Source organism: Conger conger, chromosome 10 (assembly GCF_963514075.1).
Source record: "Conger conger chromosome 10, fConCon1.1, whole genome shotgun sequence".
NCBI lineage: Eukaryota > Metazoa > Chordata > Actinopteri > Anguilliformes > Congridae > Conger > Conger conger.
Genome location: NC_083769.1, coordinates 31,791,925 through 31,902,404, shown reverse-complemented (window position 1 = coordinate 31,902,404; position 110,480 = coordinate 31,791,925). Strand labels below are relative to the sequence as shown.

The window sequence follows — 110,480 nt, the reverse complement described above, 5'->3', positions numbered from 1 at the left end:
ACTTGCCTTCTGGGCAATTGTTATCGCATCCTGGTTGAAGAACAGCTTTATTTCTTTCTTCTTTAGTCATTTGGTGCATTACCGCCACCCACTGGATAAAGTATAGTACATAATTATATATATTTTTTTATTTCTCTTGTAACATATGTCATTATAAACATATATGATATTGGACTGTTTATATTTGTATTTCATATTTGCCTTGGTTTTGCAATCCATCCATCCATCCATTATCTTTACCTGCTTATCCGGAACAGGGTCGCAGGGGGGCTGGAGCCTATCCCAGCATACATTGGGCGAAAGGCAGGAATACACCCTGGACAGGTCGCCAGTCCATCACAGGGCACACACACCATTCACTTACACACTCACGCACTCACACCTACGGGCTATTTAGACTCTCCGATCAGCCTAACCTGCATGTCTTTGGACTGTGGGAGGAAACCCACGCAGACACGGGGAGAACATGCAAACTCCGCACAGAGAGGCCCCAGCCGACGGGGATTCGAACCCAAGACCTCCTTGCTGTGAGGCGGCAGTGCTACCCACTGCACCATCCGTGCTGCCCTTGGTTTTGCAATGCACAGTGGAATTAGGGAAAATTGTTGCATGTATTGACCCAACAATGTGTTTGTTAGTCAGCTGTCTCCATGCACTGCATGCTCTGCTGATAACTGTGCATGTCGTTGAATGGCGAACAGTGTGAGTAGGAGCCAACTATGAGAGCTATGGCAATTAAAGTACAATCTGAGCATACCCTCTAGCCTGGGCCTGTTCCAACTGGTAGAGCACAGGGAAATTCCTCTCGGAAATTGTCCTCTGCCTGGAATTGTGGCAATATACATATACCTCATGCTGCTTTCCATTGAATGCTTCCTTTTACATTATTAGCATTTGGCAGATGCTCTTATCCAGAGTGGCGTACAGACTAAGTAGGAGCAATGCAGGGTGAAAGGCCTTGCTCAAGGGCCCAAAGGCTGTGCAGATCTTATTGTGGCTACAATGGGATTAGAACCCCTGACCTTGTGTGTCCCAGTCATTTACCTTAACCACTACGCTGCAGGCCGCTTCCTCTTGTTTGCAGCTGACTGTATAAAGAATTATTGACGGTTTACTACTAATGGTGTCTTCACAAACTGTTTTAAGTTTGACTTTATAAGTCAGTAAGTATTTGTGTTTCAGCTCTGCAAGCAACCGGCTTACTGGTACAAGTGACCACACATCTATCCAGATCAATATAGCCGAAGTTGCACCACATTCCTGATTTAGGCCATTTTTACATTGTATCCATTAGTACAGCTGGATGTATTCTAAAACAATTCACGTTTAGTATTTTGTTCAATGGTACAGTGGCTGTGCCTTATCAGGGAATTTAACCTGCAGTCTTTGACTCATTAAACCTTTCCATCTGTTCTCTTTTAGGAATTTCTAAATGCGAAGATGTCAGTGTGGAGATTTTTTGTAAAATACAAAAACTCAGTTCTCTATTCTTATTCTGCACAGCTGGTACTTTGTGAGTTTCTGTTGCAGATTAGTATTCTTTTCTACTTGTTTCTTCATTAGCAGACTAGCAGTCATTGTCATCCACAGCAATTCACTACCTTAAGCTTGCTTTATCTTGTTTATACTGTTGCATTGTGAGAAGTAGCGGTTAAGCTTCCTGTTAAAGATTATTGTAGCAAAGTTCCCCACAAGATTGTGAAGTTGGTTTCAGTGCAATGTATATTCAGTTTAGCCATTATTATGTGTGGTGACAATTTAGGAAATAATTGCCAGATTAATACATTTCTGGTGCATACAGGCTTTCCTACAGTATGTCTTTGGAATCAATCTAGAAACATACTTCTTAAGAACCACAATGGTCCTCTATGGTGATATGCATCACTCGAAAAGACCCATGATGCCAGTTCTCAAACTGAGAATAAATAGAGTTTCCATTCTCTGCCAGAAAGATTCATCTCAGTTCCACAAGGTTCACCAAATAAGGGAAAAAGACATTCACCAATCAAGACCCATTATCCTGGTTTAAAAATATACCTTCACCAGAACACCAAGCTATGCTTGAGAAGAGGTTGTTCTGTTGTCTCGATATGGAATCCAGCATTTGTTTACTTTCAGTGCTCTACAATCACATTTCTTGGCATATTTTGTGCCCATAAAAGTGGAGGTATTTAAAAAAAAAATAATAATACACTGTAGTTTTTCTACATTTTTTTCTAATTTTGGATTTAAATGAAGCCTAAAATAGTGCTAAAAAACGAAACTTAAAATAGCCTGCTAGAGCTTTTTTAAGGAATATTTAGTTTGCACAGCTTTCCAGAGCCAGATACATATACAGAGGTGGAAAAACCAGGTTCAGAAAGTAAAATTCCTCCCCAGTATTTTGTTCTGATCACCTGGATTAGCTAATTAGCACAGTTCCTCAGCCAGGAGGTAGAACTAATTACTGAAATCAGCTGGCTGTGTTCATAGGAGGAAGAAACACGAGGCAGGCCCCTGGACTTTTGTATGGGACATCCACACATATCGTCTTTAAAAATGTGTTGGTCTTGGAGTTGTTGAGCTGTGGGATGTTTGAAGCATACAAGGGGGAAGTGGGGGTGACTTTAAAAGACTGTGATGCTGTCACTGCCCCCCATTTCTGAGCACATTCCATACATGGTCAGATTACTCAGAGATGGAAAATTCTTCTTTGATCACGTAGCATTTTAACATAGCCAGCAGACCTCAGATCTTTATCTTCCCCCCCAGCTGTATTCACATTTTTAAAGTATTGGCAACAGTGACATAGATTTTTTTTGTGCCAGCACAGAAGGCAGTCTGTCACTTCTCTTACAGGAACTTGAGCTGACTAATGTGTGCAACTACTTCTGAGAAGTCAAGTAGTTTGAATTACACCAGCTACATTTGGTGTCCATCTTAATTACTATATCAAGGCCTCAACATATGACCTCTCCAGCAGAAAGGTATATATTTCCAGGTTCATTCTGAATGTGTAGTCATACTTTCCCATGTTAGATGTCAGTGTCGGACTACCTATTCTGACATGCTACAAGAACACTCAGTTCTTCAAAACCATCTCTTTTATTTTAGTGCTGGTAAATACAGGCTAGCATTCTTTTCTGAAAAATTGCCAGTTTTCCTCAATAGTAAAAGGCCTTTTTTAACTTCCTCTGAGATTATAGACTAAAATCAATGTAAAATGTGTAGCTTTAGATGTTGTCAGCGAATTGTCACTCTTGGTAGATGTTAATGGTTCTATTTTAATGACAAACTGGGTGCCTGTATTTGGGCACACAGTTCCTTTTAAGCGGAACATTCTTTTGGTCTTCTGTAATGGAAGGTTAGTTTTGGGGTGGTAATAACCCCTGGGACTTTGCTTTAAAAGGGATGTTATTGTGAGCCAGTCCAAACAGTGCCTTTTTATTTGTGTTTCTTTTTTTAAATTATGTTTGTATTCCAGTTAATATCACCTGTCATCTGACAACTTCAAAAGCATTGTTCCCAAATGAAGATAGTGTCCAGTATGAAGGCTTTGTGTAATTTAGGCCCAAAATGGCTGAAAAAGCACCGTGCCTGTGTTCTGTACTCCTACTCTGCGCTAAGAGTAATCCCTTTGTGTTGGCGTCTGAAATGTGATTGGACTCCACATATAGTGGCTTCTGAAAGTATTCACTTTTTGCACACTTTATTATGCTTTTAGAAAAATTTTTAAATTAATTAAAAATCAAAAACTGAAATCTCTCATTTGCAGTAGGCTACATAATTATTGGCACCCTTATTATAAATGGAGAAAAAGCTGCATATACTCAACAACATGGATAATGATCTATATGTTATGTTCAAACATACAGGAAAGCTATATAGTTGTGTTTCAATACATTTACTTCCACGTTTCAATGTTTTTTATTTAGTAATTCAATGTTTTCCAAAAACTACAGGTGTCAAAATAATTGGCACCCCTAACAATTATTGTAAATACAGTTGAATCATTTTGTTAATCTCAGTCTAAAGGAACTATATTGTGTAATTTCATCACTTCCTGTTTCACTAGAGTATAGAAATGAAGTAGCAAGATGGTAATTCACCATCACAAGTCGGCTAATGGGTATAAAAGTAAATCAACAAAAACATACATAAATGGTTAAACATACTACTTAGCACTGTAAGTGCAATTATAAAAATAAACTTGCCAGGAAGAGGATGCAAGTGCATCTTATCCTCACAAACAGCAAGGAAGGTGCTGAGGGAGGCCATAAGTGACCCAAAGATCGCTGTTTAAAGATTGCAGGGATTGGTTGTGTCTTGGGGTTACCAAGTCTATATTAAAAAATTCCAATTCTTTGGAAGGGGTGGCAAAAAGTCACAATAAACAAAACCAAGCATCTTGAATTTGCCAAACCTCATTGGAATTATGACTGGAAGAGAGTGCATTTTGGCCATTGACATGTTTGGTGGCAAAATGGAATGCATACAAGGAAAAGCACCTCATACCTACAGTCAGTAATGGCAGAGGGTCATTCATGTTTTGGAGTTGTTTTGCTACCACTGGTCCAGGGGTGCCATTTAAAATCAATCGCACAATGAATTCAACAATTGACGAAAACTTGCTGCAATGCAAAGATGTCTGAGGTCTGTGTTGCCAGGGGAGAAGAGAAGTAGGTAGCATTCTCTTTAAAATGTGAGAGTTCTTTCTTTCCCAGCAGATGGCAGTAAAAAGTTACATTATTCACAAGACATTAGAAACCTATTTTTGCAGTTGGATACTTACACAGTAGTTGCTCTATTCTTTAAAATAGAATATGACCCATTAGTATTATTGTCTATATAACCTTTTTAATATGAAGACCCAATTGATTGTGTGTGCAATTACTGCCAAAGAATGAAATGTTTGGTGCTGATCAAAATTTACGCATAAAAAAATATATGGTTTGGCAAAAACTCTGTAATTATCTTTGAATTAAAAGGGCAGTGTTTAATGTAATTATTAGTATGGGTCTTTTTAACTTTCTTGGAAAGAGCCTTTCAATTGTCCTTTGCAATGGAAGCTGACAAAAATGCTGGGTCTGCCCTCCCATGCCGTTTACAGGTGAAATGACAGACCTAACTGAGATTCTCTAAAAGTGCTTCCCTGGAGCCAGACTCTCATCCCCTCATTACTGAAAGCACTTATTACAGCAATAGCCGGAGCTCCTGAGACCAAACCCGTAATGGGTTCTCATGCTGAGCACAGACACTGCGGTGGAAAGGTCACCCCATTGCCAAGTTTGTGCCAGCTGTGATGCCGTGGCCCTGTTTGTCGAAAATCAGCACCAAAGCACATTTGAGAGTATCTGACCAACTCAGTGCTACTGATGGTGCTGTGGGTCACGGGTGGCGCAGGGGATTCTGCCAGGAAAGCTAACAGAATCTCAGGGGTGTAGACCTGGAGGCGGGGAAGGTAGGCGGCTCACCTGCTGACCCTGCAGGGGAGTGAGGAGGGCAGTGATTTCATCGGGTGCTGACCCATAGCTGTCCGCCGCTAACCTCCTGTTGGCTTTGAGAATGACGCGAGGGTGAAGTCAGCTCGGTGTCTGCTCAGCTTCCATGCCTGCCTTTTGTCAAGGAAGAAGAGGTCTATTCAGACACTCCAAAGAGGCGGAGGTGTATACGAGAAATGTCAGCCAATGGGCCAGCTAGGAGAGCTGTGGTCTTAGGCACAGTGATGTACTGTGAGAAGACTGCAGATATCCTGCTTGTTCTCATGAACAGCTTTTCAGCCTGATGATCTCATGCAAGGCTGGTGAAGGAGTCGGGATGGGAAAAATGAACAATAATTGAACATCTGGATTAAAAACCTACAATATACTGTCGGTTAGATTTTGTAATAAAATCTGTCAACAGCTGTATGGTGATATTGTGTAACTTGCCATGAAATATATATTATGGCTAGATCTAAAGAAAATGCAGCCTACAGCAAAATGATTGTGCTCTTGTGAGGCAATGCTGTAATGTTTCATTTTTAGGCAGCACAGAAGAAATGGGTTTTCTGGTGTGACTGATTCGGGGCATCACAATTCCACCCTTGTTTTGTCCCTCAGAACGTGAGAGAGGAGTCACATCTGTTGTCCCTGTACAGCCAGTATTGGGCCAGTTAGAGAGGTTAACACTTTCTCAAAAAGATTTGGTGACAGCCAAACGCTGAGAAAGCTTGAAGTTTGGTGGCAACCATGACCTGTCAGACACATGTAGTCATCAACAAGAAGAGCGGTCTTGACTCATGAGTAAAGGATTCAGAGGGTGGCTTTGTGGGAAGTAGAAGACTTTGTGCTCCACACAAAAGGTCTCTTTTTACTCTTATAGTAACTAAGCGTGGCATCACACTGAAAAGTAGAGCTTTTGTTTTTATTTTTGTTTTTATTTTAAAACTGCAGCAGATGTTTTACTTAATGCGCCTAAAATTCCTTTATGATTTCATGATTTATCATATGATTATGTTGGACAGAGGACATTGGAGTTGAAGAGGGATTGTAGAAATAGAGAATTGATAGGTTATGTATACTTAATATGATCCAAATCTAAATAAATACTACCAAATTCTTGGCCTGCTGGCCCAGTACCCACGTGCTGTGTATCCTCTTGTCTTTGTTACTCATCTCAAGTGTTATTTTCTGTGAACTGGGCATCAGTGCTTTTTCCTTTGTCTCCTTTTGGAAGCTCTAAACATCAAAGCAGGTAAGGTTGACAAAAGGAAAGTCAAAAAAGAAGAAGAAAAGGGGGCCACCCTAGCCATTAATGTGGGTTTTGAAAGAGCCACACAGAGACCAGAAGCAACATGTAGGTACCTGCCACCTCAGACAATCATCAAAGCTGTTTCACGCAGGTTCTCCTTGCTTCAGACAGGAGATCCCAGAATTCAATGCCTTCCCTGCATTCAATCTGATATGGGCTCTACAGGATTTTGTATTCTGTCTGGAAAAAAGGGTACCATTAAGTATGAAGCTAAACACTGGCATTTTCCTCTTATCTTATTTTATATAGTTTTGTCTATAAAAAAGCCGTCTAGCCAACATAAAGCATTTATTTAAGTGATCCAGTATCTTGGTAGCTTTTTGTGATCAATCTTTTTTTATTTCAGGCAGTGATAGTCCAAATGTAATCATCTGTTTCTTTTTTCCAGAAGGGGACATTAGCTAAAGCATCAGATTGTCAGCTATTAATGCTTGACAGAATAATGTGTCACTTCTCTATGATCATAATGTGCAGTATACAGTACAAACTGTATGCAATGCAAGGAGAAAAACCTCAACAAAATCACACTGAGGATCCCTGCAGGTCATCCTCTGCAGCTTTCCTACTGGAGGTGATGACAGCCTGCCAAAGAGCATTCTGCCATCCGTGTAAACCGTAATGAATGAGGTGACATCACTGCAGCTTTATTTAAGAGTGGAAAAAAGTCAACATATCCGGCAGGTGTTGGCAGCACTTAACTGACTGCATGTCGCAAATGGGGTCCTCACTACTCTCCTTTTTTATTACTACCTATGATATTTCTAACTACTTTATGTGATCCTGCCCAACATTACTTGTTTCTGTGATGCTCTTGTGATACCTCCCTGTATGTGTTTTCTGCAGCTTCTTACTGTATTTACATTACTTACATTACATTGCAATTCCTGACGTAGGTCTGTTTGAGACGTTGCAAGGTCAGTTTTAATCCATCGGCCTTATCAAGTGATCTCCCCTACTCTATTTCTGAATGCCCATTTGTGTATATATAGCAACACGATCATAAAATACTGTAGCTTTGTAGCACAGTTGTTCTCAAGTGTAAAGCATATTATGTAAGGAGTGAATAGAAGGAAGTATAACTATGTATGCCTGAAGTGTGGCCTGTGTGTCAGACAAACTACAGTATGTTATTGCCTGGGTCTTCATTTTTCTTTCTACACACTTCTGTATTTGAGCAACTTTATGCCTCCGCACACAGTGTACTACACCCTTCCTGAGTGGTGGACAATGAGGTTTACTCTCACTGTGACTGTGCATTTGGGCTGTTGCCATGGAAATCCCATGCTTATTCTTCCCCTCTCAAAGAACTCCTTAGTGACCAGGAAACCGCTCTGGCCTGAAACTCAGGAAAGTAGATTAAGTGACAGGAGCAGTCTTAAGGACATTTCCCCTTTTCCTTCTCTTTGTTAAGTTTACTTTTAAAGGTTTAAGTGAATCGTGACAGGCTGACAACACTTCTCTCGTCCACATGCGCTATATTAGATCATTTGTTCTTGACCATTCACAGAACTCATGTACATTGCCTGTTTCAATCCCCGGAATTTTTCTTGTTTGTCAGTTAATGAGAGCTTTGTTGCATTAACAGATTGACTCGAGACTTCCCCGTTTAAACAGCGGACTGATCTCTGGCAGTTTGCTGTGAAAGCCCCTGAGGGCACAAGATCGACACACGGAGGGTCACCAGGGCTGCGCTGACACTGCGCCGGGTCCTTCTGGCCTCTCTCACAGCAGCTGTCTGCATGTGGAGAGCCCCTGGAGTCTGTCCGCTGTCTCCCTTTTGTCTTATTTCAGTCTTGGTGTGATTCTCAGAGGGACGGTTGCACTAAAGCCATTCCACATCTGGAGCCCACCTTCAAGAGACAAAGCCATTACAAGATGTTCTGGAGATAAGAGACCAATAATCGTATGCTGAAATTGCTCCTGAGCATTAGTGCGTATTTTATTGTGCAGAATAACAAAAAGGGCCATTTCAACCATTGAGCTTTCATCTTCATGGCAAACATTTTACCATGTTGTTATGTGTAATATATGCTCATTAACATTTTTGTAAAACTTGAGTGTGCACAAGTATTATATTACTAAAATGATATTACCAAAAGGTTTTGGATGTGCATGTATTACTGAAACAGACCAAGTCCTTGATACAAAGACTCTTTCATAGATGAAATTACCTTGAGCAGACATGGTTGACGTGCTGTGCAAACATACCGTAGCTTTGGACTGTAGCTCCTAAAGGGCAGGTCACTGTGTGCATGGATGGGAGGGAGCAGGGCTTGTGTATAACCTCCACCTGAAGGGCAGCCAGGTGGGCAGGTACGCTGTGAGAAACACCTGCTCTCTGACTTTGTTCTCAGGAGCACTGCCTTTTAATTATACTTCAAGTGCTACAGACGAGAAATAATCTGCACATCGTATGGTACTGGGAATGTGTAGCTCTGTTTGGATAACACACTGTAATATCAAGACTCTGTCCAGGAAAGGCTGATGAAGCATTAAGCAATTGGACTGAGGACTACAAAGTGAATTAAGAAAAACAACATGGATATGTGTCAGATTTACAGTCTTTGAACCCTGACCCATTGTAGAATTGGTTAAAAAAAAAATGTCTGGGGACCAGACTTGGAAAAGAAATACATTTAAAAAAATGTTTCATTGGGCCCATCGATGAAATGTTTGACATTATGTACATGTAATATGTGTGTATGTGTGCACATGTGCAAAAGCATTGGCACATACTGTAGACATTAACCATTGTTGCCACAACTTTCCTCATTATCTGACACAACAAGATGGATGATTAGCAGATCAGTGCTATGTGTAGTAAAACACTGGGTAGCACTCTGACATCTCTGATCTTTAGCTTAATGCAGTAATGTAAAACTCCACAGTGAATGAGTGAGGTGGACGTAATGGACCCTGAATAATCATTTGTTCTGTCATCTGCTCCAGTGGGTAATGGAATTTAGGTTAATTTAAGATTTGAACACTAAGAGTAATCAATGCTCTTCTCCACCTTTTTAAGTGTGTAAGCAAATTGGAACAAAATATGCAAGTAGTCTGTGAGTGCTGCGAAAGAGAGAGCAGTGACACAGTCTTAGTCAATTCCAAATGCACACATATTTTCACAGTGGTTATTGGTGATGAACACCCTTTTGGTCAGCTCAGCCAAAGATGCTAAAAATGTAGCTGATCTAGAAAACATTATTGAGAAAAAAGTTGATTATTGGCATTTCATTTTAATAAAAGCCACAGCAAATTAGCTATATCAAGCTAAGGCAATGTCAACAGAACCAGAAAGAATACACCAACTGCCTGTCCTGTACTGATATTAAGAGATGGCCAATATGAAACTTAATCTGCAACAAGAGTATTATTTTTATAAGGAAGACCATTCTCATTTATTATGCAGTAAAATACGTTCAAGATCTTATATTGTCTTTGGACGGTGCCCAGGATTATTGCCACTGTTTTATTTCAATTGATATGGGCTCAGGGTGGGACACATATTTTTAGGAACAGAGGAAGGAAGGTGGCGTCCAACACCCAATCCAAAGTTCCTGTATGCATAACATAAATTATAGTTAACGATGCTACCACGCTGTATGTTTAACAGTCCGCAGTTTACTAAACCAGTACATTTATTAAAAGTTCTTCATGTTAGGGAAAATTCGGCTGTTGCAATTTCCGAGCCCAGAACGAGAGAACTGCGGCTAAAGCTGATTGACACATTAAATAATGAAGTCTCCCTTAACCGTATTAAATTACACCAGCCGTGCAAGCAGACTCCCCCAAGGCACAATGGTATTACGCTACAGAGTAATGTACAGCAAATAGCTCCGCCTACGTTTTCTGTGTAGAATCTAACAACACTCGAGATACCACTGTGATCTTTTTTTACGGAAGGGGTGAAAGAGTGGGGGGAAAGCTCAAAATTGAACTATCTCTTGATTGGGCTTCACAGTGCCACAGACGGCAGTACTCACGCGCTGAGCTGCACTGCCCCCCTACTGCACTGACAGAAAGTGAGCTCGAGCGCAGAGGTGACCGTCCGAAAGAGAGACGGCGATTGCAGTTGTACAGTAGCTACTCGTTTCGCAATGCACAAAGAAACGCTAAAGGAATAAGATTCCCTTCATTTGTTTATTTATTTTTAAAATTTTCAGATGATCCCGTGCACACTTTATTTCGCTTTTGCTGAGCTTCTGTAGTTATTCGCTAGCTGTTTTTTGTTTTTTTCATTGGAGGGACAGCACAGGTGAAGATGGCGAGGCGACCGGCTGTGAGAATAACTTTCCACGCTGGTGACAGCTTTGCGCGCATCGTTTTAGTATTGTGGTCGCTCGTCTGCGTGGTTTCTGGTCAGGAGCTTCCTTCCAGTGGGGTGAACGGATTCAGCTTGCATCCACCGTATTTCAACTTGGCTGAAGGCACAAAAATCACGGCTACGGCAACCTGTGGGGAGGACGAAAATGGGCGTGCAATTCAGGACTTATACTGCAAGCTTGTGGGGGGGCCGGTATCGGGAGACCCGAGTCAGACCATTCAGGTAAATAAATGTATTATACATGATGATGATGATGACGATGATGATTATTATTATTATTATTATTATTATTATTATTATTATTATTATTATTATTATTATTTGTATTTGTGTTCTAAATCATATTACTGTAAACTCAGTTCCCGGTAATCCAAAAACATACAGAGGTATATGTGTCATGTATTTTTCGGGACTGGGCTGCTGTAGCTAATGTTTCATCAGGTAGTTCACAATCGTTTCCAAGTTATTGGTCCAGAAAACTTGTTAACGTCCTCTCTTGTTAACTCATAATGAAAATACTTAATTATGGTTATTTGTATTGGACCTGATTTTCAGGTAAGATACAAAAAACCAAGGGCACTTTTGTAACACTGTTTTGTTGTTTTAAAATGAAGTCCACAGAACATGATACTGTATCTGTATACCAAGTTGATAACTTAGCTAAATTAATATATAGTAGTTGAACAGCTGTCTTTGTACACAGTAGGTAAAAGGCACCTGTAAAAATCGGTGCTCAATTTTTTCTTACCATAATATTGTTGCCATACAGATGAAGATATAATTTATATAGTCTACAATTTCATGGCTGCAAATGTGCTGAATATTCTCAATAATTATCGCAGCGCATATCTGTGAGTGTGTTGAAAGGTAACATTGTTCACCAAGCACTTTATTAGGAATATTTTACTTTGTTACAGCTACTTATTTATGCAATCATCTAATCAGCCAATGGTGTGGCAACAATGCAATGCATACAATCATGTAGATACGGGTCAGGAGCTTCAGTTAATATTTACATCAACCATCAGAATTGGGAAAAAATTGCCCATGGAATGATTGTTGGTGGCAGACAGGGTGGTGTGAGTATCTCAGAAATTGCTGATCTCCTGGGATTTTCATGTACGCTAGTCTCAAGAGTTTGGAAAGAAAAAAAAAAAGAAAGAAAAATCCAGTGAGCAGCAGTTCTGCAGACAGAAACGCCTTGTTAATGAGAGACGTCAGAGAAGAATGGCCAAGCTGGTCAAAGCTGACAGGAAGGTGACAGTAACGCAAATAACCACACATTAAAAGAGTGGTTTGCAGAAGAGCATCTCTGAACACACAATGCATCATAACTCTTAAGTGGATAGGCTACAGCAGTAGAAGTCTAAATATTAAGTCTAATAAATACCTAATAAAGTGCTTGGTGAGTGTAAATTACAAATACTAACTATCAGACAAATTTCTTCAGGGATTTTCCTGAAGGAATTTCAAGTATTCCCAGAGAGGCTTTGAAAGGGCTGGGAGTGCCTCTAGGAATGGTTAGCTGTGGGTCCTGGAGACCTGTGGACCAGAACATCAAAGCATATGCAAATGAATGTAACCTGCAGTGTTTTCTCTAATAAGCACATAGCCCCTTCCAAGAACAGCTTCTGCAATCACTGACACCATCAATTCTGTTGGTGTTTTATCACCATTCCCTGCATTGTTCTTATTAGCAACATTAAATGAACAGTAATTGAAACCTTACTTAAAATGACTGTACTATTTACTACATACACAACCATACACATAGTGCTAATAACAATCAGGTAAACCTAGTTACGGACTACCAAGACTTTATACAAATGTACATTTCTTGTAATAAGGTATTTTTCTGGTTGTCCTGTCTAATATTCACAGGGCTTGATTGTGCTTTCACCATTGGTTTTGCCATGCATTGTGGTCAAAGCACTATTACATGTTAGCAGGGTAGCAGTCATTCACTAATATTCAGCACATTAAACACTCCTTTGTTTCTTATTTCCTTTAAAAAAATAAAACAGGATTTAAACGAGTTGGCTCAGTTAAAAAAAAAAAAAAACATTCAATTTTAGAATGCTACAACACAGCAGTATAACAGCATGCATGGTTAAACTTTGCTGTACTTAGTCTTAAATATTTGTGCCTCATGTTCCCAGATTCTGAAGAAAGAAAGATTATTACATTTCAGCACAAGTCTTGGGATCTGTTCAAACCACTGGGCCTTCTATTGATGTTTTGAATGAGTAGTTCAAGCTGCTTGATGGATTATTTTAATATATCACTGTCTCCACTCCTACCCCTTCAGTATCCGGTGGAGCTAATCCCATTATCTGGCTAAAACATAAATGTGTTTTTAGTAATTAAAAACAGTTGGGGACAAGTGTGGAAACGATCTTCTATCCTGTGCAATGTTCTCTGTTGCTCCTACACACTACCTGGGTGACTTGTATGTTGTTGTCTGGTGTGTTTGCTAGCCCTGGTCGTGGGAATCTGCTGAATATCCCGGTTTCCAATCAGACAGAAAGTGTATTTCATTTAATAAAGAATTGCTAGTGGTAACTAGTGGTTTACTTTGTAAGAGACACTGCAATAAACATATGTCCGATCCTCTGATGAACTTGGCTGTGTGCTAATGACTCTTCATTATTGTAACTGGTGGTCCATGGGTGTCTGATGTGTTGTTGGTGGGAAAGAATACAGCTGTAAATCTTAGAATCCTGGCCAACTTATTTTCACCCTGCCCTTGTCAGAACAAAGCTAATTTTTTGTCCCAAAGCCAATATTTTCCAGGCTTCCCAGTCACAGTATAGCAGTCACACACTGTTGGTTTGAGCTTGCTACCTACAGTAGTTGTTGCAGGAATGTTGTGCATTTGTGTTTACAGTATATATACAGTGTATGAAATGTAATATGTGGTTCCATTTGTACCAGATAGTAGAGTTGCTTGTTATGAGCATAGACTGAAAGTAACAACCCAGACATTGTTCACTGTGCTTTGTCAGTAACTAACTATTACTGAGCTGCAACATTTAACAAATAAACATTTAATGTATAAGCAAGCTGAATAAGTTGGATACCTAAATTTTTTTTCCCTTTATGTTTTAGCACATTATATCTTGTTGATAACTGAAAGAGGGGAAAACCAATGTGCAAGAAATTACATGAGCTCAGCTTGAGTGAAACATAATCAGCATATCTCTAGGGCCTCTACTATTAAAATAGTCTTGCTGCATTACATACATGGTTACTTAAGGTGGATCCATCCACCTTAAGTTACCTGAATTTATGGCATTAGATGTGATACAGGAAAGTATAGTGTTCAAGAATCTGACAGCCATCCAACTGGACTCATGACATCAGACATTCTGGGTCTTGTGTTCTAACCAAACACTACACAATATCACAGCCAGCTGTCTGGCAGACATTTGCACATAAAACATGTTGTTGTTGTTCTTCTTGTTATACCTTTGTGAACAACTGAGAAAAGGCTTATTTGGCTGAGCACCCTGCATACAATGGAAAGTAAGGGAAAGGTCAAGGGTTTTTCTTGAGGTTCCACATTCTCTACAAGAGCCATTCACAGGAAGCTTTCAATCTACTGTGGCGGCAGTGAACCTCAAGAGAAAGAGTGAGAGAAAGAGAGCGAGAGAGAGGGGGAGAGGACACATCAGTCACCCCTGAACTCCATGGCTTGAAAAGGGGATTATGTTTCCCTTTCAACCCTTTCAATTTGTTTAAGTTGAGCTTGATAACAAGACTTGTAAAAGAAAAAGGTCTTAACAGCCAACAATATAATGTTTTCCTAAAAGCATGGTTCAATGTTTTTGGTCATGTTCAATGAATCTGCACAATGGGAACAGTACAGACAGGGACATATTAAGGTTTGTTTTCGCATGGAAAACGTCCTCGTAAGAGTGTCTGTATTCCTGAGACACGATGGGAAGCAGTGATGTTAACCTGATGAAAGCTGACATGTCTTTTCCTCCTCACCTCAGGGCCAGTACTGTGACACCTGCACCATGGGCGACAGCAACAGGGCGCACCCCATCACCAACGCCATCGATGGGACGGAGCGCTGGTGGCAGAGCCCGCCCCTCTCCCGCAGCGTGGAGTACAACCAGGTCAACGTCACTCTGGACTTAGGGCAGGTCAGTTCTGCCATCACGCCTTTATGGGATGTGTGCACTAATCATGCATTGATGACTGTGATCGTTTGGCTCTCTGTGTGAAATGTACTCTGGACTTAGGGCAGGTCAGTTCTGCCATCACGCCTTTATGGGATGTGTGCACTAATCATGCATTGATTACTGTGATAATTTGGTTCTCTGTGGGACATGTGATGGCTACTCACAGGTTTCACAAGTAATTCAGCTGCAGTGATACATTACAGTATGAACACATAGTCTTTCAACCTTTCTTTCAGTGGGCATACCAAATCCATAATTTATGTATCTGTGTATATACCTGCTGGTAGGAATTTTTAATGTTGCCCTCACTGACTACTTGGGTGTATATACCTGCTGGTAGGAATTTTTAATGTTGCCCTCACTGACTTCTTGGGTACCTTGAACAGTATTTACACTCTAAAATGTCTGCAGGCTTGTCTGGGAATATAATCATGTTGCAAGTTATAAGTTACCAGTTTTTTCTTATTTACTGATGGACTTTGAAGGTATGTATGTAAACTGAGGCCTTGCAGAGTGCATTCCTGTGGGTTAAACTGAGTAAAAATGCACTATCCTTTTCGCTCATCTCATCCCATCTTGCCCCCGGCTCTTGCCTGGACAGCTTCACTTGTTTAAACAGTACACACTTTGACATATAGAATTTCTGACCCTCTCCATGGTCTCAGTTGTACATAAAGGCATAGTAAATTCAATCATTTGTCAAGGCAAGGAGAGTGGAAAGGGAAGAGAAAGAAAGAAGGAGAGGGGTGGGGGCAGGGAGAGGGGGAGAGGGAATATTATTGAGCAATTTGCATGGAATAAAATACTTTCCATTGTTTGGAACAATACGCCAAACATTAATAATCCTACTGGGATTGGGGCCACCTGTACAGGAGGAGTGGGCTTTGAGGTTTCTTTGCACCTGTTTATGTTGTGCTAAATTGCATGAAATATCACATTGAAAGCCCTGTGTGTGGTTGATTTCCCAGTCATTCTGTACACAAGCATTGTCATCTCTTTAAAAAAGGCTAGATACAGTTAAATTGATAAATAAATAATACAGTGCACTATTCTTCAGTTTTGGCTAGGTTCTTGCAGATCAGGCTGGATAATTTGCTTTAATAATATTTTGCTCTGGCTGTGTGTCTTTAGCATTCCAGCATATTTTCCTTGACATTCAAATGTGCCTGCTGTTCATTATTTATGATTGTGATATTTCGTTCAATGAAGGATGTTGTTTGCATTCTGAAATTGTAATAGGGATGCAATCACCTGCTATTTTTACCCTGTATGCGCTTTCAAGCACTCTTTTTGCTAGATTTCCCCTCACTACATAGCTTGTTCCATATAAGATGTGCCGTTGATGTGGCCAGAGTTTGGTTTTGTTCTGTTTTTCCCCGCTCTGGCACTGCTCTTCACAGTAACCTCAAAGCTCAGTGTCCCGAGCCCTGCACAGTAGCTCCCTCTCTTCACTTTGAGCGCTGTGACCTGTTTCCTGCTGTTCTCTGAGGGTCAATAATGGCATCTTGTTAAAAAACAATAATGGGGGCTATCATGAAGGACTCAGCGGGGAACGGAGCTAGGACTCATAGGGGCTGCAGCTTTGTGCCGTCGTGGAGTAGCCCCCCCCTCGTGTTACCTTGTTAACTCTTAACGTACAAGAGCTTCCCCCCTTTTCCTTTTTTTTCCCTTTTTCAACATTTTCCCTTTGTGCCGATATCATGGTAGTGGAGAGAGGAATGAGGGAGGCTGAGGAGGGGGAGTGGTGCAGAGCTCAGTGGAGGTGGAAAGCAGGAGGGAGTGGGGTCTGCTCGCCCCACGGCTGAACACACACACACACACACACACACACACTCACACACACGCTCACACACACACCCAGTGTGAAAGAAAGAGATTGGAATGTTAGTTAACCCGATCCCTGTCTCAACCTGCTGGAGACCCTACCTAAATGACCCCTTTACCTCCCCAGTTCCTCCCCTTTCAGCGCTGTGTTGTGCTGTATAAATGACCTCGGACACCACACTGAGAGGCTGTGCCTCAGAAGCATTCCAGCGGTTAACTTTTAACTCTGACCGCCCTACAGACGACCGTCACTCACGTTTCTCACTCAAGCAGATCAGCGGTTATCAAAATGCGCACCTGTTCTGCGGAACAAAAAAGAGAAAAAAGCGGGAACGTACCATGCAGCCATCGTGAAGAAATGCAAATGTTTATGTTAGTTTTGGGCAGTCCATTACTCAAATGAAGAGTTTACTCTAATATATGGTGCACTGCTGTAAAAGAATGCACCTTTCCTGTGCAAATCTTTCCGCCCAGTGTGTGCTGCTTATTTTACTCTGGTACAGTGTACAATTTGTCAAGATGAAAGAAGTTTTGGTTTGTTGGTCTTGACTCAAGCTAGTCCCTCTGGAACAAGAAAATGTTTAAAAAGATTTTAATAGCCTAATTGAAGGAAATTAAACCCTTTCTCCCTGGGGGGTCTCAGAAGTTTTATTTGAAACATTTGGCCTTTTAGCGGTTCTTCAGTAAGCTATGTCATCGAAAGGTAGAAGGGAATTCATTTGTGGTGTCGAAAAGCTCTGCGTTTAATCCCTGTGCATGACAAAATACATTAAAAGTCTTATTAAGAACTGCACATTTACTGTGCTTAGATGAAACAGGATATTCAAATTATGCTTCAAACTATATTTGATCATCGCAACAGATATTTCATGTTATGCCAAACCTAGTGCTTACATAATTATTAAGGGTTTTGATGTAGTTAATTCTCTCTCTCTCCCTCTCTCTCTCTCTCTCTCTCTCTCTCTCTCACACACACACACACACACACACAGAGTAAAAAGTTTTGTTTTACTTTTTCCTATGAAAGTCTCATGAGCTCATGGTTTATTGGAGGAGCATTGCTAAGCTTCATTTCTTGTAAAAATGTCCAGAGTCATGGCTGCTATAATCTCCTGGGAAGAGCTATTCCCCTCCAAAAGCAATGCATTATATAAATATGTTGAGATTTATTCTGAAAATGCAAAACGGCTTTTGCTTTCATTATGCATCAATTGTGCATAATATGCATTTCAATCTCAGGACCATATTTCCTGATAGAAATGTTTAATTAAATAACTTGGACCAAAATATATATTTAATGAGCCTTTAGCCATTATGCTTAAAACATGTATTTGTCAGTTTGCAAATATAACTTTATTGCAAATCAGTCGATTGTATATGCATTATAAAATGAGTAAAATAAATACATTCACTTGGTGGTTTATGTTTCAAGTGAAGACTACACAGGGCTGAGACCACTGCTGCAAAGGCTCTTTCCTCATGAGTGTGAGGGTTCTCAGTGTGGTTTCTGTTTAACACAATGCCCTAACACGTATGGCCTACCGGGGTCTGGCACCGGTTTTTAACACTGCAAGGAACTATCACTTCCAGCAATTGATAGTGTTATTATTTGTCTTTATAATTAGAAGCTGCTTTAGAAACAATTTCCCATTTCCCACTGTTTTCTTTTTGATTGAGTTATGTATGCGATAGCCAGCTCACATGATCTAAAGCGGGTTGGCACGGTACATGGTTGCTGGCTGTGCTCGTGCAGAGGCAGGGAAGCAGGAGTGCGCACTGTGGCTGCCTGCAGTATCATTACAATCTGAAGGTGCACAGCCGCCCTGCAGTTTTCATGCTGGAGTCAGTTTAATGTCAAAATTCAATGTATGAAACATACATAGAAAATAGCTCGATAAATATAGTAGAGTATCTTATTTGCACGCCTTCCCCCAAAAACATACACACACACACACATACACAGACATAATCCTCCCCACTCTTTTCTGTAGAGTCACTCCCCAGTTGACATGCCTATTCTCTATCTTGGTGATTCCTAGGGGCTTTTGAGTCGCATGTGTGTAGAAGCACCCTGCAGTGGGGTCTGATTGATCACCACCTCAGAGTGCGAAACAGCAGACACACACCGCTCAGCTTTTCAGTGTGCTCATAATTCATTTTACAGCACTGCTGGAGGTTACCCATGGCTCACTGGATGTGGGAGCAGGGACGCCATTTGGGGTAATGAGTTTTAAAATGTGAAAGTGTGTGCAAACTGGGCAGATAAAGGAATCTTTGAGAATATATATTTTGTTTTGTTTTTGGAGAGGGTGATTCCAGGATGCAGGCGTCTGGCGTGTTACATGCTGCATGTATGCACAGGTTTAGGCCTCTGTGTGCATGACCTGTGTGCCTTAGCAGGCAGTGTGAACAATCTGCCCATTGTCTGCTGTACATTCCTCATCATCTCCCCTCAGATCAGGGTGGTATGCAGCCATCAGACTCTGACTGCGGTGCCCCCCGCCCCCCAAATGGCCCACAAAGCTCTCAGAGAGAGAGACAGGACAAGAGAGAGAGCAGGAGAGAATGAGAGAGAGACACAGAGCGATTACCTTATCATTTTTCTCACTTTCTCTACTCATTTCTATCTACTCACTCTACCTCATCTCTGACTCTCTCTCTCTCTTTATCTATTATCCCTGTACCCACACAAATCTTTCTCTGTACTCTGGCTCATCCCTCCCTCTCTCTCTCTCCCACTCTCTCCCTCTCTCTCTCTCTCTGACTAACACTGTCCTCTCCCTCCATCACTGTGTATCAGAGTTTGGGACTCTAGCTGTCCTGCCCCCCCCCCCCCGTCTCTGTGACTCATTCATGGTGTTTACTGAGCAGGAAAATGGGGGCTGGCTTCAGAACGGTGCCACAGTACACACTGACCTTAATAGGAGAGGAGTATGGAGATGGAGGGGAGGGGAAGGGCTTCCTATTAAACTGGAGGACAGAAAAAACACATACGCTATATTATAAGGGGAGGAAGAAGAGGAGACAGAGTGGGAGTTGGGAAGTAGGAACAGTCCAGCTTGACTTGGACTGAGATGTAAGGATGTTCTCCAACCAAAAACAACCTTTAAAAAAGTGGAGGGCTACTGTAGGGTTTGGCACACATGCCTAAGAGAACTGGTTCCATGTTCTCCCATGGGAAAAATCGCTCACATAGTCCTATTTCAGTTTGACTTTCTATTTCTGTTCAATTTTTGTACATTTGTATCGTTTTCCCTTTACACATGGAATGTGGAAGCTGCTGACTGCTGTACTATATGTCACACCGGTCTGTCCAGTACAGTTCTTATATTGGGTTTGATATGCGCATGAAACAGACCGTTCAGTCCATGCGTTTACTCTGTGTCTGTGGTGTGACCCCTCTGCCTTTGAGGGAGGAGGGAGCCAACAATGGCTGAAATAAAGAGAGGAACAGCAGGGATGTTAACCCCTTACGCTCCCCCCTCCTTCTCCACCCTAAGAGCTATAGGTCAGGGAATCTGTCATGCTGTAAGCGCTCGCTGACCGCCTCACCACGGCCCTCTCCGTCTCTGCCTTCCCCCTCCTGCTGTCTCTCCTTTCTGTCCTCCTCCCATGGGACTCCCGTTTAAACGCCGAGCACATACGTCTGCTGCGATGAGTCGCTCGCCGCTGAAGTCCTCTCCAGACCAAGGCCTGGTGCTGAGAGAGGGAGGGTGAGAGAGAGAGAGAGAGAGAGAGAGGGAGGGTGAGAGAGAGAGAGGGATGGTGAGAGGGAGAGAGAGAGAGAGAGAGAAAGAGAGAGAAAGAGAGCGGGAGGGTGAGAGAGAGAGAGAGAGAGAGAGAGGGAGGGTGAGAGAGTGAGAGAGAGAAAGAGAGAGAGAGAGAGAGAGAGAGAGGGAGGGAGGGTGAGAGAGAGGGAGAGAGAGAGAGAGAGAGAGAGAGAGAGAGAAAGAGAGAGAAAGAGAGAGGGAGGGTGAGAGAGAGAGAGAGAAAGAGAGAGGGAGGGTGAGAGAGAGAGAGAGAGAAAGAGAGAGAGGTAGGGTGAGAGAAAGAGAGACGAGATGGGAACTACCCAACTGAGAAAGTGTGAAATATGAGCATGCAAGTTACATGGCTCAAGTAAAACCATGTAATACTTTGCATGTGAGTGTGCATGCATTTGAACAGTGAGAACAGTGAGGGATATTTAAAGATTCAATAGCTACAGTCCTAGCTTCCTAGCTTTCTCATGCTACAGTCCTCCTCATCTCACTCCACTGGCCTGTTAAAGCATAAATCAAGTTTAAAACCGGTTTACAGGTCAGCGAATAGAACAGCTCCACCATAACTTCAGTCCTTTTCTGAACCCTCCACCCCGGCCAGATCGCTCCGTTCCTCAGTCGTAAGGGGACCCCTCCCTGCATGGTCACTTTTCCCAGCCACATCCTCTCTGTACTGGCCCCTTAGTGTTGGAACAAACATCCCGTGGTGGTCTGGAAAAACACAATCATTACTCATCTACCAATGCCCACTGAAGACTCACTTCTTCAGTCTGTATCTTGGTTCCACTTTGACCCCCTATGCTTGCTGGTCTGGGAGTATTCTAAGCCAATTAACAATTTATCGTATTCAACTGAGGATTATTATTTAGCCATAAAGGGTAGTAATATATGTGCAATGGCCTTTGCTTTACAATGGAAGATGACCACTGTATTGCTATTTCCATTTATAATTTATTGTGGCATGTTCTTGGGCACAGTGAATGGGCAGGGCTCCGTATGCAGTCTTTTTGCATCCTGGTCACTTCACACCTGATCACTTTCATTACATCTCCTTCTGAGGAAAGCTTTCTGAATGTGACTGACCCGTAAGAGTCTCTCGTTATTATGTGATCTCATGTGTGCCTCTTAAGCTGCAAGTGAGTGGAAAGGTCAACACCACCATTGTTGCTGTGGCTTTAGGACCTCTCCTTAACCGCCACCCTGAAACAATCTTGCGCTTTTTCTTTTTGTTTTTCAGTTCCCGTCATGAAATGAAAAACTTTGTTTTCCTTTTTTCTTTTTTTAAAGGAACCATCTTATCACCGTGATTGTGGGCCCTTCTGGGTCAGTTGGAGTTCCCTCCACCCCTGTGTAAATATTGGGCCAGCACATCAGTTGTGTTTTCTTCAATGTTGGCGCCAGAGCCCTACCTGAAAGACTACGGAAACTGTAAAACGGTTTGAACTTTGGAAAATGAAGGCGGGTGGGTGAGTGGGCTTAGGAAGTGGGAGTTGGAGGGACTGGGGAAAATGTGGAGGAACCTGCTTCAGATGCTTGTTGGGACACGCTTAAAAGCCTTTCCTTCAGGGGCTTGTGAAATTGCTTACTATAGGAATGAGAGGTGATACAGACCCTTTGTGTGTGAGTGGGTGTCCGTGTCCTCAACTCCCTGACTTTGCAAACAAACCCATTGCTCCTAATCTTACCATTGTGATTATGATAACATTTTACAGGAGGTGACAATTCCTTTAGATAGCAAACCTGTGGTCAATGCATGCTTTCATGTGGAAGCCAGACAGTGGCACTATCTCGTTTACCATGGGAAAGGAATGAGATTACAGGGCTGGTGGAAAACCTGGTGTAGTTTTGTTAGGAAATGCAACTGTATGTGACTGTTTTGCGTCCACAGAGGATGTTTTGGATTCCCGTGGTCTTTAGCCACTGACAGGTAGCTAGGTGAAGAACACTCCCTATTTGCTTCAAAGAAAACTGAATGTACTGTATACATTGAGAACTGTGGCTCGAATTTTAGATTTTTAAGGTGAACTGATTGATCTCTTATACCGTTTAGCCCTCAGTGAAAGACAAGTACCATGTGTCCATTGACTAAAAAAAAAATTGTGGGTTATCAGGTTTTCCTAAGACTCCATGCCAAGGGAAAACCACGACATTGCAACAGATGTCATTTTTAGCTTTCCCAGTTCTGCTAAGAATAGTATAATGCAAATCTGTTCCATCTTCAACAAAGCACCCATTCTACTGAAAGGGAGAGCAGCAGAAAATAGGCCTTAAAGTTTTACATTGTTGGTCGATTTTATAACCCACTTGTAAATGCAACCGTGCCCAGTCATGTGTAGCTCAGTTCTCTCTCAGCCACAAGCGCAAGATTTTAAATCCGCCAGCTAACGCTGTGCTCTTTTCGCAGTTGGATGAGGTTGTTTTTGTGTGCTTGAGGATTTTTTCAGAACGAAACTCTTACTGGAGGCCACCCCGGCTCCTACTCTTGCATGGGAGAAAAAAATAAATAAACAGGAAAGGAAAAATAGCAGACCGTCCTTGTTAATGTGAAGGCAAATGTTTGTTTTCACCAGGTCAACAAAAGCTGTTGTTTGAGCAGCAGGTTTCACAGTGTCTGTGGTGCACAGTGAACTGTATGCATTATTTACGCTCAGGGGCAGAGGGTTTCACAGTGTCTGTGGTGCACAGTGAACTGTATGCATTATTTCCGCTCAGGGGCAGAGGGTTTATCAGGCTTCTGGTGGCTTTAGGCCCTTCGTGGCACCGGGGCTCAGTATGTCCTTTGCACAGGATATCTGTCCGCTCCGTGGTGGGCTGACAGGGCAGAAGATATGGGACGCTGGGGGAGGTCAGAGAGGCTGCCTGGCTCTGGGTGGGAGCTCCCCACAGTGAGTTGACACATGGGTTCATGTGACCAAAGATGTCTGCAGAAAGATTAACAGTCTTCGGGTTGCTCTGGCTGGGTCTGAGTGGTGGTGGAGGGGGGTCACCTAAGCCTCTCCCCGTTAGGCTTTCTTTGGTCTTAGATAAATAGTTGGTACTAAGACACATGCTGCAGGCAGATGGAAAAAACAAAGAAAACAAACGCTGCTTTTCTGAGGGCTGTAAAAATCGAAAGGTAAACTTGTAAGAGATTGTCTGGCTCTGATTTCAGGGCAGAGGCCACAGTCCTATCACTGAGGTCAAGGCCCTGTTATGAGCAAGTGAAGATAATACTTAAAATGGCAACAGAGGATCTGAGCAATATTTATGATCTTTAGATATTTATTAGACTTATTTTTTATTGGTCTTCTGCTACTGTAGCCTATCCACTAAAGAGGTTTGATGTATTGTGTGTTCAGAGATGGTTTTCCGCCTACCACTGTTGTAATATGTGGTTGTTTGCGTTACTGTCAGTTTTGATCAGTCTGGCCCTCCTCCCCTCACCTCTCTCTTTAACAATGTATCATTTTTGCTGGCAGAACTGCTGCTCACTGGATGTTTTTTGTTCTTCGCAGCATTTGCCACAAACTCTAGAGACTGTGCATCAAAATGATTATTTTCATTAACAAGCTGGCATGCAATTCTACCCAATAAAGTTGTCCGGGAGTGTATTCTTACAGTGTTCAATTACATATACCATTTACATCAATTAAAGTTGCAACTGATGATTGTATTATATTTTATGGCAAAATTGATATGCACAGGTTACATGTTTAAAAAAAAAATAAAAAAAATTATATATGTATATATATTTTGGTGTATATTTATTCCTGTCATGAACCATTAACTTCTCTGTAAATATACAGCTGTCAGTCTCGGGAGAGCAGCCAACACATTGCTGATTATTAAATTGTTTCCTCTACCCAGCAGTTATGGTTTCAGCACAGGATGTGTACAACTGAAGATATCCCAGTATTCAATGCTAATAGTTTGTCAGTCTTCGCTGATAAAAGTCAATGTGTGAAGTGATGAAACCACTGCATGCTGAAGGGTTGCTTGCTTTGAATAACTTTCATCTGTAATAAACATGCTCATCTATCCTTGATTTAATTGAAAGGCTGAGAGAAACTTCTTGAGAATGCAAAGGCTGTATGTAATTACAGCATAGTGCAGTGAGCGTAATTGGCTGTTGAGTGTTTGTTATAAGTTCCCATTCCGTTTTTGCCAAGTGGAAGACTGTGTGATCGGTGGGGCTGGATCGTGTACATGCCCATAAAACTGTCAGGCTCCATAAAGAGGGAACATGTTTCAAAGCCGAGGAGAGTGTGTGCTGTGGACCCGGGACTGAGACAGAGCAGACAGACAGCAGGCGTTACACATCGTACAATCCCCCGTTTTCATCATGGCTGTCTTCCTGGAAAGACACTATGTGGGAACATACATGAGCCCCTGCTTAACAGGGTGTTTGAGAGCCCATGTACAGCTGGTCTGAGCTCACGTATACTCTGATTAGGGGCATCAGAGAAGCCACACTTTAGGGACCAATTAAAGGAGAGAATCGGGACTCGAGTAGCTTCTGACTTTATGTTTCCAGACGTGCAGACAGGGATTTACTGTGATCTCATGCACTTGCATCAGGAGGTTCTCATCGAGCTTTAAAAAATCCATAAATCTTTTTATTATCCATAAATAATATTAATGTGTGGTAAATTGCCAAAAATACAGTACTTGTTCACCATGGTGTGTATTTTATGAGCTGCAACATCCTTTTGTGAGCTTTAGAGACATTGTGGTTTTAAAATGGTCAGAACCTATTGTAGTTTGGTAGTGGGAAAACAGCAGGCTCCTCTGTGTGAGGGTGCATTGTGTGGCGTTTCGGTGAGGGTGCGAGGGTGGGGAATGGGCATTTGGGTCTGCTGTTCACACCTGCTGGAGGTGTCGGCTCCATTTTCGACGGCGCCTCCCTGTGAAAACGCGGTCTCCCCACAAGCCTCCCAGTGTTCAGCCTGTAATTACAGGTCTGCATGAGCGCTGCTTATAACAGCCTGCTGCAAACAGATGCACTGCAGAGGGGGGAGGGGGGATTTAGGAATTCCAGGCAGAATTACCACGTCTGAAAAAGTTCCCATCACCTGGGAGAGGGTCTGATGTTCAGCCCGGTCCCATCGCCGTTCCCTCCAAGCGCCTCCCACCCCCTCTGCTTTTTGATTTAGTGACAAGCCCCTGCTTGTACCCCAGGATTAAAAAGAGATGAAATGCTGTTAGGTTTGCACCACTGTTGTGTTGTAATACTGTGTGGTCTTTAATGCTTACCATTACTTTTAATAAAAAAGGGAGGCCCCTTCTGGGAAGATGTTTTGCTATGAAAATTAATAAACAGTTTCCTGCAAATGAAGCGGGAATTTTCCAGACTGCAGCACTTGAGTCTAGGCTAATTAGATATCCCTGACTGGACTTCTTATCTCAGTGCTATCCCAGCTGCTGTAGGGGCCTCTCCTGACGGCAGCATTATCTTCTGCTGTAGCTCAAGGCGGCCCTGCCCGTGGCTGAAGAATGCTTTCCCGAGGCCTTGAGTTTTAAAAACTAAACACAGAGGCCACGAAGATGCAACACTGCCTCCCTGAAGAATGTTAACGAGGAGACTAATGAAAATGCCTGTGTGTGTGTGTGTGTGTGTGTGTGTTGTAGAACATTTATTTGTCTTTGGACTCAAATGTTCATCAGGCATGCTCACAATATGGATTTCATTTTTACATTTTAAAAACAAATGTTGAAATATTTTTCATGAGAGACTTTAATTTAACATACTATAGTGAATATGTGTACAGACACCAATCATAGTGATAGTTCCTCTTTGCAGAAGGTAGTGATACCCTGCATCCTTGCAATTTCTTATCACCTTTTCAAATTCAGATCTGAGTCATGCACCACCTCAAAGGAAAGAAAGTCTGTTTTTATGATGCACAATATCATTTACATCTGTCCTTTGGCCTCTTTTATTTTCCTAGACCTGACTCACTATTAAGGTCTTCAGATGGGAAAAGATGGCTGTCTTCTTATATTCTTTGAAGGCTTCAACTGAACATGTTGATGCTTGGAATTTTGTCTCTGGGGACTTCATTGTTGTTTTCTCAACTCTGCAAACTAAAAAAATAGCAAAATGCCTTTATCGTGTGAATCACACAATTCATATCACAGTTAACGCAATATATTCGGAATAGTTATGCAGATAACATGGGTGATACGCTAAGGAACGTGCAAGTGCTAACATGCTTATAAAGATTCCATATAAATGTTGTGCCGTATTTTATATAGAGTCAAGTAAGCCGTCATCAGTTATCTTAGCATTTTTTCTGCTTCGGGTTTCAACTTTCAAAGACATTTTGTAACTGCAAATATTTGTTATTAAAATAGGTAAAAATATCTCCTCCATAAAGATGCTTTTTGGGTGGGCAATAATGGGGGCCGTCTCCCTTATGAGACATGTCTGAGGTGCATGCAGGAGACTTAAGTTCAGGGACTCATCCCCTCTGACTCCTGCAGTAGCCGTCTTTGATAACGAAACAATAGCGGTCACAACGGCTCACAAGAGCATTCCTCAACCCCAGAGTGAACGGTGCCCAGGAAGAGCTGCAGCGGACTCCCAGGAACGGCAGCGCTCGGTGACCTTACAGGCTGCACCCTGGGCACCCTGCCCCACAGGCACTGAGGGTTTATTAAATCCTGGATGCTGTCATTCCCATGGGAGCCCACACCTGGCCCTGTGGCTGTGCTGAGCTCAGGTTGTGCGGAGTGTATCGATGGCCACAGCTGGAACGTCTCCCCCTTCAGCCTGGCTGTCCTCTCTCCCGCAAGCGCTTGTTATTCCTCAGGCCTGTCCCAGGCGAAGGTCCACCGAGACCCTGCACTGCACAGGCCTCAGAGCTTCACATATCCGCACAGAGCCCCCCAGGGATCAGCCAGGACACCCTCTGTCTGAGGGATGGAAACTTTGTGTGGAAACTTTATGACCACCCTATCCCCCCCCCTCCAGTTAGAGAATCTGTCAGTTGGGGTGCTGTCCACGCATGTTTTACTGCCATTTATCATCATACCAATGGTTTCAGAATTTTTATGTGCCTGCGTGCATGCATGCGTGTTTGCACATGTGTGTGAGTCTTGCGCTCACGTACAGTGCGTAGACACTGGTTACATGAAATTAGCCTCTGGATGTGTTTATTGATCTGTCTGTGTAATAGTTAGCACAAGGTTTTCTTTTGGCCACAAGCAGTACAAAGGTGCTCTACCTCGACTAGCCATTGAGTTATAAAGCATGAGGTGGAATGTGTGTACGGTCCTGTCAGATTCTGTTGAAACGCACAGCTAGCTGCTAGCTTCCACATATCTATCCCATTGCATTGGTCCCCAGTGAGAGAGATGATGAGTGCTGAATATTCGTTCTCCTTTCAGCACCCTGTCCTGCTGACTGGGGCGTGTGCATGCAGGACTGTTCTCCTCAGGAATGTCATTTATGGTCCATAGTTCACATGCTCTTTCCGTGTCTTGAGGCTATGCTGTCTTTATCAGGATCGCCTCTGGAAGGAATGTAGTGGAAAAACAAAGTGTATGTTTGATTATTAACCTCACAGAACAATTAACTGGAGCAGTCAATCGTGGGATTGCTCGCAAAGCATCCATCCATTGCAGAAGAGATGAAGTGTTGCAGGCATTTCCTATGTCCATTTATAATAATAATAATAATAATAATAACAATAATAATAATCATTTCAATAATCAAGATTTAGTCTTGGACAAAAGCAGGAATGAACCGTTTCTATTCTCATGGTTTCATTGCAGAAGTTGTTACATCCCAAATTTCAGATGTTTTTATGTTAATAATACTATTTTTAATGTTTTTATGTTAATGTTGTATAAAGCTATTCTAAACATCTGGCTACAGATCACAGAGTTCTCCGGTGGATGAATTTGCTTTGAAATGCAATCCAATCTGGAAAATCTGATATCAAGGGGATAAGCTAACCTCATCCCAAGTTGAAATGCACTAGTTACTGTTTGGCATAACATAACATTTCCCACTTGTGCTCTTTGGCTTTCTTGGCTCAAGTTTGGAGCGTACTGTATGGGGGAGTGCTTTTCGAAGGAATACAAGGACCTGCTGTCCTCTGATGCAGAGATATGGATTCCAGAAAGCAATCATACTTTTCTCTTCCTTATTTATTTTAATAGGAGCGCAGTCTTCCCTCCTTTTGTATTTATTCTATGTGTTTAGACATAAACAGAGAGAGAAGGGAGAAGGGAGTACAGTTCAGAAAGTGCTATGGTCTTGGATGTGATTGAAACCCTAAGTCAGCCTCCCTACGGACTACACCACACATCTATGCCTCTTCTTTACTTAATTTTTATTCTTTTAATGATTTCAGAAATCATTCATTAATGATTTCAGAAATCATTCATTAATGATTTCAGAAATCATTCATTGTGTTCTGAATTGCATGCTGTTTCTCATTGAGTTTCCCAGCGGAGTTCAACCTGCCCACAGCCTGTATCTTGAGAACATTCGTTTCCTGTGTTGATCATGTATAATCCCTGCCACTGATTGAAAAGGAAACACTTTTAAATTGACGCAGTTGGGAAAACAGTGCTTCAATTAGCGACTCAGGAAGTGACAACCTGCTTTCGGTTTGATCAGCCGTGACCTCGTTACCTCGTGAGCGCCTGTCTCCTGCGCGCGGCCGTGACCCGGTCACGCGGTGACGCGGGGGTTGTATCTGCGGGAGCGGGGCTGTCGGGAAAGGGAAGAGGACGTGCGGGGCGGTGCCACGCCGCGCCCCCGCTCCCTCGCCCCGTCCGCACCCTCCCAGCCTGCGCTCGCCGCCTCACACTAAAAACACCCGCTCTGATTGATGGGACCGGCCCATTCAGCCAGCTTGACCTTTAAGCAGCCACGGCCATAAATAGTAGGGTGAGGCTGAAATGAGCCTGTTTTTTATTTACAGCTGTGCCGTCTCTTGTCTGGGTGTCAACGGGTCTGTTGTCCAGGCCAGGGGGAGATCGCTCTGGCTGCAGTGCTGCTTGAGTCATTTGGAGGATGTGAGGGCAACCAGTAGTGAGGAGGGAAAGGAAATGAGGAGTGATTCACTTAAATAGTTCTAGGACTGGTAGAATAGTAATGGAAATGCTGTACTAGTGTATTCGTTTGTTAAACCTTGAAAATGCCATGTAAAATGCCTTGTAGGGCTATGCTATATTATCAGTTGCTACAAAGTTTTTTTCATTGGGTGTTTTTTGTTTTGTTTTGTTTGGGCACACCCCTTTCAACATGCACATAAATGTATTTCAACAGACAAGCATACACACAAATGAAAGCCCTCTAGGCTTGAAAAGGTATGATCTTTGAAGTGGGGGGAAGTCAAAATCCACCAATCAACAGGCTTCTTGTTGATGTAGAAAGAATGGCATTCTGCGTTGAAAGGGCTTCATTCACATCCCTTCATTTACACGGACACAGGTGTCTTTGTCTGCAGTTGCAGGGAATCCATGCCAAATAAATATGTGACATAATAAAAACAAGCACACAGTTCACAGGTTCCTGTCTCTATAAGGGCATTGCATGGTTATTATCTCTCTTTCTTTGTTCCGATGCATGCTTGAGAAAATATATTGAACTCCATTGTATATGGAGCATGGATTGCTTTTGTAGTGGGCAGATGGTATTCTATATAATGGTGCAATTCAGTTTAAAAAATGTGAGTTTTAAAGACCATTGTATCCAAATTTTTCTAGCCTTATTGTTCACTTGATCATTCTTCATGCTAATTTCCAACATGTTTATATCTATCCTTTTAAATCTCCAGTTTTAATTTGTCCTGTGTGTGCATGTGTCCTGTCAATTGAAAAGTGCCATTTCACTGTTATAAAATGTGCCACTGAAAATATTTCTACTGCACAAAACTGTACTGTGAGCAGTTCTTCGTGACATAGCTGAATACGTTAAAAGAGGAGAGATAGCAGCAGGAATGTGAGCTGTGTACACTTGGCGGCATGTCAATGGGTGACTGTGCCCTGAGTGTAGGCAGCTGGAGAGAAGACTTTGGGCTGGAACCCAAGGCCTCCTGCTTAACCCGCTAATGTTGGGCCCCCAGAAGCCAAATTCATTCTGACAAATTAATAAAGAAGTGTGAATTTTTGTCAAATAATCAGTTTAATTACGGTACCATGGGAAAACCTCCTTTCGTCTCTATTTACAACATGAAATAAATTTAAGGACAATTTGTGTCACAGCATACAAGTAGTACAGTGATGAGAGTGCAGCTTATTCAACGGGGAAAATGGAAATTCAAGTAGTACTGTGCATTCTAATGGTGGTTTATTCTGTTTTCTTCTTGTTTCTTCCCTAATAGCTCTTCCACGTGGCCTATGTCCTCATCAAGTTTGCAAATTCCCCCAGACCTGACCTGTGGGTGCTGGAGCGGTCTATCGACTTCGGGGAGACATATCAGCCATGGCAGTTTTTTGCCTGTGAGTATGAGTCTGCTAATCACTCTGCATGGAGCATGATGAAGACGGGGGTGATTACGATGAAAATTGTGATGACGATGATTCATAAGATTAATTTAGCCTATGCCCAATTTTAATCCTGAATTCATATTTTCTGTGCAACAATGTTGTAGTTTGTGCTTGTTTGTGCTTTTCCAAATACACTGTATTCATACACATTATCTTACATAGATATACGTAAATGCATTATTCATACATTTATTCAGAAGACAGGTTTGGGCAAAACATTTGAACGTGTAGAATGTGTGTCCATAATGAAGAAGACAGCAGTCTAAAAGAGAAAGTGGCCTGTACTTGTTCTGTCCCTGTAGACACAGAGTCCTTTTGTTTTTTCCTGCCAAATGACCCTGTCACGTACTGTAGGAGGCGGCTCTGTCCAGGGATAGCTGAAACAAAGTAAACCACTGCGATGCAAATTCCGAATACTGTATTACCATTAAGATCTGCCACTATCAACTTTGGAAACATACAGTAGTACAAACCTTTACTTGCATAGCAGTTTGCAGAGAACCAGCAATCTAATGTGAATTCATATCTATCACCGGGAACATACTGCTGGTATTTTTAAAGCACTGTTGAGTGTGTCCGCATGTGTGAATGTGTGGAGTTTTGAGGGTCTAGAACAGCGTATCTTACTGGCAGCTGCAGCTGTCAATTCAGGTGGGAGACTACAGCATTCCGTTCATTGTTGCCTGCCCACCTCAGCTGCAGAGTGCAGGCCCCAGCTAGATAAGGATATCCGCAAAATTCCTGCTGCCTCACTGAGGGACAAGATGTGCTCTCCAGGAGTGGGATCCACTGAGGAAAGCCGCCCTGCTGTTTTCATATTAGCACTCCTGCACAAACACTTGTTTTTGAAAAACAAGTTGACTTAATACATTCTTACATTAAATCTGCTGTTATCTGATATGCGGAGATATGCCGCAGTGGAACAATGCACACAATGGCTCTTTTCAAGGGCGCTGACACCGTACCAGGGTAGATCATCCGCGCAGAAATCGCTTCCAGACAGACGCTTTTTAAACCTGTTTCTCCCAAATCAGCCAGATTATCCTTCCAAGGCGAATGGACACAGCTCACATAAAACGAGTGGAGTGAAAAGGGTGACCTCCTGCAGTCTCACTGCTGTAACATCTGCTGACTTTACAGGAACAGCAGAACCTCTGAAAAAACGGAGATGCCATATGCTGTGTTAGTGGTTGTGAGGTTTGCATGGGTTTTTATTTTAGTTTGAAAGCGAGATGGGTTGTGTCAGCTGGGGGTGATTCATTCTGTCGTAGAGGTTCCTGTAACAGATTTAATTTCCCCTGGTGGACTGTTTGTGGTCAAGCAGGGGATTACAGGTGTGCAAAGCTGTTTCCTCTCTAACAAGGCAAATCCCTGTTGAGCTGCAGAATCAGCTGTTTTTGGAGATTTTAATTAAGCCCGTATTTGGATAATATTAGTTCTAAAAGTATAAATCAGCAGTTTATATAAAGGTAACTGCAATATTGCCAAGACATAAGTACTTCACTGATGTAATTGCCCATGCATGGCTCATAGTCTGAATATAGATTCAGTAGATTACACACATATCAGTACTGGCTGAGATTCAGGTGGATATGCAGCATACATGCTCCAGAGAGGCAAGACATGTGATGCGCTGCTGATCTTGTCAATTCCATGAACAAATAAAATGAGTTACATTTTTCTTGCTCATTGACTGACTTGGTATCATGGCAGAAGAATTGGCCCATTTATCATATCAGCACCTTATTGTGCTACCCCTTGCAGTTTCCCATAAGCATTACTTACCTCTGGCACTTTCTGGGTTTCATGGCTATTTGGGGCAGGGTGAGGGGATGTTATTAGCCTGCTTAATAGGCACAGATCCTCAGTTAATGAGGAGGGTAAATGCCAAACTTGCCTCCCTAAATTTGTTTCGGTTTGTTGCTTCTGAGATTCCACAAAATGGCAGTAATGAGCATATCGGGTGATGTATAATAAGAAAGCTCTCCCCAGGTGGTACATACTGTACAGTCCACTAGCTTTTGGATACTTAAATGCCTGTAATTCCTACTCCAATCAACCAATAATACCCTCAAATTAAAGCAGAGTTTAACCTTATATTCATTTGTTTCTTTTCAAATCCGGTGTGCTGGAGTACAGAGGCAAAAAGAACAAGAATTGTGTCACTGTCCAAATACTTATGGACTGCACTGTATATGTATAACTACTGTCATGCATAGTGGATACAGTGATTACTCCCTGCAGAAGCACCAATGTGTCTAGAGATCTGGGCACATCATTAAAACATGTGAGAACCATGCAAGAATCAGTGCTTAGCTTCTATGGATTCAATTCATACTGTAAATGCAACTCATGTTGTAAGATGTAGTGACTTTGGGACCATCTAACATGTGACCTCTCAAATTTTCTTTTGTATTCTGCCAGCTTCAAAAAGAGACTGCATTGAGCGCTTTGGCCAAAGGACAATTGAGCGTATCAACAAAGACAATGATATTATTTGCACAACGGAGTATTCCCGCATTGTTCCTCTGGAAAATGGAGAGGTAAGCAGACAACCACAAACAGAAGCGTTTCTTGTTTTTATATGTTATTTCTTCCTTAAGAAATCTAAAATAGTACTCTTGGTATAGCATGTGATTTAAAACCAAATCATTTGCTGTACAAGGTTTAGAATTAACATTATCTGTGGAGAATTTGTGTGTTCAAGTAGCTCCATAGAAAAAACAATAAATAGCATTTTCTGAATTGCATGATGATGATGATGATTCTCGTTTTTTCTCTCGTCATTATGCGTGTTTGTTTGTTCCTGTGTTTGTGTGCAGATTGTGGTTTCCCTGGTGAACGGGCGTCCAGGAGCCATGAATTTCTCCTATTCCCCCGTGCTGAGAGACTTCACCAAGGCCACGAACATCCGCCTGCGTTTCCTTCGCACCAACACCCTGCTGGGGCACCTGATGGGCAAAGCTCTGCGAGACCCCACGGTCACCCGCAGGGTGGGCTTCCGCTTGCACTCTCCGTCTCAGTTCATCTCAGTCGCTACACGCCGCTCACCTCACTCCACTGCGTCCGCTTGCAGTTTCTCAGTGCTGGAAACATTTTCTGTGATACAGGCTCAGTTGTCAGCAGGTTGAGCATCGTCTGGTCTGTGATCTTTTAATAGGGATGGCTTGTTTATTTTTTATTGTATTACACCAGCATTCTGAATGATATTGTTTTTTTCCCTTCGCAGTATTACTACAGCATCAAGGACATCAGCATTGGTGGACGGTGTGTGTGCAATGGACACGCTGAGGCCTGCAACGCCAAGGATCCCAATGACCCTTACAAGTAAGACACACCTTACCCATACCACTTACCCGTTACCCCTTCCAAACATGATACCTCCATGATTTTCACATTATTTTCACACAGTTTCCATACTATTTTATTATACCAGGGCGTATAATACATAATTTTATCTTTGTAAGCATAGAAAGAAACAAATTATTATTCAGGGGACGACTTAATAGCTTAGAGGAACATAACCTTTATTAAAAGAGTATGAAGTAATGTCATTAGGGAATGGCTTCCTTATTAACAAGAAAGGAATGGCTTCTTTTCTTGAGGGGACAAGATCAGTATCACAAGATACTCCCTTGTGATAAGGATCTCATCCCTGTCAAATATGATGTCATTCTTTTACACACCCTTAGGCTCCTTAAAACTGTGGAAAAACAATGTAGAGATAATTTATGAAGTTATTAATTGGCTGAGATATAAATACTTTTTCTTTCCCGGTGTGTAAATGGTACTTGTCAGTTTGCCACACTGTCTTACTACTATGCATTCATGAAAACTTCCAGAGTAATTCGGTTCATAACCAAGAAAGAGGGAGTGGAGTGATTTATTTGTCTGGAATATTAGCCGGAATGATGCTTCATAACCTGGATCTTTTCCTGCTACAATGTTTGTGTGCAATAGTGTGAACGCCTCTTCAGTGCTTCGTCTAAACAGATCATCATAGAGCAGAGCAGCCTGGGGCAGAAAGGAACATTCTGGAGCATTATCTATATGACATTCTGCGTCCTCAGATTTAACTTCATGATGTTTCCCCCCTGGAGGCAGCTATGTATTCTGAATAAGTGTAGGGTTGGGTCTCTGGAGTAAACTGTACCGCATGGTTTAGAAAATGATGTATTGCTTTCCATTCCTGCCTTTTTTTATATTCCGGATGAGAAGGATCTCCCAAACCTGTCATTACACTGCCATGAGCCCCACAGATACAGCACACACCTGCACACATACAGTACCACAGTCCTGTGACATGTGCTAGGTCTGTAAGACATAGCAAAGATATCACTCCCAAAGCTGTGGACTCCCACCATCTTCACTGTCCATTCTCAAGATTAATATAAACAGCTGGTATATGGAGTGCCATCATTCAGTTTTCATTCATTTTATGGTTAATTCATAGTATAATTACATGAGAAAGTGATTCTGGACCAGAACTTAAATTTATAATTGAGCTTTGATAATACTCTTACTCTTAGTTGTAATACCTTCCCTGTATAAGTGTAATTTACAGCTTTATTAATGTACAGAGAGAGAAACAGAGGGAGGGGGGTAAATGAAGGTTGAATTCCTACATTCTTGGAGTTGAGGGTGGGTAGGTTTGCAGATAAGATGGTGAGTGATGGTGGGTGAGTGGTACGCTTTTCAGGACAGGAATGCCACATGTTGTAAGGTTATGGGATAGAAAATGTGATCCCTCTCAGTAATTCCCAGTGCAGGTTGGTTAAATTAACTGACATAAAACAGGAATTGGGGGGAGGCTGACAGTTTGTTTAAGACTTTTTGGAATATTTCACATTTCTGTTTATATCTGTGGATACATTTTACGAAACATTTCTTTTTCATTTTTATCTACATTTCAACATCCATACAGTGCATTGACCTGCATGTAGATATACTGCTATCTTTGGTAAACCACAAATTATTTTTTCAAACAATACATGCAAAAATATTTCATATTAATTATCTGTGCAATGCTAAGCTGGCCTGGATTCCCTCCTCTTAACTTTGACTCATAATTGAGTGTAGAAGTGTAGCTTATATCTTCACCAGAACACATTTCCCTTGTACAGCCATCAGCACAATTTACAAATAAAATAAATCTTTATACTCACACGTACAAATGTTGACTGAATCCAGGCCTTTTTCTTTTTGATCATGAGGTCAAGAAATAAAAATAAAAACTTAAAAATAAAAAGTAATAATGGTAATAATAATTTGTATGTCCACATTGTGTATGTAGAAGCTGAGGCCCATTCACATGGACTCAGTGGTGCAAGAGGAGGAGGGGTTACTCTGGAGGTTACAGGAAGAATTGAAAACAACTTTGCTTTTAATGCTAAAAACAAGCAGTGGGAAAACAGAATGCCTTGCGATATCTTGAAATCATGCATTTATTTCATGCAGCCTATTTTCACACCTTAAAGTTCAACAACACCACATTGCACATATGCTCTCTCAGGTGTGAAAACATTGAGCAGCATTAGTGGTCTTCAGGCAATATTCAGCTCACAGGGGATTCAGCCATGTCTGTGTTGTTAGAATCAGATCAGTGAGTCAGGGGAGGAGGCCAGCGGGAGGTTGATGTATTTTGAAAGATGTCGGTTGTATGTTTGGGGGTCACGTATCTCTGTTGAGACTGGTGTTCTGGACCATTTGGGTTTACTCGCTGAGGTTTCTGTGACTGTGATTAGGGATGTAGTAGGCCCTTATTCCCCAACTGTTTACCAAAACTATATGAGAACATAAACATGTTCTATGATGAGAACGGGCCATTAAGCCCATCTAGTGTCTTCATTTTGCCTACAGAGCATGGGTAAATGTGTCCTTTTTTAATGAGTGAAACTCAGTCATGCGTACGGTGCAGCCATGTGATGAAGCAATCTATACTGTGCAATTAATTGCAATGTACATGTTTATGTGTATGTCTTACTTGTACATTATAAATAATTAGTAGTTCATAATCCTTGTGTTTTATGAATCGGAAGCAATTCACATAACTTTATGTTTATTTTCCTTTCCTGTGCTTGTGGCATGTTTATATGTGTGTCTGTGTGTAAGTGTTTGCGTGTGCATGGGCGGGGGTGAGGTAGGGGGAAGGTTGTTTTGTTTTATTTTGGAAGGTTTTGCAATCAATAGGTTTTTTCTGCCTTATCCCCATGTGTTATAACCAAATTGACATCTGATTTATTACGTATAAGTGTATGAGTTTTTGATTGTCCTTGGATTATGTAAAGCTCATTGATGTGACACCTGTAATTCTGACAGCTGTTTGGTGAATGGAACAGCTATAGTATGTTAAGTGCCTGCAGCACAGCTGGCTGTAGTGATGTCACCCTTCACCTCTCCTCTACGTTTAACATCACCTCAGCTTGTGCTTCATGACGTTGTACTGACCAACGCGGGCTTCTAATATTACATTCAAATCAAACAAAGATGTTTCTGCAGTCCCTTTAAAAATACCATGACCGATCAGGTGCAACCATCTGCCAAATATTTGTACAATTTTGTTATAAAATATATTGAAAGACAGAACTGAAACTTTCAGGTTTTCTAAATTGTTCTGTGATAACACATGAAACTTCAGTGAATGAGTGGGATTAACCTTTCTAGAATGGTAGTCTAATCTCTGATCTTTTCAGCATCTCTCTGAAAAGAAAGAGGAGAAATGTCTGTTCTAGTAGGACAAAAGCCAAATTTTCAATTGCAACTATACCTGCAATTGAAGTTTGTGCAATAGCCTGTACACAAGAATGTTACAACTGAGCTTCTTAAAATGTTTAAAAAAGTGTAGTTTACTTGTGTTATGTTAATCACATATTTGTATCTTTTCTTTTCTATGATAGACTGCAGTGTGACTGCCAGCACAACACTTGTGGGCCATCATGTGATCACTGTTGCCCTGGATTCAACCAGCTGCCATGGAAACCAGCAACAACGTACAGCGCCAACGAGTGTGAACGTGAGTCCAAACTAACTGACCCAGAGGCTGCTGGAGCTTACTGTAGTAACTTTCTCCCAATCATCATGAGGTTTCAGACATATTTAGAATGTATTAGTTTCCTTAAATTCTTCATTCTTAGCCAATGAATTTGTTGCCTGCAGCATTCTAGTTGAGGCAGTTGTTTTTAGTCCAAATAAACTGCCCTAAGGTACTAATTATTGACTGGGCTTTGAAGTTAACATCAATCTTTTCAATCAGCATAAAAAATAAAGCGTATGGCTGAGTGCAGTTGAGTGATCTCATGGCCCCCTCCCAATCTCTCTGGAAATATCTACCTCACTCCATGAAGTGTTTAAAGGTACATTAACATTGATTATGTTTGTTTAGTTGATTGAATGATCTTATCTCTGTTCTCACGAAGCGTCATAGATCTCAGAATACATTGCATGCAAGTCAAACTCTAGTTTGGTGAAAAATGTTGGAAATATAGCGCTTCTACATCTGTTAATCATAATGAAAGCATGATGCTGAGGAAATTGGGCCATTTCTGCAAGACATGCAGTATCTGTGGGGGTAAAATGATGATGTACCGTTTTGACCATCAGAAGTGCCCTGAAATAGGACAGCTATGTGCTTACATGGGACTGCCTGAGTAGTGTTTTGCGTGTGCAAGGTTATGAGTTTGTTTGCGGTTCTTCTGCTACAAAGTAACATGAGAGGAACATCTGTTTTCTGGACTGGAATCGTTTTAACTAGATCAAGCACAGACTCAAGTAATATAATCTGATCCTGTTTGTGCGTGTGTGACTCAACCAAAGTGCCAAGGTGGAAAGCCCCTAAATATCTGTAACTAATGTTTAGTCTTATTTCTGTTTGACATCACGGACGCTCTCTTTTGTTTATGTCTCAGATTGCTTTTTGAGATATAAGTGTATCACTGAATTGCTTCCACTGAATCCACAGAATTGCTTTAATTCAAACTTCAAAATTTTGGTTGAGATTGATTTGGCTGTATCTGGTGGCCAAAATAGAACGTATCTCTACATGTCATCCAACTGCTCTGACATGAGGTATTTTCCTGAGCTGCAGTTATTAGTTCATCAAAGGGATATGTAAGCTCTTTTTGATGCCCTTGTCATTGAAGAGGGCTACATTCAATTTCCTGAATGTTGTGTGACTTCTCTTTTTCATTTTATTTTTTTATCTACTGTAATATGTTGGCACCAGTCCATCATATAAAGGATTGTGTTAGCAAAATGCCTTGTACTTGGTGGCAGCATTCTACTCTTCATACTGCTTGTGTATATCTCTTTTTCTTTCTTTCACATTGTTTCTTCCTCTTTCCTCCTTCTTATCTTCCTTTCTTCTGTCCCTCCAGCTCTCCCTCTCTCTCTCGCTCTCTCTCTCCCTCTCTCTCCCATTACATTACATTACATTACATTATTGGCATTTGGCAGACGCTCTTATCCAGAGCGACGTACAACAAAGTGCATACCCATAACCGGGGATAAGTTCGCTGAAAGACCCTAGAGGGAAGTACAATTTCATCTCTCCCTCTCTCTCTCTCTCCAGGTGCAGGCCTGTGTTGTGTGGTCTTGTTTGTTCAGTGTGGTTGTATTAGTCTGTTGATGCATATGGCTCTGTCCTTCCTTCCCACCCACTCACCTCCTTACACAAATTCCTCCCTCTGGGATGTAGAATACTTGTTTAAATCACTCATAAAACTTAGCAAAGGTAAAGTGGCATACTTTTGACCTTAGAGAGCAAATATACAGTAAGTGCTTTGTATTTGTTTGATGTATGCATGTAAAATCCAAAGTGATATTATAAAAATATTATTTTTATTTAATTGTGGCTATTATGTAGCGATCGTCTCTTCCAACATTTGAGCGACATTGTGTTCATGTTTGCGGCTGGCTTTCTTCTTCTGTTTCCCTTGCTTTTGTGATAGATTTAATATATGTGTTCTGAAAATGTACCGTGTGTTAGCTGTGTGCAGGGCATAATAAGGTCCAACAAAACATATTTTGTTCATAATACTGAATGGGTGAACATCCTATCCCACAACATGCCCTTGTTTTTGCCTCATCTTGCAGCGTGTAACTGCCACAGGCATGCGTTTGACTGCTACTACGACCCGGAGGTCAACCGGAGGAGGGTCAGTATGAACCAGCTGGGGGAGTACCTCGGTGGGGGTGTGTGCCTGGAGTGTCAGGTGAGTTCTGTTCCCTCAGCTCTACCTGTATCAGTATTTATATAACGCCTACTAATCATAATAAAAGAAAGAAGTCATGTGACTTTCAGTGATCTCATGTTTGCTCAGCAGTGTGTGCACTATTAGGTGGTGTAAGGCATAATACAGTAGCTTTCATGCTGGCTGTAAGATTCATTGAAGCACAAAACATAAGAAAAACAGAGGTATAAGGTGTCAGTTTGGGGACAGTGAGGCTATTGTATTGCTTTTAGTGGTGTCTTATTTGGGGCACTGCGGTATCTTTCCCTCTCAGCACCACACCACTGGAATCAATTGTGAGCGCTGCATCCCTGGTTACTACAGGTCACCTGACCAGCCCCTGGACTCCCCATATGTCTGCTCCCGTGAGTCCCGCAAATCTCCGCAAACATCTGCCTGTGCAGCAAAGTCTCCACACAATCACGTAAAGATAGCTTTCTTAAAAAGCGTTTCTGTTATTTTTGCCTGCATTGCTATTTTCCTTTCGCTCAGGCCATTCAGCTGATGACATTACGGCATCATTCTTTCCTCACTATTTGCGCGGTATGTTCTAGACTGTTCTCTCCTCTCCCACCAGCCTGCGCCTGCCAGTCAGAGTTCACCGACGGAACGTGTGAGGATCTGACCGGCCGCTGTTACTGCAAGCCCAACTACACCGGCCGGGACTGCGGCACCTGTGCGGAGGGATACGTCAACTTCCCCGAGTGTTTCCGTAAGTGCAGTCCCAGTCTGGTAGCGGTTCATCTCGTCTCGTGGAGGTTCTCGCCATGTCAAAGCTTTTCACTCTTTCAAAAAGCCCAGTTCTACCAACAAGCAGTGAAACATATCTGTCAATGCAATATATGATAATGTAAAAAGAATCATGGACTCAGAATATATGTTATAGAATGTTGACATTGACACTTATTAACAAATTGGGATTTTATTTCTTAAAGATAGTATTTCTGTAAATCTGATCGATCATGGCAGAATATAACTGAGCTATATTATTTTTTTTGACATCATTTATTTTACCAACTGTCTTTTGTTGTTTTGTCTCTCTGCAGCTATTCCCATTTACCCTAACAACAATAATGGTGAAGTACTTCCTGCTGGGGAGATCATAAGTAAGGCTACAGTGCTTTTCATGTGCATGTTAATTCCTTTCATTTTGTCATATTTTTTAGATGAATCAAAACTAGACTGTGGAGACCGTGGAGTAGAATGAAAGCGCTGGCATGGAATGAAATTAAATGGGATTAGAACGGAATGCAAATGGAATGTGATAGAGTAGACTGCATTGTATGAACCAGTCAAGTCAGGCCACATGTATAAATTATGTTTATATGCTTTTATATGTTTTCTAGTTCTGCTGCTTTGTTTGTCTCTTTGTTTTATGATGCCATCTATCTTTACGCATAGACTGCGAGTGTAATGCTGCTGGCACAGAAGGGAACTCCTGTCGCCCTGACCCACGCACCCAGGCCTGTGTCTGCAAGCCCGGCTTTACTGGAGCTCACTGTGACAGCTGTGCGCCCAGGTTCTTTGGCCTGAACTGCCAGTGTACGTCAGGCTAATGTTTCCTCTGTGCTGACTGCATTGATTTCTTTCAGCTAGACAAACAAACAAACGCAACATGATAATATCAGTAGCTTATAGTTTTCTCACTTTTGCAATTATGCGAAGAAGGTTTTATCTTATGGACAGCGCGTTTTTTATTATCGAAATGTCTCCCATGTGTTGATAGGCTCTGTGGTGATCAGCACATTTAATTTCCTTTCGCCCCGTATTTGGGCCTGCCTGTGAGCATTCAGTGTTCTGCTTTTCCTTCTCACAGTGAGGGCTGGTTCTGTTTCCCTCATTTGCATGCGTGTGTGTTCCCCTCCCAGCCTGCCAGTGTTCGGGCCCTGGCTGCCTGGACGGGACCTGTGACACGGCCACGGGTCAGTGCCACTGCAGGAGCGGCTTCCAGGGGTACGCCTGTGAGCGCTGCGCTCCCGGGTACTTCAACTACCCCCTCTGCCAGCGTGAGTCCCCCCAAAACACTCTGACCCATCACAGCCATTCTGATACTGTCTGCAGGAAACAGCCTCTTTCTCTTACACTGTTTCTCTCTACATACACTCTATATACACAGGCGTTCTGATACTGTCTGCAGGAAACAGCCTCTTTCTCTCTATATATACTCTATATACACAGCCATTCCGATACTGTCTGCAGGAAACAGCCTCTTTCTCTTACACTGTTTCTCTCTATATATACTCTATATACACAAGCATTCTGATACTGTCGGCAGGAAACAGCCTCTTTCTCTTACACTGTTTCTCTCTACATACACTCTATATACACAGGCATTCTGATACTGTCTGCAGGAAAACACGCTCTTTCTCTCTATATATACTCTATATACACAGAGAGAGAGTGAGAGAGAGAGTGAGAGGGATGAGGTGGAATAGAAGAATGAGGTTGAGAGAGAGAGGGATGAGATTGAGTACAGACAAAGATTTGTGTGGGTACAGGGACAATAGAGAGAGAGATAAAGAGAGAGAGAGGTGAGGTGAGGTAGTTAAGTAGAGAGAAATGAGTGCAGAGAAAGTGAGAAAAATAATAAGGTAATCACTTGGCCTCTCTTTCTCTCTCACTCTCTCACCCCCTCTATTTCTCTCTCACACACACATACTCTCTCTCCCTCTCCCTCAGTGTGTGGCTGCAGCACGGTGGGCTCTCTCCCAGAGGGCTGTGATGCGTGGGGCCGGTGTTTGTGTCGGTCAGAGTTCCAGGGCCCGCGCTGTGAGCAGTGTCGCTCAGGCTTCCATTCCTACCCCAACTGCCAAGGTAGAGCACTGCCCAAGGCTTTTCCACCTGGAGCCATTGTTTGAACACAGTAATATTTAATGGATTATAAGGTAGTTATAACGTGACACTTGAGTAACATGCTGAGGTCTCTCCTCTGTACCAGTGTGCTCGTGTGACCCCCGCACCTCCCTGGACTCCAGCTGCAGTGTGTCAGGCCACTGCCACTGCCGGCCCAACTTCAGCGGCACGTCATGTGACCAGTGTGCGCCCGGGTTCTTCGGCTACCCCAGCTGCACGCGTGAGTCCCCCATCAGTTCCTCCCCCATCCAATACAAGCCGGATACTGTTTGAGTTATCTGCCAGCATCGAAAGATAATAATGTAAGGTACTGTACCTAGCCTGATACCCACGCTCTGTCCTTCCCGGCCCTCAGCATGCCAGTGCTCCATCGAAGGCTCACGCTTCAGCACCTGTGACAAGGTGACAGGACAGTGTGCCTGCCTGCCCAGCGTGGTGGGACAGCGCTGCGACTCCTGCAGCTCCGGGTCCTATGGCTTCCCACTCTGTCAAGGTAGCTTTACCCATCAGCCCCTTTGTGTAGCAGCACATTTACTGGTGCTAGAAGTCCTGCCTGGGGGGGGGGATGTTCTGGCCAGCAGGATTAGTGTGTACGCATGTTAATGCCTGAACCTGAAGTATTTCCCTTGTTGTTTTTTCCTTTCTTCTACAGTTGGAACCTGCAACCCTGCTGGTTCTGTGCAGAATGAAATCTTGCCAACAGTCGTAAGTGTACTAGTTCCTGACTGCTGAGTCTGTGTGTGTCTGTGTGTGTGTGTGTGTGTTGTCATTCAAGGCTGATCTGCATGTTTCCCTGTAGCACACTGTAAAGACTGCATGGTCTTTGCTTATATTCCAGTCGTTGCTGACACAGTCCCAGCTTTAACTGAGGATGGATGTGTGGGTGGATTGTGAGATTGAGTGCCTGCCCATGGCTTCTGATTGGTCACTGATGACTTTCACTTTCCTCTCTCTGACAGGGCAGCTGTGAGTGCCGGCCCTATGTTGAGGGCATTGCCTGCGATAAATGCAAAGCCCTTTTCTGGAATCTTTCTCCGGACACTCCGCAGGGATGCTCCAGTAAGACCTGTTGTTATCTCATCCCCGTTCACACTCTTTTCAATGCAACAAACATCGTATGCATTTCTGTGAATCTGAATAACAAAGCTGCAGTTGTACCTGTGCCTGTACAAAGTGAATTGGGATACTGTGCGAATGTCACTGTCCCTGTCTCCTTATTGGCTTTCTGAAAGTTTCTCACTGCATCTTTAATATAGGATTATAATCACATGATTAGAAAGAAATGAACCATGCATATTACTGTGTTACTGAGTTTGATCACTCTTCCTCAGACTGCGAGTGCAACACACCAGGGACCCTGAGCAATGTGGCAGAGTGTGCTCAGGTGAGTGGAGTTACACTACTGAACTGAAGGAGCAAGGTATCGGCATTAATATGGATTAGGTCATCAGACCAGTGATGGAAGTCTCTGTAGGGTACAGTTTTGGTCTATTGGCAGCTTACAAGTATAGATAAAGTGAAAATTCCTGTGTTGTCGTAAGTAACCAGTGTAGTCAGGATACTAATGGCTACATATCCCTCTTGTTTCTCTCTCACAGAGTAGCGGGCAGTGTTACTGCAAACCCAATGTATGCAGTGGCACATGCTCTGTATGCAAAGACGGCTACTTCAACCTGCAGGGGGAAAACTACTTTGGGTGCCAGGGTGAGGGAGAGAACCTGGAGCAAATCTGATCTTAAGCAGAGTTATTGCTGTGGTCGTTGAATAAGTGGAAGCTGATGGTTTGACTGTGTGTGTGTGTGTTTGTGTGTGTGTGTGTGTGTGTGTGTCCTTCCCTCCTGTCCAGGCTGTCAGTGTGACATCGGGGGATCTGCTGGTCTGTTGTGTGGGGAGAGGAACGGGCGATGCCAGTGCCGTCCAAATGTTGAAGGGCCAAAGTGCAACCAGTGAGTCATTCACTGAGTAATTTCACACTGCTACGATGAGTCCAACAGCACTCAGTCTGTCAACCTAATTAATTAGCAGCAACTGGCAGCAATATTTCAGAAGAAGTGCCATTACCAGTATTGAGCCTCTGTGTTCATTTTCAATAGGCCAAAACCAGACCATTACTTCCCAGACCTGCACCATCTGAAGTTTGAGATAGAGGATGGGACCGTGCTAGATGGTCGGCCAGTCCGTTTCGGGTACAACCCCCTCGAATTTGAGGGTTTCAGCTGGAGAGGTTATGCACAGATGTCTCCTATCCAGGTAAGTGTTTTGGATAACAATAAAAAAAGTATTATTAAACAAATATATCTCAATTTCAATTTCATTACAGGGTTCAAATATGTAATTGTAATATTCTTACATATTATCTTACTTTGTAATGATTTACTGTACACATCCTGCATAATTTAATTAAACCACCGTTGTGTACAAATACTTGCAAATACTTTTTTCTGTAGTAAAAATAAAAATAGGATTTGCAAGATGTTACTGTTGCCCAGTTGCCTCTGTGCATGTCCATAAATCTGTCCCTTGTTTTTCCAATGCGATGTGTGCTTTGCTGTGCTTGCCCCATGCCCAGAGTGTGGCTGAGTAGGCAGCTTGCTTTGGCTTGATTGAGGGGATAAAAGTCGGATTTTGGAGGGTGTTGGTTGAGGAGCACTCATTGGCTGCTGCTTCATTAGTGGTGGTGGTAATAAGGCGCGGCTTGCTTTGTCTTCTTTCCTACGTTCCGTTTGTCCTCCCCCGTCTCCTCCCTGTTCCCCGGGACGTCCCTCCACGGCCCCGTCCATTCCCAGCCCAAGGTGGTGGTGGCGGTTTCGCTGAGCTCCCCGGACCTGTTTCACGTAGTGTTGCGCTACGTCAATCGCGGCTCCGCGGACGTCCGGGGCCGGGTGTCAGTCCTGGAGGATGGGAAGAGCATTTTATGCAGCAACTGTAAGTGAAGGGTCCCCCCCAGCCCGGCCTCCTCTCTCCCCCCGCTCTGCATTAACTCTTGCTGCGGCCCTTAGCAGCTTGCCCTGGCTCTTCTGTTTGGGGCTTTTTTGGTTTCGCAGGGCCCCACTGAGGTGGCATGAAGGCGCAGCAGGGCAGCAGGGTTTCTGTGACGCTCTCTCTCAGGGTGTTACCCCAAATTCCTTCCCCGCCTTCCTCCACTTCACTCCTCCAAAGAGGCATACGGTCTTTGACCCAGACCCTGTCTCCACTGTACCCCCCTCCCTCTTTCCAGAACACAGTGAAAGTGCTGGTGCACGTGAGTGAGGCGGAGCTCTATCTCAGCCGCTTCATCCTCAGATATGTAAATACAGGAGCCGCCGTCTCCTCCGGTAAAATCACAGCCTATCAGTCTGGTAGGCAAGGTACGTTCATCATGAAGTCCCATCCCATCACACGGTCTTCTGCTGCCTCACCGTTTCATATCAAGCAGGATAACCCGATTTGTTAGTGTACTTATTTTAGACATTGCTCTCTTCTTCATTGAGAGGTTATATTATTTATTTTTAACGTTAGATGGAAATCCATTAAATACATTTATTACGTAAAGCCTGAACACCATCATTCTCCTCATTCATTTATTAGTGTGTTTCTTTGTCCGTGAGGATCACACTAACTTCAAACTGTATGTGACTCATACAGGTGTGTAATGTCTTTACTAATGCTAAGCACCCTCTCTTTCCCCCCTCTCATTAGGCTCAGATCAGTCCAAGCAGATCGTCTTCGCCCCAAGTTCTGAACCCACCTTCGTCAATGTTCCCCAGAACAACTTTGTGGAGCCCTTTGTTCTGAATCCCGGCACGTGGACAGTGGTCATAGAGGCAGAGGGGATTCTCCTGGTGAGAGCAAGAGGGGGGGCTGAATAGCTCAGATTGTTTTGACTGCCAATACAGATCTAAAAGGACCTTCCAATTCATGTTGCCAGTATCCTGTAAAAATGAGCCTAATACAGGGTTACAAGGTGTCTGGCTTACTGTATACAATGCTTTTCCTGTAGGACTACCTGGTGCTGCTGCCCAGTGCGTACTACGAAGCCCCCATTCTGCAGATCAAAGTAACAGAGGCCTGCACCTACAGCCCCTCACAGGACTCCAGCCAGAGGTGAGTGAGCTCAAAGGAGATTTCAGATGAAAAATAACAGTGGCCTTAATCCCTGGAAAGTGTGATGTGCACATTGATTTAGTGTGCTGATACAAAAATAATCCAGAAAGCTGAAAAAAAGCTGTATTTCCTGTCCCGTCTGTCTTTGTAGCTGCCTCCTCTACAAGTACCTTACCTTGGATGACTTCCCCTCCATTTCGGGAAATGATGCCAGCTGCAGATTCGATAACCACCTTCCACGCCCCTGCCAGAGCGAAAAGATCACGGCCCGACACCCTCCCATGGCCATCTGCAGCGGAAGTGATGTGAGCGTCACAATGCAGTGTGTGTGTGTGTGTGTGTGTGTGTGTGTGTGTGTGTGTGTGTGTGTGTGTGTGTGTGTGTGTGTGTGTGTGTGTGTGTGTGTGTGTGTGTGTGTGTGTGTGTACAGCATGAGTGGCGGCCTGTAGCGTAGTGGTTAAGGTACATGACTGGGACACGCAAGGTCGGTGGTTCTAATCCCGGTGTAGCCACAATAAGATCCGCACAGCCGTTGGGCCCTTGAGCAAGGCCCTTAACCCTGCATTGCTCCAGGGGAGGATTGTCTCCTGCTTAGTCTAATCAACTGTATGTTGCTCTGGATAAGATCGTCTGCCAAATGCCAATAATGTAATGTAATGTAATGAGTGTTCGTGTGTGTACAGTATGAGTGTTTGTGTGTGTGTGTGTGTGTCTCTGTGTGTCTGTATGTCCCTGTATGTGTGGGTCCACAGTATGAGTGTGTGTATGTGTGGGGGTGGGTGCTTGTGGGTGAATGCATGTGTTCTTTTGTCTGTGTGTAGGTGAGCATGTGTGTGTGTATGCAGGTGTGTACAATATGTGTGTGTGTAGGTGAGCATGTGTGTGTGTATGCAGGTGTGTACAATGTGTGTGTGTGTGTGTGTGTGTAGGTGAGCATGTGTTTGCAGGTGTGTACAATGTGTGTGTGTGTGTAGGTGAGCATGTGTGTGTGTATGCAGGTGTGTACAATGTGTGTGTGTGTGTAGGTGAGCATGTGTATGCAGGTGTGTACAATATGTGTCTGTGTGTAGGTGAGCATGTGTGTGTGTATGCAGGTGTGTACAATATGTGTGTGTGTGTAGGTGAGCATGTGTGTGTGTGTGTGTGTGTGTGTGTGTAGGTGAGCATGTGTGTGTGTATGCAGGTGTGTACAATGTGTGTGTGTGTGTAGGTGAGCATGTGTATGCAGGTGTGTACAATATGTGTCTGTGTGTAGGTGAGCATGTGTGTGTGTATGCAGGTGTGTACAATATGTGTGTGTGTGTAGGTGAGCATGTGTGTGTGTGTGTGTGTGTGTGTGTAGGTGAGCATGTATGTGTGTATGCAGGTGTGTACAATGTGTGTGTGTGTGTGTGTGTGTGTGTGTGTGTGTGTTAGGGGGCCAATGGGGGTTTGACAAGAAAATTATAGCTTGGGGGAATACTTTACCTCCGGCATGTAAAAAATAACAGGACCTTTGCCGGGGAGGAGAGCATGTGAAAACTTGTACATGACCTGATGTGCACAGTAAAATACTCAGTGTTACGTCAATAAATGCACTCTGACAGCATACTTATGGTCCTGCTTGGACTCATCCAGTTACTTATAGAAATATCTCAGTTTTAATTAAGAATTTTTCAATGTGTGTGTGTGAAATGATGATATTTATGTTAGCTCATGTGAGTGCTCTGTATCCTGGCCTCCCAGATTAACGTGCAGCTGCGAGCTGCAGTGCCGCGGCCAGGGAAGTACGTGGTGCTGGTGGAGTACTCCAGTGAAGACCAAGCTCCACAGACTCTCACCGTGTTTGTGAACACACCGGGCGGACGCACACACCAGGAGTACCTCACGCTGCTGCACTGCAAGTACAGGTGTGTTTGTGCGTGTGAACGCAACCAAAGGCATAGGATTACTATGCCAATCTATAAATTGATATGTGACATATTTTTAATGGATGCGCTTCAAGCAAACTTTCCAGGAATGTTGTCATTTTGGCCGTAGCCCTGAGTTCTGTGCCTCTCTCCTGTGTGCAGTTTCCTGTGTCGAGGGGTCAGTGTGGATGACAAGAGCCGTGTGGCCATCTTCACTTTGTCCACTGACATCGATGTGCAGTTCCTCGCAGACAGAGCCAGTTTCTTCCTGGTGAGAGGATCACAAATTCCACTAATTCCTTTTCGGACACAACATGGTCAGACATGCACAGCTATTCACCATTTAGTCAGGGCTGTCTGCTTAGTGTGTCCAACCAAACTCCATCCATTTTTTATTTTCAATTTTCATTCTGTGAACTGAAAGTTTTTTCCAAAGGCCTCCTGCCATTTTGTTAATATTATGGTTTCCATTCCCACGTTTCCGTTTTAGCACTTATTATATGAATTATGATGGTAATTCCATCCACATACTCTCAACTGTGTGTTTAATTTGTTTTTAACAGTACAAGGTGTACCTGATCCCACATGAGCAGTTCACCATGGAGTACCTGAAGCCCAAAATGCATTGCATCAGCACGCACGGCACCTTTGCCCCTGACAGGTAGGGCTCAAATACTCAAAATACCCATTGCAAAATCAAAATGGCAGACTAACAAAAACGAATGGTAACTAATATCTGTCCTATTAGGTAGCCAAAATCTGGATGCCCTATTGCAGAAAGACATATGCATCACACATTTCAATTTGGTGCGTCTGATCTTCCTCCCCCCCAGTGCTGCCTGCATCCCGTCCCGTTTCCAGACCCCCTCCCAGTCTCTGGTGCTTAAAGAGGGCCAGGCGTCTCAGGTGCAGGACCCAGCTGTGGCCCTCCCGCCTGACTCACAGTCCCTGCCCGCAGACGCCCCCCACTGGGCGGCTGGTGACCGCCCCCCCACTGCCGCGGATAACGCAGACCACGTCCGCCTCGATCACTCACAGGTCAGCACCTCACACGCCTTCACTCAGTCGTCCCTTTAGTGACCACTCACAGGTCAGCACCTCACACGCCTTCACTCAGTCTTCCCTTTAGTGACCACTCACAGGTCAGCACCTCACACACCTTCACTCAGTCGTCCCTTTAGTGACCACTCACAGGTCAGCACCTCACACACGCTTACTCAGTCTTCCCTTTAGTGACCACTCACAGGTCAGCACCTCACACACACTCACTCAGTCTTCCCTTTAGTGACCACTCACAGGTCAGCACCTCACACGCCTTCACTCAGTCGTCCCTTTAGTGACCACTCACAGGTCAGCACCTCACACACGCTCACTCAGTCTTCCCTTTAGTGGTTAGACCTCTTTTATCTAAATCCCTTATCAGCCAGTTCAGAAGCATATTGTCGTCTCTTTACAGTCATAACTCCCTCATCTTCGTTTAGACTCATACAAACAAGCAAATAAAAAAAACTGTTACAGACACAACAATCGTTTTTTACTGGCAAATATTCTCACTGGATATCTCTCTGTGGATTTAGGAAGTTTTCATCAGGAATGAGCTACTAAAACCAAAGTCCCTGTCTTGTGTCCCTGGTACAGAACGCAGTGGTGTATTCGACGAGGGTACAGAGTCTGGGCGGCTATGTCTTCATCCTGCACTACCATCAGCCCCTGCACCCCACCTTCACTGTGCAGGTCTTCCTCAATGGGGGCCGCATTTGGCAGGGTGAGCCCTGCTCTCTTGCTTCCACACACAGGAGCAAATGTAGTGACATGGACATTTCAGTATATGATGTTTGTGCTTTTCTGAGGAAAGTAATAAGTGCAGAATGGTGATGTGTTGTACTGTGTTAGTGGTAAGTGGTTGTAGGATTTCTACTGTTTTATTATCTGAAATGAAACCACTTTAATATGCACAAAGTAGGTTTCAGTAAAACGCAAATACAAAAATATATAGGTATTAGAATGTTTACATTCTGTAAAAAAACATTACTGAAGTACTGCTTGTGGACACAGAATAACTATCAGCAAAGTGGGGAATAATCAGTGTGCTGCTTATCCCCATGCCAGGCATCGCCAACGCCACCTTCTGCCCCCATGGCTACGGCTGCCGCAGTCTGCTGAAGTCAGAGGACAAGATCATCCTGGACGTGACGGACAACGAGGTGGTGTTGACTGTCCAAGTCCCCGATGGCAAGACGCTGTGGCTGGTAGGTTCTCACTGGAGCCACTAATGACTTATTGTACGACTCATTATCTTTACTGTCATTTACTGAATACACAGGGTTTTACTGTCTGCTTTCATCCGCATACAGCGATGGCTGGACGTGAACCACAGTTGACATTTCAGTCACAACATTATGATTATTTACAGAAATGTGAAATACCCTGTGCTATTTATGTGCTGTTTTATTAAGGTTGTGAGAACTTGTTATAAGTGTTGCATGTTCTTGTGCCAGGATTACATTCTGGTGGTCCCAGAGGGCAGCTATAGCTCCAGCCACCTGAACGAAGAGCCTCTTGACAAATCCTACGACTTCATCAGCAACTGTGGCCAAAACAGCTTTTACATCAAGTGAGTTTTCAGGATATTAGTAAGCCAATGGTACGTTACTAATGGTGTCTGCACTAATGACCAAAGAGCTGTGCACTCCACATTAAGAGTTTCATTTGGTCTCTCGCTCTCCGGACTGCAGAGACACAATGACGGCAAAACAAGTGTGCGAATGTTTGTGCAGAATTTCTGTACTTCTGTACAGTGATTGTAATGTGTCTCCTCTGCTCTGTCCCTGTGCCCTTCCTGCCTGGCAGCCCGACGTCCTCCTCGCCCTTCTGCCGGTCCTCGGCCGTGTCTCTCTCCGCCTTCTTCAACAACGGCGCTCTGCCGTGCGGCTGCCACGAGGCGGGGGCGGAGAGCGACACCTGCCAGCCCTTCGGCGGGCAGTGCCAGTGTCTGCCCAACGTCATCGGGAGGGACTGCTCCCAGTGTGCCACAGGATACTGGGGCTTCCCCAACTGCAGGCGTGAGTTACCCAGTGTGTGTGTGTGTGTGTGTGTGCCTGTGTGTGTATGAGTGTTACCCAGTGTGTGTGTGTGTGTGTGTGTGTGTGTGCGTGAGTTACCCAGTGTGTGTGTGTGTGTGTGTGTGTGTGTATGAGTGTTACCCAGGGGAGAGTGTGTGTGTGTGTGTGTGTGTGTGTGTGTATGTGTGTGTATGAGTGTTACCCAGTGTGTGTGTGTGTGCGTGTGTGTGTATGAGTGTTACCCAGGGGAGAGTGTGTGTGTGTGTGTGTGTGTGTGTGTATGTGTGTGTATGAGTGTTACCCAGGGGAGAGTGTGTGTGTGTGTGTGTGTGTGTATGAGTGTTACCCAGGGGAGAGTGTGTGTGTGTGTGTGTGTGTGTGTGTGTGTGTATGAGTGTTACCCAGGGGAGAGTGTGTGTGTGTGTGTGTGTGTGTGCGTGTGTGTGTGAGTTACCCAGGGAAGAGTGTGTGCGTGTGTGTGTGAGTTACCCAGGGGAGAGTGTGTGTGTGTGTGTGCGTGTGTGTGTGAGTTACCCAGGGGAGAGTGTGTGTGTGTGTGTGTGTGTGTGTATGAGTGTTACCCAGAGGAGAGTATGTGTGTCCGTGTGTGTGTGTATGAGTGTTACCCAGGGGAGAGTGTGTGTGTGTGTGTGTGTGTGTGTATGTGTGTGGATGAGTGTTACCCAGGGGAGAATGTGTGTGTGTGTGTGTGTGTGTGTGTGTGTGTGTATGAGTGTTACCCAGGGGAGAGTGTGTGTGTGCGTGTGTGTTTGTAGGAGGAGCGTTACCCAGGGGGGAGAGTGGCTGTTTGTGTATGTGTGTGTAACTGAGTGTTCCTTCCTCTTAGCGTGTAGCTGTGGCACACGGCTGTGTGAGCAGGTCACAGGGGAGTGTATCTGTCCTCCGCGCACGCTGCGTCCGGAGTGTGTGACCTGTGAACCGCAGACGTTTGGCTGCCACCCGCTGGTGGGTTGTGAGGTCTGCAACTGCTCCCGGCCTGGAATCCTTTCTGTGGATGTCAGCTGTGACACTGACAGTGGACAGTGCAGGTAAGCTCAGTGAAGCTGTATACAACCTGTGTTTACGGTGAATATAAAGCCCTCAGCAAACTCATAAGCTGGGCATGTCAATGAACACTAATGTCCACCCAATGTAGCAGTAATCCTGGAGATGAGTTCATGCAATTTAGCTCCATTATCTATGATAACTTCATAACAAGGATTCAAAATGACAGTTATTGCTGTATCACAGCTTTAAAACATTTTTTATAACATTCTTTATAACAGTTCTCCATAAACTTAAAACCATGAGTCAACCAGCTAATCGGCAATGACAAACAGTTTCCCAGTACCTTTTTCCCATGACCTATCTCCCAGGAATTCTTCTAAAAACAGCCAGCTGTGACCCTTATGACACTATCACCGGCTCTCCTCTAAATGGAAGGCCACTGCATTTTCCAGCCATTCCGTCGTGTCCTGTCTCTCTGTGGGAGTTGGCTGAGTCAGCTTCTCTCGCTCTGATTACAAACACAGCCAGGAATAAGACCACAGGGCTGGGAACCTGTCTGCTCGATTCAGCTCCCGAAGCACGCCAGGATAGACAATCAGTTTCCCGAGTTTGTCAGCAACACGGGAGCCCTATTTTTAGCACTTGATAAAGCCGAATCGAGAAAGGGCTGGCGAGAGTGAGTAGTGGTGAGTGCCGATGACAGGAGTTGGGGGTGGGACTGGGGTGGGGCTGGGGCTGGGGTGGGGGTTGGGGTGGGGCTGGGGTGGGGGTTGGAGTGAGGCTGGGGTGGGGGTTGGGGGCTGGGGGTGTGGGTGTGGGAAGCTGAGGGAATGGAAAAGGACAGGCTCTAGTCCCCCCTTGTGTTGACTCTGCCTGGAGAAATTCAGCCACGAGGTGCCACATTCCTGGATTACATTCCAAATCTGTGCTAAGAATTTGTCTAGACAAGACAAGTTTGTAAAGATTCAATCAGAAACATTGCTGGAGGTTTAACGGCCGGCAGCGTAACATCTGGCACTGATTCACATGCATAACACACACACACACTTACTTATCCCTGGCAGGCATGTATAGACACCAGCTTAGAGTCAATTAGTCGAATGAACCATCTAATCATTTCCAATTAAATGGTTGCAAGACATCACAGAGAAGCGAATGCCCCTTCGTCTACTTATATCTGCTTCTATTATTTAATCGTTGCATCCTCACCTTTTTTTCAGATGCAAGAACAACATCATTGGTCGTCAGTGTGATCGCTGCGCCCCCGGTTTCTACGGTTACCCAAACTGCAGGCAGTGTGACTGCCATGAAGCCGGCACGGAGAGCGATGTGTGTGACGCTGTCTCAGGGCAGTGCCTCTGCAAGGTGGGCCTCTTCTGCACCACTGTCTATTCAACTGCCAACCGCTGCCATCATGTTATTTAGTCTCTTTCTGAGGATAGAAGTGTCGTTCAGAGTCTGGCCCAGACCGGCGCCCCGCCGCGCGGCCTCTCCCCTCGGCCCCAGTCTATGCTGTCCTGTCTCTCTCCGTCAGGAAAACGTGGAGGGAGCGCGCTGTGACCAGTGTCGGGTGGGAAGGTTCCACCTGGACCCCACCAACCCCAAGGGCTGCACCAGCTGCTTCTGCTTCGGAGCCACGGACCGCTGCCGCAGCTCTGAGACACGCCGCACGGAGGTACGCTCCGCTAACGTGCGCTACACCAGCTACACACACTCACTGAGCACTTTATTAGGTGCTTAAGCCTTCTGCTGCTGTAGTCTCTCCACTTAGAGGTCTGATGTGTTGTTATTTGCGTTTCTGTCACCTTCTGTCAGCTTTGACCAGTCTGGCCTTTCTCCTCTGACCTCTCTCATTAGAAATGTTTCTGCATACAGGATTGCTGCCCATTGGATGTTTTTTGTTTTTGTTTCGCATTATTCTCTGCAAACACATGATTGGCTGATTAAATATTTGCTTTAACAACCTATGTACAGGTCTACCTAATAAAGTGGTCCCTGAGTAGATTAAGCCTAATCCTTGACTAGAGATTCTCCATGCAAAAAAGAACAGTTAGCCCAGGACTAAACTTAATATGTGTCTGTGAAGCCCAATAAATACTATATAGCATTGCACTTAAATGTTCCCCTGTTAACCTCCCAGCTCGTGGACATGAAAGGCTGGGTTCTGCTGGGCGGGGATCGGCAGGAGGTTCCGGTCTCCACAGATCTGGACCAGGGCCTGGTGGAGGCCGACTTGGGCGACGTGCCCGATGTGTATCAGGACCTGCACTGGCACGCTCCCCGCAGCTACCTGGGAGACAAGGCAAGCACACCCTGCGGCTCTGCGCCTGTACCCGCACACAACACCACCCCCTAGCAATCATTCCCTGCCATCAAATGTACTGCCCTCTGCTATGAATGTACCCCCCGCCACCACAGCACCTTCTCGCCCTCGTGGGGAAGGGTTTAGTGTGCCGGTGCTCAGACTCAGTGGTGCCGGGGGCGGAGAGGCAGATAAGCCCCATCAGATAGAAGCGCGTTGGGGGAGCGGAGTGGAAGGGGGGGAGGGGAGAGGTGATTGCGCAGTGAGATAAGATTTTACTTTGAGACATTTTTTTCTTTCACTGGAAAAATTCTTGAGGCAGTTGATGAGTGATGCTGGGTAGCTTGTGATATGAGCGTGCAGGTGCCTGTCTCTCCAGGTGTCGTCGTATGGAGGATATCTGCGGTATCACCTGCAGTCCCAGGCAATGAGGGGCGATGTGCTGGCCCTGCCAGCTGAGGCCTCCCGGCCTGACGTCATTCTGAAGGTACTCCATATGACACTCACCAAAAGAGTCACATTATAGCGCAGGATGTGTAGTTTGTTCTTGCTTTTAAAATGATGGTCGGTCATATTTTTATTAAGGTTTCAGTGACCTTAAATAAAAATTAAATACCCCAAGGGGCTACTTCAAAGGACTGTAGAGCAATTGGGACAAGGAAACATAACCATAAATTACAGTGAAACTGAAAGGACAAGCATTATAAAGGGACGCTTGAGTTAAAGTCTCGGGCTAAAAATGGAACAATTTCAGAATAAGGTTATTAAATCCCAGCTTTTAAATACCTATTTTTAGGTATAAATAACTACAGCTATGCTTACTGAATGAATGTTTTTAGTATGTGATAATTACTGCAGCAAGTAGCCTGTTTTGGTGTACTACAGAGTGATCACCCTGATGTGTGTCATTGTGCATTCAGGGTAACCAGATGACGCTAGTCTACCTGGAGAGAGAATATTCACCTCCTGGAATCCCCCATGAGGGGATAGTTCACCTGGTGGAGGTAACATTTATGATTTATTTGTGTTCCTTTTTCCATTCCTTTTTCTTTTAAAGTGGCCAAGTTTGCTCAAGCATTGAAAAAAATCTGTGAACACAAAAGCATTTTTCAAGAAAACTCTCCACTGGAGTGTAGAAGTGTTGTTAACACAGCGTCAAAGCTTTTATATCAGTAGCCAATGTCTTCATGCTATAAAAATATCTCTGTAGCTGTTGAACAACTGTGTATTATGAAGAAAAACTAAGGGATGTTTTGAACACCTATATTGAGACCTACTGTTTTCCTGTGTACATTTGTAAAAATAAATGTGTCTTTCCGGCCCTTTGGGCTGTAATGTGAGTTGTATAGGTGTGTGTGTGCGCTCAGTAGCCCACGTAGCATGTGCTCCCCACATGCACTGTACACATTCCCTCTGTCCCACAGGGAAGCTTCCGGCACGCACAGACCGGTAACGTGGTGTCTCGGGAGGAGCTGATGATGGTGCTGGTGGGGCTGGAGTCCCTGCAGATCCGGGCCCTGCACTCCCAGTCCGCCATGGGGGTGTCGCTGCGCGGAGCGGTGCTGGAGGGTGCCGACAGCGCGTCCTCAGGACAGCGCACCAGCAACGTGGAGCTCTGCTTCTGCCCCGCCAACTACCAGGGCGACTCCTGCCAGGTACTGCAGGCCGCACTGATACAGAGCTCGGCCCATACTGTCCTGCTCTATGGCCACTCTTACACCTGGTCACCTGCTCCTGTTCTGCTCAACTGCTCCTGTTTCTGTTCTGCTCAACTGCTGCTGTTTCTGTTCTGCTCAACTGCTCCTGTTTCTGTCCTGCTCAACTGCTCCTGTTTCTGTCCTGCTCAACTGCTCCTGTTTCTGTTCTGCTCAACTGGCCTGTTCCTGTTCTGCTCAACTGCTCCTGTTTCTGTTCTGCTCAACTGCTCCTGTTTCTGTTCTGCTCAACTGCTCCTGTTTCTGTTCTGCTCAACTGCTCCTGTTTCTGTTCTGCTCAACTGCTCATGTTTCTGTTCCATACCTCTGGTGCTGGGTTGGCTATAAGTGTAAGCCTCTTACAGGCTTAATTTGAGCAATAGAGCAGATGTATTTGTGAAATATTTGTGAAAATGTCTCCAGCACATGAATAGAAATTGCTTGTGTGCATTTTGCGTGCTTAAGATTGACCCCCTGTGGTAACCTCAGTATTTTCCCCTGCAGCAATGTGCTCCAGGTTTCTACAGAGACACCAAGGGGCTGTTCCTGGGGAAATGCGTCCCCTGCAGTTGTCACGGCCACTCTGACCTATGTCTGGATGGAACAGGCGTTTGTGTGGTGAGTTAATTGTGTTTGACACAAAAACATATAAGACAAGTTATGGAAAGGCTGTTTTAATCAAAAATAAATTCTCTAGAGGAATTATTACCAGATATTGCATCAGCGGCATGTAGGTGTTTGTGTCTAGGGATAGCAGACCAGCTGCAGGGTTTAACCTTTAAGGGGTGTGCTTACATTTGTTCATGATTAATGATCTTTGATTTATTCTCCCTCAAATTGTGTCCATCTCTCAAAATTCCTTACAGAGACACAGGGGAAATCCCTTCTGTGCTGTCACTTTAAGGCACAGTCGAGACCAACACTGCTGCCCATGCTAATTTTAGGCTTTAGCATAGCTGATGGAGTGTTGTAAGCCGTTATATTGGAGGTAATTGTTCTTTACTTCACGTGCAGAACTGCCAGCACAACACGGCAGGAGAGCACTGTGAGAAGTGTCGTGGCGGTTTCCTTGGTAACTCCACGGTAGATGGGCATGCCGTCTCCTGCAGCAGCTGCCCCTGTCCTCTGCAGGTGGCCTCCAACAAGTCAGTCTTTATTCTCACATTTCTCCACTGTGGGGAAACATGTTGAATCATTTAGAGCAGAATTTACTGTTCACGTAAACCATGAATCCTGGCCACAGTTCATAAAACATGACCTCCAACCTTGCTTCAACGTAGATATGTTTTTAGTTCATGTTTGTGAATTCCCTGCTAAATTTATGGTCCTCTCATTTTTTCCAGAAATATGGCCGTTTGTGTTTTATGTAAATAAACCTTTCAGGGCATCTTCAGTGCATCTGGAGAAATGTATCTCTGTAGGTTGTGCTGTTCACAGAGCAACAAAAACACTTTTGTTGGTGTAGCATTAACAACACATGAAAGTGCATTTTATATATTTATAGGAACCTTTGTATGTCACATTTCAGTGAAAGGCTTCGCCATCATTAACAGATTAACTGATTAATTAACAGTTCACCATTTTGCTGCCAGCAGAGATGCATTGACAGTGGTTAATGTAATTTAAGGAATTTGTTTAGTAAATATAATCAATACTGCTGTTTCCGCCTGCTAGTTTTGCATTGGGCTGTGTGGAGAAGCCTGGCAGGATGCAGTGCTTGTGTATGCCTGGGTACGCCGGACCCCACTGCGAGAGGTACTGTCTCCGAGTGATTTTACCTACTCTGTCATTCTGAGGCTGCTTGTGCCCGATCATATAATGCACAGGGATTTTAAAGCCCTTTCCCACAATTCCTCCCTTCACTCATGCAATCTAGGTGCGCCCCCGGTTTCTATGGCAACCCCATGGTGATTGGCAGCACATGCCAGCCCTGCAAGTGTCATGACAACACAGACCCAAATATGCTGTTCAGTGACTGCCACCCACTGACTGGAGAGTGCCAGGGCTGCATGCACAACACGGCCGGCCCGCAGTGCGACCTCTGCGCACCTGGCTTCTACGGAGACGCTCTGGCTGCCAAGAACTGCACCAGTAAGTCTGAACCCCCACCTCACACGCATCTCACCCTAAAGCAAAAACCCTTCAGCACCTGTGGGAAGGTTACGCTGTGGTTTTGTTACACTTCATTTGGAATTGAATAATGTAGTATTTGTTTTGTCTCACTTTTAATTTTTATTTTATTTTACCAGTTATCCTATGAGGACTTATAGGATATATTAGTTTGATCATTATATAACTAAAAAAACAAGTTGCAAGAAATAATGTTACTGTTATATGTAGTAGCTGTATATTATAATGCTCCCTTCCTTTCCCAAATCTTCCAGAATGCAACTGTTCCCCGTGTGGCACTGACACATGTGACCCTCATACTGGACAGTGCCACTGCAAGCTGGGTGTGACCGGAGCCCAGTGTAATGTCTGTGAGGTCTGTATGCTTTGCTTACCTTCCTGGATCCTCTTGCTCTGTTTGAGATTAAACGTAATGAAATATGGATATTCTTAAAATATTGGCCACATTGGAGAGGAAATATAGAAGTTGTAGTTGCTATGCTAAGCCTGTAGCTTAGCATAGGCTGTGCTGTGTGTGAGGCGGAGCTGGTATTAACCGCAGCTGCTGCTATGCGTGCTGTTCCCCCAGAACGGGGCGTTTGGGTACGAGACCTGCGCAGGGTGCCAGCGCTGTAACTGTGATGCTGCAGCTGCCCTCGTCCAGCCCTGCGACCCCAGGAACGGGACCTGTGCCTGCCAGCCCGGGGTCAACGGCCCCAACTGCCGTCAGTGCGCTCCCGGATACTGGGACTACAGCCCCAGCGGCTGCAAGAGTGAGCAAGCAGGGCACACAAGCCTATTTACATACGCAACACAGCGAGCACTCTTTCTGAGCGCCGATCCACTTCTGCACGAAGGCCACGCATAGAGCTGAGCAGTATTTTTCCATGTTCCAATTTAAAATCTGTTTATGTGCTGTGTACCATCTATATTTTCCACTCTATGGAGGAGAAAGTAAGCTTCAGACACAGTACATGTGAAAAATATAAATGCCTTCCCCCTAGTCTAATTCTCTCTCTTCCTAGAGAATTTACTCTTATTAAAACATACTGCAGTTCTTGTAATAACTTGGTCATTTTAGGATTTTGGACTCCTGCATAACCAGATATGACGAAAAAGATGTGAAGCTGTCTCTTAAGCCTACATGTGTGTGCTGCTCTGTTCCCCACCCCAGAGTGTGACTGCAAGGCAGGCCTTTGTGACCCCAGGACCGGGGAGTGCAGGTGTTCCGGGGGCTTGACAGGGGCGCAGTGTGACACCTGTGCACACAAGTTCAGCGTCCCAGTGCAGACTGGAACAGAGCCTATGCAGTGCCATGGTGAGTGAAGACCATGCAGTTACCAGGCGACCAGAGCACTTTCTCACACTGGCTGTTCATTCAGAAACTTCAGCAGTTTCTCTCCCTTCTGTTATGGGTTACATGCTCCACTCCAGTCTCTTTGTTTGTTCAGTATACATATGGAACACAAACAATTTATGGAAATAGAATCTCTGTGTTATCTGACCCTGCATAATATTCTTTACCATGCAATGTTACATTACATAACATTACATTACAGGCATTTGGCAGACGCTCTTATCCAGAGCGACATACAACAAAGTGAAAAGTACATACCCATAACCAGGGATAAGTGCACTGAAAGACCCTAGAGGGCCTCCTAGAGGGTCAACTGCTACCTGTATAACAAAGATAAGGACCAGGGCCTATTTGATCGGATTTATTTATTTATTTTTAACTATGAAGAGTAATGAAGGCCAGAATTGGTATATTTACTGGCAAGAACTCTTACTGGTTTCATTTAGATTCCATTCCCTATCAATGTGTCTACACTTCAGTCATATAGAACCAAAATACTTTCCAGTTGTGACTACCCATAAGACAAAGATCCCATTAGTGAGTTATAAAACATGAAGTACAAAGAATGATGTCTCTTACTAATAAAATAGAAAGTCAATATCCATGTGATTTGTGCTGTGGGTCGTTGTAACTGATTGTGTATGACAGTCTGTGACAGCTGTGTCATCGTTCTGCTGGACGACCTGGACGGCATGAGCGACAGCTTCAGCTCTGTGAAGCGGCAGCTGGCCAACCTCAACGCCAGCTCTATCGCCTGGGCACAGCTAAACAGCCTCAACGAGTCTGTGGCAAACATGACTGTGCGTACTGTATAGTAAAACAACGTGACGCAAGAACACCTGACAACAGACGGTTCATTATCAACATCATAGTACATCAACACTGCTAGTACTGATACATTCACAGTAATACACATACAGTATTTTGCACACACATTCACATGTGAAACACATTTCACTACTGTGTGTGTGTGTGTGTGTGTGTGTGTGGAGATATACATTTGCTTAATGCCCTTTTTTTCAAATATGCCCCTGCTGCCATTAGCAGATCATTCCAATCTCTTTTGACAGCTTACATACGTATGTGGGCTAATGCATTTTACCCCCAATGTGTCTCCCCAACACAGAACGATATCGGCAACTATAACGACACACTGGATGAGAGCAGAACCAGAGCGGACATGCTGGAAGTTGAGGCCCAAAATATCAACTCTGACATTGACGAATTACAAGAAAAGGTACATACTGTAGGACAGTGCAGCTCTGTCTGTTATGATCAGAAGAATACAACTTGTGCTGCTTTCTGTTGTTCGCTTCTTTGTCATTTCAGTTCATTCATTTAAAATAATCTTCTGTGAAACCTTGAAACCTTTGCATTTATCATATACTGTTGAAGGGTGATTGTAGAGATTAAAAAATGATTCTTTACATTCCACCCAGGTGCGGCTGACGAGGCGGAAGGCAAACGACCTTGAGACGAGTGTGAACAGAACTCATGGGAGAGCCACAGACCTGGTCAACTACATCAAGGGCATGATGGCAACTGTTGGAGGTGTGTCCTGACAGAAATGTTAATATAATCATTGAATTTGCCTGTGGACTAATCCCCCAACCCCACCCTAACCAACATATATTCACATACTCCAGAAACACTATCCATGCAATGCCATATCCCAATCCAACCCATGCATAATCATGCATATTTTCCTTTTACTGTTCCTTTTTTTTGTTTTGCTTTTTTATTTGTTAGTTTTATTTTATTTTTTGTATATATATATATATTTTTTTTTTTTGTATTTAAGAATGTGCTATTCATATTCATCATGTTCTTTTTATTTGACTTCATTTTTTTCTCATCGTTACTTTTATTATTACTTTTTTCCTCTTCTCTCCCTTTTTCCATACTATCCATTCAAGGCTCCAATCAACAACCACCCACTTGTCCACCTGTCTGTTTGTCTGTTCATCTTTCTGTCTATCTATGCCCGTTGGTCTGCGTGTTCATATGTGTACAGAAGTCACTCTTTCCACACTTTACTATTATTTTTATTATTATTCTTTTTTTTCATTTATTGTTATTTTTAGTAACTGTCTGTTTTGTTTTACCCTCCCCTCAAAGGCTTCATACTGTTTTCTTCCTCCACTCTCTCTCTCTCTCTCTCTCTCTCTCTCTCTCAAAATTACCAATGTATATATGTTTGTTTTTGTATTATTAAAAATAAAGTTGACCTCCCAAGTGGGGGGGGAGGGAATAAAAAAAAGAAATGTTCATTGAAACATAAGTACACATACATACACATACATACACCATGTACACTGCAGTTGAATATCCTGTGAATGTGCTGTATACGCAATTTAACTACTATCGCACTTGTTCAGATATCTCGTCCCAGATAAACAGGACCGCGAATGAGACAAGCCAGGCTTCACGGGAGGACCTGTTGGAGAAGCTGGTCCAGGTGGAGGACATGCTGAGGGAAATGAGGTTCAGAGGCTGCCAGGCCCAGAAATCAGCAGCTGAGAAAGAGCTGTCTGAGGCCCAAAAATGTGAGTAACCCATAACCCTACTGTTCTCTCTGCTTCTACACCTCCATTTACCCAGGTCCTTCAGATCCTTCCAATTATCTTTCTGCAGCATGCTGTTATATAATTAAGCTTTCAATTGGACTGGAGTGTGGTACTCAAAGAATTTAAAGAAATAATTTAAAGAAGACAGTTTTAAATTGAGTATATGAACCTGGAAACAGCTCATATTTGAATTTTAATGATTTTAATGCACTGCTGGTATTCTCTCTCTTTTGCTTTCTCTCTCTTTCTTTCACTCTCTTCATCCCTCCCTCCCACCCTCTCCGGTTCTCCCAGTGGTGGAGAGGGTGAAGGAAGAGTTGGGCAAGAGGCTATCAGTGAACCAGGACCAGGTGCAGCATATCAAGGAAAAGCTGGGAACGTACCACACTGAGCTGATGGACCTGAGAGATGCGCTTAATGAAGCAGTCAACAACACGGCCCAAGCGGCCGATACCAACAATATGAACATGAAGAGGCTGGAGGAGAGCAAGGTGAGACTTATCTACACTTGGTACTGGAATAAGTCATCATTTTGGAATATTCTTTACATATGGGTGCTATGAGATGGAACCTTTGAAGCTAGTTTCTTCATCTTCATTGGGTTTGTGGTCAACGCATTTACTGACATTACTGACCACTCTGGGGTAAAAAAATGTTTCATTGTAAATGCAATTTTTTGCCATTTCTCTTTCAGCAAAAGGTGGAGGACCTGACCAAGCAGCAGAAGGAGGTGAATGATCTCCTGCAGATGGCAGATGATGCTGTCTCTCAGGTCTACGACCTGCTGAGCATGCTGCAGGAATCCAAGGAGGTCAGTCGCCATCAGCTCCCTCACCAGAGCGCCAGGCCTGGGTGTCTCAAAGAACAATCAAGAATACAATTAGAAAATAATACTCTTATACTCTATCAAAAATAATGATAATGATAATCATGATAATAATTTACAATAGTCATCACACGCCAAACTGCTCCTTCTGCTAATTTACCAGTCTTCCCTTGATATCGATGATGGATGGCACATTGATGGTCCTTATCCTCCTTCCCCATAGGAATACGAGCACTTGGCAGCCCAGCTTGATGGGGCCAGGAAACCCCTGGCAGAGAAGGTGCAGAAGTTTTCCCCGACGGTGTCCAAGATCCCTTTGGTAGAGGAAGCAGAGAAGCGTGCAGACCTGCTCGATCAGCTGGCTAAGAACCTCTCCAGGTGGGTACCCTGGGGACAGGTAAAGAAGTATGCAAGTATATAATTGAAAGCAGGAATAAACCTTAGGGGAATAGTGTTGAAAGAGAACCTTCCATGCTGTTGAAAACATGAATCAAGGCCAATGGGTGCTTGTGTGTTTGAGTCTGGGAATCTGCTGCCACTGTGCCTTTGAGCTACAAATTTAAACTGAAGTTGTTCAACTGAATGAATGGAAATTACTAGTGCTCTGTAAAAACTGTTGGCAAAGGTGTCATCTGGCCGATAAATATAGTCTATATAAGTTGTATGTATTTACAGTATGTACAGTATGTATGGACGGTGTGCATTTTAATTAGTTGTACAAGATAGCGCAGCGGACTGGTGATGCATTTGTTTTTTGTCATGAAATAATTAAGATAACATGTAGTGTCCTTGTTATGCAGTGTGATTGCAGACACAAATCAGGATAGCTTCATTCAGCGTGCAGTGAATGCATCGCGAGCCTACACCAACATCATCGATGCTGTGCGTGATGCTGAAGCTTCTGCTCGTGAGTCTAACAAGACAGCCACGGATGCTCTGGAGGTCAGTGTCCCAGGCCACTGCTTCAGGCCTAATAGGAGCACAAACTTCACTCTGTCAAACGCACAGCTGTTCACTTTCTCATGTTCACACGTGCACACGCGAAACCAAGTATATATGCAAATACAAGCAACTATACACACTTTACATACATGCACACATTCACCATACACAGAATAATTATCTGTGTCTCTCTCTCACACGCACACACACTCTTTCACACATGTACGTTTGTTTTTCCCACACAGAAAGTGCAAGGGAAAGACCTTGGCCAGCTGGCCGACACACTGAAAAACAAGAGCAACGAGCTGGTGAATGAGGCCAGGCAACTGCAGGATAAGCTCTCTAAAGGTACTGTAGGAGCACAAAGTGGATACAGCACTGTCCTCTGCACACTGCAGTGTGTTCTGTGCTATGCTGCAGTGTGTTCTGTGCCACGCTGCAGTGTGTTTTCTGCTATGCTGCAGTGTGTTCTGTGCCACACTGCAGTGTGTTTTCTGCTATGCTGCAGTGTGTTCTGTGCCATGCTGCAGTGTGTTTTCTGCTATGCTGCAGTGTGTTCTGTGCCACGCTGCAGTGTGTTTTCTGCTATGCTGCAGTGTGTTCTGTGCCACGCTGCAGTGTGTTTTCTGCTATGCTGCAGTGTGTTCTGTGCCATGCTGCAGTGTGTTTTCTGCTATGCTGCAGTGTGTTCTGTGCCATGCTGCAGTGTGTTTTCTGCTATGCTGCAGTGTGTTCTGTGCCATGCTGCAGTGTGTTTTCTGCTATGCTGCAGTGTGTTCTGTGCCACGCTGCAGTGTGTTTTCTGCTATGCTGCAGTGTGTTCTGTGCCACACTGCAGTGTGTTTTCTGCTATGCTGCAGTGTGTTCTGTGCCATGCTGCAGTGTGTTTTCTGCTATGCTGCAGTGTGTTCTGTGCCACACTGCAGTGTGTTTTCTGCTATGCTGCAGTGTGTTCTGTGCCACGCTGCAGTGTGTTTTCTGCTATGCTGCAGTGTGTTCTGTGCCACGCTGCAGTGTGTTTTCTGCTATGCTGCAGTGTGTTCTGTGCCATGCTGCAGTGTGTTTTCTGCTATGCTGCAGTGTGTTCTGTGCCATGCTGCAGTGTGTTTTCTGCTATGCTGCAGTGTGTTCTGTGCCATGCTGCAGTGTGTTTTCTGCTATGCTGCAGTGTGTTCTGTGCCATGCTGCAGTGTGGCTTGCAAGGACGAGATGAAAAACAGCAATAACAACAGCACACATTTTTCTCCTGTAGAATTGAAGCCCGATCTTCGGGACGCAAAGGCACGGATTAAAGATGCCAAAAAGAAACAGGAATCTCTTCTAAGGGATCTGGAATTGGCCCAGAAAAACCTCAATGTTAGCAGAGGTGAGTACAATTTTATGTAGACACATCGGGACAAGAGCACTCACGAACACCCACGGACACGCAATGTACCATCGACGTAGCACAGTATGAATTATGATCACCCAGAGTATCTGAAAAATTGCATATGCTTATGCATTTTCCTCCAGAGGAGACCGCAAAGGACCTTGCTGAGGCCAAGCGGGCTGCTGCAGAGGCCAACAGCACCACTGCACAGGTGGAGGACGCACTCAGCCCCATCAAGAAACAGCTGACTGAGTGGCAGCAGCAATATGGAGACTCCAACGCCACCAACGAGGACATCAACAACGCCTTCATGGAGGCCAACAAATCAGGTCTGCTGATTGGCTGGCTTTCATGTGTGCCTAATACCCAGGAACCCCTGTGATTAAACACAACTACGTATAAAACACTGCGGGAAAATATAGGCAAACCCTGATAATTACACTGAACTTGCAATTCTATTTTACCGTCTTACAATCATTTTCTATGAATTATAACCACTCACATTTAAAATTATGCTCTGAATTAGAGAGCCTATTTTTTCCTTCAGGACCACAATTGACAGATAATGCTTTGTTATTTCTGAGGTTTCTCATTGTAGGCAGTCTTGCATGAACATGCTGGTTAACAGGGATGTGATCATTTTCACATTTGCTCCACGTTGATTGGATGGGCTGTATATAGCAAATACAGTCTGATAAAATACATCTATATCATGATGTGGTCCAACTACAAAGTGAGACATATTCATATTCAGAGAGGGCCTGCACACCTTGGTAGAGTTTTTTTGCAGGTGCAGCTTTTTTTGAGGTTAAACTTTTGAAAAAGTAAGGAAAAAGCGCAACACAGCTACTTTACAGAGTCACCACTTTATTGGCAGGTGTGAATAAAGTGGTGACTCTGTAAAGTAGCAGTGTTGCGCATTTTCATGACTTCTTCAAAAATATTCATATTCACTAACAGAAATTACTTTTTGTAAAAATGTGGTACTTGTGAGATTTTTTTGCCACACTCCAAAACATTTAAAACATGATTGTGCATCAATAAATGCTGTTTAATCTAATAATCATGCAAATTTTTGATAGAACAGTCAACATGGCTTTTTCCTAAAGTGAGTTCTGTTATTGTACAAATGCATTCTGCTACAGGTTATAGGGCAACAGATAGTAGCAGGGCTCATTTTATAAGAAAAGGCAGTGCATAAATACATACAGTATCTGTGGGATTCGATGGATAGAAGCCATTGCTTAGTTTCATGACATTTGTTTGTGTGTACATTGTCTTGTGATGTCTGCAGTTGGATTGCTGGGGGAAACGATTCCTCTTCTCATGAAAAAACTGGACAAGCTACAGAACCGTTCTGCACAGATGCCCAACATCTCTGAGAACATAGACAGGATCCGCCAACTCATCGAGCAGGCGCGAAATGCCGCCAATAAGGTACGGACGAGGGGAGGGCACAGAGAGTATTGACCAATGAAGGCGGGAGGAGGGACAATACAGACAGGATACAGTAAAGGCTTGCCATCAGAGATCTCAAAGTCCACAAATCTCTGAGTAGCCCTGTTGTATTCTGTTTCATTTGCCACTGTGAAGATTGAGTTGCTCTGTTGAATTGCCCCATACCTCTTATTGTGATATGCTTCTGTTTGTGTGCACCCCAGGTGAAAGTGCCAGTGAAGTTTAATGGGACCTCAGGTATACAGGTGAGGACCCCCAGTAACCTGGCTGACCTGGAAGCATACAACTCCCTCAAGTTCTACATCACGCTTCCTGAGTCCGGCAAGAAAAAACGACAGGATGAGAGCACACGCCAGTTTGTCTTGTATCTCGGCAACACAGACGTAAGTTCCGTTTTGCTGTATATGTACTGTGTATGTCTATGCAGCTGGATCACATTATGATACAGATATTTTATCAGACACCTATATACATCTCATCCAATAAATGTGCCACAAATGTGAAAATGATCACATCCCCGCTAGCCAGCATGCTTGTGCGTAGAATCACAGCCCAAGGTCACTGCATTCAAGCTACCAAGGAATATTGTACATATAGACTGTCAAGTTATTATTATTCATTATTATTGTTGTTATTCTTATTTATAAATATGTATGTTTTGACCTGAAGGCCAGTAAGGAGTTCATGGGCATGTCACTGGAGGGCAAGCAGCTCCGTTGGGTGTACAATGTGGGCAATGGCACAGCTCAGGTGACAGTGGATTATAATATACTTGCAGATGGCAATTTCAACAACGTCATCCTGGAGAGGTGGGTGGTCTTCATTCTCAGTTTCTACTTCATTCAAATTGGCCAATGACATAACTCATAGTCATCACCATGAACTTGCATTATCACATTAAACTTGTATTATAAACCTTAACAGTATTGTATTCTTCATGAAAAGGAAAGGACTTTCAGCAGCTTTTAAAAGTATCAGCATTGCAGATGCACTCAACAATTATGTTGTCATCTTGAGAGCTTTACTTATTAAAAAAATGTTTTTACTGGAGTAACACAGTTAGAAATGTATAATAAATATATAATATATAATGTTAAATATATAATAACACATACTAATACATATATAACAAAAATGTTCAAGGAAAATCCATGAAACCAGACATTGTGTTGGTTACTTCTACCCTAACTCTTATGGAATATTTAGGGAATATTTTTATTTTTAACTGAGTATATACTTATATGTTATACATGCAACTGATAATGTTACGGAGTCCATACAGGGTGTGTGCCCTGCAGTGCTGATGGACCACACTGAGACATGGTCCATGTTATGGGATGTTGTTTCAGGATTCTGCAGTATGGGCAGATAGCAATCTCAGATGATGGTACGGTGAAGAAGGTGATAAAGAGGGAGGTGGAGTCAAACGGAGACAGTGGACTGCTTAATCTTTCAGAAAAAGACACAGTCTTTTACGTGGGAGGATATCCCGATTCCTTCACGGTGAGAGTGCTCACCAACGCCTGTCTTTCTGTGTGTGTATGTGTATGTGTATGCATGTGTGTATGTGTGTATGGGTATGTGTATGTGTATGAGAATGTGCGTGTGCGTGTGCGTGTGCGTGTGTGTATGTGTGTATGTGTGTATGTGTATGGGTATGTGTGTGTGTTTGTGTGTGTGTGAGTGTGTGTGTGTGTGTGTTTGTGGTGTGTGTGTGGATATGTGTGTGTGTGTGTGTGTGTTTGGGGGAGTGGAGTGTGTGCTAGCTTCAGCTTTACCACTCATTCATTCAGTAAAATAATTATTGCAGGATATGGACATTTTTATAATGCATTTATTTTTGTTCTTTGTTGCCCCGCAGCCCCCTAAAGAGCTTCAGCTGCCGTTCTTCAAGGGTTGCATGGAGATGGAGACTCTGAATGAGGAGGTGTTGAGTCTCTACAACTTTAAACAGGCCTTCCAGCTGGACACCACTGCGGTCAAGCCCTGTGGCAGGTGAGCCCCCAGGACCACATCCTCACAATGAAGCAAAGTGTACTCACTGGCCTGTATTTGTTGATACAATTATTAATGTTATATTATGTTCCATGCTGTCATACAAATGAAAGTGTATTTTTGTAAGCAGTTATCACAAAGTTGAATACAAGCAAAAAAAGTATCTTCAGAGTGTTCTCAAACAATCTAGGCATGTTATTCTAATTATTTCTGTTTCCTGGTTGTACAGTATATGTTTGGTAAAGACGGTTTCCCTCAGTGGGATTCTAACCTTGTGAGTGCTAATTGAGTCCATTACCAATTGCACAAATCAAGTAGATAGACTGAAGAGAGAAACGATGAATGCTGAAGTTCAAGCAGTATCTGCAAATAATTTATGAAAATCAATTACATCAATTCAAAATAGCAGGAGAGCAAGCAAACCATACAACTTTTATTCAAGATCAGATGACTTTGTGAATGATTCCATAGGTGAATCTTTAGACATAGCATAGTATGATTTCTGCTGATTTTGTCTTGACTCTAGAACAAAGCCAGCCCTGGCACAGCAGTGGGTCCACGACGCCGCCTACTTCGACGGCACAGGTTATGCCGAGATCGTACTCAATGTGGAGGGAGAGAGCAAACGGCGTTTTGAACAGGAAGTCAGAATTCTCTCACACAATGGCATTCTTATGCTGCTGCTTCACAAAGTAAGCCTTTGCCTCTCAATGCAGCACCCACACCCGACTCGAGTTGTGTATTGTAATGTACTCAAGTTAATAATTACTGTTATCCATGCTAATAAACTTGCATTTCATTAGCTAATATGAGTAGAAAGTATTATGAGGAAAATATTGACACTCATCACTTGCTAGCTCCAGCTTCCTGGCTCATTGCCTTTTTTGTGCACTCAGGAGCAGTTTTTGTGTCTGGCTGTCCATGGTGGACAACTCAAGCTCTTTTACGACTTTGGAGGAGGGATGGTAGAGGAGGAGGCAAGCGAAAATGCTGTGGAACACATCAGCATCAGCCGTGGACAGACAAAAACAGTAAGACCTACCTTACTCACTGTCATCACCATCATATCGCCTGAATGATCTTCTATATTATCTGTCATTCAAGTAGAAAAAGCCTTGACAGCAGTTAGAGGAGTTTAAAGGTTCATAGCTGGGAAAGTACAGCAGTGTGAAGTAATTGGTGGATCAGTTTAGTCATGATGGTCAAAGAGATTTATCTTCCTTACCCAGGTTTTTTTTTGTAATCACTCCGAAAAGATAATTAGGCTCAGGTGGTAAGAGCAGTCGTCTGGCAGTCGCAGGGTTGCTGGTTCGATCCGACCCCTGGGTCCGTCGAAGTGTCCCTGAGAAAGACACCTAACCCCCAATTGCTCCTGACGGGCAATCGCCATGGTGTGTGAGTGTGTGTATGAATGGGTGAATGGTGAATTGTATAGCGCTTTGGATTATAAATGCCAACCATTTACCAATTAGGCCATTGTATCTATTCTGTGTCTAGGTGGATGTTATCATCCTTTACAGTCCTTCCAAGCGGTTGTTGGTGAGGATCAACAAGTCCCCAGTGTACAGTGTCATCCCTGACAAGGGTGGTGTGCCCCCGTTCCGTGACAGCTACTTCCTGGGAGGAGTTCCCAAGGATAAACTTCCAGAAAGGTAATCGAGGGCAACAGACACAGCAGAATATGTCCCTGACCATGTACTCTAAATGCACATTTCCCTTTGCAGATACACCAAGTAAAATAATATGCCAGTTCTGACTCAGTTCAGATAAGTGAACTTTTGTCTTAACCTGTTTTCATTTGTCTTGATCAGTCATGCCAATTTTGTGAATTCTCCATTTGCAAACAGTAAAAGAGTTCATTTTAATTAAGTCAGTTTAAGAAGTTTTAAGAACATCGTTTTTTTTAATACATTGTAAATATGTATAAAAATATATTTTTTGAATTGAATTGAATTTGTTTCCAGTATATTCTATTATAGTCATGTATCTTCGTGTTGCATTACCAAAATGTTTGTATCAAAAGTGCAAACCATATAAATGACTTAGCCTCGTTTTAACCTTGATTATACTTACTAAGCTAATAGTAGGGTATATAAGAATACACTTCTTCAGAGACAAGACAAAGTGTACTAAGGTACTGGTTAACAAACAATCAACTGAATGTTTCTTTTGGACAGCTTGAAGGCCTTGTTCCCTGATCAAATCTCCATCAAAGGTTGCTTCAGAAACATCAAGGCCCAAGGCTCCTACATAGACATAAAGAGGATGAACAGCTCTGGAGTCAGTTATGGTTGCTCATCTGACCTCCTGGTGAGAACATACAGTGTTGCTTTGTTTGTGTGCTGCCACTGCATTCCTGCCACAGATAGGGTCTGATGTATTTATCTTTAGGTTTGCTTTGATGTACTGTGCAGTTCTGGGTACATTTGGAGCTGTCTGCTGGTGTGTCCTCATACAGTGAAGATGAAAGACAACTAATGTTGACCATTTTATCACTTATCATTTATATATTTATATCAGTGATGTAACACAATAACCACCCATTGTAAACACAGCCTGTGTTTTTGTAGGAGCTATTATCAAAACTTATTCATATTCTTCATCTTAATTTTGTCATCTTTAAAAGTGTGGTGTGGTCAGTAATTTCGTTCTGTCTTATGTCTTCAGGTCTCACGGGAAGTACACTTCTCTGGAACAGGTTACTTGGGCCTGAGCCTGGACAACCTCCCCAGCCTACAGTCTAACTTCTACGCTGGACTGGGCTTTCGAACAGACCAGAAGAATGGCCTCCTACTCCACTACGTGGCTGAGGTAAGTTACAATCTGTACCCTTCATCACCATCGCCATCATCATTGTATTCTGCTCAACAGACAAAGCATTTCATATGCAGTTTGAGCATTACTAAACCAGGGAGAAGTATTACTAAACTACAGGTGGCGGTGTGGAGTAGTGGTTTGGGCACGGTGCCTACGAGACCAATGGCATATCCCAGGACACAACTTGGCTTGCTAACCAGTCACCTTTATCTAAAGCCAACTTTGCTGGCTACCTACTTTATCATCAAATAATTATAATTTTGTACATTGGAAACAGTAGGTTATTTATCAAATGTGAGATCCAATTTGCTTTCCCCAGCCTATGACAGAACTGTGAATTGTCATAGTGTTTATCAAAGAATATGACATAAAAGCTCATTCAGCAGTTGAGGTTCTTGGTGTCTGGAGTGCTATTGATGGCACAGTGACATCACTTGCAGGCCTCTAATATGAAGCATTTATTGTTGCCCCAAGTTTAGAACTATCCGTTTTCTTTTCCCTTCAGGATGGAGTGTGCCAGGTTCTCCTTGACAGGGGGCATGTGGTGGTGAGAGCCAGGGGCAAGGAAATTAAGTCTCTGAAGACCTACAATGATGCCATCAGCCATTATGTGACTGTGTACAGCAATGGCAAAGGGTAGGTTGGATATTCCAGAGAAAATACAATTAATAGGATTTTACTCCTTGAATCTTTCTGTAGATGTGCCTAAATTAAACTTAAAATAGACTAAATTGAATTATATTTTGTTAAAATTATTGATAAAAATATATAACATAAGGGTTGCTTGTCACTGAGTATATTTAGCTAGTAGATAGGAGGGATCTCAGTTGTGAATATGTCAGTGATGTTTGCTGTGTTTAGGCTGCGTGTGTATGTGGATGACATGCTGGACAGTTCAGCGCGGCCTTCTGGAGCCAGCCCTGCCGCAGGCTTCCCGGTCAAAAGCACGTACCTCGGGGGAACCCCTGAGGATGTGGGGGTGGCCAACTTCTCTGGTTGTGTCAGCAACCTGTTCATCAACCGGTAAGTGAGAGAGCAGGACGACGGTGTGAAGAAAGCGGGCGCAATTTGTGAAGAGGGAGGAAAAGAGAGGCGATTCATTCTCATCTCAATTCTAACGTTGCAGTAACAACGCAGATTCGCCTCAGATGGTGAACCTCCTGAGGTCAAAGGAGAATGTTAACGCACCGCTGAGCTGCCCCGCAGCCAAACCGCCCCAGCAAGTGCTGGCCAAGGTCGAGAAGAGCCCCAGGGTAAAACACCTGCTCTTTTCCATGTCAGCCCTTTGGACGATGCCATTACCCCAGTATCTCTGCATCCCACTGTCATCTTTCTGTGCCTCCACCAAACCTTAACCTTAAAACATTTTAACTTAGACTTGTGAATGAGAGCCTTGTGCTCCGTTTCCCCTGGCTCTGACTCTGACCTGGCTGTCTCACCGTCTCCAGGGCAGGAACAGGAAGCCCCCGAGCGGCCCACGGAACCGCAGTGCCAGGGGCTTGTGCCAGGGAGAGCTGTCTGCTCATGATGCTGACGCACTTCAGTTCAGTGGCTCCTCACACAGCTACCTGAAGTTCGACACCGTCCCTGAGGCCTTCAGGAAGACGTGAGTTCTGAAAATAAATATATATATACATACACTTATATGTACTGTATGTACAGTGTGTTAGTCAGCACCACCTCCTCCCCTTTGCTCCCTGAACATATTATTTATTGTGCTCGTCATGGTACCATTGCACTTGGAATAAGTTGTTTCTTATCATTGGGGTTAATTGCAAGCATGTTAAAGTTGTATAAAGCAAGTATATTCTGTGTGAAAGGTAAAGAAAATGTAGTGATAAATTCTTTCTGATCAGTGTGAGATGTTCCAGATAGAAACAGCCCTCCATCTTATATTATGCATTTTTCTCCCCTTCAGACCTCACTTCTCCATGGGTGTCCGTGTCAACTCCTCAGACGGGTTGATCTTTTACGTGCCCGGAGAGAAAGTCGGTGTCGCCATGATGTTGTCCGTCTCTGACGGTCACTTTCTCCTGCTGATCGATGGCGGCCGGAGAAAGGCCAGCATTCGCAGCCGCAAGAAGTACAGCGACAACCAGTGGCACACGGCAAGTACCAGCACCACTGCAGAATCAGGGTCCGCTGACTCCAACTACCGTCTTACATCTTCAAGAAGCAAAGTGCCATTAGCATTAGCATTGCATTTGTGTTGGAACGAGGTCTTTTAATGGCTCAAACGCAATGGACTGGAATAAAAGGCGTTGATGACCGTTGATGTGCGTGTTTAACCCCGTGTATTTATGCCTCTTTAGGTCTTTGTGAAGAGGGAGGGGGAGAAAGCCGTCCTGGTGGTGGATGGCATTAATGTGCATTCCAGGAAGGTGCCCAATGGGGAGAAAAGCCCTCTCAGGCCCCCTCTGTATATCGGTGGCCTTCCCTCCAGGCTCTCCAGCTCGACTCACACGGTACGGTGTATAAACCGCTGGATTCAAACTGTACATGGAATCCATTTTCAAATCCACCTGCACACATAGTGACAAAATCACAGGTTTTACTGCCACAGATACAACAAGATTAAAGTATATTTCCTTCAGCTAATGTGCTCATGAATATATATATATATATATATATATATATATATATATTTCAAAGGAAAGAAGATCTAATGATAATAACCTGTTCAAATTTTATTTTTGGAAAATCTCTGTTCACGAGAACTGATTTATTTTCTGCTGCGATACATCTGCAGTTCTGCAATACATAAATAATTATTGTGATGTAGCCTCAACTATAATTGAATAGATCTTTCTCCAGCACACCCTTCAAAGAGTGAGGGTCTGAGACTGTCTGTGCTACTGCAGGTCCCTGCTGAAGGAGGCTTCACTGGCTGTATCAGGGATGTGAGGCTGAATGAGGAGCCCCTGGGCAGCCCATCTCAGGCCCTGGGGGTGGTGCCCTGCTTCCAGGACGGACTGCAGCCAGGAGCCTACTTCTCCAGCCAGGGGGGGCACCTCTCCATTGGTGAGCTTTTCCAAAGTGTTCCAAGTCAAGTAAGGCAAAGGCAGTCGATATTACTTTGGCTTCAGCTTTCCGATCAGATGTTCAGCTTGGGTGTGGGTCATGCCTGTGCATAGGAAATGTTGGAAGAATGTTGGTACCCTTCATGGCAGACAGCTGAGTACCTTCCCCTTCTCCGTCTTTTTCAGTCGAGGCCCTAATGGTGGGGCGGGACCTGGAGATCCTGCTGGAGGTACGACCCGTCTCAGAGTCTGGGCTGCTGCTGCACGCTGGAGGGCAAACAGGTCTACAGCTCAGCCTGTACCTGAACCAAGGAGAGGTATGAACCAGCTTTACTACCACAGTGACCTTAAGATATCAACTCCTTTAAAATGGTTCTAGCACGTTATAACCTTTCAAGTTTTATTAGTTACCAGCCTTCCTTTTTCTGAAATACGTTGTTGACGCAGCAGTGTTATGTGCTTAACTGTAGGTGACAGTGCTAGTGAATAACGGGAACGGAGAATTCTCGGCATCCTTCACTCCAGAGGAGTCGCTGTGTAACGGGCGCTGGCACAGCATCGGAGGTGAGTAACACACAGTCATTACACTCACCTGTTAATCCTGTAGGCAATATAACACCCTGGCTGAACTGCTCCATGGTAGGTCATTTAGTCCTCAGTTGACGTTGCAATTCTTTGTGTTGCCTACAGTCGTGAAGAAAAGCAACGTGATCCAGCTCGACGTGGACACTGGCAGTGAGCATGGCATTGGCCCGAAGAAGAGCCGTCCATCAGGGGGCAAAGAGACCGTTTACCTGGGAGGAGTGCCAGGTCAGCTCAACAGTCATATTACAGGCTGCAGTCCTCCTTGCTTTTTTATCTCACCATAAATGGTGGCAAGCTTTTAAAAAATGAGTAACTTCACATAAACTGAGAGCCTTCATATTCACTAAATACTTTATTATTGGTGTAATGTTAGAATTAAGACAAATTACTTAATCCTCAGGAAGTCTTAAAACGAAGAACTGAGGTTCTCGAATGTATGGTCTCTTTTTGGGGAGTAATCATTCTTGCATTTTGGTCTCATTTCTTGGAAATAATGTTTTTCTGTATCTCCGCAGATACTGTGGATGTCCCCGGTCTACCCTCTTCTTTGCCTGCTTTCCACGGCTGTGTGCGAAGGGTAGTGATCAACCAGAGACCAGCCGTTCTAAGCAAGCCCCTGTCTGTGCACGGAGCTGTGGGCACCCAGGGCTGCCCTGCCATGTAGCCCCTACACAACCTGACTCCGAGGATCCTCCCTACATGTTACAATCCTGGGTGGTGGGCATACCTTTAATAGATAATTTAAACAGATATTTATGAATATGATTTTTTTAAATATTAAATGTAAAATATTTTTTCCACCAGCCCAATGTCTTATTCGGGTAAACCTATAACCTGGACAAGATTGACATGGTATAGATCCTCAAGGAATGACATTCCTTTTTCATTATCATCCAGCTGTCCAGCAGTACAAAATTCTATGGAAATGAAAGGGTCCAAAATATAAAATCTTTCAAAATTCAACAGCACATCATATTTGGGACTAAAATAAGATCTCCTTGTATTATATTGGAATTGCACCTTTTGCATTTTTGTCTGGTATTATGGGAACAATATTATCAGAGTTTTTAAAACCAAACAAATATCCGTATTCCATTTTTACTCAACCACGAAAATTCGAAATGATCCCCACCAAATTATACTTTTTGTAAACAAATGTTTAAGGGCTTCAATAAAGTTTTCTTTGGGAGAAATGAATGATGCTTCGCAATAGTACATTACATTATTGGCATTTGATTAGACTAAGCAGGAGACAATCCTCCCCTGGAGCAATGCAGGGTTAAGGGCCTTGCTCAAGGGCCCAACGGCTGTGCAGATCTTATTGTGGCTACACCGGGATTAGAACCACCAACATTGTGTGTCCCAGTCATTTACCTTAACCACTATGCTACAGGCTGCCATACACAGGGATACGCAATGTGATACGCAATGTCTATCACAGGAATCACATGAGTTGCAGTTAACAGTAATTTGGTGCTCACTGGGATTTTGGCCTCCAGATTTGATCTTTGGCACAATTTCAATTTACTGGATATGTGAGAAATACTGAATGTACTTAAGGCAGTTAAATCCATTGAAATACTAATCTTGAATTTTATCCCCCAAGAAAAAGCCGTTTTTCCCATATACCCATTATAAGCGAGGTGAACATGCAAATGGATCAGAAAAGTGTCCCTGCAAAGACTTCACTACAGAAGACCGCTAAAGTTACCATTTGTAGGATGCTGATCATATTCAAAAACACTGATATTAGCTCATACATTAAGGACAACTCCCACAATGAAAAAGACACCATGGCATTTCAATTAAAGGTTTATTTGTGCCAACTTGACATATAGAATAAGAGAAGATCCGTTTCCATAGAGATGCACCTTGTCTAATGAAAGCACTACGGATGGTAGAGTAACAAAATGTGATGCAGGGGAAAGCACTAGTTTCAGATGTGCTAATCCAGACTCATGTCCTCCTCATCATCCTTCTTGTCTTTGGAATCCCCTCCTTCATCTGCCTTGCCTTCGCCTCCTTCCATGGCTTTCGCAAAAGCTTCCACATCTGTGGAGGAACTCAAGATTAACCCCCATCTTCCCATCAACATATCTCTCACATTGTGGAGAGAAGGTAGATCTGGTTCTACTGAGAGACAGATTGTGTGTTTATTAGTTGTGTAGAAGAGTAAAATACGCCCATTGGGTGTTTACCTCCTTTGTTGGCTGCGTCCACAGCTTCTGTGGGCAGGCCGAACTGGTTCATTAGAGGCCCCAGCTGTCCGGATGCCAGCGCACTGCTGAACATGCTCATGGCCTGGAGTAGGAGAGAAATGTACCACCGATTACACCGCAAATGTGCACAGCACAACATCTGAGTGGGCGAGTACTCTCAGTGAGAAGGGCAGAATGAGGAGGGCCCACTGCACCTGCTGGAACTGCGGGGACGTGAGCGTGTTCTGGATCTCATCGGCACTCTGCGGCAGGGACTCCCCGGAGGGCAGGTACGGCAGGAGGCGCTGCTGCACCTCCGCATTGGCCAGGATGGGCGCCATGATCTCAGGGGTCAGCACACTGGCCAAGTCCACTGCAGGAAAACACCGCCACTCAGAACAATGTCATTCCATTCACTTCACCACAACCAACCTCCAGTGCCAAGTTACAAGTTCCAGGCTAACGCTATTGGTTAATATGAATCAAGGTGACATTTTCTTGTACATAAGTTATTGGAAAATAGAAATGTTTACATCAGCATAAGCTCATTTCAAGCTGGTTTCATTTTTGTGTCAAAAACATGCACAGCTACGAGCAGAAGGTGATAAAAACCCAGTGTGTCATTAGAGCCGAGCTTGTGTGCAGTGCTATGGGAGACGCTGTGGCCCTCACCTCCTGCCCCTCCTGCAGCCACTGCAGGCACGTTCATGGTGGCCAGGATGCTCTGCAGGTCACTCAGCTGGATGGGCTGGGTGGGGCTGGTAGCGGTGGGGGCGACCGGGGCAGCGGGCGCCGCGGGGGTGGTGGGGGTGACGCTGGGGGAGGTGGCAGTGGTGGCAGCCGGGGTGATGGGTGTGGTGGGGGCCGGGGCGGAGCTGATCCGGGTGGTCCCAGAGCCGGAGGAAGGGGTGACGGCTGCAGACTGGCTCCTGGAGCTAGCGGGGGGGGTGACAGTGCTAGCATCAGTCAGGCAGAGAGCACAAAGACAGCAGGGCAGGACAGCACTGCATGCACACCAACACCCCCTTTAACCATTCTCAAGTGTGTCAAATAAGTTCACTCTACTAAGAACTTATGATAACCTGCTCAATATACAGGCACACAAAGCCAATGACAGAAGCATTCAGATTAATCTTATTCTGCTAAAGCAATGCTAGATAAGGATTATGACTTCAATTCCTGGCAAGGTTAATAAAACGCTTATTATTGACCACGCATGATGCATTATGGCAAGGATTAAAAAAGAAAATGTGTAATGGCTTTGGTTGGCCATTGTTGGACTACACAGATATCTTGTGGAAATTGTGTTCAGTTGTGTGGTACCTAGATGAAGAGCTGCTGGTAGCCGGTCCTCCACTTCCCAGCAGGCTAGCCAAGCCTGGTCCAGCCAAAGCCCCCAGACCACCTGCAACACACAGAGATACATTACCTCTACAGATAAATCCGCTGACCACATGCATTCACTGAACTCGCTCAACAGACAGGGGAGTGGGACTTCCACAGAGAAGCCAGCACTCACCAAGTCCTCCCAGCCCAGTCGGTCCAATCAGCTGCATCAGTTGGTTGTGGCTCATATTACCCAGAAGGCTCTGCAGCCCACCTTCACCTACAAATGGAAGAAATGTTCAAGCCATTAATAAAATACACAGTGCTATAGTGCCTTCCCTGGTCACAACAGAGGAAATGCTGTACACATGTTCGAACATAGAAAATAACCAACCCAAAAAAAAATGCAATTCAATTCATCTTGAAGCTCAAAGCTTTTTCAATCAATTACCTGGCCAAGCAAATACAAATAAAAATGATTACCCTTTGTTCAGTGAAGTGAAATCCAAAAAGTCAAATTTATTCATTGATCATTATTAATACGTTTAAAAGGCATTAAGATGTTTATGGCCAGCATTTTGAAAAAGCAGATTGGTGAAAGGCAGTGTTGAAGTCGGTATTCCCAGGCAGTTTGCCAGCAGTGACCGACTCACCTCCAAGAGCTGAGAGCTCGTGACTCCCACTGCCCCCACTCCCCAGTGCCCCAGGCATCGGGGGGTTGTTCAGGTACTCGTTCACCTTTCGGCAGTGCTCCTCGTCTTTGTCCGTTTTTGGCTCCTGGGGCAAAGCAGCACCATATACGGGTCATGACACAACAAAGGCCACATCTTTGTACTTTATAAAAGTGGACATTACTATGAAAATCTACAAATTAACATGTACAAAAGAACAAACACCACTGGGAGAGAGAGTGGTGCACTGGTTAGGAATGATGCCTGTGATCAAAATTCAAACCACATGTGGGATAATTTTGAGAAAGTTAACAAAATAGTTTCCATAAAACAGTTTTGTTTTTATGCCAATTTCAAATACAGACTACACCAGGGCCATTTTGTGCTCATGGTTTTGTGTATTCTCACTTCTGTCCAGGTAATCATAAAGCTTGCCTATAAAAAATTAATGACAATGAAGTCAATGGACAAAGCATAGTTTGGCTCTCCCAAAAGTCACTGTAGGTCAGAGAATTCCATTCTTTCCTTACCTGCATCCAAAAGAAAAGCCTTTTGGATCCAGCTTTAAACTTCAGCACATAAACTCGTCCTGTAGTGCACTGGTTAACCCTCTTGAACTCACAGTCATCAGGGAAAATGATGAGATCCTGCACACAAACCAGTAAAGATCATACATAACCTGGTGAGTAGGTGCAAATGCGGTTGTAAACTGTGGGAACCGGGCTGACTGCCCACAATCTGCATGGATGCATTTGGATATTTTATAGGCTCTTTGGCTTAAGTGACTGCTTACGTCATCAACATTTCCTGATGTCCTGTCCTTCCAGCAGAAATGAATGAGGGAATCGTCGGTCTGCTGGATGTATACCAAGCCTTTCCGCTTGTCCGGGGTCACCGTACTGCCTTTAAGCGTCATCTTACCGGCTCTGAATTCCACCAAGTATTTGCTGGAGGAGCCGCGAGACCCCGACACCAAACTGGGAAATAGTGCTCCTGATGACATTTTTGTAAATAATACCTTCTGGAGAGAAAAACATAACGGAAAAGAAAATCACTATTTAAAAAAGAAGGAAAGTTTGCAGAGCATCAAAACCGCCAACTTCACCTTATACAATGTACATCGGAAGGACTGCTGACAAGACATGCAAATAAAAACACTTGATGGCTTCACAACAGCCTCGTCGTCATACGAGATTATGACCACGTCAATAATTATTTAAATGTTATGGTGTTCTACGCATAAACCGAATAACTATCAACGTTGGTGTCAAGGGCAGAACAAAACATAAATGCTAACCCGAAAGGAACGCCTGTGATGAACACAAACCCGTATGCATAGCATAGCTGATCGGGGTAAAACGTAATTCACATAATTCAACTTAACTAACGTTAGCACTTCGGCAAAGGGCTGTAGCTTCCCTCACACATTTTACAATAGGCTATTGAACTTCGTTTATATAGCAGATATTCATTTATACGTTTAAAAAAACAAAAAAACAATTAACATGCCATATGCCTTGTCATTGCTTGCCGGCTAATTTAGCTACCGAGCTACAGCTCGTCATTTTTTTTTTTCAAACTCGATAGCCAACCATCTCTAGTGGTCTGCAAACGTAACACAATAACACAATAATTCATCGATATCTCGTATAAAGAAATGCAGCCATTTTTTTGTCATATTTCATACTCAATTACGAAATTAAACTAGACTAGCCCATCTAGCTAATGTCAAGCTAGTTAACGTTAGCCTACGTACAGCTACAATAGGTTGAACCAGCTAGCTACGGTGTAAAATGCGAAGTGTCCAAAATATTTTCATCTAGGCTAGCGCTATATATGAAATCATTCAAGCGAACATTACAGATAACCAGCAATCAAATGTTCGATTTTGCGGTGAATATTAACATTACCTCCGTATTTAATGTCTTATCTGCTGGTCACCGACAAGTTTCTGCCGCAGGAAGAAGAATGAAGTCTTCTTGAAAGTACACAACTCTTCAGTGATTGGCTATATCTTGGGTTATGCAGCCTTCTGGTTGGCGAAATGGACAGTCAATCTTTTTAGGCACCTCCTTTGAACTTATGTTTGGTTGAGAGCATTTGCTGTGTCATAGAACTCATTTGCGCAGGCTCCAACTAATTTCACAACCAGTGTGCCGCAAGATGAATCATTTGCCTGTTATTCAAACCAGCTGCATTAAGGACATATGCACAGAAACTTGGTTTCAATATTGTTTTATTTCTTTATAAAAGTAAAGATTTTATTTGCTGATTATACACCTAGCGAACAATCTCTCGAATTAGATAAATATTTAGAGAAAATCAAAGGTCACCTATATGACCACCCCGGTGGCCCAATGTACCCCCATGTCAATGAAATATAATTCCTTCCCCAATTTGTACACTTAAATACTATAAAAATAAAACAATTGCAAAAAAATATTGTTCTATTTATGTATAATTACTAAACAAATCTATGCGCAAAGGAGGGAAATTAAAAGGCAGCACTGTAAGGTACAACATACAAAGACAAACATTTATAAAAGGAAACCTACAAAACATTTCAGTGTTTTTTGCACTCACACAAAAAAACACACAAAGCAAAATAAAATCTATCCTTTAATGGTGGTACATTAGGGTTTTTTCATATTGCTAGTTTACAAATAACCAATTTTACATTTCATGAGACAATGATGCAGTGTATGGATGAATACAACCAGCAGTAGTGTATTTAATATTTCTGATATTTTCTCTACAGACATGTTGACAAAATGTGTTGGATACCTGTTTAGTCACTTGATATTTATTTTGTCAACAGGTAATTAACAGTTAACAGTAAGACAAGGATGAGGCACAATTAAGGAGCAATAGGTTAGCAAAGCCTAGACAGTTCCTCTGTAAATCAAAATGTTTCATTGAAACAGAAAAACATGTTCAATATCCAATGCAAGTAGGGGGAAAAGTCAATGCTTTCGGTCAAATGTCATGTTACTTATTCATTTCAGGGAAGTCAGGCACTGTATATGTTAGGGGGTAACACCTCCTTAAGAGAGAAAATGCTTACTAACAGATCTACAGTATGAACAAGAAATATCCTGCAAATGCATTTGCCTATTTGGTTTTAACCCAGTAATAGTTTGTCAATTTACATTCTACCTTCTCTTTCTCTCTCTCCCTCTCACTTTTGCGCGCGCGCACACACACACACACACACACACACACACACACACACACACACACACACACACACACACACACACACACACACACACACACACACACACACACACACACACAGAGGATGTGGGTGTTGTATTTTACAGCCAAGCAAGCTGCTAATGCAGCCATAATATATGTCCACAGTCTACTTGTTGAACAAATAAAGATTAACCAAAGTATTTATATTGTATACACCTTAATGTACAGAGACCCATAGTGATGATTTGTTGCATAGATTTGGCAATAGTTTAGATGCAAAGTATGCTTTCAGTATAATAGCTAAAATGTAACGGTTGCATGAATCATGCAAAGGACCCATTACTTTTTCCGATGAACACCAACTGAAAAAGATGAGACTACAGAGGACCAGCAGAAGTACTATTCAGTCTGTTTCGCTGTACCTTCAGGTACTGTGCAATCCATTACATATTTTAAACTGTGAACAGCAAAAAATATAAGGGTAATATAAGGATTCTGTGTACCATTACCTGCATCTGATTAAACTATGTTAATGGTCATTTTAAATGTGGCAAAAGCAGCCTGATCATATTTCACAAATAAACCCCTAATACATTTATAAATCACAATAGTGCATAAATGCTTAAAACACAAATAGTCTATTGAGTGTCTAAATGTTAATATAAATAACATCTTGAACAATTTGTCCCTGAAAATGTGGATGTACACATTGTCTCCACTGATCTAAAATAACATCCATCGAATGTTGTACTGAATTGGTTTGCTTGGGCTCACAGCTTCAGTATCAAGTCCTATAGTTCCTCTTAGACATTCTATGTACCTCTTTTAGTAAGAAACTTCACTTAACTGCTTTTTTTGTTGTTTCAGGGGAAATTACTTTCATGCCAATGACGGGTCCTCTGCAGCTTGATCAAATGTCAGTACAATGAACTTCAGACTGCCCTTAACAAAAAATACCTGTAGTCGCAAAGATGTTATGGCTTTAGTGTTTTTATATGAATAATATATCTCTCTCTCTCACTCACACACACACCACACCCATAAACACACACAAAGCAGCTTTGTCACTAAAACAAATTGTGCTATCAGAATTATTACCGTTAAGCATGCACGAGAATAATGTATATACACATTTAGTACTAACAAAGAAAAAAAAACTGAAACAATTCACAGCATGCACATTGTCCGACTGTTTAACATGATGAGTTGCGTCTGGGAGGCACACACTGCATTAGAGAGATAGTTTGAGTTATGATTAGTGTGTCAGCACATGTGGTGTGGGAGGGGGCTCAGCTCTTCATAATGAAAATACACTGAGCACCCAGCTAATCTGCCGTCCAAGCAACATTATCATTACTCCCACCACACATGAAATCTTACATCCACATACGCCACAGCTCTACAACAGAACTTGGTATCATTGAAAAGTCTGCATATATGCAAAGTGAATTCTACATACGTATGGACTCCGCTAACATACCCATTAATCCGCAAATAAACCCATAAGCATAAAACTGGCTTTAACACAGACCTATAAGGAGTGGTTGAAGTTTGAATAAACTAACATAACGTGTGTTTGGAATATGAAGGAGGAAACAGCTGGTTTGAAAAGACATTTCATTGGTGTTTTGTATGGGGCTGAAATAACATTTTTAAGTAGGGTGAAGTAAAAGTATGTCTGCCCATTTATATCGCCATTCACCATCACAGGCACAGCTCTTCATCGTAACGGTGCCAAACGTGCTATGGTTAACGACACATCAGTCATGATTGCCTAATAACTTAATATCAACGGTTCTAACCAGGCCTATAAATTGTCTCAAACTCAAACACAGAAGATGAAGATTACCTTGTAACCAAATTGGTTTTAACCATATGTTCCTGTACATACTTACTATGGTGTAATAGACTCTGCATATCTTGGTTTTTGTGCTCTTTATACAATCGTATTTATGTGAGGTTGCTGCTCCACGATTATTTTCAGTATTTAGGGTGAAGATCACAGCCAATTCATGTCACTCAATCATTCTGCAAGATAGCTCAGTGAAATAATTTCACAAGCCTGTTAGGAGGTGGCAGAGACCTTAATACTCTTTCACATTCATTTAAAGGGCAACTGTATCAACAATGCACTGAGAATGAAACAAGGAATGATTCTGAATTTCTCATACATGATTAAACAATGTTTGTTTGTCTTGTGGAGTATTGCCAAAGTGTATTGAGGGGGAAACCCTGATCTGGGAATAATGCTACATAACACCCCAACCGCACGAACGATCCACAGCATGGACCTGTTTTTGTGAATCTTCTCCATTGTGGCACAGAAGGTGGAAAACACATTCAACAGAAAGTAACACTTGACATTTGACGACTGAAGTGCATTGAATGCAGAGAGTGGTTCTGCTCAGACAGTACACAGTGCAATTATCACTCCTCTTCATCATCTCCCTACCCCACCCCAGTAAATGCATGTATATCCCTGAATTCCTCGTGTTGTTGTTGGGGTTATGTTTTAGAAATGGCTCAATAACCATGTGGGGAGGGGAGTTTGTATACAATCCATTAATTGTGCCAAACACAAAAACTACCACTTCAGAGTTCCGATTGGAGATGATATGGTGCTATGGACTCAAGAGGCTTGGACAGGGGGGGGGGGGGGGGGGGTGCTGTCCCCCCATCAGTAGATATCAGGACAGTCACTATATTTCCTATCAAAGTACCCCCCTGTGTAGATCCAGTCCTGGGACCCAATGAACGGGTTTGCGCCTGACCGGAACCACCTAGAAGACATTGAAAATTTTACAGAATGTTAAGCATGGAATTGATTGTTATTATTCAATTATTCAGTTTTTGGAATGACCGTTTGAGTTTGCAGGGCCGGTTACAAGCCAGTTCTTCAAAGTCATCTGTCAACTTATTTTACTGTAGAGGGCAGTCAATCACAATAATGAAATAGTTACAGTATGAAAGGTGTGTAACAGTACTAGCCTACCTGTTTAAGTATAAGATTACTGTTCAGTGTAAGAGGAAGAGAACCTTCTGTTAAAGTGACACCGCACCCTGAATACGCAGTAATGCGGTTACCCAGGGGAGGCGTTCAGCCGGGCGAGGTGGAGGCTCACCTGGTGGACCACTCCTGCTCGTCCTTGGCTCGCTCTTTGCGGGCTGCTCTCTGTTTCTCCTCCAACCGTTCCTTCTCTCTGCTGGCAGCGTCTGTAGAAACATGGACCTTTCAGCTCGAGATCGACCCAACGCCAATGTAATGTGAGACATAACATAGCATAAGTGTTTGTCATGGTGATTGCAGAACATACGCTTTTACACAGCAAATCTACTGAAAAGCCTTAATACAGGGCTCGTTCTATAGTTCAATGCCCCTTCAAAAAAAAAAAGAGTAGGACATTTATTTAATTAAAAAGTCATAATTTTGAATATAGTTAAATAATGTATAATGAAATAAAACATCCAACTGGCTGCTTTTGCCAGAAGCTGCATGCTTCAGGGTGTCTAATTTAAGGATATGCAGTGTCACAGGGTTAGGCAATGCACTTAACAGCCTAATCTGCACTGAAGCATCACCCACATGCAAACACTGTTGTGGTGATAAGAGTGACCACAGCTTACAGGCAATACAAGCATGCAAATACAAAGTACAGTGCATTAGCGGCTAAAACATTCACCAGGACTACTTCAGTAAATAACACTGTCCTCTAGATATTTCTACAATGATTTATTTTTATTTTTGAAATGCCTTCCCTCATTTATTCCCCAAATATTTTTGGCGTCAGTATCACCAGCTGTAATGCTGTCAGTATCCCCAGCTGTAACGCCTTCAGTATCACCAGCTGTAATGGCGTCAGTATTCCCAGCTGTAATGGCGTCAGTACCCCCAGCTGTAATGGCGTCAGTACCCCCAGCTGTAATGGCGTCAGTACCCCCAGCTGTAATGGCGTCAGTATCACCAGCAGTAAAGGCGTCAGTACCATCAGCTGTAATGGCGTCAGTATCACCAGCTGTAATGGCGTCAGTATCACCAGCTGTAATGGCGTCAGTATCACCAGCTGTAATGGCGTCAGTATCACCAGCAGTAATGGCGTCAGTATCACCAGCTGTAATGGCGTCAGTACCCCCAGCTGTAATGGCGTCAGTATCACCAGCTGTAATGGCGTCAGTATCACTAGCTGTAATGGCGTCAGTACCCCCAGCTGTAATGGCGTCAGTACCCCCAGCTGTAATGGCGTCAGTATCACCAGCTGTAATGGCGTCAGTATCACTAGCTGTAATGGTGTCAGTACCCCCAGCTGTAATGGCATCAGTATCACCAGCTGTAACGTGGTCAGTATCACCAGCTGTAACGCGGTCAGTATCACCAGCTGTAATGGCGTCAGTACCCTCTCTCGGTTCAGGGGTGTGAAACGCGATGCAGGCTCTCAGATCTCCTCTCACAGCCTGCATGCAGAGCAGGGAAATGGCGGGGGAAGACACCTCCTGCCTGAGCAAGAAGACTGTGGGCGTCTGACTGATCTGCAGCACGCTGTGGCCTAAATCTCACCCCTCCTGAGCTGTGACACAGCCAATTATGCATCGCCCTGCAGGACTGCCAGCCAGCTGACTGGACGCATCCCATCCACAAACTACAACGGAGCCATAAAACTCAACTTGAAATGGCAGTATAACCTAATTCTCAGTTCCCTTCAGAAACAGCAGGGGGCAGTGTTTACTTGCTTCTGCTTTATTGTGCTGGTGCGTCAGCAGTGTAACCGTACCCATGTCTCCATTCTCCATCGCCCTGATGTCAGGGCGCAAGCGGCAGTCCGTGGGTGACAAGACTCCCTCCATCCCTGGCTCCAGTTCGTTCAGGGTCATAGCAAAGTTGGTGAAATTGTACATCTTCAAAAGAGAGAGGAAAAATACATAAAGACAATTAATATATGAGTATAACTTTCCGTGAATTAAGGCATTGAAAATGCTTCCTAAAATTAAGGGGGTTTCTTTGTGTGCGCATGTGTGTCTGTGTATGCCAGTGTGTGTGTGTGTGTGTGTGTGTGTGAAGACTTAAGACTAAAATGAAGTCTAATAAATAGGTAATAAAGTGCTGACTGAGCGTATGTGGGGTATGAATGGCTGTAGTTAGTCTATAGTGTTCTGACCTGTGCTGAGTGTGGGGTATGAATGGCTGTAGTTAGTCTATAGTGTTCTGACCTGTGCGGAGTGCGGGATATGAATGGCTGTAGTTAGTGTTCTGACCTGCGCTGAGTGCGGGGTATGAATGGCTGTAGTTAGTGTTCTGACCTGTGCTGAGTGCGGGGTATGAATGGCTGTAGTTAGTGTTCTGACCTGTGCTGAGTGCGGGGTATGAATGGCTGTAGTTAGTGTTCTGACCTGCGCTGAGTGCGGGGTATGAATGGCTGTAGTTAGTCTATAGTGTTCTGCCCTGTGCTGAGTGCGGGGTATGAATGGCTGTAGTTAGTGTTCTGACCTGTGCTGAGTGTGGGGTATGAATGGCTGTAGTTAGTCTATAGTGTTCTGACCTGTGCTGAGTGTGGGGTATGAATGGCTGTAGTTAGTCTATAGTGTTCTGACCTGTGCTGAGTGCGGGGTATGAATGGCTGTAGTTAGTGTTCTGACCTGTGCTGAGTGTGGGGTATGAATGGCTGTAGTTAGTGTTCTGACCTGTGCTGAGTGCGGGGTATGAATGGCTGTAGTTAGTGTTCTGACCTGCGCTGAGTGCGGGGTATGAATGGCTGTAGTTAGTGTTCTGACCTGTGCTGAGTGTGGGGTATGAATGGCTGTAGTTAGTGTTCTGACCTGTGCTGAGTGCGGGGTATGAATGGCTGTAGTTAGTGTTCTGACCTGCGCTGAGTGCGGGGTATGAATGGCTGTAGTTAGTGTTCTGACCTGCGCTGAGTACGGGGTATGAATGGCTGTAGTTAGTGTTCTGACCTGTGCTGAGTGCGGGGTATGAATGGCTGTAGTTAGTGTTCTGACCTGTGCTGAGTGTGGGGTATGAATGGCTGTAGTTAGTGTTCTGACCTGCGCTGAGTGTGGGGTATGAATGGCTGTAGTTAGTGTTCTGACCTGTGCTGAGTGCGGGGTATGAATGGCTGTAGTTAGTGTTCTGACCTGCGCTGAGTGTGGGGTATGAATGGTTGTAGTTAGTCTACAGTGTTCTGACCTGCGCTGAGTGTGGGGTATGAATGGCTGTAGTTAGTGTTCTGACCTGCGCTGAGTGCGGGGGGCGTGAGGATATCCTCCAGAGCAGGGTGCTGCCGGGGATCACTGCCACCGTCTCCTGCACCTCGGGCATGTCGTCTGCATCGTCATTCTCCTCCTGCACAGACAGCCTGCACTTTAACTCACCCTTACAAATCATTCAGTATAAACCTCTTATAAAACACAAACAACAACGTGGAGTAAAGCAAGCTATTAAAGTAATACAGACTACAGGGATCAGGACCAATATTTCTATTCTACAGTACACTGTAACATACTACAAATGTACAGCTATGATATCTTGCAACAGTGCACAGAAACTACACCTAAAGCTACCACCTACAGCAATGTATAGCTACCTATAGCAATATACCTAGTTTTACCTTAACACAACCTCATATCATGTTAACTGCATAAAAAAAATTACATAGACATTCTGTATTATGAAAGGGTAGAAAAAGGACATTTTTCAAATAGAGCTTGAACAAAGCCTTTTCTGATGCAAATATTATAAAATATTGTACTGCAAGAATTCAAATGAGCATTTTACAAACCGCTTTACTGCCTAAACAAATTCAGGTGTCTCATTAACATGTTCCCAAGTTCACCACTGCTTCATAACTGCTGAAAGTTTGTCATCAATACGCTTGATACGATTATAAACAGTTAAGACCTTCTGGAAGCTTCCTGACGCAGCGGTGTAGCCCACCTGTTTGTGTTTCTTGTTGTCGCTGGCGCCCTTCTTGTCGGCCTTGCGGTGCACCTCGTAGACCTGGGGATCCACACTCCACATGCACTCTGTCCACTTCCCATAGATCACACACAGCTTCTTTTTACTGAGGACAACACAACAACACGTCCTGGACATCAGGCACAGATCTGTGTTCAGCATTCACATGCATTTTGTGTTGCCCGTGGTTATCTACAGCCCATTCAACAGTGTTAACTGAGACCCAGAGATTATTCATTTCCATGTGAACCAGTCCCATTCAGGCTCAAGCCATCGCAGTGACAATCTCATGTAATGTTCCAATGGACGCAGACCGCCACTCTGGACAAACCTCATCACTGCAAGTGACTGCACATGATTTTGATCATTCCAAATGTTGCCATCTAGGTTAAAATAACGCATAAAAACCATAAAATAACCTGTGAGAAGCGGTCCTAAAAACGAAGAACCGGGGAAACGCTGATGTAAATGACATATTTGTTTGATGACAGCCTCAAAAGGCTGGACACATTGAACATGACCCCCATGACCAACTACTGTGTGCTAATGTCGTCAGACGCGGCAGATACGGTCTGGAACGGGACTTTGTCCTGTAATGGACTGCAGAATGTAAAATTCAATAAAGTGTCAGTTGTTCTTCCCCTTCTCCCCTCTGAGGGGGAGGCTCTCTGGCAGAAGGCCAAGGTGACGGACAGGAGGAGCAGCGGTGGAGGAGATTAGCGGGAGGGTGACAGATGTAGGGAGGTGTCCAGGCCTCTCTCACCTCTTGTCCTGAATGTGGCCCTCCACTCTGTGCAGCTCCTTGCCAAACATGCCACACGGCTTGAAGTTCAGCACACACTTATCTCCAGTCCTGCCAAGCACAGGGAGGAAGGAGAACCACTTAAAGACCAACCGACATGTAAAGTGTTTTCACGTTGCTTTACTTTGCTAAAATGGTTCCGCATCAATTTTGGCTCAAAACATTATCAAGTCAACAGATTTATGATTTCTCTATATCTTTGTGTGAATCAAAAAAAATGAAATACCCCTCCTGTAGTAGAAAATACTCAAGTGTGTGTGTGCATGTGCGTGTGTATATAAAGAGTTTTACAATGCTTACTTGTGATTGAGGATCTCCACAGTTCCATACTGCTCTATCCAAAGCTTGCCTAGTATAACATTATGTACACAGCAGTATGGATTCGTCCATGTGTAAGCTTCTTTGTGCCTTCAGAGGGAAATGAAAAATGCTAATTATCAACAAGCTGGAGTCATTGTATGACACTTTTCACTCCTCACAGAAGATGATCACCAAGCAGAGGACTTGGCTGCATACAGCGTGATTTCAGAAAGCAATACTTTTCAAGATAGCGTTTGTGAATGAGAGGCTGCTGTGGTTGTAATTTAATTTCTGTCACACCCGACAGGTTTCTTGGATGATGTTTCGGCTTTCTTGCCACGGCTTTCAGAAAAAGAATACATACACATAAAGATACAAACACCCACACATCCATACACACACTACACACTACACACTACACACTACACACTACACCAGGGGTCGGCAACCCTGGTCCTGGAGAGCCGCAGGGTGTGCTGGCTTTCGTTGTTACTTGGCATTAATTGATCAATGAAAGCCGTTGATTGCACAGTTAACTCACCTCACCTGGTTTCTTGGGTCTGAATCGGTTGCTTATTTTAAGGTGGAGACGAAAGCCAGCACACCCTGCGGCTCTCCAGGACCAGGGTTGCGGACCCCTGCACTACACACCACACACCACACACCACACACCACACACCACACACCACACACCACACACCACACACACCACACACCACACACCACACACACCACACACCACACACCACACACGTACTTATGTAGTTCTAGGGTGATGGTTCCTCGGGGTTCAGCCTCCACGCTCTTGCCCCAGAACTTGAGTTTGGGGTAGATGGATCCGTGGAAGGTGAAGTCTCCGGCCAGGCCCTCTGCATGGAAAGCGCTGACGGGGGGGTGGTGACTGACCTGCTCTGAGATGAGCCTGTAGCCCTGGTCCTCCCTGGAGCATGGAGGACAATGTCAATGTCATGTTTACCAGGCCAACACATTTCTCATTCAGTCAGCAAACTGAAGCGCAATGCACATGATTTAAGCAGGATTTCCACAGTGTATACTTCAGATCTACATATAAAAACAAATATATTAACAAAAAAGATTTATGCATTTCTCATCATGTATGCCATGAGGGCACACACGTGGAGATGACTAAAGTTACTAAAGCCATTCCAATTTACAGGAGAAGAGCAAAGATTTTAAGAAGTAGTCAAGCAGCGATCAAAAGAACACAGAAAGTGTGTCACAAAGAAAGTAAGCGAACATATATATAATCCTGTCAGAACATTACACCAAAAACTTCAAAACACACCCTGGATGTAAATGTAAAACAAGGTTCCATTGAGTGTTGTAACATGCAAGAATGATTCCAGTTAGATCCACTAAAAAAGGTTTAAATTAAAGAAACATTTTAATAAAGGACCTTTTAAGACATAACATGCACCATTAGATGTCTAAGCTGTAAGGCTTTGGGTAGAATCGAAGAAGAGTGGAATGACTGCCCTTATTACATAAATAAGAGTACCCTGACGAATTGACAGGAGATAAGAGCCGCAAATGGATGTTGGATGTTGGATTTGTGGGCCGTTATTCTTACCGCAGGAGTTCGTAGGTTTCCCCCAGTAAAGGATTGAAAGGCTTTCCAGTTCTGTCCCATTGAGACGCCACAGCAGAGACAGCGAAAGCCGCTACAGCCTGAGAGAGAGCAGAGAGAGCTCATCCACTGTACATGGGATGCACACACGCATACACACACTCACACACACTCACACTCACACTCACACACTCACACACTCACACACTCACACACTCACACACTCACACACTCACACACTCACTCACTCACTCACTCACTCACTCACTCACACACACACATCCACTGTACAAGGGACTCACTCACTCACACTCACTCACACTCACTCACACTCACACTCACTCACTCACACACTCACACACACACATCCACTGTACAAGGGACTCACTCACTCACACTCACTCACACTCACTCACACACACTCACTCACACACACTCACTCACACTCACACTCACTCACTCACACTCACTCACCCACTCACCCACTCACCCACTCACCCACTCACCCACTCACCCACCCACTCACCCACTGTACATGGGACACACACACACACAAACACGCGCACACACACACACAGACACAGACACACACACACACACACACACACACACAAACACGCAAACACTCACACACACATCCACTGTACATGGGACACACACACAAACACAGACAGGCACACACACACACACACACACACACACGCGCAAACACTCACACACACACACATCCACTGTACATGGGACGCACACACACAGATAGGCACATGCAAACACTCACACACACACATCCACTGTAAATGTCCACATCCACTGTACAGCTAAAAAACCTACATTTACGTAAGCAAGTCAACACCCCAACTGCGCCCCTCTTGTGATAGATGGCTAGGACTTTTCAAACTGCAAGTTTTCCACCCACCTTTGCTGAAGCTGACAGCCGGGGTCAGAATCTCTCTCTTTAGATTAGTCTAGCTAAAATCATTTTTAATCGTTCCATTCCAGTTGCACGTTCTTTGCCCTACATTATATCTGCTATTTTAGTAGTTTTTTGTAAGGCCTACGTGCCTATGCTGTGTTAGCAACAGGTTCCCTTCTTACCCACTTCCCTTTCTGCTCTCACTATTGACCGCATCTTTTAAAATGGTGAAGTGTGGAGACAGGCCAAAAGCTGGGGTTTCATTACTCTATAATGTACTCCCAGGTCAGTCACTGCTGAACCCTTGAGCAAAGTTCTTGACCCAAATGTATAAATGGATGCTATATAAAAGCAAAATGCAATAAATTGTAAAAGTTGCACTGACTGAGGGTATCTGCTAAATTCACACTCACACTCACACTCACACTCACACTCACACTCACACTCACACTCACACTCACACTCACACTCACACTCACACTCACACTCTCAAATACACACTAACACTCACACACACACACACACACACACACACACACACACACACACACACACACACACACGCTCTCACACACTCACGCTCTCACACACTCACGCTCTCACACGCTCTCACACACTCTCACACACTCTCACACACTCTCACACACTCTCACACACTCTCACACACTCTCACACACTCTCACACACTCTCACACACTCTCACACACTCTCACACACTCTCACACACTCTCACACACACACGGTGTCTGACCTGCATCCGCTCTAGAGAGTTGGGCAGGGAGCAGGCCTTGTGGATGAGGTAAGTGTGTTCCATGTACTCTGTGATGCGCTGCAGGAAGCTGAGCGGCTCGTTGAACACGATCGGCATCGTGATCTTAGACAGCTCCTGCGCCAAGACGACCACGATGACAACCATGACAAACACAAAAAGAGGGTAAGGTTCAATCGCTGGAATACGCACAACCGGTTACATTGATAACGCAAACACACCTTCAGATTACGATAACTGCATAACTCCTTTTTTAGATCGAAGAGATTCATTTAAGCATTAGTCAGTGCATAGGCATTCCACAGGTCCTTTAATATCTTACCAGCCCAATGCATTTCTTTAGTATTCCCCACACGCTGAAGTTGTTCCTGGAGAACATTGGCGCAGGTAAGGTTGTCCTATAAGAAATGAATACACAAACACATACATAACATACATTAACAGCATTCAAATGCACAATTATATTGAAAAATATTCAATATGGAACACAACTGAGAAGAAAAAGCCACACTGTGAGTTTAGCTTCACGTGTGTGTTTCTGCAAGGTGTATGTTCCTGTAGTACTCATAAAGAGTGCACACAGAGGCAGGAAGGCCACACTGTGGGTTAAGCTCCATGCCTGTGTTTCTGTGAGGTCTATGTTCTTGTTTTACTCAAAGAGCGTACGCAGAGGCGGGAAGGCCACGCAGGGCGTGCTGCAGACGCAGGGCGGACACACCTGGAATCTCACCCTACCTGCGTTTCTTGATTCCATTCTCCTGTGGCGCCGTGCCATTGTTTTTCTGCACGCCGTCGAACACGATCGCATCTTTAAAGCTGGCCTCTGACGTTCCCTCACAGGACTCGTCCGAATCCAAGCCTGCCGGACAGAGGGAAGTACAAAGTCACAGAGAAAAACAGCATACAACCACATAAAAAAGGAACCAACCACAGAACAGACAAGCATTTCGAAAAAAGTCAATGACACAATTCCTTTGTCTTTATGACAAGCAAGATGTATTTTTTTGAAAATAAACATCACCTTGCTATGCATTTTTTGTTTTTTAAAAAGGTCTTCTGCAATTGAGATTTTATTATAAAACATCTATCAATCCATCCATTCTCTGTCAATCCATCCATCCATCAATCAATTCATCTATCCATCAATCAATCAACTGTATCTATCTATTCATTATTACCCAACACATTTAAGAAGTGCATGAGGTTCAAAATCATATCAAAACAAATGTTAAATGCTTGCAATCTTTAAAATAAGCATCCCTCAAAAACAAGTTTCCCAAAAAACACATTAAATAATAGATGATGTTTTTTGAGCGGTGTGTGGTGGCAAAAGGTGAGGGCATTAATTTCAATATAAATAAATCATCAACCGATAAATAATTCAATCAGCCCAGTCATTTAGCACTTCTCATTGGCCTTCTAAGAAATATATTATATACTTAATAACACACGATATATCCCCCTACTCCTTCCAAGTGCTTTTTATACAGACTCACACCATGACAGCGATAACAAAATCTATTACCCGACAAGAATAGACTGCTGTATTATTCACGCAATCACAAAGATGGAGTAAGGTGACCCAGTGGATTAACCCTGCTGCATAACCCAGACCCAGGAGGATATTACCGTTGCCCTGTGACCTGCAGCGCACTTTACCATCCTACTTAACCTTTCACGATCAAATAAAAAAGAAGAATGGATCTTCAATAGACCCTAATCTCTGAAAACGGCAATAATTAATTAACTTGCCCTGTTCTCCAAGCAATGGCCTGGAGATGAAGTGAGAGCCACCATAGAAGATGCAGTGACTATGCGGTGAGACAAACATCCCTTCAAGGGAATATCTGATGGAAAAACGTCGCGGCGAATGGAGGAGTTTAAAGCTTACCTGTGACGGCGTCGTAGAACTCGTCTTCATTGCTCATTTTAGAAAGCAAAGCCGGGCCCTCTTCCTGCGTGTAACTGCTCTAGCACATCGTCCTTCCTGCTGAGGGCTGTCCCTTACGCTTCAGGTTCCCAAGCCACCCAACAAAGCACGAAACCAAGGAGATCTAGGACAAAAGACAGCAACACACTGGAAACACAGGCAAGGAGCGAGGTAAACACAGAGATGCCTGCCTTCAGCACTTCCATTGTTCTTTTGCGTAGGCAGCCACAATAACTGCGACCCTCGCTTGATGGCCAACTTTCCTGCAGAGCTGGCTCTAGGATTTTGGTGGCCCTAAACCACGAGTAACCGGGGGCAGCAGGTTGCAGACCAGGGGGCCTGAAGAAGCAATCATGAACCGGGGGGTGAGGTTGTCGGTGATCACAGACCCGGGAAACCGGCATAGGAACAAGCACATCGAAAAAGCCATTGCACTCTCTAAAAACTGCCGAATTAAAATATTTCCCTCCAAAAAAACTACAAATAACTAAAACTCGAACAGTGCGACCCATGGTTGTGACCCTAAATGACTACAGAGAGTGTTTATGCCAGCAGTCGGCTCTGCTTACACAGCAGGAGTACATTGCAGTCGTGTTCACTTCACCATTAAAACTAATTACCACTTCTGCTAAAGGTGAAGTCTGCCACTGTACTGAACCCACTGACACCAGTGACATTGCTGATATGTATGTGAGTACACGTGTACACGTTTCAAACGGAAATCTTCATTTCACGAGTGATGGTTCGTGCCCGGCGACTGACAGCCACTGGTGTGAACCTACAGTAGCACACTAACACTGCTCCACCTTGAACAAGGTTATTAACTCCAATTCGGTCACATTACCAGGTAACAGAATGGCATCATGCAATCATTACTAAACATAGAAAGCCACAATCACTACAATATTGTGGGAAAAGTGGGAAGATGAATGCTGGAACAGTGGACGCCTCAGAGTAAAATGGGAGCTACTGCCCTCCTGCTCTGCTATGTGCACTAAGATCAGCTGACATTTTCCTGAGGGCACTCCATAGACATTCTGCCAGACACATTAAAAAAAACAAAAAAACAAGAAAACATTGCAGTCCATCAAATCAGACTGTCACCTTTTCAGCATTATTGTCGCATTGCAGTGGGAAACATGAATCCAGTGAACTCCCATCTAGCGTTGTGCTACAGTCGCAAGTACAATGACATCACGCTCAAAGCAATGCGAAAACAGTGAACACGGTTTACAAATGAAACGCTACTTTGTGAGACAGTGTTTCTGGGTGTGCAGTGTTCAGGACTGGGGAAGAATAGCCTGCATTGTCTGTAATGTACCGTGTAGATGCATTTTTTCCAGGAAGACGTGGGAACCTTACTGAGTTTGCCAGGTGGACTACATGGTTTTAATATGACACATATTTAGGCAGTCTGTTGCATGAATATCAACAAAAAGAGATTTATGCTGCTGCAGACCTATGAACAGTATAGGAGATGAGTGTGATGAGATCCCAAGCCTTCATTTCACTGATTTCAATGAAAAAACAGAACAGTTCACGCATTTTGTATTAATGCTTATAAAAATATAATTACAGAGAGAACAGCTTCCTGGGCTTTCTTAGATAAGTATAGTACATACAGCTAATGACAAAGTACACAATGTAAAACAACTACTGATTGATTGATTGTGATTTTTAAACTAAGCTCCACATTAATTATCAGCATCACACTTTTGTGGTGCTACGACTGCTAGCTGTGTAATGCACTTGGTAACTGGGAAATGTATGGAAATGGAAAAACAATGTAGCCTAATTAAAATAAAAAAGCAACGGCAGTTTCCCGTAAGCTGCTTCCCTAAATGTCTGTCACTCACCCTGCCCCTGGCCTTCAGGCAACCGGACCTGCACCTGGCTGGCAGTGCAGTTTATACAGTATGACAAATAATACTATAAGCAGTCTGCATTTAGTGAGTGCAGTGGAAAGTTCGTATAGGCTAGGTGATCAGGGCTGGTAAGGGTCAGGTCAGGGTACATGAATGGTGGCTATAGTTAGAGGATTAGCCTAAATAAAACTCCTCTCACATTGTTTTGCTCAGTTCTGATGCTGCAGCCGTGCAAAAAGCTGAAAGTGGGCATTACATTACATTACATGGGCGTTGCTCTTTGCAGACTCGCCCAGCTGGGTGGCGTGGGACTGGGTGAAGGGCGGGGCTGTACTGTACACGGCCCCCGCCCCGTCCATGTGCAGCTCAGACATGCCCTTTGGACTCAATCCACAGTACAAACATCAGCTTATCCAGCCAATCCCTCTAATGTACAGGCCATACCAGTGACAGCACCAGGCCCATAAACATACCACTGTCTACTGATGAGAACAGCCCTTTTGTTCATTCCTGGACCTGGAATTTGCCTGTAATCTGAAGGAGTATAGGTACACACACCGTATTGACAGACTTTGTTCTTTAAACCACCCTGAACGTCTTTATTGAACTGCAGATTCTGAGATGCTCTCCAACATGTTGTGTGTGTGAAAAACGGAAATGATTGTTGACCAGAGCATTGGCCAGAGGCCTGTACTTGTTCCTCTCAGGGTGACCTGTACACTCAAGGTCACGTGCGCTTTCACGTTCATTACTGCCTGGTCTGAAAACGCCTCCTACTGTAGAACTGAGTTCATGGACAAACGGCAGCAAAAAATGTTTTTGCTTTTGGTCATCACAACACGCTGAAGAATAGGAGTTTCGACATTTGAAAAGCGTTGCTATAGATTCCATTCGCGTAAAAATGCAACCATGCAAAAATAAACCAATTATGTAACGCTGTGAGTTAACAACCATCACCTGAATTCCTTACATAACAAAATATTTCCCCTTTTGATCGGCCTGATTTCCTTTGTGTTCAAGAACACTATGACCTCAAATGTGAACCATGGGTCACGGCACAAAGCACTGCTGAAAAATGTTGTACTAATTACACAACCTGTTTACTGGTTACAGGGCAACCCTAAGCATGGTTTAACAAAGCCCTGTAAAACCTGTATGACAAATAACAATTCCAATGTGAGACCTTTTGAATATCTACACACACTCAGCAAGCACTTGATTAGGCATTTAATAGACTTATTTAATAGAAATATTGGTCTTCTGCTGCTGTAGCCTACAGGTTTGACATGTTGTGTGTTCAGAGATGCTCTTCAGCACACAACTGTTGTAACGTGTGGTTATTTTCATTACTGTCACCTTCCTGTCAGCTTCAACCAGCCTGGCCATTCTCCACTGACCTCTCAAGGAGTTTATGACTGCACAACTGCTGCTCACTGGATGTTCTTTGTTTTTTGCCCCATTCTCTGCAAACTCTGTTGTGCAGGAAAATCAGAAGAGCTCAGCCGTTTTTGAGATGCTAAAAGCACCCTCCGGCACCAACAATCATGCCACAGTCAAAGTCACGTAGATCACATTTCTTCCCCATTCTGACATTTGGCCCGAAAAACATCTGAACCTCTTGACCATGTCTGCATGCTTTTATGCTGCCACATGATTGGCTGATTAAATATTTGCATTTAAAAGCTGGTGTACAGGTCTACCTAATAAAGTGCTCAGTGAGTGCATATGCCAAATTCATTCTGCGTCAAAATGATGATGGTTGTCACACGGAAGATTGGGCTAGGGGTTAAGGTTGAAGCCAGGTCAACAACCAAGGGCTGAGGGGCTGAATGCATGACTCTCATTGTCAGAAAGTTCTGATACAGTAAATCAACCCCAATACCTTCTATTGGTGGCACAATAAAACTGTAGTGTTCTCTCAATTTCTCTCTGACACTCAAAAGCAAGAGCAACGTACTGTGGTACAGTGCAGCATATGGAATTACCTTCTGAACTCAGAAGATACAATGCCCTCTGATACAGTGAATGTTGGAGCCCGGGGAACACAATGCTACAAAGTCTACTGGTATCAAGGGGCGAACTAACCCAAGGTCCACCGTACCTCATTGTACCGCTTTTTGGAATCAAACTATACTCTCGTCTTGTGACTGAAAATGTTCTAAATGTGGCTTTTGTACTCAATGCTACACATGACATCCCTGGCAAAGATAAACAAAGTTTATAAATGATTCTGATTCGATTTGATGGGCTGAGCTTTTCCAAATAAGTTTTGAAGGCTGCTTGATGGCTGGGGCTTGTGACAGTACTGAGCAGCACAAAAACAATGCAATGCAAACATTGGTAAACATGTCATGTATTGCGCTCTGCACAGACATACAGAATAAAACAGTTGACAATATATGGTGGTTCTCCGGAGAGGCTGGTAACCACGCATTTGCAATGGATGAGGCGAAATACCTGATACAAGAACAGAGTTAACTGGATGCACGGTGCTACATGTTGGACAGCCAATAAATAATATTCCCCTCATAGCAACAGCTCACTTTTCTGGAGATATGACAGAAGCAAGGCCCGCAAGGCTGCACATTAACAGCGAAAGTATTAAAGTAACCAAACTGCCGCAAATAAACTGCCGAAACAAAAAGAATACCTTACTCAACCCTTACTGAAAAACCAACCTTTCTCCAACATAAGAACAAAACCACACAATTCATGGACACGAAACGCACAGCACGCATTTATATAATTACGGCGGCAGCGCCTTACCCATCCAACCAAGTGAAAATCTTTACGGCAGTTTAGTCCTCTGTGCTGACTGGTAAACAACATCCTCCGCCGGCAGAGAGAGGAGGAAGAAAGCAAAGATGCGGGAGGGTGAGCGTGTGAAATGCAGCGGTCTGGCCGGGCGCGCGAACGTGCAGTTTGTCTGCAGAATCACGGCTGTCACGTTCGGCAGTCTGACAGCTCATTTGAATAGAATCTGGTTCTGCGGGCCGAGTCACATACAGTATGAACACTGACAATAGCAGGACCGACAAGCCCGGGCAGTAGCTCATTCAGAGATAATGCTCAGTGTGTAAACATATATTCAAAATGCCGCTGTGTGTACATGTGTTTGTCTGAGTGTGCCTATAGGAGAAAATTAGGAGGGCACCCTGTAAACTTGAACTGAACTGAACACTGAGGCCAAGAGCCTATCGACTGCATATTTCTCTGCGGATTGCAGTAACTGCAAAAGTGTGAAAATGCACAGATATTCCAACCGCACATCAAAGTTCACAAGTGGATAGTTAGGCTCATACTGTACTCTATTAAACTCGAAAAGATCCAAAAGAGCAGCTTGAAGACCCATTCAAGAAAATCTGGATTCTGCTCTTGACAACCACTGAGCCCTTGATGAGTACATTTGGCATATACTAGAACTGAGAGCACAGATATGTCAAACAGAGCAGAGTGGATAATATTCAAACAAGTAGGCCTATTTCATAATTTCCTTTCCTCCTAATTTAATATCATTCCTATATAGAGTATACAATAAGACGCAGTATGCAACTGGAGGTAATTTTGATTTTCAAAAAGTTATATGGAACACAGGACAATACGGAGTGTGGTGGTAACAGCATGGTGCTAATTCCAGCAAGAATGGCAACTGTTTGTTCAATTCTACCACTTACCAGTCAATTTGGAACCAGCCACTCATCTTTCCACTGTGCAGCAGTGGCATAAGCCGTTCCTGTTTGGCATGAGGAGCTGCACTTTGTACATATCATTATTAGAAAGAACATTTCATAATGCCTAACCTGCCACCAAACGCCATTGAAAAGATTTGTTTCAAAGTAGTGAAGTGGAAAAATACAGAATCCAACCCTTACTTCAGTTAGGTACGCCTGCTATCAAAAGCAAAGATACTTGAAAGAAAGGCTGTATGTTTTGCAATCAACTGACAAAATTTATCAAAAGAGTTGAACTTTTGCCAAATGTCCCAATCGTCAAATCGATATGAAATGCTATGCCTAGATTCAGCCAACTTTCAAACTTTAAAAACACACTTTCCCATAAGGAATGTCAGGCACCTTGTTTTAGAGTGACAGACAAGAAACTTAATTGGCAGAACATGAAAGGTCCAAGAGGGTTCAAAAAACAGTGCATGCAATATTCTAAAGCCGAAATGAGTCAGCTTGCTTCTACATGCGGCTAGTCTGTGCAAGCAATTTCATCGATTTTTCAGGAAAGTTTCCCAATAGGCAACTCCTGCCATTTTGTGAAGTGAACTGTGGTACATTAGTCTATGGGCATCACTAAATCCTATCAATAATAATAATAGTGATAATAATAACAATAATAGCCTTACTCGTAGGTAATAATGAAAATTTAATTTTGGGAATATTACGCCAGTGCCAGCACCACCACAAATCAATGTGGGATCATGAGGTCAAGACTGTAATATATACTGAAACTGAGTCCCTGTGTTATTGAACCAGACATTCCATCACAGGAACTCCTGAAGTTCAACTATTCCAACTGCAACTGAAAGTTCTGTCCAACACAGGAAGGAATGCAGAGTAAGCAGTCTGCAGAGTGACAGTGTTTCTGAATCCACTGTGCTGGCTGGGGTACTGAGCTCGTCCTTTTAATGTGACTTTTGCAAACACACATTTAGAATTATCAGTGATAATTCTGAAACTGATGCAACTATTCCACCTGACATTAGAGGCGAGTTGTGATGTTCTTTCATATTGGGCTCATACCCTTCTAATACACATTTGATTGTAATAAAAAATGAATGAGATATTATAATTCTTAAATCTGACCTACATCTGAGGTCATATTAATGTATTCAAGGGATAATACTGCAAACCAACATCATGTAACAGTAGGTAAAGCAGGATTATTGTTCCAAATACAGGAACATTCTACTGTGAAAGGCATTTAGGAGGTCAGAGAGAAATATACAATGTCAATATGGTCATTATGAGTTATGAATTGTTCGTTGGATCACATACTGTATTATTTTATATGTTGTATTAGCTGCTTGCTAAAGGTTTTTGGATGCGAGTCACTTGGATGCTGAACTTAAGAAAACCAAGTTAATGAAAAATATCCATTACAGACCAGCTTCAAACCATCAATTTAAGATCTCCCATGCAGTACAGAACACAAAATTGAGCACAATGAGTGAATGCATTTTTACACGGGGAAAAGTCTAACTGTTAAATACAAAGGGTCTGTGTATAGCGAATGTCTCTAGTTGTTATTCATCGCATCCATAACAGTAACAGTAACAGTGTGTACTAAATTACTTCCTCGTAAAAAGGGAGAAGGGGTGGAAATGAACTTCTTAGAAAATGCTTTTGCTCCGAATTAAATGAGTGGAAAAGTGCCTTTTTCGGATAGGTCACTCATTCTTGCCAGTCAATATGCAGTTAACTAGCAGAGCAAAAACATCACACCTGTTTTTTAACCCATTATTGATGTAAAAAGAAGGCAGCTCGCCAACACGCTAACCATTCAATATCGTGTCATATAACCTACAGTAGCTATATTTTCGTGTAGCGAGGACAAACTAGTCTCAGCTCATCTCATCTCAGTCACGAATATGTACTCGTGTCGGGTCGAAGGTCTAGCTGGTATGAGCCGCAAAGTTATGTTGGCGATACAATTTAACAAAGTTGCGAACTTGTTCACTAGCTAGAGACTGCAAGGTGCATACTTTATCAATATAACGTTAGGCTACATACTAGCAAAAACGATCGGTAGCTCACATTTCCTAAACCGGTTAAAAAGGATACCACTTGGGAAGAAAGCCATCATAGTCAAACACAAGATTCACAAAGCCTCAGTTAGTTAACGTATCTGGAATATGTTAGCTACTTTAGCTATCTACCACGTCGTTAAGTTATCAGTTAGATAACTAACTCAGAGCTATAGCTAGCTAATTCCAGATGTGAACTTAGTCTACTGAAAATGATCAATGCAATTCGGCTCAGCCTGAAACGAAGTCTCACTTGGACGTGTAACGTTAGCTAGCTAGCTTACCCGCAGCAAGTCCTATCCCATTTAGTGCTAGCTAACTTGGGCTAGAAAAGTAAAACTGCTTGCTAGATAACGTTATGAAACGAACTAGCTAGCAACGTCCGTTCTGGCTTGTCTTAGTGCACCTGAAACCACGGTACTAGCTCTTTGGTGTTGACAGGGTAGCCACAGTATGGTAGAGGACCAAATTAGGCAAACATAACTTATTAGCCAGTTAAGCTATCTGAGGGTATTGCTAGCTAGCTGGCTATTCTAGCTAATGGAGGTTGCATATTTAGGTATAGTTAGCACCTAGAGCCAGAAATAGTCTTGGATTAAGCAAATGGCTGATCTTTGAAGAACCTTGACCACGCCCGGGAAAATGTCATATATTGCTATAAATAAATGTAGTTATTACCTGTGAGGCTCCGAAGTCCGATGGCGTTTTTATTTATCCGACAGGACAACACCAAAACTGGACACCACCAGTGAACTGACACAGAGGCGGAAGTGGGTAACAAGGACGATCTCACTGACACGTCCTGCAACCTATCGCGTTTCAGAGAAAGGACCGCCTGATTCCTGCACAAACGTCTGCAGGTGAGAAAGGGCAGGCTGCCGACTGATGGGCAACATTTCGGACTAATGATCAAGCAGAACTGTTCAGTGCACAACTCGTTATTGCTAGAGGAGGGTTATTCTTTACGGGGAGGTGGGCTGTATCTCTCTGATGGGGATAAGTGATAGGATAAAGCAACAGATGAGGTGTTATTTCAAGTGTGGCCAACTGCTTAGCTAGTCGGAGCTGGGCTTTCCAGGAACGGGTAGACTACTAGCTAAAGGCGAGATACGTGATGACTTAACATGATACCGAGTGGCTGCACACTTTATGAGACCTTTATAAAACAATTAATAAATACTATTTTACGTTGCACACACCAAATGAAATGTCACAGCCTACTACTACTATCGATATTATTATTTTATTATTATCTTTTTTTTTTTTTTTTAAGAAAGAACAGCAATGTGAAGCAGTTAGACTATTTCTGTGTGGAACCAGATGTACCCAAGATTATGTGGAAAAGAATTCAAGCACATAGACAAGTTGCTGTGGATGAGATAAATAAGCATGCCATGCATTATTTATGAGAGATAAGTTAGGTTAGGCTGTACTATCCATCACATCAATAATTGAAGCATTCAGTCACTGATACCCCATCTCTCAACCTTGTCTCTCAAGAACAACAATATCTGATACAACCCTGTCACAAACCTACACAAGATATATGTGGTTATTAAAGATTTTTAGTGAGAAAGACAGAGAACAATGTGTTATTTGGTTACTTTACTGTTCTGTTCTGTGGGATTTGATGATTGGACTCACAACAGTAGAACATTGATTTGATCCATGTTCACTGTTTGTCTCCATCTCTGTGGGCCTAAATTGAGTCCAGCTTTCGGAATCTTAGGGAAACACCAACCTTCTTGTCTGCCCACACCCACCAAAAATCGGGAATCTATTAAGTCATGACACAAACAATCTGCCATTCTACATAGTGAAAGTATACATAATTATTGCCATTATTTCTGCAGCATCACTTCAGAAGTTCATGGCAACTAGGAGCAATAGCAATGAACTTGCCACAGAGAAGCAAGGCTTTCATTGAACATTATGCCTGGTAATTACACAGAGTGCAACTGATGGTGAATGCTACTGTATTGCTTTGTTGTGGAACAATAAAATCTGTTGCCTACATGTTCAAATGTAGCATGTCAAATGTAACAAATAAAATAAAAGGCTTGAATCTTACTTGTCAGAGTTTTCACTGAACAAATCACCAAGTAAAAAATATATATTTAAAATGAATACATTCTGTCTGATTCTGAAAATCTCATCAACTGATGTGTCAGTCAAACACTATCAATATCACTTGTTTTGTCAGAAGGGTTTTCCCCTGTAAAGGCAATACACACTAACTGATAATGCAGATGTCAATGAAAATACAGCAGCAACAGCGTTGTCTTTACTGTACACAAGTTTCAGCTCAATTGTTTCAGTTTCGGTGGTTAATATAGAATCCCTCAAATGGCCACCAGATGGCAGTAAAGGATTATGACACTGACAAGTAACTGTGGCTTTTAAAAAAGGATGCCTGTCTGGTTTTACATTACATTACATTACGTGGTTTTAATGGTTTTAAGTGACAAGTATTCCTTTATAACAAAAATAACCATCAAACCTGAAATTGTCGATGTGTGTGAGACAGTCTTCAGAGTATCTCAGACTGAAAAAGCTATTACCATGAATTTATCTTCCTGACTTTTTAAACAAAATATTTTTTAATAACTTTATTTACCTCACACATGGAATGTGATTACCTTGAAATTATGGATCATTTACACAAGTAAATATTTTGCCTGACAGTGGGAAGAAGATTTTTTTTTTCTCTCTGTGTTAGCACCCAATTTTTGCTTTGTTTATCACCTGTATTCTCAGCAGGAGTCTACTGAACCTGTAGTCTCAGTAGGAGGCTAGTGAATATGTATTCTCAGCAGGAGGTTTGTGACCCTGTATTCTCAGTAGGAGGCTAGTGAACCTGTATTCTCAGTAGGAGGTTAGTGACCCTGTATTCTCAGTAGGAGGCTAGTGAACCTGTATTCTCAGCAGGAGGTTTGTGACCCTGTATTCTCAGTAGGAGGCTAGTGAACCTGTATTCTCAGTAGGTTAGTGACCCTGTATTCTCAGTAGGAGGCTAGTGAACCTGTATTCTCAGCAGGAGATTAGTGACCCTGTATGCTCAGTAGGAGGCTAGTGAACCTGTACTCTCAGCAGGAGGTTAGTGACCCTGTATTCTCAGTAGGAGGCTAGTGAACCTGTATTCTCAGTAGGAGGCTAGTGAACAGGCATGTGGAAGGAACAAGTGGCATCACATACGCCCCGGCACACATTTTCTTTCCCAAAGGAACCACTTGACAACCGGGAAGAGATAAAAGACAAGCCTACAGTTATAATTATTGCCTGGCTCCGTGATAACTGGCGTGGAAATGCAAAATTTCCTTTTTAGATGTGAGAGGTAAAAACGCAGCTACAGGGTGTTCAACTGGTGTGATTTCATTAACACTATTTAAGCCATAGTGGGACTGAATATAGGCTCTAGCCTGCTTAATTACATTTAAAAAAAGAGAAATGATTGTTTTTATAATTATATTTTATTGGATCATTACTGCGAGCAGGAACAAATATGCAATTATCTATTCTAGTACAAGATTTTGCTGCAATTATGACCACACCAGATTTCAAAACACAGGACAAGATGTAAATATCCTTTATGTGCCAACTCAAGCACTTACCAAGAGAGTAGACTTGATGACGATGGAAGGTTGACACAGAGGAGTTTTCAAGTGGGCACCCTCCTTCCTCAACGTTTCGTTGATGAGCCCACGACGCCTCCGGAGGGCTCAACAGTGATTTCTGGCGTCCCAGAAGCACCCCCCTCTGAGTCAACCTGGCCTGCTACTTCGGGGCCCAGCAGGGGTCCTGCCTCTTCATCCACAGCCACTGGCTGCTTCTCTCTGCTGCCTCCGACAAGGCCTTGATGGCTAGGCGCTGGCTCTGGCCTCTCACTCCCAGGTCTCTGAGCAATCCGGTGGTAGATGTTGCCACAAACCCTCTGCACCCCACTTCCACAGGGCGGACTTCAGCGTTCCAGCCGCGATGTTGTGCTTCAGCAGCTAGCTCGGCATAGCGTAGCTGTTTCCGCTCATAAGCCTCTTCCACGGAGTCCTCCCAGGGTACAGTAAGCTCAATGATGAAGACCTTCCTGCAAGAGGGGACCAGAGTACCATGTCAGGCCTCAGGGTGGTGGTTGCAATCTCTGGAGGAAATACGAGCTGCTGGCCAACATCAACCAGCATCTTCCAGTCGCAGGCTAAGCGAAGCTGGCCTTGCTCCAGTGGTGTGGAGCTGCTCCTGATTACCTTAGCCCCCTCACGGACAAAGATGGTTGTTTGCCGGGGGTCAGATGCTGATAGTGGCAGGGAGTTGGTGGTGACTCGTTTGTTTTCCAGGGTGGAGGCAAGGCTCTTTAGGACTTGGTTGTGACGCCAGGTGTAACGTCCCTGGGTGAGGCTGACTTCACACCCTGCAAGTATGTGTTTGAGGGAGGCTGGCCTGGAGCAGAGGGCACATCCTGGATCTTCACCCATCCATTGATGAAGATTCACTGGTGTTGGAAGGACGTCATATGTAGCTCTGATGATAAAGCTAAGTCGTCTCGCTTCCATGTCCCATAAATCCTTCCAGCTGATCTTCCTCCTCTCCACACTCTCCCACCGTGTCCACTGTCCCTGTTTAACAAGGGACCCTGTTTAACAAGCCCACCTTGCGGCTTCCTCCTGGTGGCGTACTTCCTCCACCACCATCATCCTCCGTTCTGGAGCTGTGGCTCACAGTAGGCTACATACAGAAATGTACATGTTTTCCATTGTTTATCACCTCATTATTTTCTGAGAAACTTTTCTCCTTTCAATATCTTAATTGTCATCACACACCGGTCTGTAGCTATGCAATACTGTGATGCATGCCTTTCAGATAATGTGGTTCAGAGGAAGGAGTACTGCATCAGTAAAAAATACTGCATTCATAAATAGGTATTTACCTATTTATGTAAAATAACCACTTCTGTAATTGTCCATTAGGGTAATAGAATAATAATAATAATAATAATAATAATAATAATAATAATAATAATAATAATAATAATAATAATAATAATAATGGCGGCACGGATGGTGCAGTGGGTAGCACTGCCGCCTCACAGCAAGGAGGTCCTGGGTTCGAATCCCCGTCGGCCGGGGCCTCTCTGTGCGGAGTTTGCATGTTCTCCCCGTGTCTGCGTGGGTTTCCTCCGGGTACTCTGGTTTCCTCCCACAGTCCAAAGACATGCAGGTTAGGCCGATTGGAGAGTCTAAATTGCCCGTAGGCATGAGTGTGTGAGTGAATGGTGCGTGTGCTCTGCGATGGACTGGCGACCTGTCCAGGGTGTATTCCTGCCTTTCGCCCAATGAATGCTGGGATAGGCTCCAGCCCCCTGCGACCCTGATCAGGATAAGCGGGTTCAGATAATGGATGGATGGATAATAATAATAATAATAATAATAAATACCCTTAAATTGGAATTATGTATACATGTGTTCCACTTTGCATTTCTTTTCTCAAATAAAGGTAATGCACCGTAGATTATTGTAATATACCTAAGTTGTAAAAGTTTAGGGAAGTATTAGCTTCTCAACTGTTTTGTGGTGGAATATAATATAGTGTGAGTCAATTCCGTCGGTTGAGTTTTATAAAACTTGTTGCATGAACTCCATGGGAATGCTAAACGTCAATCAAGTAGCTCTGATCCTATTCATTTTGTTCAAAGCAGAAAGTCTCAAAGAACAACATT

The 110,480-nt window shown here is 43.5% G+C and overlaps 3 protein-coding genes across 6 annotated transcripts; 1 reads left to right on the top strand and 2 right to left on the bottom strand.

The window, feature by feature from the left end:
• The first annotated feature begins 10,798 nt into the window (after positions 1–10,798).
• lama5 (laminin, alpha 5) lies at positions 10,799–77,715 on the top strand. Of its 2 annotated transcripts, none has more exons than XM_061258017.1 (80): positions 10,799–11,317; positions 15,094–15,246; positions 31,190–31,307; positions 33,780–33,898; positions 34,178–34,348; positions 34,585–34,682; positions 38,252–38,367; positions 40,446–40,564; positions 40,857–40,947; positions 41,160–41,294; positions 41,629–41,688; positions 41,984–42,124; positions 42,451–42,588; positions 43,262–43,396; positions 43,521–43,655; positions 43,791–43,928; positions 44,088–44,140; positions 44,395–44,494; positions 44,767–44,819; positions 45,034–45,139; positions 45,282–45,381; positions 45,529–45,685; positions 46,653–46,782; positions 47,114–47,256; positions 47,415–47,518; positions 47,670–47,823; positions 49,244–49,407; positions 49,570–49,678; positions 49,971–50,068; positions 50,241–50,445; positions 51,046–51,172; positions 51,517–51,656; positions 51,906–52,021; positions 52,258–52,469; positions 53,317–53,518; positions 54,698–54,842; positions 55,012–55,152; positions 55,618–55,779; positions 56,159–56,266; positions 56,700–56,783; positions 57,204–57,434; positions 57,978–58,091; positions 58,488–58,618; positions 59,148–59,228; positions 59,350–59,564; positions 59,858–59,958; positions 60,172–60,355; positions 60,757–60,900; positions 61,588–61,739; positions 62,066–62,176; positions 62,379–62,490; positions 63,318–63,485; positions 63,801–63,997; positions 64,201–64,317; positions 64,556–64,710; positions 65,133–65,274; positions 65,520–65,622; positions 66,527–66,640; positions 66,787–66,972; positions 67,938–68,080; positions 68,305–68,484; positions 68,771–68,910; positions 69,451–69,604; positions 69,963–70,096; positions 70,623–70,788; positions 70,993–71,127; positions 71,594–71,748; positions 72,274–72,406; positions 72,764–72,907; positions 73,419–73,549; positions 73,775–73,936; positions 74,040–74,166; positions 74,362–74,519; positions 74,832–75,021; positions 75,226–75,378; positions 75,775–75,934; positions 76,120–76,250; positions 76,404–76,497; positions 76,624–76,743; positions 77,034–77,715. In XM_061258017.1, exons 1-80 carry the CDS (start codon positions 11,033–11,035, stop codon positions 77,180–77,182), a joined length of 11,082 nt encoding a protein of 3,693 aa, XP_061114001.1. In that variant the 5' UTR covers positions 10,799–11,032; the 3' UTR covers positions 77,183–77,715. The 2 variants fall into 2 exon arrangements, with proteins under 2 accessions (XP_061114001.1, XP_061114000.1); XM_061258016.1 differs by lacking the exon at positions 46,653–46,782 and adding an exon at positions 46,222–46,360.
• A 597-nt stretch (positions 77,716–78,312) lies between these two features.
• adrm1 (ADRM1 26S proteasome ubiquitin receptor) lies at positions 78,313–82,768 on the bottom strand. 2 transcript variants are annotated; one of them, XM_061257839.1, is made up of 10 exons: positions 82,624–82,768; positions 81,507–81,734; positions 81,244–81,360; positions 80,696–80,819; positions 80,236–80,322; positions 80,040–80,121; positions 79,389–79,651; positions 78,932–79,089; positions 78,717–78,819; positions 78,313–78,570 (listed from the first exon to the last, which is right to left on the bottom strand). In XM_061257839.1, the coding sequence occupies exons 2-10, from the start codon at positions 81,714–81,716 to the stop codon at positions 78,464–78,466; spliced, it is 1,251 nt and encodes a 416-aa protein (XP_061113823.1). In that variant the 5' UTR covers positions 81,717–81,734; positions 82,624–82,768; the 3' UTR covers positions 78,313–78,463. The 2 variants fall into 2 exon arrangements, with proteins under 2 accessions (XP_061113823.1, XP_061113824.1); XM_061257840.1 differs by having other exon boundaries at positions 81,507–81,731; positions 82,624–82,746.
• Positions 82,769–83,319: 551 nt separating this feature from the next.
• osbpl2b (oxysterol binding protein-like 2b) lies at positions 83,320–105,638 on the bottom strand. Of its 2 annotated transcripts, none has more exons than XM_061257855.1 (14): positions 105,452–105,638; positions 97,118–97,280; positions 95,962–96,085; positions 95,549–95,624; positions 95,209–95,343; positions 93,548–93,645; positions 92,714–92,896; positions 91,957–92,064; positions 91,618–91,707; positions 90,834–90,960; positions 90,132–90,242; positions 88,678–88,801; positions 87,034–87,124; positions 83,320–86,691 (listed from the first exon to the last, which is right to left on the bottom strand). In XM_061257855.1, exons 2-14 carry the CDS (start codon positions 97,152–97,154, stop codon positions 86,589–86,591), a joined length of 1,407 nt encoding a protein of 468 aa, XP_061113839.1. In that variant the 5' UTR covers positions 97,155–97,280; positions 105,452–105,638; the 3' UTR covers positions 83,320–86,588. The 2 variants fall into 2 exon arrangements, with proteins under 2 accessions (XP_061113839.1, XP_061113840.1); XM_061257856.1 differs by lacking the exon at positions 105,452–105,638 and adding an exon at positions 101,788–101,923.
• Positions 105,639–110,480: the final 4,842 nt, after the last annotated feature.

What these genes read in the sequence shown, in the direction of transcription:
- osbpl2b (XM_061257855.1), bottom strand. Translation starts at nt 97,154, where the DNA reads ATGAGCAATGAAGACGAGTTCTACGACGCCGTCACAG. An exon ending in GGCCACATTCAGGACAAGAG is followed by an intron (nt 90,961 to 91,617) that starts GTGAGAGAGGCC and finishes TGTTGTCCTCAG; the next exon opens with TAAAAAGAAGCTGTGTGTGA. An exon ending in GAGCAGGAGTGGTCCACCAG is followed by an intron (nt 86,692 to 87,033) that starts GTGAGCCTCCAC and finishes AATGTCTTCTAG; the next exon opens with GTGGTTCCGGTCAGGCGCAA.
- lama5 (XM_061258016.1), top strand. Translation starts at nt 11,033, where the DNA reads ATGGCGAGGCGACCGGCTGTGAGAATAACTTTCCACGCTGGTGACAGC. An exon ending in CATGATGGCAACTGTTGGAG is followed by an intron (nt 62,491 to 63,317) that starts GTGTGTCCTGAC and finishes GCACTTGTTCAG; the next exon opens with ATATCTCGTCCCAGATAAAC. An exon ending in GCGACAACCAGTGGCACACG is followed by an intron (nt 75,022 to 75,225) that starts GCAAGTACCAGC and finishes ATGCCTCTTTAG; the next exon opens with GTCTTTGTGAAGAGGGAGGG.
- adrm1 (XM_061257839.1), bottom strand. Translation starts at nt 81,716, where the DNA reads ATGTCATCAGGAGCACTATTTCCCAGTTTGGTGTCGGGGTCTCGCGGC. An exon ending in CATCAGGAAATGTTGATGAC is followed by an intron (nt 81,361 to 81,506) that starts GTAAGCAGTCAC and finishes GTTTGTGTGCAG; the next exon opens with GATCTCATCATTTTCCCTGA. An exon ending in GGACGCAGCCAACAAAGGAG is followed by an intron (nt 78,571 to 78,716) that starts GTAAACACCCAA and finishes GTTCCTCCACAG; the next exon opens with ATGTGGAAGCTTTTGCGAAA.